This window comes from Typha angustifolia, chromosome 5 (genome assembly GCF_048772165.1).
Source record: "Typha angustifolia cultivar Huaian chromosome 5, ASM4877216v1, whole genome shotgun sequence".
Lineage (NCBI taxonomy): Eukaryota > Viridiplantae > Streptophyta > Magnoliopsida > Poales > Typhaceae > Typha > Typha angustifolia.
This window is the reverse complement of record NC_133243.1, coordinates 844611-946870: the sequence shown is the minus strand read 5'-3', so window position 1 is coordinate 946870 and position 102260 is coordinate 844611. Positions and strand designations below refer to the sequence as shown.

The following is a 102260-nucleotide window of genomic DNA, read 5'->3' as shown; positions in this document are numbered from 1 at the left end:
GATCTTCGATCTCCGCTAGTGTAAGGCGTCGACCCATTATCCATGGTTGTCCCCTAAGGTCAGGGGCTATCCGTGGTGGGGGTGACCAATTGAGGTTTGGTCGAATCCACCTTGAACGCACCACACCCGAGATCGGCAGTCTAAGGTTGGAGCGCGGGTCGTTAGTGCTCCACGCTGGATGGTGTGTCGCCTTTAACTCCTGTATCTTCTTTTCCATCATTTGAGCCACTGAGAAGTCTTCCAACAAGGTAGTAGAACAAGTAGCCTTGACTTCTGCTTGGATATCACAAGAAACCCGAAGAAGAAAGTGCTTTGAAGAGTAGAGTCCGACCACCCGTGGATTCAATTGCTAATACTTTTGAACTCTTCTTGGTAGGATCTTACAGAGGTCTCTTGGGTTAGCTTCGTCAAGGTGGCTTGGAAGTCTTCATAGTCGGAGAGTTGGAAACACACAAAAAGTGCATCGGAGAACTCCTCCCAAGTAATGAAGGTGCACGCGTGATGTGTTGCTTGAAACCACCTCACTGTTATGTCTTCAAGGTGGAAGGAGGCTAGAAGCACCTTTTGATGATCAGGTATCCCTTGATTAGTGAAGAATTGCTCCACCCCCACTGAATTTAGGAAAATCAACACAAACGATTCGAGTGTGGCATTTGATCACATCTATTCTCGCGTCCTCGATGAAGTGGCTCATGTTGCTAGACCCTCAGTTGATATGGGGCTCCTTCCACTCCTCCCAAGGTTCCTCCTCTGAGTATGGGGCCATGGGAGCCCTCGGATACAAAGGTAGCAAATCGACGCAGCGCCCTTGCGATTCGGCGCATTACTGCCATGGTGTAGCCAAGATCGGTCCTCACCGGACCTGATCTTGTGGTAAGGGATGATCATTTGGTCTTCGATAATGATCACGAGGTGGAGGTCGACAATCTGGTTGGGCAACAACCGGTGGTAGAGCCACAAAAGCCACAGCCTTGACTGGTTCTTTCTCATTGTTTCTAAACGGGATACTGCTTTGATTATCTTCCTCACGATTGGAATGCTCAGGTGTACGCCTTGGAAGATTTTGGTTCATGTCCACCAGGGTTGCCTTGATCTCCAGCATTATTTGCGCCATGAGCGCTAGGGTTTACGAGAGATCGGGAGGGCATTTCATTCGTCCTCTCAAACTTTGTGGGGAAGACGATCTTGACGAAGCCATGTGGTTCGTATCCATACCTTGGTCACTCATTTGCTTAGTTGCCTTTGATCTTGTGGTAGCTATGACGGTTCAAGGATCGTTGGCTTTGATACCAGTTGTTACGAACTAGTTTGATCCGATCCATAAAGGTTCTAGACCAATTCGAAAATGTGACTTGTGAAGGAAATTCCGGAGGATCTAGCCATTGGATCTTACTATATTTTGGATATGTTGTCGCTCTTAAAGAGAGCTTTCCAACGAATCTAAAATCTTAGGGTTGGATGACTAGATCTTAAGAAATCAGTCAAACAGTGATTGAAGGTTAGATATATCATAGCTTGTTAGTCCTTTAATGGCTAGATAGGTGCTAGGAGAATTCTTTTGGAGTGAAGGGGGAGAGACTACTATAGAAGAGAGGGATTAGGAGTTAGAGAAGGCCGACTAATGACTTGAGTAGTGGAAGAAGGGAGATGGGAAAGGACGCCAATGGCTAGAGCAAGGATGGAGATAAGGGTAACAATGTCGAGGCAATTATCAGATAAACTCCAATTAGAGTTTTCAATTAGAGTTTCCTCCACATATTTATAGATTCTCACCTTTTGACCCAAACAACTAAATTAAAACCCTAAAAAAACTAACAATTCTCGCCGTAGTGCATTCGAACGCGTCTGATCACGTTTGAACGCCCAAATACCGTTCTCTGTCTTTACGAACTTGTGTAGGCGTTCGAACGGGTTCGAACGCGCAAATCCTATTCTCTATTTTTGTGAGCGCATGCAAGCATTCACATGGGTCGTTCAAATGTAGGTCTCTGGCGTTCGAACGCCCCCTAACAAAAAGTTATATTTTGTCAAGCAAAATCAAACTAGATAAATAGACTTATTCTAATGAATCTAATGTCATGAGTGAATCCAATTTGACCAAGTCGTATCACATATCATAATTATTTTTGAAACTTATAACCAAAAAATAATTTATATAGTATCATACCAAAAATAATTTAACTTACTTCACTATAATTTAAATATAGATACCATCACAGAGTAAATAAACTTAGACGAAGGTTTGAGAAGAGTATAGTTAGGGGAAAAATATATATATATATATTTTAAAAATTTATCCAACGTGGAGCAGTGTCGATAAAACCACTACCGTAGAAAGAAGGGATGAAAGTAGAAATAACATAAAATGGAGGGAGCAAAATAAAATTTTCCCTTTAGATAGTAAACATAAAAAGCCAGAATGAAGGGATGAAAATAGAAATAACATAGAATAGAGGGAGCAAAATAAAATTTTCCCTTAATTAAATAATTTGGCAAAACTCTTTTGAAGAAGAGACCTCTCAGTCATCACTCGATGACGAGTAGTTGTATGGTTAGCTTGATTAACGACATGAGTTTTAGTAGATAGTAAACATAAAAAGCTAGAAAGAAGGGATGAAAATGGAAATAACATAGAACGGAGGGACCAAAATAAAATTTTCCCTTAATTAAATAATTTGGCAAAACCTTTTTGAAGAAGAGACCTCTCTAATGAATCAACGACATGAGTTTTAGTAGACAGTAAGCATAAAAAGCTAGAAAGAAGGAATGAGAATAGAAATAAGATAGAATAGAGGGACCAAAATAAAATTTTCCCTTAATTAAATAATTTGGCAAAACTTTTTGGAAGAAGAGACCTCTAGTAGACAGTAAACATAAAAAGCTAGAAAGAAGGGATGAAAATAGAAATAATATCAAATGGAGGGAGCAAAATAAAATTTTCCTTTAATTAAATAGATAATTTGGCGAAACCTTTTTGAAGAAGAGAGCTCTCTAGTGAATCGATCCCAGGCATCATCGCTCGATTAAGAGTATAGTTGGGTTGTTGGCGATTACAATCAGAGCGATTCCTTCTCCTCGCGAAGCCTCTCGGTCTTAAAACGCTTATTAAGTCGGTTTGTTTTGTGGCCATCTTTCCGACCACTCGTTTACTTCCACTCTTTCTCTCTCGATCTCTCTCGACCTAACCCTCCTCTTCCTCCCATCCCATTTCCATCTCTCTCTCTTGGTCTCTCTCTCGCTCTCTAGGAGTGGAGAATTGGTGAAAATCTAATTCAATCCAATCGAAAAGCCCTTGCGGCTGTCGGCTCGGCTCCGGTCCATTTCATCGTCTGCGGCGGCGGATGGGGTGAAGAGAAGTTGGGGATCGAGGGCTCGGAATTGTGGCGAGAGGCATGGAGTGGGACAGCGAATCAGAGGAGGGAAGCGTAGGGGAGGAGGAGGGACTCGTGTTGAGGGATGGCAGTGGGGGGGCCTTCGCGTTTGCTTTCGAGGGGATGCTCCGGTCGGAGACGGCGTGCGGGTTGGTGGTCACGGATGCGCTCGAGCCGGATCTTCCCATCATTTACGTCAATCGAGGGTTTGAGGAGGCCACCGGGTATCGCGCTGAGGAAGTCCTCGGGAGGAACTGGTGCCTTACTTTCTCTTTCTCGGGGTTTTGAGCTGCTGAATTTTCTTATGCCAGTGCGTGTTTTCTTGTGATGTGCTTTGATTGCAGAATTTTTTATTTATTTATTTTTAGTGTGAATTTATGACCTTTTGATATAAATAGGCCCTCCAAACATGCTGTAGATTCTTGTATGCCTTGTAGAAATGGAAAATTAGCGACGAGAAGGTTGGAGGATTGGGACAAATGACTACTGTTATTTATAGATCTTAGAGAGGGCTATTTCTTGAATTAGTGTGTATTTCCTTGTTGTGTGTTTCGATTTCATTTGTTGGAATTTGCGGCTAATTGGAAAGAAAAAGGCGCTTTCAAACATGCAATATATTCTTGTATGACATGTAGAAATGAAAATTTAGGGGCTAGAAGGTTGTAGGATTGGGACAAATGACTGCTGCTAGTTATAGATCTTAGAGGATTATTCTTAAATTAGTGTTGTATTTCCTTGTGTTCTTTTATTGCAAAATGTTTTGACTTTTAGTTGGAATTCATGGCTGTTGGAAAGAAACAGGCCTTCAGACATGTAATAGATTCTTGTATGACATGTAGAAATGAAAATTTAGGGGCTAGAAGGTTGTAGGATTGGGACAAATGACGACTGCTTTTTGAAGTCAACATTAAAGGTTAATACACAAGACTGCAAGCAAATCAGGCATTTGAATTAGGATTTGTTAATATCTCTTATATGGATGACTCAAGTGAGAGAGAACGAGATCACGACAAAGGAGAAATAGAGAGGGAAGGTAACTGAGTTAGAATATAATATGTTTCTCATCATATTATTTTTGTGTTCTAATTATTATTCTAAGTGATGACAATTAGGTAAGTTTTTCCAGTGAATTCCTAAGTATTCAAAATCTTATGACATTCATGTTTTCTGGTCATTTATCTATTATCTTTTATTTTTCTATTTTCTTTGATTTTTTAAGATATTTTTGATTGAAACTCTACTTGACCTCCAAATTATTGAAATTTTAGAAACCAGATCCCACAAGGCTGGCTGATACCCAAAAATAAATTAAGATTTTGAGATCTTATACTGGCAGCAACATAAAAAAAAATGTTAGCTGAAACCTTTATTACCTTTGCATCTAGATATGCATAACTTTAATCATTTACATGTGTGAAATTGACATTTAAAAGTTTAAACTTGAAAATGGAGTATGTGGATTCCTGTAAATGTCTTGTTAACAAATGATGTAATATGTTCAATCCTATCCCAGGCTCATTAATATCCATGTGTAAATTTTATGAAGGAATGTTAGATGCATTCCCATGAATGCATTATTGGAGCAGTTGCTCCTAGAAACTTACATGTGTCCTCTCCTCTCTTCTAGTGCGAGTGCATCTAGCATTCCTCAATTTTATATGCACAAATTTGTCAGATTTGATTCCTCCACTTTAAGCACTGAGTAGCCCTAGTATTGAATGCTCTCTATAATACCTACTTCTTTTGCTGCATGGGAACTTCATTAAGAATATGATCTTTCTTAGCTATCTTGAAGATATTAAGAAATTTGATTTTGAATTCATCTACACCATGCATTTTTTTTTTCTTTTCATCTTTTAAATAGATAGAATCAACAAAAATAGATTAAACATTACAAAAAACAATATGAGAAATGCTAAAGATGGGTTAATATAGGGTTGCATGTCAGTTCTTAATCTCTTGCTGTGTTCTCTCTAAGAATGTAAGATGCTTCAAAGTTATATTTTGCTATATGATGTTGCTATGTATGTCACTTCGAATTTAGTAAGATCCAAGTATGATAACTAAACTTTGGAGCTCAATCAACCTAGTATGGTCATTTATATCTTTGCTGTGAGCTAATTGTGAGGTTCGACAACTTCTGTTTTGTTTGGAAGCCTTAGGCTTATATTTGGATGGAAGAGATTGGAAGTGCTTTTGAATTAGTTTTCTCCTCTTGTTTGGACCTTACTTTCTCCTCCATTAGAGAGAAAAAAACAGCTTCTGTAGTTTGGGGAGACTAATTCTTTTTCCTTGCATCACTTCCTTTCCCTCCTTGAAATGCAATCAAGTAGAAAAAAAGTGTTCTCTATTCTAATTTCTTTTCTCCTCTTCGTTATTTTCCATCGTTATTCATTCTCTCATCTATTTCTATAATGGGATAAGAGGTTAATATAATGTTGTAAAAAACGCTTGCCGGTATGTCGGTGTAGCACATAGGCAAGATATGCATGCGCTTATGCGGCTTAACATTTTAATGTATTAAAAATATTATATATGATATGATATTTACTATATGTAAAATTTGGTTAGTAATAAACTAGTATATGTATGAATGTACTAAATAATATGTTTAGAACTATATTATATACACAATAATATTTGGTAACATCATATTTTTATTAGATATCTAAAACTACAACCCACGCCCACTAATCCGAGCCACCTAAACCATTGAGTGGCTGCCTAAACCACCAAATGGCTGCCAAAAATTTCATATATGGTCCGACCATCTTAGTTGTCTGCCAGAAACTGTATATGCAGTACAACTACCGTGCTAGGCTGCATATGGCCTATGCGGGACAGCCCATAGATAGCCAATGTCAAGACAGGCTCCAAACTGCCTTTCAAGACATTGGTTAATAGTTCATAATTTTTTTGTAATTTGAAGGGTGGTCTAGTACTCTACTTCAATATGACACTAGCTGTGCGAGTTCTTTACAAAGAGCATCCATTTGGAAATGAGACTTTACCCTATTATTATGGGGACATCTGTTGGTAGTTCTTTACAGCTTCTGCCTTTTGATGCAGATGCAATAGTTGGAAACAATTTGTCAGTATTTGAGCATGTTATTTGTTTTAATATGTATTAAATCTGCCAAAATTTCATTACAAGTCAATCTTGTAGACAGTGGATAGTTCGCATTGATGTAAATGACTCTGAAGCGTGATTTAGGTTCAGATAGGAGGTTAGGGTGGTTTCATACTTTCATTTAGGAAGAAGTTGGTTAGTAGTTCATTCATTTTCAGCTTATTTGTTGGCAGCTTGGTACCTCTTCCACATTATTCTAAATTCTAAATTGAATTTGAATTGTCGCTAATTGAAACAGAAAGGTACATAAGTCTGTAAAAAGATATCCACATTTAGTTTAGGATATGAGGATATCATAATTTATTCAAATAGTCTCTTAATATACTGAAATATGCTTTCCCAGCGACCTAGTAGATGGGCATGACTTGTCATAGGCTCGTAGCCACATTGATCTATCTATAGGCTTAGATAATAAATCAGCTTCCATCCATAGTTATAATTAAATATCTGTATATCCAACATACCGTGACCTAAATCCTCTTCTCAAGCTCTCTCCTCTCTCAATGGCGCTACCACTTATCTTGAATGGGCCCACATTTGAGGTGAGAAGTGGGCTAGATGTAGATTTTACAGTTTAGTGGACTATTAAAAAATTTATATATACTATATTAGTATATATTATATATTATATAATCATTTTAATTTTTTTTATTATGAATCAAATTTGAAATGATCTGGATGTAAAAAATTATGAAAATTTAGGTGGTGGTAGCCTTATGAGATAGAGTTCTAATATGGAGAAACCTTGAATACGAAAGTTGTAGATCAAGACATTTTTAATCTTTTCCAAATGGTTTCATAATATTCGGTCGATTGATGAATATCTATGAAATATTTTTCTAAAACTCCGTAGAAGTTAACGAACTTAGCTAATTAAATAAACTCTAACATATTTAAACTCTAACTAAACTATGTAAGCAGATTAAATAAGATAACTAGGCTCGATTCATAGCCCAATATCCTCATGATTTGATTCGATTAGACCCGAATCATATCAATCCACTAAGCTTTTGATACCTTGTTCTCAAGGTGTCCATGATGGTCTCCAAATCTTCGTTCCCTCTCGAATTCTATATCCTTGATCTCCTTGCCTGTCCTGTCTACCTCATGGAAGGGGGCTTGATGGTTTTTTCTGTAAGGCCCGCTAATTTGAGCCATAGTCCACCCTAGTCGCTGTTGACTCGAACCAAATCCTAGCCATGAGTGGTTCAAGCTAAGGTCTTAGCATATGTGATTTAGGCCATGGGTCGAGCATAGAAGGTCCAAGGAAGGTGCTGACGGTGATGGCTTGGACCGAAAGTGCCTGGAAACCACCGATAGAAAGTTAGGATTTTCAGCCCTAGCTTCCATTGTAGGTGGGAAAGACAACGTTGGGGCCGTCGCTGGGGACGCTCCAATGTTGCTGTGACTGAGAACTCGACCTACAGGGATGGAGGGCGCTCACCATTATTGGTGCTTGAGGTGGCTGTGTAGATTGGCCATCTCGGGGTAAGAGAACCGCTGTCAAGCTTGGATAGAGTCCTTAAAAGCAATTTGGATTTCCTTCGAGTTCTCCTTCAATTCAGCCAAAATTTCTTTGAATAACGCCTTTGCTCATGCCAGTGGCTTATCGTCGGCGGTTGCTGGTGGTGTCGAGGAAACCTTCGCAGGGATGGAGACGAGTTCTTGGTCCTCCATGGCCGCAATCTCCCCTGGGTCAGTTTTGGATCACGAGTTCACCATTGTCTGAGGAACGTCGACTCTGATATCAATCGTTACAAATCAAATCTGGAACGATCGGGATGTAAGAAAATTATAAAAATTTAGGTAGTGGTAGTCTCATGAGATAGAGTTCTAATATGGAGAAACTTTGTATACGAAAGTTGTAGATTATGATATCTTCGATCTTTTCCAAGTGGTCCCATAATATTCGGTCGACTGATGAATATCTATAAAATATTTTTTTTAAACGGTACAGAAGTTAACAAACTTACATAATTAAATAAATTCTAACCTACGTAGATTCTAACTAAACTATATAAGCAGAATAAATAAGATAACTAGATTCAATCCATCGAGCCCAATGTCCTCACGATTCGATTTGATTAGACCTGAATTGTATCATTTTTGTACATTAAAAAGGCTAGACTTCATATGTGCTTTCATATGTGCTTGCATACCGCCCAGGCGCTATGTAGTGGGATGACATCCCAAATATTGTAGAGCCCTTTCAAAGCATTTACTCAAAACTGAGTAAATGCTTAGTGACCAAATAATTATTTATTCAGGGTTAAGGGTGACCACACCACTTTTCCCTTGATAGATTAATTGTATTAAATAAGTTATATTAATATGAAAATAAATGTGGAAAATTTTGAATAGATAAGAGGGTAGTACTTTTAATAGGTATGTGCTACTGCTATCCGCTCCTCGAGTTGCCTACATCGCCTAGTTTCCTTTGATTTGATATTTAACTTTCTATAGAGATGTACAATTGTTTTTTTGTAGTTATAATATTTTCTCTCTGGAGTAAAGTCCTTAAAAATGAAAATTCAATTAAATTGATAAGAATAAGAAAGGTTTCAAATAGGGTTACACTCTAGCCATCTTAAACAAAAATGATTACATTTGGGATTAGTGGGGATATAATAAGAACAATGCTTAAAGCTAGCATTTCAGTTTTAGTCTATAGATACATGATTATGTTAACAACAATGACACTGCAGCATAGGCCATTGTATTGGTACACTCATTCCTTGACTTTTATATATTGCAACCATATGTATGTTGGATATGCATGGTTATGTCTTGTTTGATAGAATATAGAGAAACATTCTCTTTATTAGGTGTTAAAGTGTCCAAGGTTATTTAGTTCTATTTGATTCCAGCTAGTCTGTTATAACTTATAAGTGTAGTTATAGTATTTCTCATTGTTATTTCTCCTTTTGCCAAATTTTCAAAATGCTGGAAGTGTGATCCTATAGATTCTTCTATTTTGTGACTATCAAGTGACGCCCTAAAGAAGAAAGATATAAAGCATTGATTTTTGATAGTAAAGGGATCAGTTTGATATGGTTTATTATGTTTAAGCTAATCGGTTTTAGATTATAAATTAGTAGGACAACTACTTGTATGCTTCCCAGAGATAAATACTTGGCATCAAGGCTTTAAACTACTCAGACAGTTTCCCCAGAGTATTTTGTAGCCTCATACTGCAACTTGCTTCAGTCATAATTTAATGCGCCTACCAGTTGCAAGAGGCTATTTGGGGTTATGCTCTGAAACTTGTTTGCTATGTGAATAGTAGGTGCTTCCAATCTATCATCAGCTGGTTAATAAATTGTGAATCATTTCTCTTCTATTTGGTGGTCTGGCAAGATTTCCTTTTCATCATTTTCTTGAAATTTCTGAGTGATCAGTCTAGGGAAGAGATGAAGAATACATTTTTCTGATGCTTGGATGGTTCAAGGATCATAATTTAATTCTATTTACAAATAAATCGAGAGATCCTTTGACCTAATATGGGTTGGCATGGTGATTCTAATGCTGCTTAAATATGCAGTCTCTTAATTATGAGTTCTTTAATATGCTATTTTTTTGGTATTGACAGAAACTTCATTTCCCGCGCTGTCAGTTTACCATATTTGAGACCATAGAACCTTACATACCTAACTCTATAAGCAAAAAGCCTAAAATTTATTTCTAGCTATTAGTTTTTCAGAAGTATTGGGTTCCTAGATCATTTTTGGGCTAATATGGGCTTATTTATAAATCATAATTGACTAGATGATATTTTGCAAGACTCAAATTATTCACATTTTTCTTTTCAGTCGGTTCTTGCAGTGCAGAGGACCATTTGCTCATAGAAGACATCCTCTGGTAGATGCCACAGTAATTTCTGAAATCCGGAGGTGTTTAGAGGGAGGGATTGAGTTTCAAGGTGATTTGTTAAATTTTAGGAAAGATGGCTCTCCATTAATGAACAGACTGCAGCTAACCCCAATATATGGTGATGATGACATAATAACCCATGTTATGGGCATTCAATTCTTCACTGATGCAAATGTTGATTTGGGGCCCCTTCCTATCTCTATGGCAAAGGATTCTATGAGATCTTCTAGTTTCTTCACTACAGACAAGTCTTATCGACCTATTCCAGCAGGCTATGGCAATATTTGTCGAGAATTTTGTAGCATTTTGCAACTGAGTGATGAAGTACTGTCTCAGAAGATCTTGTCAAGGTTGTCACCCAGAGATGTTGCATCTGTTGGTTCTGTATGCAAGAGATTTTATGAAATAACAAAGAATGAGGATCTCTGGAGAATGGTCTGTCAGAGTGCATGGGGCAGTGAAACTACACGTGCTCTAGAAACTGTGCCAGGAGCAAAGAGGTTAAGTTGGGGAAGACTAGCGAGAGAACTGACTACCCTCGAAGCTGCTGCATGGAGGAAGTTAACTGTTGGAGGTGCAGTGGAGCCATCTCGTTGCAATTTCAGTGCTTGTGCTGCTGGTAACCGTGTTGTTCTTTTTGGTGGGGAAGGTGTTGACATGCAACCAATGAATGATACTTTTGTTTTGGATCTAAATGCAAGTAAACCAGAGTGGAGACATGTCAATGTGAGCTCTGCACCTCCTGGCAGATGGGGTCATACTCTTTCCTGCTTAAATGGATCTTGGTTGGTGGTGTTTGGTGGCTGTGGAAGACAGGGTTTGCTCAATGATGTTTTTATATTGGACTTGGATGCACAGCATCCAACTTGGCGTGAGATACCTGGACTGGCTCCTCCTCTGCCCCGTTCATGGCACAGCTCTTGCACTGTCGATGGGACAAAGTTGGTGGTTTCTGGTGGCTGTGCCGACTCAGGTGTACTTCTTAGTGATACTTATCTATTGGATGTAACCATGGAGAAACCTGTCTGGAGGGAGATACCAGCATCATGGACTCCGCCTTCTAGACTGGGTCACTCACTATCTGTCTATGATGGAAGGAAAATACTAATGTTTGGTGGTCTGGCTAAGAGTGGCCCTCTACGTCTGCGATCCAGTGATGTGTTCACAATGGATTTGAGTGAAGAGGAACCGTGTTGGAGGTGCATCACTGGAAGTGGTATGCCTGGTGCCGGAAATCCTGCTGGAAGTGGTCCGCCACCTCGACTTGATCATGTGGCCGTTAGCCTTCCTGGTGGTAGAATTTTGATATTTGGTGGTTCGGTGGCTGGTCTCCACTCTGCTTCCCAGCTTTATCTCTTGGACCCAGCTGAAGAGAAACCAACCTGGAGGATACTGAATGTTCCTGGTCGTCCTCCTCGATTTGCTTGGGGACATAGCACTTGTGTTGTAGGAGGAACAAGAGCAATAGTCCTTGGAGGACAAACTGGAGAGGAGTGGATGTTAACTGAACTACATGAGTTATCTCTGGCAAGCTCTGTGCCTCTGTGGTATGAGGTGCAGGAATCCTGCAAACTTCCTTGAGTTCTTATCCCAGAAAAGAATTGTTATCCCTTGATCTGGAAAAATGATTATGGAATCTCTCCATTCACAGATCCAAGCATGGTCAAATGCAATGGACAAATGGGAAGAATGTATGTGCTTAAAAGGCCCGTCATCTGTTTTCTTCCAAGAGATGGTAGTATTTCTAGGTCTAAAGCTTGTTTACTGCCTGAATATATCTTCAGCATCGCCATTCTTAGTTATGGGTAGGAACACTTCCTTTATGATTATCCTATGGTATTTGGTATCAGATAAGTAAGATTCATAAGATAAACTTATAGTGTGCATATCTTATTTTGCGTATTTTGTGTAACCTCTGTATGATAGGAGAGCGAAGGTTGCCTGTGTACAGTGAGTACTTTGATGCATCTCTCTCTTGAATGCGAATTTAATGCGATTGCTCGACGTCATCTTTTTTTGTGAATATTTGTTCCCTTATTTTTTTCTTTCTTTTCTATTTTTCTGCTATTGTACTTGTTTAAACTTCGCCCTGTGAATATGTCTTTTGAGTTTCTTGTTTAGGGGTATTACACTCCTTACGAGGATCTGTTTCGGATTTCATGATCTCCCAAGTAGAGTTCTTACAGTGACTTTCTTATAGTTTTGTTTTCTCTTGCTTTCTGCTATGTATCATGGTTCCAGCTAAAAATGATTGAATATTGTTCATTTCTGCATCGCCACAATGGATTTATATTTGGTTATCCAGATTGAATCAGTTATATATTTGTTCTAGTCTTATCTAGATGAGGATAAGATAAGTACTTTATGCAAATTTTGGTTCTATAAAATTGTACATTAAACATATATTCGAACAGATATGTCATTTTTGTGTAACTGTAACTGTATAAAGTAAATATGGACTGACTTAGAACCTTCACCTTCATCTGTACTCGAGAAGTGGTTTCAGTACCGCTTGCTTGCCCAATAATCAGTATAAAGTATACTTATTAGAGTTTAGGGACTCCCGTGAATTGGTTCGGGGACTCCTAAACTGGTTTAGTTTAAGTTTACTCTCTAAAAAATTAAGATTAATAAATGAGACTAGCTAATATAGCATGGGGCTAAGCCTAGGGGTGGCAATCGGGTCGGGTTAAGCGGGTTCGGGTCGGGTCAGATTCGGGTCGGGTCAACATCTCCCTAACACGAACATGACCCGATTATTAAACGGGTTGTATTTAGTAAACACGAACACGACCCGTTTATTAAACGGGTAACACGACGACAACCCGTGTAACCCGTTTATTAAATGGGTCGGGTTAAAACAGCACAACCCGTGTAACCCGTTTTAAAAATGGGTCGTATTAACACAACCCGAATAATACAATAATATTTAATTATTTACTATTTAACCCCATATAAAAATTAATATTTACTAATTTACACTATATAAATAATACATTATACAATAATATCTTTTCAACTCAAAATTTATACAACATAAAAATAATAATTATAAGTATTAAGCCATTAACCCTGCATTCAAACAGAATTTATTATACAATTGACTGGGCTAACACAAATAGAATCTTTTATACAATAAACTCTCAGTTATACAAGCCATTAACCCATAAATCCTAACACAAATCCTTAATTACAACTATAAGTCGGTAACAAATCCAACTCCTCAATGATAGAGATCGGAGACTGACGGCGATGGCGTGGTAGATCGATCGACCGACAGCGACGACGATGGGGCGGGCAGGCAGGCGTGCAAGAAGGATGGCGATCCGTCGGAGATCTAAGGAGAGAAGGGTGGCAGTGGAGGCGAGGCCTCGAGAGGGAGGATCAGAGAAGATCGAGCCTTATGATTTCCGTCGGAAGTCTGAGGAGAGGCAAGGCTGCAAGAGAGTGGGAGGCCCGTCGGAGATGAGGAGAGAAGGCTGCGGTGGCGACGAGAGCTTGCCATTGGCGGCGATGGAGGTGAGAGGGAGGAGGGGAAGAGATGATGAGATTTCGAAGAAGAAGGGATCTAATGGAAGAAGACCATTAAGCTAATCTAATGGAAGCAAGAGCTTACCGTTGTCTCCACTCTCCACCACCGCCGCGGCCATCATTGCCCTCTCGGTCGGTGCACCATTAAGCCGATCTAATGGAAGAAGACGACGAGGAGACGGCTGCGAGCATGGGTAAGGGCTAAGGGGCGACGACTGCGAGCATGGGTAAGGGCCAAGGGGCGACGGTTATGGGCATGGGTAAGGACCAAGGGGCGATGGTTGCGGGCATGGGTAAAGGCCGAGGTGCGACGGCTGCGGGATCGGGATTTGGCCGATTTGGGGACTCACTCAACTGGTGTTGAGTATTAGGGTTAGGGTTAAAAACTTATATATATATATATATATGGCGGGTTTGCGGGTCGACCCGACCCGTTTACTTAAACAGGTTAAAAGGGTCAAGCGGGTCAGTGGTATAAACCCGAACACGACCCGATTAATAATCGGGTTAGACGGGTTGACCCGTTTATGACCCGAACCCGATTAGACTAAACCCAAACCCGATTAACAGTCGGGTTGTCGTGTCGGGTTATCGGGTCGGGTCAATTTTTGCCACCCCTAGCTAAGCCTCAAATCAAATAAGGCTTTTAGCTCTTTGCACTTTCTTAAGAGTTGTATGGTTGTAGAGCATAAAAGACTTGGCCTATGTTCACTTTTGGAATAAAGAAGAGAGCTAATATTAGTGTAAGCTATTTTAATGTTTAATTCAATATTAGTATAATGAATAATAATTATATTTGATGTGATATAAAGTTTATATTAAAGTATTAAAGAATAATACAATTGTATCGAGAATGAGTGATATTTTAAATCAAATAATAAAAATATTATTGAGTATATGTTAAAATAATAATAGTAATTAATATTTATTTAAAATAATAATATTGTTTTATTACAAAATACATGTTTAAAATGCTCTATTTATTCACATTAAGGACAAAAAAGGATTTACAAATGCATAGCATGTATGATAATATAGTGATTATGTAATAATAATCCAGTAGCAATGCAGTGCATAGTAATATAGTAGCAATGTAATGATAATGCAATAGTTATGTATGTGTGGCTATGCAGTGGTTATATAGTGCATAGTAATGTGTTGAAGTGCATGATAATGCGTTGCAGTGTGTGACAATATGTGGCTATGCAGTTTGTGGTAATGTGTTGTAGTGCGTGACAATACGTGATTATACAATGGTTATGTAGTGTATAGCATTGCATGGTTATATAGTAGCTATGCAGTACGTGGCGATACATTGTAATGTGTAGTTATACATTGCAGTGCGTAATAATTTATAACTATGTAGTGGTTATACAGTGCGTGACAATACAAATATTTTTGTGATAACTATTTTAAAAAAAAAAGATAGAGAGAGGAGAGAGAGAAGGGATATCAATTGTAGTTAAGGTGATGTATAATTAAGTGATGTCTAATTTAAATAAAAAAATAACTATGTGTTATTATTAAATTATTTTTTAAAGTTGTATGAAATAATATGAGAGATAATGATGAATTACTATACCAGAATAAGCTAAGGTGTTGTATTACTACACAAGAATAAGTGCCCATTCTAGAATAATGCTATTCTTATTCCACAAGCTCACGAGGGCCTGAGCAAATGCATCTATTTACATTTTGTGAAATGTATATTCTCTCTCTTTTTCTCCTTTTCTTCATATTTTACAGCATTTAGTTTTACCAATGTTTGTAAAATAGTGTCTGCACGATTTATAATAATCATTATTGTTATAACATTTATAGAGCTTTTTAGTTGTGGAGGGTAATGATGGTGGCAACAAAAAAGTGATTTCAGAAAGAGAAGGAGATAAAATAGTAGACCTGACTTAGTAGGAATAGAGATAGATCTCATCTAATTGCTCTAAGCCTTTGTACGTAGATTGTTCAAATAGTACCCACCATGTGTTCTTTTGTTAAGAGTTTAATTTTGTAAGCTCTATCTTACACAATTAATTATTTGTGTCATCCATCTGATTGGGCCACTGAAAATTTAAATTGAGTAGCATATCGTTGTAATGCACATTTGCTACATCTAATAGTCTATTAGAAAAAGTTTTAGTTTCAAACTCTTATTAATGCAAACTAAGCTGTATCCTTATTCTCTGTGCACAATCAATATCACTTATTATATATTTTCAATAAATTAAAGCTGTAGTTCACCGAAAACACACTCTCTGTGATGATTTATTATTTTTATCTCACCTTCAACTTAAAGTCTACTCATCTTACTCTACCATAATTATTCATTTATTGCTTTAGTTATTGTAAGCTAGTTATATATGTGATATTCTTGTCTTCAATATCATGTAATCATTATTCTCTCTAAGCTTTTATTGACATTTCTATTTTGCCCTATCATTTTTTTTTTGGGGCCTTTTATACAGTTTAGAACATTAAACTGTACTTTATTTAGTTTTCCATATTGCAATAATAAGAATTACTTTAGAAAATATTTTGAGGCAAATTTGGCCATCTTGGTGGTTGGAAGGAAAATAAATTAGCTTTGATTATATGCATATTTTTTCTTAATTAGTTTTTATATGCTAATAATCAATGCATATTTTTTGTAGATCTTTTATAGATAATTCTTAAATTAGTGTATTCTTTGACAAATCTAATTGAGAAGTATAAGATCTCGAGCTGTCTTAAAATCAGGAAATGGTGAGTATAAATAAGAAACATAAATTAAAAAATGAGCAAAACAAATATATGGTATAACTATTCTTTGGATGCTACATTTATTGAAAGAACTACACATAAATTTATGAGTGAGCCGCACAATAATGTCCTCATACGTACACTTTTTTTGCAGATTGGTGGCATTTTTTCATGGTGCACTTCGTAGCAGCAAAATATTATCAAAATTAGAAAAAAAAATATTATTGAGATTGTCTATGACGGGCTAGTGTATGGAGAATGCAATAAGAAGCTATAATATTTGTGATGTAGTTTAAGATTATACTCCTTTTGTTTTAATTCTAGTTTTTATGATGTAATTTGGATGGAAGACAATATGTAAGCCATACTTTATCATAAGTTATATTATGTTGTAAATCATACTCTGTCATATGATATATTATCACTTTGTATTTATTTTATGTAACAAATTATCTACTATAATGAGGTTTTTTTTTTCATTATGTATAACCGTGAGGTTTTGATTTTCTATTATTTGTTGTTAGATACTTGTTGTCATATATATCTTTGTTCAGAAAATGGATGCAAACTTTTATAATCTAAGTGCATTCATTTTCTATACTAGATGCACACCTTTTAATTTTTTTATATAATTGATGCACATAGTCATAATATATATTTTGTGCAAAATTATAGAGTTGATGCGTACCCTTTCAAAAATATATTATATATTTTGTATAGTCTTTGTGTACCAAATTACATAATTGACGCACATCATTTTTTATATGATTTCGATGCATATTTTTTTTTTCAAAAAATTAATGTAAATTTCTGCAATTTGGATGCATTCAATTTGTATAGCAGATTCTTATCTTTTTATTATTCTTTTTAATATGTTTTGTGCTCATGAAACATACGTAAATTTTTGCAATTTGAGTGCATTAAATATGTGTAGCAATACATTTGGTTATTATTATTATTTTAATATTTTATTGTCCAAAAAAATGGACACAAATTTATGTGATATGAGTGCTATCATTCTTCTATTGTATAATATAGTTATATTTTAGTGTTATATTATTTGTTGTTTAGTAATATTTTATTATTCTTTGTTTTTCTATTGAGAAAATGTATGCAAATTTTTATAATCTAATTTTTGTAATATCAACACAAAATGCACAATTATTTTGTGTAGCAACAGATGGACACATTTTAATTTCTTTTATATATTGGATGCATATCTTTTATAGTGGATGCATATATTTTTAACATTATAATGTATATTCTGTATAATATTTGTGCATAATTTTTATAAACAAAACATATTAATTTTTTACTAGGTTTCGATATTTACCTTGGCAAAGCGATAACCATAGTCTTTTTGTATAATTCTTACTATATTTGAATGTATATCCGATAAAAATAAAAGTGTATATTTTATATAGTTTATGCGTATAATTTATATAGATAATACATAACATTTTCTAATAGATTTGGATGCATACCACGACAAAAATGAAAGCATACATTTTGTATACTCTTTGTGTATAGCTTACATAAGCAATACATGCTCTTTTTGATTAGATTTGGATGCATACCTTAGCGAAAATGAAAGCGTATATTTTGCATATTCTTTACTTATAATTTATATAAGTAGTGCATGCCATTTTTAACTAGATTTAAATATATGCTTAGGCAAAAAATGAAAGCGTATACCTATAATTTATATAGGTAGTGCATGTCCTTTTTTTCTACTAGATTTTGATATATACCTTATCATTTTTTTTTTAAGTGGCGTGGTCTATTACTCTTGCAAAGTTATCTAATTTTTTTAAGACTTAGTTATTCCATTTTTTATCCTAAGGATATCTTAGTCATAATTTTTTTTGAATATGTTTGGATAATAATAAATTTAAAATTTAAAATTTGTGATTGTTATTTTATCAAATAGATTGACTTCCATAGTTCTATTTAATTTCATGTTTATTTTTTATTACTACTTTTACATTTCTTAGTAAAAAAATATTTTTTTATCATGAAAATTGTACTTAATAATATACTATCGTGTTACTCTTCAAATAATTTTCTTAATTAGGTGCATACCTTGGCTAATATGAAAGTACATCTTTTATATAGTCTTTCATGTAATTTACATATGCGATGCGGAACAATTTTTTGTTAGCATCAACGTATTCCTTTGGTTTAAATAAAAATGCACATTTTATATAATCTTTGAGCATGATTTACATAGGTGATGCAAATAATTATTTTTACTAATTTCAATGCGTACATTGGCTAATATAAAGATGCACATCTTGCATAGTTTTTTTTTTTTACATAATTTATATAGATGATGTAAACAATTTTTTACTAGTATCGATGTATATCTTAGCTAGACTAAAAATTACATATTTTATATAGTCATTGAACATAATTTACATATATCATGTATATAATTTTTTACTAGTTTTAACTTATAACTTAACTTATATGAAAGCATAATTTTTGTATTTTTTACATATAGTTTAAATAAGTGATGCATATACTGTTTTAGTAGGTTTCGATGTATATTTTGGCTAATATGAATCAAAGTTTGTATTGAATTGTAAGAAGAGAATGTTTTAAACTATACAATAGTGGGGCGACTAATTAATCCTACCAAATCTAAATATTTCTGTGGATAATGTTAGGTCTTATAATGCAAGCAATCTTTTACTATTCTCTTATTTTCTTGGTATCTAGAGAAGAAAGCTTAAGGAAGATATTTTTATTTTCTCAACATGTTGCCCTTTTAGAGAAGAAAGTTTTTATTTATTATTCAAAAATTGAGAAGTCTAAATATACCAATACCATAATTAAGGGGCTTTTCATACTAATCATCTTACTTCTACCACTTCATTTCCACTCGTACTTTACATACTAGTTTATGCATGTACCCGATAAAACTTAGTGTTTTACTTGTAAATATTAACTATAAATAATATTAAACTATGAATTGGAATCATTTTGATATATGACTTGTACCAAATTCTCTCTTTCTTTTTCAATTCGGTTAGCTCTATAATGCTCCCGAATTATTCTGTGTTTATACTTTTTTTAATTAATTAAGACTCTTTTCTATTCTTGAAAACAGGTTAAAGATATCGTTTATACTTCGGACAAAAATTACTTTACCTGGTCTTTATTCTATATCACTATGCATCCCAGCACTTTTAACTAAATTGTAAATACAAATGATATTAATACAAGATAACTTAAATAACCCAATCTTTATTAAATAAATATATATTTCAATTTTCAAGAGAGGGTTTAAGGAGGATTTGCATGAGGTAAAAATAAATTTATTTTGGTTCTTGATAACACAGATTTTAAATTTAAAAATCATATATATCATTTACTTTGGATTGAGAACCTAAATTAATACAAATTAGTTAAGAATGCATTCAGATAAAGTAATACAAAACAAATTTCAAGAGAGAAAGTGGTTTTGGTCGAAAATATTGGAGGGTAAGTGCATTTAACTCAAAAAAGGAGTTAATTATATCTTGACTCCTTTAAACTATTATGCTGTATCGCTTTCATCCTCTCAAGAAAAAAATGGAGACATGCACCCTCTAAACTATTTAGATGTATCACTAAGCTCCTTCGTGTATATTTTATTAGAAATTTTATCAGAGATAATCTTAATAATTTGACTAATTAATAAATAAATAAAAATATCTTCCTCTTTCTTCTATATTATTTCATTTTTGCATTTATTAGCCATGACATCTCTCCAAATATCATCAGATTCTATACTAAAATTCTCTTAATTCTTTTAAGATCCATTTTTTTGCCAAAGAGGGGAAAAAAATAAAGACATTTTATCTATCTGATTAGTTAGTTAGTTTTTAAATATTTTTTCTAACATAATTTCTAATTTAGAGGGTGTTTGTGTGTTTTTATTTTGAGAAGTGAAAGTGATACTAAGTGATAATTAAGATGATCAAAATATAATTAAACAAAAAGAACCACTTAGTACCACATTTGTGTCTCTTTGAGTGTGTTAAGAAAGCGGGTAGAATAATTTTATCCCTAATTTTATTTATTTGTAAAATTATTTTAAATAATTTACTTTAAAAAAAACATACTATAGAGTACGGACATATTTGGTATGTTTCAAAAGAAAAAAAAAAGAATAAGAAAAATTATCTCTTTTATCTTGTGATAAATAATTCTTCGAGGTATAGTTTGATATAAGAAAATTAGGAGTGATTTATAACAAAACGCCTTTTAGTTTTCTAGTTAGTAGAAATAGGTCGCTCGCCCCATTATCAAATTGCAATTTCGGGTCTATGTAAAATGTACGTTCTAATTTTCAACAATATCCGTATCAAAAAAATGCCACACATCACCTATGTAATTTATACGTATTACCTATGCTCTAATTTTCAATAATATGCATCATTAATGTAATTTATATGCATCGCCTATGCAAAATGTATATTCTAATTTTCAATAATATAACATCAAGATTTAAAAAAAAAACGGCATGTATCACCTATGTAATATATAAGAATCACTTATGCAAAATGCACATTGTAATTTTTAACGATGTGAGCATCGAGATTTGGAGAAAAACATCACGCATCACATATATAATTTATATACATTGCTTATGCGAAAGGTATATTCTAATTTTTAATAATTTGCGTATCGAGATTAAATAATTGAGTTGAGTTAGAGAGAATAAATTAGTCTAAATAAGTTAAAAAGTATGAGTTTGCAATTCAACAATATGAGGGCCTATTTCTGTCAATTAAAAAAATGAAGTGATTTTTGCTGTAAATTGCCCAATTAGAGAGGTTAAAAAAAAAACGTAATAAACCCTTTTACTTAATAAAAACGTCATTTAGTTATCAGTTTAACTCCAACCTCAAACAATATTGTGGAGAAATTATTTGGTAGCCTGGCTTAATGGCTTAACTCGGTTAATGGCTCGGCAGTGCGGTTGGCTTAGAGGAACAGCTCAGCAGCGCGACAACTTAAAGTAAGTCTCAACAGCATTTGATTCAGAGCAATTATTCGACGACACACATGGCTTGAAGTCTAGGCCCGACAACTTACCATATTTGCTAAAAGTTTGGTGGGGCTTAATGCCTCTATAAGGGTTGACCTTTTATCTAGTCCATATTCGTCCTTCGGGTCTATATTCGTCCTTCGGGTCTATATTCGTCCTCCGCATTTTTTAATGATAAAAAGAAAAAACTTAAACAATTTTTCTTTTTTAAAAAAAACGCCCTTTGGTCTCCTCCTCCTCCCCTCTCCAACGGTCTTCTTCGTTCAGTCTTCTTCTGGAACTATCTATCGACCAAACTACCATCTACCAACCTTGTGAGCTCTTCTCGAGTTCAACGACGCCATCGAGAGAACCGGAAACCCCCCAAAACCACCATCTACGGAACAAAGCCCTAATTCGAGAAAGCTCACCTCCTCCTTTTCCTCCCCATCATGTCCTCATCCTCGACTCTAACCTCTCCCCTCTCTCTCCCCGGAATCCCGAACCCTAGATCGCTAACCGATACAAAAGGGTCCCGATTTCCTAAATCTATAGCTAGGATTGGACGCGATGAAGAGAATAGGAGGGAGACAGAAGGGGGCGAAAGGGGCGGAGAATGTGGCGGTGGCGATCGACTCCGGCAAGAGCAGCCAGCACGCGCTCAAGTGGGCGGGTGACCACATCCTGTCGAGGGGTCAGATCTTTTTCCTCCTCCACGTGCGACGGAAGATCACATCTATCCCCACCCCGAGTAGGTTTAACGCAAGATTCTTGTTTCTTTCTTTCTTCTTCTTTTTTTTTTCCCGCATAAAATCCTGATTTTTAATGGTAGTTTATAGATATTGCAAGAAAGTTCAATTTTTATCATTAATCCTTCGATTCCATGGCTGTCCATTTCGTCTCATTTGACGTTACTTCAGTATTCTCTATTTAAAAAAAATAAATAAATTGTCATTTTGTAATAATTCTCAATGTGCTTCCATTATAATTGGCCTAAAAGGTAATAGAGAAGTTACTTTATCTGTTTAAATCACCTTGACCACTGAAGGAAAGTTCATCGAGAGAATCTAAAGGACAAGTCATGGCTGGTTATAATTGGAGTTATTGCATGGTAGATAAAAAGTTGATACATTCATGTGGGACGCTGCCCTTCCAGAGAATGTCATCGAGCCAATTACCAAAGACATTCGCTTCAAGGTAGATAAAAGAGATATTGATGATATTCAGACTGACAAGGATAGTTTGAATATCGTAATAATTGGGAGATGTGCCAAGGAGTTGGATTGTTACCGCACATAATTTTACTGAGGTCTTCACTATCAAACTCAATTTCTAGATTGGTGAGACCTGGAACCTGACTTTGTAGAATGCTAGCCACAAGGCTTTGGCTTCAGTCTGCAGCACATTTGAGATGCTCAGACTGAAGAACCCCGCGCTGCCCTTGTCAAAGCGGTAATTTCCATTGGCATCTCGGGCCCTTGGTGAGCACAGAGGAGAAGACAGCATCAATGATAAGCTTGAGGATGAACTCGGCGTAGAAGGAGGGCAATGGGCTAAAGCACAGTATTGGGCCAAGAGGAGAAGTTCTTTGGTAGGGCCCAGAAATGTTCAACAACATCAGCTATGGCCCTGAAGAATATTAGGTGTGGCAAATCTGTTTTGTTGTTGAAGGTTACTTCATTCCGACTGTTCCATGAAAACCACATCCAACAATAGTGATTTCCTAGCTTCAACATCTAGATTTTCTCCCTCATGGATCCAACTAGGGGTGGCAATCGGGTCGGGTTAAGCGGGTTCGGGTCGGGTCAGATTCGGGTCGGGTCAACATCTCCCTAACACGAACACGACCCGATTATTAAACGGGTTGTATTTAGTAAACACGAACACGACCCGTTTATTAAACGGGTAACACGACAACTCGTGTAACCCGTTTATTAAATGGGTCGGGTTAAAACAGCACAACCCGTGTAACCTGTTTAAAAAATGGGTCGTATTAACACGACCCGAATAATACAATAATATTTAATTATTTACTATTTAACCCCATATAAAAATTAATATTTACTAATTTACACTATATAAATAATACATTATACAATAATATCTTTTCAACTCAAAATTTATACAACATAAAAATAATAATTATAAGTATTAAGCCATTAACCCTGCATTCAAACAGAATTTATTATACAATTGACTGGGCTAACACAAATAGAATCTTTTATACAATAAACTCTCAGTTATATAAGCCATTAACCCACAAATCCTAACACAAATCCTTAATTACAACTATAAGTCGGTAACAAATCCAACTCCTCAATGATAGATATCGGAGACTGACGACGATGGCGTGGTAGATCGATCGACCGACAGCGACGACGATGGGGCGGGCAGGCAGGCGTGCAAGAAGGATGGCGATCCGTCGGAGATCTAAGGAGAGAAGGGTGGCGGTGGAGGCGAGGCCTCGAGAGGGAGGATCAGAGAAGATCGAGCCTTAAGATTTCCGTCGGAAGTCTGAGGAGAGGCAAGGCTGCAAGAGAGTGGGAGGCCCGTCGGAGATGAGGAGAGAAGGCTGCGGTGGCGACGAGAGCTTGCCATTGGCGGCGGTGGAGGTGAGAGGGAGGAGGGGAAGAGATGATGAGATTTCGAAGAAGAAGGGATCTAATGGAAGAAGACCATTAAGCTAATCTAATGGAAGCAAGAGCTTACCGTTGTCTCCACTCTCCACCACCGCCGCGGCCATCATTGCCCTCTCGGTCGGTGCACCATTAAGCCGATCTAATGGAAGAAGACGACGAGGAGACGGCTGCGAGCATGGGTAAGGGCCAAGGGGCGACGACTGCGAGCATGGGTAAGGGCCAAGGGGCGACGGTTACGGGCATAGGTAAGGGCCAAGGGGCGATGGTTGCGGGCATGGGTAAAGGCCGAGGTGCGACGGCTGCGGGATCGGGATTTGGCCGATTTGGGGACTCACTCAACTAGTGTTGAGTATTAGGGTTAGGGTTAAAAACTTTTATATATATATATATATATATATATATATATATATATATATATAGCGGGTTTGCGGGTCGACCCGACCCGACCCGACCCGTTTACTTAAACAGGTTAAACGGGTCAAGCGGGTCAGTGGTATAAACCCGAACACGACCCGATTAATAATCGGGTTAGGCGGGTTGACCCGTTTATGACCCGAACCCGATTAGACTAAACCCAAACCTGATTAACAGTCGGGCTGTCGTGTCGGGTTATCGGGTCGGGTCAATTTTTGCCACCCCTAGATCCAACCAAGGTTCTAAAACTCTAGGATTTGGATTGATCACCTAAAAATACAATACATATCAGCCGTAGTGATCACCCGCATTGGATTATACTATTTTTTAATTACGTAAAAGTCTAAATATTTTTTAAAAGTGCACGAAATTTTGAAACACTTGAACTAATGACATTGACATAAGAAAATAATAGTTACTCATGTATGAAGCTATAAATCTAAAAAAAATACCTACTCAAAATTTTGATAAATATCGAGATGGATTTTGTAACTTTTTGTGGTCGACATCATCATAATTGTCATAAATAATAATGTCTTGAGTTTGGTTCTCTAAAGAGTGGTTGTATTATAAAAGTTATATCAAATGGATATTATTGTGTTTAAAGAAGATAATAATCAGCATATAGATCTTGTGATGATTTTAAACAATGAACACTCGATATGTCATAGTTATAGGGAGCAACATTCTTATAATGATGTCACCGATATTTATGTACATCTTCAATATCTCTGTCTTCAATCTATATACTCAAGGTTCCAAGTATCCGGATTGATATTAGAATCAGTCGTCTGTAAAAACAATATGCGTCGGCTGTATCAACTATTCATATTGGCCTGTATTTTAAAATAATTTTGAAAATACAAAAAAAAGATAAAGTTTTTAGAAAAAATAATAATAACATATATGAAGTCTGAAAAATAAAAATAAAAATATTATTTTCTTAATCTCAATCTCTCTCCCCTCTCATACGTATAATTTTTTTTTCTCTCCCTCTAACTCTCTCTCGTATCTCCTTCTTACTTCTATTCTCGCTCTCCTATAAAAAAAATTCTGATCCCAACCTATCCATCTCCTTCTCCTTCCCCCTCTCGCTCCCACACACTCTCATCTTTCTCTTTTTGATGTGGGCATCATCTTCAATTTAACCAAAATAAAATTGCTTGAGTCCAATTTTGATCTAATTGAGCTAATTAGGCTTAACTTATTTTCACATTTAATTTGTTGAGTTGATTTTTAATTCAAATAATCAATTGAATTAGTCAATTAATAGATACGGTAAGCCTATGTGTGGGGGATGTCTGCATTGAGTTATTATCTAAATTGGGTTAGTCAATTTAGGTAAGACCTAATCAATTAGGATCCTATTAGGAAATGAATTCTTATTAGAATCTCAATTGATAGTTATGGTAAGCTTATATGTGGGAGATGCCCAGATTGATTTATTACCAAAACTGGGTTAGTCAATTTGGGTAAGATGATCAATTAGAGTCCTATTATAAAATAAGTTCCTATTAGAATGAGCTAGAATTAAAGTTGTTAACCTATTTAAGGGTTATTGCATGAGAAATAAGGAACGATTGGAATAAGATTTATTTGAGATTTCTTATTTTCTCCCCCTGTGGTCTTTTTCTTCTCTCTCCCTTTCTTCTACTCTATCTTAAGATACTTCTCTAATCTTTTCTACTTTCTCTCTAAACCTCTCTCATTCTTCAATCTCTACTTTTCATTGATTACTACTATTGTCTAGAAGATTCCAGTAGTGAAAGAGAATTTTTGGATACCCAGACGTGAAGAGGAAGACTTGGTTTCAAAGTAAAAGCGCTACTATTCCATTTATTGGTAAATCTAAACTCTAAAGTCTTTTCTTACACCATATTTTAGGCTTTTCTACTGTCAACATAACAACTTGAGAGTTGAGGAAGTTACTATCTTATTTGAGTGGTTTTCTCTCATTTCATTTAGTAGTGATCCTTTTAATCGATTAACTTATTGTCAATCATTGCTTACTATATTTTAATTTAGTTACTTGTTTGGGTCAATTGTTTTCCAAAACATTGCATTCATACTAAATTTGCATCACTTCTACACCCTTTCTCTCCTAAGCGATGCTTCTTCGACGTAGTTTCAGCCTCCATCAACGTTCAGTGAACTTCTCCGATGTAGTTTCAGCCTCTATCAACATTGGTGAACTTCTTTGATGTTGTTCGAGCTCTGTCAACCTCCAGCAAGCTCTTCTGACGTAGATCCGGCTCTATCGATCTCTCTCCGATGAGCTCTTCACTCTCTTCTCTCTTTCTCCCTTTCTTGCTATTTCCTTCTCTTTCTCCCCTTTTCTCTCCGGATTCGGTTTGTTTTGGCTGAAAAGACCAAATCATGGCTGATCCGGATCTGATTGATACTCTATTGAAACTAGTCAATAGGTGGGATGGCTTGATCCATTTTAGTCGATTCAGACTAGGATCGACCGAAACTAGAAACCATATATATACCTCCTTGAGTTCCTTTAGCAAATATGGAAGAGATGATCCCACTATTAGGTATATCATCAGGATCATTAAAGTTATCGCTGGTATTGGTAATTTGTTGTAATTGCCCTTAAGGAAGATGATTGCGATCCGAGTCATAGTGTTGGATGAAGCTAAACACGAAACTTTTGAAGGAAATAGAGATCGATCTAATCGTTGGAATACTTGAGATTTGGATATGTTGTTCCTCTGAAAATTAGGATTCCAACACAGTTGGGATCTCATCAATTGGACTGGTATATCAAAAGTTATAGTGGATATACTGATCAAAGATCATGGGATGGCAATATAGACGTGAATGATGGAAGTTGGTGATGTGGTTAGGGTTATGAAAGAAATAATAGCCAAGATGAGTGGAATAGTATCTTGAACAAGATAAGGGAGGGAGAAGGGAGCTTCCAGGTATGGCTGATCGTTAGAGTGAGGAAGGAGAAGTGACGAAAGGTTAACCTTGGCCATGAAAGGAAGCTCGATGTGGATATCGAAGGGGAGAAAAGAGGAGGGATAAGGTCGGCTCAAGCATAGATGCAAAATTGATACTCCAATAATCAATAATCTCAAAGTGGGTGCTATTCCACATATTAGGAAGCTAGCCAATCATGAAATATGAAACAACTTAGCTGATGGGTGTTAGAATATCACTTCACCGTGTTCGAACGGCCAAAAACAGTGCTCTGTATGTGCGAACGCTGTACAGACATTTGAATAGCCCTTCTTAGCATTCGAATGTATTGGCTAGAATTTTTTTTTTATATCAAAATAAAAAAAAAATAAATCCAATTCGAGGTGGGTTGATCATGGCTAATCCGTATCATAATCAAGAACTGCAACACAATTGTACTATATTTCACTATCGAACGACTTGTATTAGTCTCTATCCTCGTTGCGGTCTTTCATAATATCTTATTGAACCAAGAGTTATAACTATTATTTAATAATTTATCCTCTATTTTTTTGATCCATTGAGTTAAGCGATTTCTTTATCAAAATCATGATTTAAATCAATCAGCTAATCATTTTCTATCTTCGTAAATTTCTCTCACTCAATTGTGTATTATAATAATAGAAAACTAACTTCTTTAATCTCTCAATTATCAATCAATTATGTGTTTTGTTGTGAATCAAGGAGAAAGTAGTCCAAGTTTTTTTACACTATAATGAAAATATAATTCGATTTAATATTTTTTTGCTATTGATGTCAAATTTGATATCTCTTCCTCCCATATTTGGACCACTATTTAACGGACTATTATAGTATATAGCTGCAACAATTTTAGCATTATTGGATTGTACAACTCTCAATATATATCTTTTAATCTGAAATATATTAGTGTATACATTTTTAAGATACTGATTAGATTGATACTTGAAACAAATAGTAATAACATTATTAAATTTAATCATAACTCACTTTTCTGTCATAAAATATTTTTTTATGAATGTCAGGCTCAAATATGCTAATTCCATTCTTAACTCTCGTCAAGACTTCAGTATATCATTAGTGACATTTGTGAAGAATTGAAATTTTTGGATTAAAAAAGCACAAATTACTTATAGATAAAAATAAATTAGTAATTTAAAAACATGCCTGTTAGCAGTTCCACTTGGAGTCAACAAACTTTCACTACTTCCTATAATTTTTGCCCACAATTTTTTATTAATTCCTTTGCTATATTTAAAGTCCCATATAAAAAATTTATTTTAGACTTGTCGTTATTATCTACAAGATGTAATACCTTAACAAGAGATTCAAATATTGAGGTGGCAATTTGATGTGAACTGGGTCAGATCGGATCACATTAAGAGGAGATTAGAATCAATGAATTGAGTCTAGTTATCTTATTTGCTTAATTGGTAGGGAAATCCTATTGATTGCTGCTTTTTCCAGACCTCCGGGAAAAGCATGAAAAAAAAAGGCTCAGTTAGAAAGTTAGGATTTTATTTAATTAGCTAAATCTAGCTTTGCGCAGTTTTGGAAAAATATTCGCATTCAAAGATCTGAATAATATCACAGCTGTATAAGATCGCCAACCTATAGATCTGTAAATTTGGTATTCACAACTTCTCCAAATTCAAAATCTATCTGCAGCGAAACGAAGAATTGATCCGAGAAAGATAAGGAAGTCTGATTTAGTTAGTTAGTTAACCTTATCTTGTTGTTTGAATTTCAAATAAATTGGATAATCCGCACGTGGATCTGATTCGCTAAGAAATTTTACTTTTATAAATAAGAGTGGACATGTATTGATAATTATTTTTTGAATTGAATTGATTGGAGAGAAATTTAGTTTAGCCAGTTATTGTTTTCGTCCTTATCTTTTTATCTTAGCCGTTAGATTGTCTTTATTTTCATATGAGTAGATCATAATCGTAGATCCCTTTCAAGCATCCAAACCCTAGCCACCTCCTACCTCCAGTAACCACTTTACTACACGGTCGTCCACTACCCTCCGACGATCGCCACAACATCAGAAATACCGTTCTGCCCTCCTTGACCTATTTACACTATTTTATTTTTATCTTTTCATCCTGATCTCTGATTTAGATGAAACCAGAGCTAGTAGAACCCTAACTCATGAGGCTACATCCACCTAAATTTTCATAATCATCCTACGGACGAATTGTTCTAGATGTGGTCCGTAACACAATTATAAAACTATCCAAAAATGCATTTCCAAGAACAATGCTCTTCAAAGTTTTACCTAATATTTAATCCTTAGGTTTCCAATTCTTAAATTTTATAAACTACTCATATGATGTAAACATTATCATAATATTATTTTTATGATGCATAATGTTCTCCAATGCTAAAAAATGAGTGGCAATCTAGTGAGATAAAGTCTAATGATCGCTCAATCACTAGTTTTTAGTCTAAGTAAATAAAGAATCCAACCATGATTATATATAAAATGTGAACTTCTAACTTTTTATGTATCACCACATCAATCTCGGGACCTTTTAACAATATCCTTCAATATGAAGTTAAGACAATGTGTAAAACATGATGTCCAATACAAATATTATGTTTTCAAAATAAGTAATTGTTCAACAGTCTTATATTTTGTCCTACTATCAGTAATCTTGGACTACTTTTTTTTTTCACCTATTTTTTACTACCCTTATCTATTAATCGGAAAATATAATCCACACTTTTAAAATGAGCAGTAGCATCCACAGATTTCAAAAATATTATCCGTCATACTTGAGTACACTAAGATATTAATTATTTCTCTCCTAGTTTGTGTACTTTATCCATCACAGGTTAGTGTAGAAATAAATCCACTCCCTGTTTTACTGTCATAGTACAGAGAGAGAAATCTCTTCCTCTATATATTTTTTATCTCTCCTCCCTCTCTCTATTACTACGATAATTTTTTGCAACATAACAAAGCCTCTCTCTCTCTCTCTCTCTTTAATATTTGCTGCAATAATCAAGACGGAGAAAAGAGAGAGAGAGTGAATGTCATAGCCTAAATTCAGAATCATGACCGATCATGTACTCCATATAGATTTGAGATGTACAAAATTTTAACAATAACTATCTAAGTTCACCATATAAAATAGCTCAATATAATTAATAATTCTACAAATAAAACTCTCAAGGAAATAAAGGTACAACCAATGTCATTCAAATGAAATAAAGGTTATTGATAGTTCTTAAATGAAAACTAAGACAACTACTACAACTAAAGGTAGGAAAACCAAATTAGTAGAGGTAGAATCCTAATGCACCACGCTTACTCGTTAGGCTGATCAGCATCTGAAATATTAAGGGAGTTTAATGAGCTAACACTTTTAGCTCAGTAGATAAATTCACCAAAAAACAAGTAAAATCCATCCACAAGCATGATTTAAAAACCAAAGCTTGACAATTCATAATAATAGCCAACATGCTCATAATATGAATAATAAAGCACCGGTAATGATAATGCGAGTAATAAATTGATGATATGTTCTAGTCTCATTATGTGGAACTTCCAAATCTCAACAAACTTTACAACTAATTAACCTTGGGCAAAAAGAAGCCCAAGGACCTTGTTTGGGCCAAGGCCATGGCCAGCCTACTCGCTCATCTCTTACCTCAAGAAGGAAGAGAATATAATGAATGAAGAAATAATCCGATTGACTAGGGGAGTTAGTTGCTAGCATCACCATCATCGACGGACCAAATAGATCACAACAGTATGAAGCTTATGGTTAGGGGAACTTACACAAGATATAGGAAAGTCGGTTGTGGTGGTGCTTTCTTCCAATTTGGCTATGAAAACAATTACAAGAGAAAACAACAAACTCCTCACAAAGAGCGAAGCTCACTTGGGAGGTCGACCGTGACCAATGATGATGACCAGACTAGAGCACAAATCCTTCTGAGGCTGATCTTGGCCGAAGTAGGAGGTCGTAGAGGTGGTGTTCTCAGGTGGATCTAACGTGGCGGGCACAAGGGGAAATCAATAGATAGATGACTAGCTAGGGAAGGAAGGGAGAAGAGCTGATGGTGGTGGGGCTCTCAATTAGATGGTAGCCTATGTGCGAGGGGCTTGGCCACATGGGTTGATGCTCGACAACTATGAAATTCTGACCGTCTAAGAAAAGGAAGAAAGTCATGCAAGCGTAAGGGGAAACTTAGGGCTGAGAGGGATGAGGGAGGAGACTTAAACGATAGTGATAGGGAAAACACTGATCTAACTCAATTTATTATTCATGCATACCTAACATATATCAAGAATCTGTAGAAAGTCTAAATACAAAAATGTACATTACGATGTTTATGATCGAATCGCTCTGACCTCATATTGTTTGGACATCATGATAATATTTTTATGATTATTTTTCCCAATCTGTGCAAATTATAAATTATAAATTTCTAATATTCAGGAACTTAGGCAAACTCATACTCGGGCTCAGTTTACACTTAAAACGTATCACTGGCCGGCAAAATTTGATGATGAAGCCAAAAATACGGAATCGAGGCTATACAACTATATACTCCATTAAATTGAAATTAACTATACAAAGTGGGAGAGGACTCACCGGGATAAAGCGTGGTGGGTCTTTCCTTGCTCTAGCAATGCTTCAGCATTCGACTCCGACAACGTACGCTTTGACAATGGGAAAAGAAAAAGAAATAGAGGAAGAGAAATAGGATGATGGCAGCCCTGTGGATGAAAAGGAAAATTGAGAGGCTTTTAAAGAGGAAGACTTTAGGGTTTGCATGATTTTGATCGTTAGGTATTTGTGGTATCGAAATGGCTTCTAAGGGGATAAGAAGAAGATAAATAGGGATGACGTGCCTAGCGTGTGCCCCTAATTTGTTTTTTCTTAATTTCTGGATATTATAGAGAGGGAGGAAGAGAGCAAATGAAAGAGAGGAGAGGCTAGCGATTGAGAGAGTAGAGAGAGGGGGCTAAGAGAGAGAGAGAGAGGATAGAAAAAACATCAAATAAAAAAAATACATACCCAGGGTTGGGGTCGCCGAATCTTAGTTAGAGGAGCTCGCTAGATGTTGATAGAGGCCAAATCCTTGTCGGGTGGTCATCGAAGTCATTGGAAGAGAATCAAAGAGATAGAGAGAAAAAGATAAAGTGAATTTTCTCTTTTCACTAGGCTTGGGGACATCAAACAATTGATGTCCGAGGTAGGATACGGCTAAAATACTTCTTGAATCCAACTCACTTAATTAAATCACCCTCAGGTAGTATCGGTCTATAATTGGTTTCGAACAGGTATCCAGATCGGTTGAAACTTGGATCCTTGGATCCAATTGTACTCACACCAAATCCTTTGTCTCCAAAACTTACTTGCAAATACCTTTCAAACAACTCCCAAGTTTCCTTAGCAAAACGTTAGTTAACAAGAAGACGTTAAACAAACTCAACATCTTGATTACATCAAGGTTAGTTGTTTGTCTCAATGAGAGAAGTTTCCTTAGCAAAACTGTAGTTAACAAGAAGACATTAAACAAACTCAACATCTTGATTACATCAAGGTTAGTTGTTAGTCTCAGTGAGAGAGATCGTCCTTCGCCAGAATTGCTTAGCAGTTCTTGACATAATTGGCAATTTCCATAACACAAGCCAACCTGTCTAAGACAGAATGAGCCCAGTGGGCTTAGGGCTAAGGAAATTGTAAGTTGGCTCAGGGCTAAGGAACTTGTAGATAGACTAACAGGTGACATGGCCCACAAAATTGAACATGGCAATGGGCTAAGGAACTTGTAGATAGACTAACAAGTGACATCCCTCAGGTCTCTTTAGATAGTCATGGATGGTCTCACCGGCGATGTACCGGCACATGGCACGAGGGATGTTGCATGGCACCCCTCTCCGTCGCTTGCCGTCGAGCTACCCATTGTTGACCACTGTCGCCGTCGTCAGTTGCCATCGTCGATCGCCTGGATTTGGATATGAACTTAGGTTTTAATCGATAACCTTATATATATCTCTGTCTCTATCTCTCTCTCTCTCTCGATTTCTCTCTCCTTCTCCCTCGGGCTAGGGCACCCGACGCGCTCGGGTGACGGCGAAGGCGAAGGCGAAGATGAGTATCTCTTTTTTTTCTCTTCTCTTATGGTAAGTGCCGCGGCACATGCTGTGTCTGTGGCACGACCATCGTTGCACAGTACTAGGAGCCAAGCCCACAAATTAGCAGCTAGTCTAGTAAGAGTGGGAATTGATAGGACAACCAAATTAGGGCCTTACCAAGCGTCCGTATGATATGAGTAATACTCCACGAGGCACACCTAATGAGCCAATTGATAGGCTCGGATAGGAGGGTAGGGTTGGTGGGAATGGTCAACTTGAAAGCAAGTGGGATATCAAAGAGCCATGAGTTGAACATCAAACAACAGTTGCGCTCATCCGTGATGGCCTTATGGAGGCTAGGGTTGGTGGGAAATGTCAACTTGAAAGCAAATGGGATATCAAAGAGCCATGGGTTGAGCATCAAACAACAGTTGCACCCATCCATGATGGCCTTTATGGAGGCCAACATGCATCTTGACTAGGGAATCGAAATTGGAGCTTGATAGAGGGAGTGCGAGCTCGTCGGAATCGAAGTGAGAAGAGCGGTGAAGTTTTCCCATCAGAGTTAAAAGAGAGGAGCTAGAAAGAGGAGTGTGAGCTCGGTGGAGTTGGAATGTGAGACAGGAGCATTTTCTCATCAGAGTCGAAAGAAAGAGGAAAACTACCAGGGTTTTCTGACTTTCTCCCTCAATTAGCGTGGGAAACAACTATAGGGTTTTTCTCCTCAATTCCATTTAACCTTAATAGGTGGAGGCTTCAAATGCAACATATTTGACCGTATCTCACCATATTGGTCCCACATTGGCGATGTATATGAGCCATATTGGAAAGTATTGTTTTCAATTCAGAGACTCTTTTAGCTGTATCCAATACGTATCATAGCAGTATCAATATCTAATACATATCAAATATGCATAAAACACTCCAAATGAAGTATCCATGTTTCATAGGGTACAATACACCAACAATCTTACGGAGTCAGATTATGCCTCAACTGAGCAAGTGGAGGCCCCATCCCGAGGATTTTCTTAGCAAGATTCCTCTGATTGGTAGACTTTCTTTCTTTGTGATATTCTTTAATTCCAAGAGGAACTTTTTTTTATAATCATGTTTGCTTATGAATGGTGCTCATATCTAAGGTCAGACAGCAGTTTGTGGTTCTAGTTGTAATGCATATTGACTTAAAATCATAAGTTGCATGCACCTGATTTTCACATGTAAAGGTTTATTCCCAAAATTATTACCAAGTCTTGGATGTCTTGAAGGTCATTGCACTAAGGCTATTGTTATCTTTCTTATCCTACATCCTTAAAAGAATATCCTATTGGCATGCAGATGGACACCAGCTTTCAATGCCCAAAGTGGAGAAGGAAATTGAATCTGCTTTGCTTGAGCAAATAGACCTGCAGACTAAAGAATTACTGCTCCCATTTCAGTGCTTCTGCAGCAGAAGAGGGGTATGCAAGCCATTTATCTGACAAGAACATCTTAAGCAAATATGTTAAGTTATGCTATCAGTAAGAATGATCCCTACAACTTATTGTATCAACTTCTTGTGTGTTAAAGTATCAGCTATGAAGATTAGCGATGTCGTGACAATTAATCATAATTGCTTTCCATCTCCAAATAGTTTACTTTCTGTATTATTAGGTAAGATTGGTCTTAGTTGCAGTATTCCTATGTTAGCTCACATTTTTTTGCCTCATTGGGCAGCAAGTTCCGTGTCAGTCACATTCACTCAGCATAGTTGATGTTCAAGAAGTCAGAAGGGACAGATAATTTTGTGGACCGTAGTAGATATTATGTAACTGTGATTCTTGCTTGAAGCAGCCACTACTAGCAAGCAATGCAGGAGACAGGAGTTCAATTCTGTTTATAAATGGACAGAGATTTTTTTCTCGTCAAGTTATCCAGATTCATGATTTTGAGATCTTTTTCCTTTTAATCATAATTAGTTAATGGGGCATAGATTTGAGTGCCCAAAATTCCTACCATTCCTGGTTTCAAGTAGGATTAATAAATACCAAGGTTGTCTTGGAAGCTTTGTACAAAAAAGATCACTTATTCTCTTATCTATGTAAAAGTAACCTCCTTTTCTTGTAGCAAGTGTCGTATATTTCTTGATATTATAGAAAATATGATTTTTATTTTAATCTAATTGCTATTTGATTTGGGTGTCTTCATGATTTTAATGTTGCTTCATCTTCTGCAAATGCAGTTGCAGTGCAAGGAAGTTATTTTGGATGAAATAAATGTACCAAAAGCTATTGCAGATTTTGTCATGCACCAAGCTATCGACAAGCTAATATTGGGAGCATCATCGAGGAATATTTTCGCTAGGTGCCAATCTTTTAAATGTTGTACTTTTGTATATATCTCTTTCTTTTCTACCAGATATTACCATGACTAGAATTCTTAATACTTTAATATTGGGAGCATCATCGAGGAATATTTTCGCTAGGTGCCAATCTTTTAAATGTTGTACTTTTGTATATTTCTTTTTCTTTTCTACCAGATATTACCATGACTAGAATTCTTAATACTTTGATTGATGAGTTGTTAACTTAGTGTCAAATGTTATAGGACATTTAAGCAAGTGGATGTGCCGACATATGTTTCTAAGATTGCACCAGATTTTTGCTCTGTATATGTTATATCAAAGGGGAAGATATCTTCAATGCGGCCAGCCACTCGCCCAAATGATGTTCATGCAGATGGAACAGTTAATGATTTTGTAGTTGAGGGGAATCCCTTCCAATCTGTCAAAAGTTTGTCTCTACTTTTTATTAAAATTAATAGTATTTTTCCTATTTGTTTTCTTTGATTTTATTCTAATTGAGTTCAATGTATGTAAAATCTTACAGGTGACCCTGTTGGTACAGACCATAGTGAAGGTTCTGTCAGGTTAAGAGACTACAATCTATTTTCTTGACATATCAAGGAGACAAGGACTTAGATTTATCACATAAATTTTTAATTAGCATATACTTGCAAATGCAATCAAAATTGGTCTGAGTTCTCGTGTTGTGAGTATAGCAAAGTTTTCTGCATAGTTATTAACAATTTTTACATGATAATAAATAAAACTCGTGGATCTTAAACATCCAAGTTTCCCATTGGTGAAAATGTGAAGTTGCCAAAGAGTCATATATGTGACTTCATCCTATGACAAATTGGTTTTATACACCTTAGCGGGCCATCCACATATAATAAAAACAAAGTCAGAAAGATGACATCTTGATAAACTTAAATCTAGATGTTTAAGAGACAAGCATTGTATTAGAGTGTAGGTGTTTTGGCAGTTTTGCTCATGTAAGTAGGATGTTATTTGAATGAGACAGCTTTTTGATACTCAGCAATAACCTACAATCATACAATGTGATAAAGAGCACACAAAATATTTAGGCCTCTTGGAATAATTTACATATTTAGTTGGTTTATGTATGCTTAAATCCTGTTTTGACTGATGTAAATATGAATATCACTTTTCAGATCCTCTGAATAGTTGCGTAACATCCTAGGTTTCACAGGAACTGCTAGTAATATATGTATGATATGCCCCTTTTGATGCAATTCTTGTTATGGCCTTTCTTGTTCTTCAATTCAACTTCCTAATGCCTGTCTTTTCAATTTGTACCAAATTTTCATCAGGTCTGTATTGGTTCATGCTGCCAGAGTTGGGAATATTGGGAATAATGGGTCTGAAAAGACCAACATTGTGGAAGTTGGTCAAAGTATCAAGTGGTCTAACCAAGATGAAGGGCATCTCGACTATTCATATCAGAGTATGTTGTCATGTCCTAGCCCAAGTAGGCCAGATGTTGATCTCGCAGACAATTATTGCCTTCTAGAATCGATCTATTATGGGAGGCCCCAATCACCTTTGCCATATGGGAGACATGAACATACTAATGAGGACGTGCCACGCAAAAGCTCTGAGTTAAATAGGGATAGTGGTTCCCATTCAATTGGTGCTGTGACAAATGGATACGAGGGTTCATCTCCAGTACCATGGGAGAAAACTATGATGTCTAATCATTCAACAGTATGATTTTCTGCTGGCACTTTTTTCCCTTCTCTGCTTCCTAATATCTGAATCTGCATTACAATTTCTCCATATAACCAAGAACATTAGCTGTCATATTAGTAATCAGTACCATGGTCTAGCCTATTTTGCATATACTGATATTCATCCGCATGGAGGAATTACAAAGTGTCTCTTACATCTTAAATTCTTTCAGATACAAGTTAATCTGGATTTTTTTTTCAAAAGAACAAGTTAATCTGGATAAGTTAACGCCTTGCAGTGTTGCATATCTATACTTCTCAAAGATGTCATTTAATATTTATGAATTAATTATGGAAATTTTAGGACCAAATCTAAAATTCTAAATTGAAGGTCATATCCATGTGGTGGCAGCCTATTATCTTTATAACTGATATGACAAACTTCTTGCATTGCTGTTTATCTAATCCATATTTTTGCTTGAATCTTCAAGATTATTCTTATTTTTTTTCCTAAGTACGTGAAATTATAATATCATTGAAATATTTAAATTAAACTACTATTTGGTAGGAAACTATGGAAGACAAACTGAGACAATTGGAGCTTGAATTGAAGAAAAGTGATGAAATGCTTGATGATACTGATGATGAGGTATATATACATAGTATAGCATATAGTACCTATTCATTGCCACCTATTGACTTGTGTGTGGTGCTCATAAATAACATACTACTTCAAATACAGATTTATTTTAGGAAGCCTGGTGGACAGTTGAGAATGGGAGGAAATGAGAGCAGGCTGTCCGTGGCAGAGATGGAGCAGAGTTCACAGGCATTGCTTGATACAGAGAAAAATCAAGTGCTTGAGGTCATGGAGAAGAGAAAAATTCTAGAAGGTTTCTCTTCAAATATCCATTATAGGAGATACAGGATTGAAGAACTTAAGAAAGCATCAGAAAATTTTTCAAATGAGCTAAAGATTGGAGAGGGAGCTTATGGACCTGTTTACAAGTCTAGACTAGACCATACTCTTGTTGCAATCAAGATTCTTAAAGGTGAAGGAGAGGAAGGAATGAAACAATTTCAACAGGAGGTATGTTAAAAATCAGTCTTCTTTTTCCTTTTTCTCTGAAATTTCATGCATACTATCTGCTGCTTTCTATAACTGTGAATCTCGTATTATTCTTTTACTTCATGTCATGCACTAATGCTGCCTAGTTCAAGGATTGCCTTATCAGTATACCTTGTTGGCATACCTTAGGATGTCACTGGCACACTGGCACGCCTTTCTAACACATTTTCTAAGGTTTTATAGATATTTTAGGTTCTCATATATGTATTAATACCTACATTAGAAACTTTTGTCTCTAGATAATGCTATAAATGACCAATTTTGTTAAAGATATAATATAGTCTTAAAATTGGATTCAAATCAACTCACATGGAGATAATTTATTATTTTTCTACACCAATTTTGACCTAGTTTGACTAAATTCTAACCTAAGTTTGGATTTTGTTTTTAAAATTTGGAGGAGATCAATTTTCCTTTTGATTCCTACATTTGAAGAGTATTTTTCATAGATGTACTAAAATTTTAGATGTATATAGCATGACTCTTATGAATGATAGATCTGGGAAAATGGAATTGGATCTATTATTTCTACATCCCAAATTTGTTTCTGAAGTGTAAAACCAAGGAAATGCTTAAAAGAATGAAAGGAAATTTTACCTTTCGATAGAATTTGAAGAAAAAAATCATAAATCTCTCCTAGATCTCCACTCTTTTTCCTCTTATTCTTATCTAATTCCCACTTTCTATCTGGGAAAGGTGCTGCCACAAAGAGACTCATTTTGGGTCTCTTTGATTTGATTTAATGAGTTTCAAGCTGCACATAATGGGTGTTGCCCAATATGACACAGACCGACCACAGGCCTACTAGTCAGCAATAACCTGGCACAGGGTCATGCTATTCATCCGCATAGCTCCGCACAACCTGGCACCACAGGATCGTGCCATCGGCACTCCACATGCTAGGTGCGAGTAGGTCATCGGCATGCCAACCAAGATTTGAGTTGGCACAAACAAAAACTTATTATGTAGTTGGAAAGTGAAAAAAAAAAAAACAACAGAAAACAACTAATCTAATAATAAAGAACACATTGGTAGGTGCCAGTATCTACCAATTAGACCTCTAAAATATTCATTACAGAAAGCTCATATTTATTCACTGTCAGGTAGAGGTACTCAGTTGTATCCGCCATCCAAATATGGTCCTTCTTCTTGGTGCTTGCCCTGAGTATGGATGCCTTGTATACGAGTACATGGCCAATGGCAGTCTTGAGGATCGTCTTCTCTGTCGATCTGCCACTCCACCGCTTTCTTGGCAACTCCGTTTCAAGATTGCAGCTGAGATAACCACTGGCCTCCTCTTTCTCCATCAGACAAAGCCTGAGCCAATTGTTCACCGTGACCTCAAGCCTGGAAACATCCTCCTCGACCACAATTTCGTCAGCAAGATTTCAGATGTTGGTCTCGCGCGCCTTATTCCCAAATCTGTTGCAGACTCCATCACTCAGTACCACATGACTGCTGCAGCTGGAACTTTCTGTTACATAGATCCAGAATATCAGAAAACTGGAATGGTGAGCACCAAATCTGATATATACGCACTTGGAATCATCTTTCTCCAGCTGATCACTGGACAGCCTCCTATGGGACTTGCACATAATGTTTATAATGCTCTGGAGATGGGAAGCATTTGTGATCTCTTTGATCCTAAAGTGCCGGATTGGCCGATAGAGGAGACAGTGAAGTTTGCGAAGCTAGCCCTGAAGTGTGCGGAGCTCCGGCGTAGAGATCGCCCAGATTTAGGTTCAGAAGTGTTGCCTGAGCTGAACCAACTGCGTGCATTGGCTGTATCAACAGAAGATGCATCATGTAGTCATCATATCCAGCATTCAGTAAGCTACAAGGTAACAACATATTCTGACTTGTTAGTTTCTTGTCACCACCAAAATTAGTATAACTGAAAAAAAGGCTTTTCGTTGACATATTTGGAACGAATGTCTGCCATTATTAGTTCGTGAGGAATATTCTTAGTGTTGTTCCTTCTCTTACTAAGATGCTCTTCTCTGCTCCTTTCCAATTTTCCGAAAAGAAAAAAAAATAAGGACCACTTGATGTGCATTTTGGTCAAAAATAGAACAAGAACCTGAGATAGTATTTTCTGAATATACCTCAGGACTCAATTACTAAATGTGTCAAAAAGAGGAGGTTTTCAGCAAATAGACTAAACTGTAGGTGGTGAAATGCAGAAAACTCTTTCTTTTTTCCCCTTCATACTGAAACCCTAATTTAATTTGGTCATCCAATCATTAAGTTCTTAATTTTATTATACTTTTTACAATTGAATGTAGGATCTTATACTTGACGCTTATATTCTTCCAAATTGTTGCAGGAACGGGTCAGGAGCCGTGGATCTGTGATGTCACAGATTCTTGATAATGAAAACATGAATTATACATCATTCATTATATGAGATAGACACGAAAATATTTTCATATACAGAGGATGTATTCCAGAGTCTTGTTGTACATAGTAAACCAATGTATTTTTTTTAAAAAAAAATCTTTGGTTTACCTTTTAATCTTTACGGTCTGCAAATTAATATACTTGGTTACAGTTTGATCAATAGATTATCTTTTAAAGGGTATGCAGAAGTCCTGTGTTTCCTGTTCTGAATCATTTTTTTGATAGTGATGGAAATGGTATTCGTTTCTTGAAGAAAATTGATTTCACTTCACTTGTTCTTCTTGTTCAGGAAATCGAGAATGAAAGTTTATCCTGCCTTGGCTTATTAGTCTTGTGCTTCCAATTTTCAAACAAGATGGCAGCAAAAGTAGTACTATTTTTATGTATGTAGTAAGCAAATTATGACCATACTGCTGCCACATTAATTTGAACAAACTGACCCCTATTTTCTTCCAGTTCTTACCAGTAGTAGTTCTAATATTGCTGTTTTAGTTTCAAAGTTGTCATTCCCAAGATTCACTTATAATCAATCATACCAACTACTATTGATTGATTACCTCGGTTTAAGGTTCGCAACCGAGCTATGGATCATTGTTCCGTTGTCGATGTAGCTCCTTCGAAGTGCTTCAAGATATTTGCGGAAGTAGGTAAACACTCTGAACAAATTTTTGCTTCTCATATTTGATATAGAAGTAGGCTCCTTGTTCTGTTGTGTTGGTTGGATGCCTTTGTGAATGCATCTGAGATCCTTGTATGGAGTGTGTCTTTAGTTTATATTAGGTGATTTCTCTAAGAACAACTCTTATTGGAATCTGAATGTAACTTTCATTTCCTCAGTTTTGCGCATGCCGTTCGAACGAACCCCACTTAGTCGCATTCATTTGAAAGAAAACTAGACTATTTCTTTCGCCAACTCGAACGGCATCTAAATTCACATACACGAAAAGAGGGATACAAGTGATTTTGTCTATGAATATCCAGCAACTATGATCCATGAGGATGATCAAAAGCCCACATTAGGATAGGTTTCGAAACAATATATTGCACATCCCAAATACAAGGAGATCTATAGAAAGAATGACCCAGGAGAAAGCTGCTCATTAGGAAAGAAAAATAACTAACATTGAGCAGCAGTAGAATTCTTTTTCATTCATGATGAATTCACCACCTCACTAATTGTATCTCTTGTTGTTCCAGTGAGTGAAGTAGAGCTTGATGGATCATATGTGCTCATGTAGAGAAATGGGTTCACAGGAGGGACAATCTGCTCCTCTCCTTGCAACATCCTTACAACAGTGGTCATTGAAGGCCTGGCTTCTGGCTGATACTGAATGCACCACAATGCCACCTTACATATCCTCTCTCCCTTTTCTCTATCATTCTCTGGAACACCTGAAAATGATAGTATCCTCTCCATCTCCCCTTGCTCAAATTTATTCCACACCCATCTCGGATACCACTCCAGCTCGCTCTCGGCCTGACCGGTGTCGAGGTTCCTTCGCCTTCCCAGAATTTCAAGCAGAAACATGCCAAAGCTATAGACGTCGCACTTATTTGTCACACCTCCAGGTAACTGCTTCCATAGCTCTGGTGCAGCGTATCCAGGAGTCCCTCGAACTTCTCCTGTAACTGTGGCATTACTACTACTATCACATAGTTTTGCCAATCCAAAATCACCAACCTTGGGGGTGAAGTTGGCAGTGAGAAGAACATTACCAGGCTTTATGTCGTAGTGTATTATCTTATGCTGGCATTCCTCATGCAAGTATCTAATCCCCATGGCTGTGCCAATTGCTATCTCGTATAGCTTTTCGCGTTCGATTGTATTATTGTTGTTGTTGTTGGAAAACAAATACTGATCAAGGGATCCTTTCTCCATGTACTCGTAGACTAGTGCTTTAACTGTGGCATCGAAGCAGAATCCGTAGAGCCTGACCAGATTCTTATGATAAGTCCTGCCGATTGTGCTAACTTCAGCAATGAATTGCTCTCCAGGTCTTTTTTCGATCGACGAATTCAGGACCTTAACCGCGATCTGAATGCCGTTCGGAAACTCTCCTTTGTAGACTTTTCCAAAACCACCTGCACCCAGTTGTTGTGAATAGTTCTTGGTGAAATCTAGCAGTTGTTGAGGTGTGAACCTCATGGGCTTTTCTTTCATGATCTCGTCGAGGAACCTCTCGATCGGTTCCATTTCGACGACCGCTGACTCCCTCCCTGCGGTTAGGAGCAGCAGTGGAGTATCTCTTGTGTTGCTACTCCTTTTAGCCGTTGCATTAATCTTCTGCATCTTAATTTTCTGAACACATCTGATGATCATGGTAGCTATCACAAGCACTACTATGCCAGCCACAACCACAAGGGCTAAAGATAGTTCAGTTCAGCAAAACATCAGACAGTTAGGACTTTTGCAGAAAAAAACATCATTCAAAAACATATCTAGTAGTGTCAGGAGTTGCGAATTATTCATACCGATTGCGGTTTTTGAAGAATTCGACATATCTGTACAATATACGAAGATCAATTCAGTATTTCTATCATCCTTGTCATATAGTCTGGCTATGAACATAACAGCTATGTTTTAGCAAAAGCCAATTCAATGTGATCCTCCAAGTTTTTTGCATTTAGAAAAAGAATACATACAATCTCTCAATCAAATCAAAATTTTTGAAGCATTCTGCAGAGGAAATTATTGATTCCTCAAGTTCAAAGATATCATTTCTTATCCTAAACATACATAAGAAGGGTAAGATGAAATATGAGAAGGAGGATGACATGAACAAGTCCTACACAAAACAAATAAAAGAGCACTTCACTAGAAGGGTGATTAAAACTTACTGGCTTCTTCAGTATAGCAACAGCTAGATCTCTCTCTCTCTCTCCTTCTGCTGCTTATGTGAAGCTTGATCTTTGAGAGCAAGGCTCCCAAATTAATCTAAGGAAGTGATATAGCATCCTGCTTTCATTTCCCTGATTCAAATAAGTATTGAGGATTAGCAGGGAGAGCAGCCTTTCTTGACCACTAAGTAGTTTTTCTTTTTGGGTTGCATAATTTGGAAGAGAAAGAAATGAGAGGCAATCAAGGTCATTTTTCCTCTTGTTCTGTTGTTGTCTGAGATGTAATATTAGTATCAAAATAAACACAATTTTCTTTTCATTAGAAAGCTATACTATGTATTCTTTCGAGCCGTCTACGGAGAGTATTCCTTACCCTTATTTCTTACTAATTTCTTTCGAAGACTTGTGTTCATGACATCTATTGGTTTAAGAATATCTTTGATACTGCAAAAATAATCACTGATAACTTGCATTTGGATGAATTTTTGACCTTAAACATATGGGTCAAGCTATCTATAAATCCCTTAAAGTCAATACATTGGGGAATATTTTGAATAGCAGACACCTCCTAATCTCTTTCACTAGATTGAGAGTTGTTGACAATGCCAACTAATTGTAGTTGGAAAGAATAAAATCATTAGGAATACTCTACTCTTGATGCAATTGTTACCCACTGAAATCAACGGCTGAAGTATAGCTTGGGCTTGACATCTAGTTACTCTTTGTTAGGAGATAGTTGGCAACTTGGACTAGAATAATAAATGGTGACATGATTGGAAGACAATCTATGGATGTCATTGTGCCACTTTTTATGTCCCATTATCTTCTTTCTGTGTGATCTTGGAACCTTTATATTAAATTGGTCCCCTTACATTAATGTCAAAATTAGATACTAGTCATATGAGGGCATCAATTTGGTGCCAATTGAATCAAATTTCTTAGTTTTGTGTTTTTTTTTTTTGTTCTTGGTGAGAAAAAAGAAGAAGATTATTATTGTTTTGTAATTGAAAGTAATCATAATTTAATTTTTTGTTCTTCAAAGTGACTCAACTCTTCAAATCTCCCCTTTTAGGCCAAAGATTGATCTATTCCGATTTTCAAATCTTGACAAGATCTGACACGGAACTTGGATAATAGATCCCAAAAGATGTCATCGTCTAATTGATATAAAATTTTGATATGTTGTAGCCCCGGAAAAGAGCTTTCCAACAAATCAAGTTTCAGATGAATCGGATATAGGGATCTCGAGATATCATCCGATTAGTGGACGAACGTCAGGAGGTCTGTCTTAGGATCCGTGGATGGAGGCACGAGATCCTTGATGATGATGGATGGTGGGGGACCAACGTTAATGGGGTGACAAGTGGTAATGGAAGAGTTATGGATGATGGAAGGGTTAGGACAAGTGTAGGATAGATTGAAAGAAGGGAGATGAGTGGGCCGCCTTAAGGGACTAGGGTGATTGGCTGGTCGAGGTTAGAAGCTTCGTCGCCAGGGATCGAGAGAACGGGAGTGAAGAATACGAAGGAGGTAAGGCAAAAACTCAATTCATCAATAATGACTCCATGGTTGCCATCCACATCCTTTAGAAGCTAACTAAACAATTCAAAAATAACCCTAAATAGTACATTGTCGTCGACTGCGTTCGAACGCGCCTGATCGCGTTCGAACGCACCTATTTCTCACTTCTCTAGATTTGCGAACACGATGCAGGCGTTTGTAGCGCGTTCGAACACATATATTTCTCACTTCTCTAGATTTGTGAACGCGATGCAAGCGTTCGCAGGCGCGTTCGAACGCACAATTCGCACTATTTAGATGTGCGAACGTGATGCAGGCGTTCGTAACTGTGTTTGAACGCACTCCACCCGCGTTCGAACGCGACATACAGAAAACTTATTTTTTAAGAATTAAACATTAAAGCAAGAAACAAAGACACTCCTAAAGTGTACCAATGCTCGAGACGACATCAGTGAAATCCGAATCGTATCATAGGCCTTCCTCTCAAGAGAAGAGGATGTTTACTTCCTCTCATTTATTTATTATAAATCATCCGCACATCTACTTAATCGATATCTCGTAATCGAGCCTTACACCGTCTGCATAACAAATCCTACTTCCGCTGCATCGACATCATCGGGATCTTCCACAGTGGTATCAGAGTGATGGTTTAGCTCGATTCGAGATAAGTAAATTTTACGTATTACACTATATTTTGTCTACACTATCATCTCATATTTTTTATTTGAAGAATATATGTTTATTGGTGGATTGATTTTTTTTTGAGATCAACCGGTTTGCTATTTAACCTATTTCAAAATATTTTCTTTCTTTATTCACCATGTATGCATAAGGATTAAAATTTCTTATATATATGAGCAATACTTTCTATACTATACACTACTTCTATTATGTTCTAAAATTTACTTATTATGTACTTTGATCTTGCCATGTTTAATTCTCAATTCTAATCATGCCATATCATTTTAAAATACATAGATATTTATATTACTTTATATATTTTTATTTTGATCTAATTTAAGATTAATTTAACCTAAATCAAGCTTAATTTAGTTAAAGCTTTGATAAGGCTTGAAGTTTGGCTTAAATTGATTAAGGCTTGAAATTGCTTATTAATTAGACTCGAAATTGGCTCGAATTGAAATAATTTCAATTCAAGCTCTGACCACAAATTTACGCTCGAAATTATTTCAATTCAAGCTTGATCAGATCAAACTCATCTAGATTACACACTAATTGAGTATCACTTTAATATTATTTGGTTATTTTATTGGATAATAACTCGCGAGGAGACAATCCTATTCCTCTCTATAGGATCTCAAGATCGTGCCTATCTATTTATTTTAGATTCGCACTAAAAATCTACTTGGTTTTCATATTTGTGAGTCAAACCCATTTTCAGTTTCCTTCACAGATGAGGCATTTTCCCTCTTTTTCTTCTAATTTTTGCAGTTTAGTGTTTATTAAATGCAAATGGGATAATGTAAAACAGTAGTGACTTGTACTCATTTTCTTTCTTTCTTTCTTCTTATGCTGTTGCTATTACTGTTTCTTATTAATTAGGATTAATAACAGACAAATTATCTCATCACTATCTTCGATTAGTCTTTTACTTTATTAATTTAAAGAGCGGATAGAGAGATTTGTATATAAAAAAGATTAAAAGATAAAAAAAAGAAGCAGTAGTAGTAGTAGAAGAAGAAGAAGAATAAGAAATAGCAAAGGAAAATAGAAGAAGAAGAAGAAGAAGAAACAAGAGGAAAGAAAAATATTAACAACTTTTACAAATTAAATTACAATTTTTATTTTTTTCTATACAATACAGAATTTACATACTTCACCATTACAATTTAGTTATTTAACTAATCATAATTATTTCACCATTATTTTTTTATTAATCTTACTTTTTTAATTAAAAAGCAATTAAGGAGACTTGTAGAAAAAAAATGATGATTAATAGATAGAAGAAAAGGAAGAAGAAGAAGCAACAACACAAAAGAAGAAAAAAATTTCATTATTTTTAATACACTATAGAATTTACATCCTTCATCTTTACAATTTATATAGAAATAAACAATAATCATACAAAGTTCGCTTTTAGTAATTTAATCTTACTACTATCTTCGATTAATTTCTTAATTTATTAATTAAAAAGTGATTAGAAAGACTTGTATAGAGAAAAAGAGGGATAGAAAAAGAAAAAGAAAATATATTAACAAATTTGGTTATTTCTTAAGAAAATTTGCATATAACACTATGTCTTTTAATGAAATTATGGTTTTACACTTTACATCACTATTTGCAAATCGAACATTATGATTTAATAAATAGGTATAGAAAATGCCTCAAGATAGATTTGAACTAACAAAGAATATTTTATTAATTAAATATATTTTATTTCTTAATGACTAAAATGTTCTTAGGATAGGTTGGGTTCAATTGAGTTAGATTTATTTGGGTTGGGTTGGGTTGAATTGAATTAGTATAGGTTGGGTAAGTATAACTTGGCTGAGGGTATCTTCATAATCTTCACAGTATAGTTAACTATAATTTTTTTCTATTTTGTAACAACTTTTATTATTTTTTTATACACTATATACCACATAATTTACATATTTCACTATTACAATTTACATAAAAATAAATAATTGCCATGTAGAGTGTACATATTTTTTGTTATTGAACTGAGGGGAGGGCACGAGTTTGGGAGGGAGAGAAAGAGAAGGGAGGGTGTCGGTCCTCTACCCGAGGTTTGCCCTCCATGCACGCCGACGGTGGCGTGCGTAGGGGGGTCTAGGCCTGCCCCCCTCCCTCTCCCTTGTCTTGACAAAGGCACCCCTTTGTCTGGCCAAGGAAAAAGGGAGGGGTGAGGGTGGGCATGTACCTCGCCCTTCCCTTCCTTTTCTTGTGGTGTTACAACTAGTATGAGTTTACTGTAATACAGCCTCAAACCAAAATATTGAGCTCTTAGAGTGATTACTTCCCTCATAAATAAATAAATAAATAAGTATATAAAAGCGATGACAATTTGATGGTTTTTTTGTACTAGCATAGAATATGCTTGTTATTTGTGAGTTTGTAAGGTTGACGTAAAGATCTAGAAATTCAAATAAAAGAAAAGAAAAGAAAATTTTAAAATGTTGAACATTACTAGTTCTAGTCCCCTTGTATAAATAGGATGAAAATAATGATTCTATATTTAATGATGTAAGTTAACTATTTAGCTGTTGTCATTTTATTTTATCTTAAACTGATAATAATTGTGGATTGATAAATTTGAGCATAATGTTTGTGGTTACTTTTAATAATGCCCCAGGATTTAGTACAACTATACTAACTCTACTTGAGTAATAAGCATAAGAATTCTTAGATAAACTACAAACCTATAGCGGATGTCAATAAATTATTTAATTAATTAGTGTTAGGAATGTTGTGCTTATGATTTTTTTTTTATTACTTTCGTTACTGAGGTGGACTTTGTACTATGTGAGAATGATCTGTGGTGCAGTTAGAGTTGATTAATTTATACATAATGTTAGGCAAAATAATCCTTCATAGTTTAGGAATATTATAATACTAATTCGATGTTTGACTTAATGATTTCATGACATTCATATCATACATGTGCGGATATTGTTTTACTGTTCAGTGTAATGATGTTTATTTTACTGCTTCATAGTTATTTATGAATTGTAATTGCATGCCTGAGTATGATAACTTCGATGTGCATGTTATATGATTGATGATGTCGATCACTGTACTACTTTCATGTATTACCATGTAGTTAAACCCTGACTCAGTAGTGTCTTTCACTAACTTTGCTCGAGGTTAAGGGTATAGTTCATTATATGGTGCTTATAATATTAGCATTCTATGCTTGAGGTCGTTAGCCTATGTTACATTCAAACAATCACACTATCTTGTTGGAGACTAGACAATAGGTAATTTGAAACTATGATTAGGAGGTTGGAAGTCGTAGATCTAGAGGTACTTGATGACGCATGGTAAAGACATCCATGTGTTGTATGCTCTTAATTTTTCTATATGCAATGATGATGACGACGATGTGATGATGATAGAGGTAAAAATATGGGCTTACAACTGAGGTCCTTAGTCTGATAGCCATAGACAACTAGTTATATGCAGCAGTATTAGGCATGCACGGGTGATATTACTTCTAGATGTCTATTCCTCCTCAATGTGTAAGGTGATGTGTCAGCATATATTATTATATAATGAATAGCTCTATGAGCATATGATAATAATTCGTGGCTATGACTCTATGTGAGTATGGAAGAAATGATTTGATATTTTGAATTATATATATTATGTGTTCTTTTATTAATATATGTGAGTTGTAGATATGGACATGATAGATATGTTGCATAGATGCATTATTATGAGTATATTAGCTTATATAACTATATATAATGTGGCAACCGTTTTTACACTACTTTTAGACTATAGAGGCATATACTCAATAGGTTTTATGCTGACCACTTTTTGGTAAAAATATTTTAAATCCGTAGATAACCCCGAGTCCGTGGAGGAGTCGGTGAAGATTTATAGCCTCTTCTATCTATGTTATTATTATAAAATAAGTTAAATGAATTGTAGCCACTTTGCAACATTTATTTTGATGAGGTGTATGAATATGTATTTGAGGCTTGCTGTGGCCTATGATATTTTGGATTTTTTGTTGTATTATTTATAGAAACGTTGAGTCTTTGTTTTGTGTATTTTATAAAATACTGACCAATATATTATATGGAAATCATGTGGATTCTACCTACGTGAGGGGCTCGTGTATTTGGTGGCTGGTATTTCACTCATGCTTTTAGTTATTTAATTAATTATAATTATTTTTTAATTAAGAGACTAGTCTCTTATAAAAAAAACTAAAGTAGAAGTAATTAAAACGATGAAACAATAGCAACCCAAGTAAATAATCACACAGAGATATAGAAAGCCTAAATTGGGAAAAACCACTAAGTTTTGCCCTACCAAACTTCTTCGCTATGTGTAGAGAATACAAATTTTCTCATAATTACACAAGAGGCAAACAAACATATTTTTCAAGAGAAAATCATTTTTTAAACTACAATTTCACCATTTGATGGAATATCAAAAGAATCAAATGAGTGAAAAAATTTCACCAACCAATAGCGGAAAGCAAGAGATATAAGAACTTATTCAAATAGCAAAAGATGATTTGAAGAAGTGCATGAACAACATTGAAATTCCTTGCAAGGTAATAAGATCTCCTCCAATGGCACATTTTTTTTCTTTTATCTACTTGACATAAATTTTCTTCTCATATTTTCCTTTTATCCACAATATCAAAGAGAGACTTAAAAAATAGGCACGTTTTTAAATTTGTTATTTGGCTATTTCAAACATAATCACATTAGATTCTAGTAACTTATGAGAACCAAAAAAAAATAAACTCCCCCTTGGACTTATCAATTAGAATCACCAGCGCAAATTCTTAGTCATACCGGCCATGCATCTACATTGCTCATGCTTCTCTTTCAGTAGAAGCTTTGTTATCATATCCTATATATTTTTGTTGGTGTGGAACTTCTTATAGTAATTTATTTTCAAATTTAATAATAAGGCTACACACATTTGCATCTAGATTGCCAAAAAAATTCAAAGTAGATTTTCGTGAGTCAATATCTACAATCATATCCGAATTCGTGTAACTTTCCTTCTCCATGAGACAAACACATCTTGGATAACCTTGTAAGATATCTAAGAATCAATTTTACCACTGTTCAGTGCTCTTTTCCAAGATTTGAGAAATATCGACTAACAACATAATGTGCCTAATGTTGAGCCATTGGCTTCTAATTCTGGGCTAATTAATTGTTCTAAATCTAAGGCTTTCTAAATTTTTCTTGAGCAACTCTTTGTAGAGAAAATGAGTGATATACAAGACTCAGCAAATAACAAAGTGGAGACCAAGCCTAAAGGGATAACTTTGCTCATTTGTGAGGGTAACTAACTTGGGTTACATTCATGACTAATTCAGCCCATTTAAGAACCAAAAGAACATGGATTAAGTTTTAATTTTTTATCATCTTTTAGTGTCTTTTCAGTTCCTTTGACTTAGTAAGTATGCAGGCCATTTAATAAAATTTAGTGGCTATTTACTTCTAGCATAGTTTTCTTGGTGTTTTTATTTTGTTTCTTCTGCCACTATCTTCTATTAATCTCTTATTTTATTAATTAAAGAGCAATTAGAGAGATTTATATAGAAAAAAAAATGATTGAGGGATAGAAGAAGAAATATATTAACAACTTTCACAAATTATACAATAATTTTTTTTAACAACTTTCATTATTTTTAACTTTCACTTTTTTATTTTTTCTATATACCATAGAATTTATATTTTTTTTTACCATTACAATTTACAGAGAAATAAATAGTAATCATGTATAATCATACTTTTAGTTATTTAATTAATTCTAATTATCTCACCACTATCTTAGAATATTAATATCTTACTTTATTAATTAAAAAGTAATTAGAGAGACTTGTATAGAAAAAAATAGAGAAAAATATTAAAGGATAGAAGAAGAAAAAGAAAAAATATTAACAACTTTCACAAATATATAGTAACTTTCGTTGTATTTTAACAACTTTTATTATTTTTTTATACACTACAATTTACATATTTCACTATTATAATATAGTTAGAAATAAATAATAATCATGCAGAGTTATATTTTTTATTATTTAACTATTTATAATTATCTCACAATTATCTCTGATTAATCCCTTACTTTATTAATCAAAAGACGTTTATAGAAAAAAGGACTAAAAGATAGAAGAAGAAGCTGCAACAGCATAAGAAAAAGAAAATGAATAAATAGTAGTAGCATATGAAGAAAAAGATGGATATCTAGGAAGAATAGTACGAGACCACTTCTCTATTTATTAGTGTCCCATCAAATTTAATGAGACACTAAATGGTAGAAGAGCAAAATTAGAATAAAAAAAATAGAAAATACCTCATCTGTAAAAGAAAAAAAATGAACTTAGACTCACAAAAAAAAAATCAAGTGAGTTTTTAGTGCAAATAACCAATTTATTTTTCTTTTGGATTGCTTAGTGATATGGAATTAGAATTATATGTTTTTTTTTGGAAAAAAAGCTAGTGGCCCAATTTCATTGAAATTTTAAAACATCCTACGATTCTTCTCAAAACTAGCAAAAACTTTCTTCTATGAACAAGAATCCACAGAAAACAAAAAAATATAGCCAGTACAATCTACTATTAGAGTAAACTTATCATCACCAAAATATAACCACTACTACACCCATAACCTCCCTCCAATACAACTTCCACTACTTTTCTTTACCTTGAAATATTCATCTATTACTTTTAAGCCATACTAACCAGAAAATGACGGGCATTCCAATTTTGCACCTTAATCTGCCCTCTTCTCAAGCATATCTAGTCTTCCTATCAAAGCGGTTTTTCACATCTTTTTGCTTACTTCTACTTCTACTTCTACAAACCCTTTTCTACCACCGAAAAAGAATTAGAACTATGGTTGCAACTGTATTGTGTTATCTTGGTTTATTGGAATCCCATATAATTAAGATAATACAGATGATATATGAACGAAAGAGGACATGAAAAGTCTTAGAGAGTTGACTTTATGACTTCTTAGTTTTATGTATTATTTGATAATCTAATTAGTTCTTCCATCATATAAATATATCCTATTTGAATTGGAGTATGGACATTCTTAAATCTAGTTGAATATACATGACAATAGTTAGTAGTAATCTAAAACCTCTGTAAACATAAAAGAACTAATAATATTCTTAACACAAGATTGATTCCAACATATAAAAGATCAATTTAAAGTGAAATCCAAACACATGACCTCTGCTTGAATTTAAAAGAACTTGAAATTGGCATGATGATTAATCTCGTTTGATGATTTATGGATTGATATTCTAAAAGCTCGATACTTCCCGCACTCCTCTTTTTGGGAAGCCAGTCATAAACAATCATGTTTATAGCTTGGAACGACATACTTTAGGTTAAAGAAATGCTTCAACGATATATTACAGAAATTGGTTCAAGGTTTTGCATATCTATCACTAAAGACAATTGGCTGTAGGGAATGGATATCTCGCACATTACTTTACTACTTGGTATCTCTTATGTTAACCATCTGCTCAGCTCCTTGGGTACGTTGAACAGATAGCTCATCTCCAAGAATTTCCCTCGGGATGTGGCCGAGCGTATCCTTCGGCTGCCTCCGTTATATTCATCTTCTATCGATCGATAAATCTAGCGTCTGACTCCTACAAGGCGTTTCTATACTTGCTTAGCCTATCGGCTTGTGGCTTTTGGTACTTGGACCACTTTTACCTTTTCGATGGCACTAAAATCTATGTGGCTTGCCCTTTGGAAAACTATAGATACCTTACCCAGAATCTTTGTTTTCATTTGGTGTTGTCTCTCAGGCATTACCTATTAAAGAGGCTTTGCATACTAGATGACCAGTCATTGATGCCTTTTGTCATTGCTGTCCCTCCTCGGAAAAATCAGTTTTCCATGCATTATTTGACTACCTATATGCTAAAGCGGTTTGGTTTGGTCTTGGTTATTCTCTGATTGCAAGACAATAGTAAATGTTAGAGATATTAGTTGTTATTTGAGATAACTATTTATTAGTTAGAGATGCTAATTATTATTAGAGATAAGCTTGTATTAGTTAAAGATCTAACAACTTGGTTGTAACAAACTCCATGTTAGCCAAAATTGTTATAACAACATTAGAGCAGAAACCTATATATATTCAGTAAAGGAAAACTATTAATCTTTTTAGATTTTCATTTAACTCTCATAGTGGATGCTTTCAACTCTACTCAACTAGATGATATATCGTGAATCATTTGGCCTTGGGTTAGAGAGTGCCATAATCTATCTATAGCACTTCCTTTTGTTACTGCCTTGTCTACTTGTCGGGCTAATAATTCCCTACCTCATAATCTTGCCTATGTAGCCCTTACCTCGCAATTATCTATGGTTGAGTTAGCCTCACCTTCGAGTGTTGGATGTACTAATGATTAAATGAATGAAGTTGATGACTACAATCTTTCTCTAAAAAGAGAAATTTAAAAGAAGAACCTGAAGGACCCTAGGGCTTGATAATGAAGCTTCCACCAACTATCGGGAGGATAACTTAAAGAGAAAAATTCCATAAAAGCTTATGATCTGGAAACTAAACCCCACAAATACCTTATCATGGATATGATAAACCTCCCTGCTCCAACAACAGCTTGAGAGATTAATCCATGAGGCAAGGGTAAGCTTGTCGGTCAGAATAATGGCAGAGAAGGAGAGATCTTGGAAGTCTCTTTACAACTAGAGGTGTAATTGAGCTAAGCTCGATCAAGCTCGAATTAATATTAATTTTTAGCATATATTTGTGATCAAGCTTGAATGGAAATCATTTCAACTCAAGCCAACACGAGCTAATTTCGAAATGAGCCAATTAATAAGCAATTTCAAACTATATTTTGAGCCTAATCAAGCTTGAATTAAATTAAGCTTTGATTTAGGCTTAAATAAGGCCTAATTTAAAAATATAAACTAATATAATCAAAATTTAGAACTAAACACTATAAGATCAATGAATATAACAATCCACTTAAGTAAATCTTAGAATATAACAAAATTATAGTATAGTATAGAAAATATTACTTATTATATATATAATAATTATTTTGAACCTTATTGAGCCTTATCGAGCTTATTTGATCGAGCCAGCTTATGATCAAGCTTGACTTGAAATTATTCTCTAGCCAGCTCGATTGATTTTTATCAAGGCGAGCTCTAGCCAGCTCGATTATTTTGACAACCCTATTCGCAACTCAGTATTCATCGAAAGGAAAGGAAGAAACAATGAAGAGAGTCCTCAATTTTTTTTAAATTTATTTTATCATCTATTATCCTTTAGACATTTATATATGTTATATCATCTAACTGAGTGGGAAGGAGAATAAATCAAAATTCATTTTGACTCTCTTTGTGTGAGACTACTCATGTTAAGGAATTGGAAACCAAAATCCAGGATAATTTTTTATTATGGTATTCTGAAAAACTTATGATATGTATAGTTAATGTTGCTCTGAAATGATATATATCTAACAATCTTATTATTTATTATTTATTATTATTATTATTATTATATAAAAATAATTTAGTATATACATACATAAAAAATTCAGAATAATAATGATTTAAAATACTTTTAAAGATTATATTAATCTTCAAAATTCATGCTTGATTGGCGAAAGGCTAATTCATTTAATAACAACAAATCTTATTATTTAAAATACTTCTCTGAAATTTGGAAAAAAGAGTCTATTTAATTCATTTATTAAAGGGGTTATGTGAGTGAACCTGTCCAACTAGTATAGTAAAATGAAAAATAAAGACATAATTCCTATATATTTACCTTCCAAACTATCAAAAATTTCTCACTATTCTTAGTATTAGTGAAAAGTATTAAATGACAATTTTAATTTATTTTTTTTCTCTAATATAAGACTTAAATAAGTATGAATTATGAGTTGGGTCATAGATAAGAGTTGTGGGTCGGGCTTTTGAGTCGGACTGGGAAGGTAAATACTTAGCCCTAAACCGTCCACTATCATCTCAGGCTTAGATAGGACCGGGTTTAAACCGGACGGGTTCGAGCCGGACTTAATCCGATTAAAATCCGTACATACCCTAGAGGGCTCACGTTGCGTTTCAAACTCACCTCCTTATCCCTCCCTATAAATACCCAAAAACCCAAAACAAACCCCTTCGCCGTCCTTTGAGAGAACCCAAGCGATCTCCAAGGAAAGAGAAGCTAAGAGAAGTAGAGGGCGAGATCACGAGAGAGATGCCGTCTCTCACGTGTAACGCGTGCAACGCCGAGTTCGTGGAGGAGGCGGAGCAGAAGGTCCACTATCGATCCGAATGGCACCGGTACAATCTCAAGCGGAAGGTATCATCCGGTCTTTGATCCTACTTCCCAGGGTTAGGGTTAGGGTTAGGGTTAGGGCTAGGTTTTTTTTTCTTGGAGCAATTTTAGTGGTTTTCCTGCTTATAATCGATCAATTTAGCGATTGATATGAGGGGTTTTCTTGGGTCATATTGAGAATTTTGGGGACTTATAGTTATCAAAAAGGTCGTGGTAGGAACTTTTGAAGATTCTAGCATTTTGATCAATTTTTTTTTTAGGTTTTGGTTTCTCTCTGGGGTTCTCTCGTTATGAATCGGTATATCTAGTGGATTCAACTGCCATAGAGTGTATATGCTGCTGTTTTGAGTTTTTCTGACCTATTAAGAGATGTTTCTTGATTGATTTTTTTTGTACTTGTGATGTTGTATAGAAGGTGTAATTATACGATAATTTTGCCCTCACAGCCTTTCTTAACCTATTTAATATGGGTCCTGCTTCAGTACATCTTTTAGTCTTCTATTATTCATTTCTGCATGGCTCTTGTATTTTGCTCTCTTAATATCTTCTTGTTTGAAGAGAAAGATTCAATTTTTACTCAGTCCGTAAGTGAAGAAACAGTAGTTAACGATGAGAGGGCAGTTTCTTTACCAATAATGAAAAGATGCGTGCTTGCTTGATATCTTCCTTTTTTAAACACTTTGGGGTTCTTTTGAGTGTTGGAAATTCTATGTTGTCTCATGCTTTCTCTATTGATAGAAATTCCACATAATTTCTTTTGTGTAATCTTGTTTTTCTTTTTTCTTCAGGTTGCTGGGGTTCCAGGTGTGACAGAAGCATTATTTCAGGCTAGGCAATCTGCTCTAGCAGAAGAGAGGAACAATTTGAGTGCCACCCCCATGTCATATGGTTGCCCTCTTTGTGGGAAAGAGTACAGAAGTTCTAAGGCTCATGCTCAGCACCTCAAATCACGAGCTCATGTTGTAAAAGCCGCTCAGGATCCTGCTGCCTCAACAGCAAGAATTACAATTGTCAAACCACTTCCAGACAAATCAACTTCTTCCAATATTCCTCCATTTGCAAGAGAAGAGGAGAATGACGAAAGTGAAGAGGATGAGGATGAATGGGTGGAAGTAGACTCGCATGACGACATAGATATGGCCAACGAGTCTTTGTCGAATATGCATGTAGATGAAAGAAATTCTGATGATGACATGGAGGAATTTGTAGAATTGGATCCTTCCTGTTGTTTCATGTGCGATATAAAGCATGATACCATAGAAAATTGCATAGTGCACATGCACAAGAAGCATGGATTTTTTATACCGGATGTTGAATATTTGAAGGATCTTAAGGGCCTTCTTGCATATGTTGGTCTGAAGGTAGAATTATATTCTTTGGATAACACTCTGTTTCTAATTGTTGATGGGTTTGCTGATTTAAGCATGATATGTTGTACCTTTATCAGGTTAAAAGAGATTTCATATGCTTGTTTTGCAATGAGAGATGCCATCCTTTTCAAAGCTTGGAGGCTGTCAGAAAGCATATGGTTGCTAAAGGTCACTGTAAATTACGTTATGGAGACGGAGGTGATGATGATGAGGATGCTGACTTGGAAGAGTTTTATGACTACAGCAGCAGGTTTTTATTATTTATTCCTCTTAAGTATTACCTAAGTGATCTTTATCTCCTATCACTAATTTGGAAATGTTAAATTGCTTTAGATTTCTAAATGTCTTAGATGGAAATAAGTTGAGAATTCTTTTGGCAATTCAAGTGTTGACCTATGTTTAATCCTTATTTTCTTCTTAACCATGCAATTTGCTTGCATGCTTGCTGACCTTACTTTCCATTTCGTTGCATGTTGGAATGTGTCAATTTTACGAAAGTATATTGAACATGTTGATTAGTAAATCTTAAATCTTTAATAAGATAAAATCTGTAAATATATGAATCGTAAAATCACATCTAGTAAGTAGTAAAATTCAACACCTATTAAGGAGTAGTAGTAACATTGCTCTTAGATTTGACCACCTTCTACTTATTCCATTTGGCTTATGCAAATAGGAAGTTTGAAAAACAGCAAACCTTCTTTGTTGTGGTTGTTGTGGTCGACGTGGTTGTGTAGGATAGCTATTAGGTATCTTGATTGATGCCCGATCCCAATCAATTGACTGGGATCGGGCAGGATCGGTCGATCTGGATCGGGATCGGTGAGTTTGGATAAAGTAGTGCATTCATGAGCTAGGTTAATACTAAAAGCATGGAAGATGGTGAGCATGAGCTGATTAATTAGTTCAAGTGTAATACCAATCTCTTGTGCTGACTCAAGGATAACACAAATTAATAGTTACTCTTGGTATATATAGTGAAGATGGCAATAAATTAATCAAAGTGACGACAATACATTGAGTTTGCTGATTAATTAGATTATATATGGTCTCCTAATTACACCCTCCTATATATAAACCGATTGGGTCTAATCTCTCTCTTGTTATATATATAGAATGGTTGATTAAAAGATAAATTCCTAAAGTGGAATGCTTTATTATATATATATGCATTTCAGAATGTTGTGTTTATAGATAGACTAGAGAACAAATAAGAAAATATCAATAGCAAGCCAATTAAGTAAGTTGGTACTTCTTTTAATTTTTATGGTTCATATGTAAATAATTATTATTTTCTTAATTTTTTGACATTTTTTTCTAAATTTTTAGAAAATATTCTGTATTTTTAAATAGTATTTAGAATTATACGTAATTAGAAAAGGTTAAGTCTGATCCAGACAACCGATACAGCTAATACATATCATTTTTTTGAAAGGCCAATCCCATTGTTGATCTCGTTTTTTGGAACATCCTATACATACATACACACATAATATAGTTATTTGTATATATATAGTCAATTTTTGATTGTTTGTTATGGTTATAAATTACTATTAGAAATTTTAGATGTGTTATATCAATATATATTATGTATAATATATAATTATCCTTTATTTTCTTATATATCAGAAATGTTAGATCGTCTTGATACTTATCTAGGCGCTAGGCAGTGGGATGATTGCTCACCATCTGTGACCGTCTTTCCATACACTACCTATGTTGAAAAGAAATCCATATAGCTGAAAGCTTGAGAAACCAAAACAGTTGGCATATTTTTTTCCTTTCTTATGGTTTTTGACAATGAGTTGTATTACTTCACACTTCTCTTATCTGGCAATTTACAAATTTTGTACAGTTCCAATAAATTTTGTGGTATTCTTTTTACAGCTATGTGGATGCTGATGGTAAGCAATTGGTGGTATCAAATGACATGAATAACAACATTGAGCTAGGAAGTGGTGGATGCGAGCTTATAATATCTCAGAAGACAAGCAATGGGTCACTTGTTAAAACTCTTGGTTCTCGCGAATTTCTACGTTACTATCGTCAGAAACCACGACCTTCCCCTGCGAAGGATATTGCTCTAGCTCTTTCATTAGCTTCAAGGTATGCAAGCACAAAATGCTCGTTGTATTAAAATTTGTAATATGTTTTGTTCATTTTTTATCAATTTTATCGCATTGTTTGTTGATGGCCAATCAACTTATAAGTTTATAACTGATATAAAGCTGTGTGGTTCTTTTTCTTTGTTTGTAATGCTATCATGGCCTTTCTTTATTATGTAAATCCTATGTTTGGACATTGGAACTTCTTTTGTTTACTTATATTTTGTAATATTATGTTTTCAAAGCATGTGTTATTCCCGATTAATATTATGACCTAGAATATTCTACTTTACTGCATACTAGGAGAACACATTCATTATCTGAAGCTTGTCGCACTCTTTTTGTTGTTTAAGAGGCTATTGAATCAGCTTTTTCTTTGGGCCCAAAACTTTCTTTCAGTACTGCAGTAGTAGGAAGACATCCTTTATCTGAGACTTACAGGGCTTTCTCTTCTTGTTTAGGAGGATTCTTATTATTTCTCTGCTTTTATTTTTCAAACATTGGTTAAACTCCACTTTCTTCTCAGAAAGGAAAACATAAATTAAAATAAGAACAGTTTTATGACCCCATTATCTGTAGACGATTCCCTCTCCTTTACTGACTTTTGGTTTGATTGTTAATTTTCTCGGACAAAATTTTATTTTTTCGTTCCAATTAGGTTTGTATTTGAAGAATCCTTTTGTGCACTGGTGTAGCCTTCATAAAATTTTCATTTTCTATCAATTAGAAGTAATATAAAAGGAAGAACGGATAAAACATGCAATCTGATGATCCTTTGCTATTCCACTTGCAGGTATAGAAGTATGGGTTTGGCAACCGTCCAATCAAAGCAGCAGCTTGTGAGGTTGAAAGTTCTCCGGGAGATGAACCGGACTGGCGTAGAAGCAATGCGCACAAAGATGGGAATGAAGAGTAATGTCATCAGAAACCTTCCCAAGAATGTTCCCTATTGATCGCCCGATGCTGCTTTATACTACATGTATATTAGTTGCTGTCAGCTGTGGCATGAAGGTCTTATCGTCTCAATAGAGTTGTCTCTGAAGTGGTTGTACCTTTTGGAGAGTTTCCACTGAGAGCAACTAATCTTTCTGTTTTCATACTCCTACTCTTCTGCTTTTCCTAACAGAAAATAAAGTTATTTGGTGACCAGAATAGCAATGCAACCTTATAAACTGGTCACCATATGTTTGCTTGTATGTTTTTTCAAATCTGGAGAAATCTTACCCATCTCTCAGAAAATGTGGGATTTAGGCTTAAATTCTGCAGCTCTTTTGCATTCCTTTTGGTTTGTAATTGGAATCACTGGATGTGCATGCATATATTGATCTATATTTAATGGTGCATTCAGATTGAGGCTTGCTCAGACCGACACAGATTGCTTGGCTTGCCTCAAAATTGACTTTGTTATCACTCATCAGAGTGTTTTTTTTTTAACTATTTTAAATCTGCTCTTCAATTCTTATACACAAATAAGTGAGTTTCAAATTTATTTATAGGACTTTTTAACTTAGGTGGATGTCATGTATACAAAAATCAATGCTAGAGTTCGATTTTATTTAATAAAAAATTGTCAAGGTTTGAACCAAAAAATTAAAAAAAGGGGGAAAAACATCTAGAAGTCATGTTAGTATCATAAATAAGTCTGAAATTCACTTTCCTCATGTGCAAAATGATGAGTTTTTGACCAAACTAGCCTTGTTTGAAATTTTTTTTTAAACCGAAATAAATTAATTCTTAAATTTATTATAGTTCTAATAAAAATACTGAATTGATCAGTAATTTTTTCCTAGGCAAAAACACGTCAAAGTCGCTGATTGATTTAGTGTTTTTGTCTGATCCTCCTAATATACTGGTCAATTTAGTGTTTTATGTATATGAATCTCTTTAACTCAGTCTCTGGGCCTTTTTGTTATGACTACGATGTCACGATAAGTTTTTGACCAAACTAGTCTTGTTTAATTTTTTTTTAACCAAAATAAATTAATTCTTAAATTTATTATCAAATGGGGTTTAATTTATTATAGTTCTAATAAAAATGCTGAATTTATCAGCGTTTTTTTCCTAGGCAAAAACACCGATTGATTCAGCATTTTTGTCTGATCCTAATATACTGATCAGTCAAAAATGCTGATTAATTTAGCGTTTTTAATAAAAATGTTGACTTGATCGGCATTTTTTTCCTAGGCAAAAACGTTTATTGATTCAGCGTTTTTGTCTGATCCTAATATACTAATCAGTCAAAAACGCTTACTGATTTAGCGTTTTTGTCTGATCCTAATATACCGGTCAGTTTAGTGTTTTATGTATATAAATCTCTTTAACTTAGTCTCTCAGCCTTTGTGTTATTGCTATGATGCCATGATAAGTTTTTGACCAAACTAGTATTGTTAAAAAAAAATTTTAACCGAAATAAATTAATTCTTAAATTTATTATAAAAAAATGAGGTTTAATTTATTATAGTTCTAATAAAAATGTTGAATTGATCGGCATTTTTTTCCTAGGCGAAAACGTTGATTGATTTAGCAATTTTTGTTTGATTCTAATACACTCATCAGTCAAAAACGTCGATTGGGTCAATTTAGTAGTTTATATATATAAATCTCTTTAACTCAGTCTCTCAGCCTTTTTGTTACGGCTACGATTGAGTTTTGATAGTAAATTTAAGCGACGGTTTATTTCGATAACAGTAATATATAAAATGGATCTAATTTTGGTCCAAAACTATACCATGTTTGGTGAGCCATCTTACTTGAAGTGCACACTAGCCATTATTAGTTTATTACCAATAGAGAAATAATAAAGTGGTAATAAAAGGCCACATAATATCTATTTGCCGTCATAGATAGAAGAATAATCTATGGTTGGCAATTTGGAATACTGAAGTCAATCCCATTCCCGGTATCCATCGCCTTCTAACTCTCGATTAATTCATTAAAAAAAAGAGGAAGCTTTCTTCTCCTCCTCTCTCTCTTTCTCCCTTCCGTCTCTCTTTCTTCTTCTCCTCTCCCCACGCCACGAACAAACGAATCAACAAGTCAAGTATTGGGAGTTATAATTTTCCTCCAACTCGATCCGTCCAGGAGAGAGAAGGCCTTTTTTTAGAGGAGGAGTTGGGTGGTTTTCTGATCTTTTAGTTATTGGGTAATTGTTTGTTTGATTCATTAGTAGATGAATTTTGAGTTTTTTTTTTTAGATTAAATTTGATTGAGCTGTTGATTCTTGTGTCGATGAATAATGTTTTCGTAGACTTCTTGTTGCAGTTTGTGCTTATAGGTAACCTAGGAGCATGGTAATTGAGTTCGGAAGATGGAGGGAAAAATGAGATTTAGACTGTTTGTTGTTTCTCAATTTTGGGTTTTAGAGATTGAAAGTTGGAAAGGAGTGAAGAGACTGATAAAAGTGAAAGCCCCTTTACTTGAAATGAATGAGGAGTGATGGCAAGTTGACATCTCCAGTCATATAATTAGGGAAATTCTTAGATTTTGTGACTGAATCGACAGAATTCTTGATTGATTGTGGGAAACTTTGAAGAGATAGTACATAATTTGATTCAGTTACTGGCAATTAAACAGGGAATATCTAGTTGAGAACTTGAGAAGAAACTATGCAGTCAGTGTGACTTGCTCGACACTGTGCTTTATAATTCCACACTAATATGATGATCAACTTTTGAAAGAAGCTACTCATGAAGCTTATGGTGAAATCCAAGGTTATTTGAGATTTCTGGTTGAGGAATTACTGCATGTGTCCACTATTATGCATTCTGTAACAATCACATCTAGTATTACTAGTATATGTGACAGATTGATGGAAATCTAATTCGTGTCGACTCTTGGCTTATGATGCGTTTCGAAGTTCTCATCGAAAAGAGTATTTCTATTGTTATCTCTTAAATATTTTGATCCTCTATATACCAGAGACTCTTCTTTCATTTGATCAAATGTTATTGTGAACTTTTTGCTCATGTATGTTTTGCATCTCCTCCGAATCCGATAGATACCTGGTTGGGAAATGAAGTTGGAGGAAAGCTAAAAGATGTGCCGACCATGAAGCTAATCGAGCTTGGTGGTGATGAAGTCACTATTTTGTCTGAACAATTAGAAATAATAAATATCAGTTCAGATCTGCACACCACGGTGGAAGTCGAAAGAAAGGGAGAACTTGGTGGTCATATGCCACGAGGTCCCTATAGATCAGGGATGCCCCTTTCATGCAAGATATATATTTCTCAACTATGCATTAGTATTGCTCCTTAGGTGATTTAGCTTACACACTAGGAGGAATAATTTGCTGCAGACTTCAGGTGGAATGGGTGCCTAAATTCCATTTATTTTCTCTTTTACTAATTATACTGTGGTACCATTGCCCTTGAGATTCAAATTTGGTCATTTTGCATCAATTAAATTAACTTTGTAGCCCATAAGATCTTGGCGTATTGAAGTCCTATATGTCATTCATGCAGGTTATTATCAAAGATCTACTTCCAGTAATCACCATGCTTGTTTAGGAATGGTTGGGATGACCCTGGGTGCTTTGCTGAAGAGGCATACCAAATCTAACTCTTTGGAATTGGACATGAAGGTGAACAGCAATTGGGAGGATGTTACTTGCCCAATCTGCTTAGAATTCCCTCACAATGCGGTCTTACTCAAATGCTCCTCTTGTGAGAAGGGGTGTCAGCCATTTGTCTGCGATACTGATCAGACTCGTTCAAACTGTCTTGATCGGTATAGAAGTGTATATGGACTGTCTGCTGCTGCAAAAGTTTCATCAACTACTAATGAGACTTCTTCAGAAAACGCTCAGAATCCAAAGAGTCCACCAACTTGCCCACTGTGTAGAGGAGATGTGATGGGGTGGGTTGTTTTAAGTGAGGCTCGTCAGCAACTTAACCTGAAGACAAGATGTTGCGAAGAGAGTCGTTGTTCATATGTTGGCAATTTTTACGAGCTCCAGAAGCACACTCAACTAAAGCATCCTAATTCCCGCCCTTCAAAAATTGATCCTTCAAGACAACTTGACTGGGAAAATTTTCAGCAATCCTCTGATATCATAGATGTTTTGAGCACTATACATTCAGAAGTGCCCCGTGGGGTGGTGTTTGGCGACTATGTCATTGAATTTGCTGATGACGAGAGTGGAGATGAATATGAAGATTTTCATAGGATGAGGGGTAAGTGGTGGATCTCTTGCATCTTCTCTAGGGTGCTCTGTAGGGATTCAGGAAACCGAAGGAGGACAGGAGAACGGGGAAGACGAGGGAGTGGGAGGAGAAGAAACCTTCGATCAATCTCTAATTATTCATACGTTGAGGATGCCCCTGCAAGATCTGTGGATATAATGGCATACAGATTGGATGAAATTGATATTGAGTTTGTCCGAACAGGGAGCAGTGTTGCAGCATCGAGGAGAACTTCTAGCCATTACAGGTTTGTATAAATTTCTTTTACATACCACACTAGAAGTTCTTTCTTTTAAATTTCTTTTTTTTTTTTCTTCATTGCTAACTTAGCTTGAGATTATTCTTTATATGTAGTTACCAATTCCGAGCAAAATTAATGCTTTATTCGAATGCTTAATGGTTCTACTATTCTTTCGCTTTTCCAGATTCACGAAATATATGGTTCCAGTTTTTCTTCCTAGGAAGGTGGTCGTATTATTGATTATCCTTTTCAATTTACTTTTCTAAAGAAAGTGAAATATTTCTACAATGAATTATGTGTTATATTTGGTTCATCATAGTTGTTGTCTTCTGGTACAATAAGTATTTATTGCTTTTATTGCTTTTTTTCTTTTTTTGGTGTTATGTTCTCCTTTCGTTCTTTTCAAGTCTATACTCCTGCAGAGTGATATAATCAGCATGCAGGTTGATGATATGTATCCATGTTTAATCCTTTCCTCTGATTGCAGTTTTCTTTTTTCCTTTGGCTGATACTTGCATCTTTTGCGTTGTAACAGAGACAATCATGGGAGAAGGCGGTCCCATTTATACGATCACTGACTGTCAGGTAACAACGACTCTACTTCATGGTGCGACGGACATCCTATCTTCTATTTGTAATTAGCTTCATTCTAGCTCTCTCTATGATTGGTGTAAGTAGTCAACCTGCATTCATCTTGTGTATATAATAGTAATGCTGTATGATAGCTTCCTCTGTACATGCATCTGAACATTTGCTTGGAGATATTTGTGATCGGCTTGGCGATCGACACTTCTCTTTTCTCATACACTATTTAAATGATGGAAAGATCTGTATATTACATCTATGGAATGAGATTGTTTGTTCTTGTATAGAAGTGATTTCGTCGGTCGTCAATGGTCGACATTTGAATGATGGAAATTTCCTAATTGTGCTCAAGGAAAAATTGGTAAGGAGAATTTTATTTAAACCCCATCTCTTTTCCTTATTTCCATTTTGACCTCTTCTTTCTTCTCCAATCTAAGTTGAAGTCTTTTGGAAAACCCCAGAGTTATATTAACCAACAGCACCTGAAGGAATGACATCTCATGAAGAATATTCTATTAGAAAGTCCTAGGCTTAGATTTTAAGTATATTCTTATACACTTTCTTAGGGTGATATAGTATCTATGCTTTTTGTCTACTAAACTATCCTGTTAAAACTCAATCCTCTGTTAGATTGAGCACTTTCTTGTTGCCAGTTTAAACTAGTCTTTGAAGGTCCCAGGAATAGCACAAGTGGACCTGGTTGAAACCTAAACCATCTTTGATGTTGAACATGGGGTTTATCTTATGATCTGGGCTTTAATTAGAACAGAATGATCAAACTCAGCTTAGCATAGTACATAACTGTTGAAAAACTTAAAAGTGGTTGCACTCAATCATTATTGTTTAGTGATGATGTTTGGATTAGGGGTGGGATAAGAAACAGTAATGCGACATTAATCCTAAGGTTTTCAATGAGTTTGTCTTTCGGGTCATAAACGAGTTAATCTACCGAACCTAATTATTAAACAAATATTTACTTACTTTTCTGGTACTTTCAACCCCATCTTATCTATACTAGTTAGTGTTAATGAGTGTTTTTTTTTTCCTTTTTCCTCTTCTATTTTGATTGACTAGGCTAAGTGGATTTGATATTAATGAATTTGTTTAGATTTTTCTTTTTTAAGTGGAAAAGTAAGCAAGATATTTCACTTACAATATCTTGCTTGCTTTGTCTTACTGAGTTTTTGATGGTTAAAAAAGATAAAAGAGTTTAAATTTTCTTCTACCTATCTAATTTATTTTGAAATTAAATACGAGACTAAGTAGGTTTGGAAACCGCCGACCTAGCTAGTGACTTCTAAATATATCACTAACTACGTCAGTGATTTATATGAAAAAAATTTCTATACAATATAAATAGAAAACACGAAAATACCATCTCAATTTCTATACAACATTCTCAGGAGCGGCTAAAATTGATCGCGTAATAATCTTTTAACAAAAAAAAATAAAATATACCGTCTTACTTTCAACTTCTATCTTATTATTTTCTCTAAAATAAGAACGTAACATTCTTTAGAGCGGCTAAAATTGATCGCGCAATAATTTTTAAACAAAAAAATTAAGAGAAAAAGAGAAAGCTAGCACTTGGGACATAATATATTAGTTAGAAATAAGGAATAGTTGAGTTTCCAAGTGTAATAATACAACAACAAGAGGTAGTTGATCATTACTCTACTGTGGGACATACCTTTTGTTCTACTTGGCCAACATGTAGTTGGTAAAGGTGGTTGCATTGACATATACAATAGTGTGTGTGTGTGTTACTTTCGCTTTCAATAACAAGTGTTGTTCATCAGAAATGAGTTGTATGCCATCAATATTTGTGAGGGCAAATCACCTACATCCAACCCCCACCCTCTCAACTCCTTTCTTCCTTCTTCTCTTCTCTTTCTTTTGCAATACAACCTGACAGCAATTAAAATTAGGATATGGTAAAAGGGTAGTTTGCAATAAAACAATGTCACAAGTTTGCTTGTTGAAAGATGGTGTTCCTTCCTTGTGTGTTTGCTTGTTGCCATTAATTTGGAAGATGAAACTTGGTGGGACTTCTACTGACAACACTCAACTACCTTTCACAACAAAGAGGTGGAGCTCTTTCAAAGCTAAGCCCCCCCCCCACCCCCAACCTCCTCCATTGAGAGTTAGTCATGTTATATTATGAGTATTTTCATGTTCCAATTAATCCTAAACTATATGTAATTTAATGGTTGAGTTTTACGTTTCTTTCGCTCTTGGATAAGTGTTTATATATATATATATATATATATATATATATATCCCAAGGGATGATCAGTGATTACAAATCAAGTTGTATACTCTTTCTATGAAAGATTTAATAAGCTGTACTCTTATTAGGTGACTTAAAGTTTTGAGCATAAGAGTGCCTTATTAAATTAGGATTTGTTTATCTTGATAGCCCTAGGTCAAAACTAACCCCCAAAGTTCTGAAGTAATATTTATAATAATCTAACCTAATCCTCTCACACAGATAAAAATATCAGTTATCCTTGCTGTACTCAAGGATAGAAGCACAGGTCAACCTGTCCCAAAATGCCACCCAACCCATTCTGATTCCAGAAATAATTGAGAAGAAAGGCAAATCATGCCTTTAGGTTGCAGACAAACCTAATCAGACATCATCAACTTGTCTTTGAAAAAGAAAAAAAAAACTCCAACATCCATCCCTTGTACATGTGCTTGTTGTTTGATAAGAGATGGATAAAGTTTCTAAGATTGAGCTCAGTAGTTCAACCTATATATCGAGTCAAACAAAATGATTAGCTTAGCCTATGAGTTCATGATCAATCAATCTTAGAGAGTAATTCTGGCGAATTTAGGGTATACATAGAAATCATAGCTCTACACATTGATTGAGTGTTTATGTACATTCCTCCCTGGCTTCCCCCCCACCACCCACTCAAATGGGTCTGTGATGAAGTAAAAACATGGACTAGTTGCTCACAGTTGATGAAGAAGATGAGGGTGTGTCGCATTCGATATCGAGATCGTCAAAATCCCAGAGCTCATCTTCCTCTTCTTCCTCCTCAGGCATCGTCCATCGATCTGGTGACATCTCGCCGTTCTCTAATAGCTCCAATACCTGCCATTGTCCATTAAATTACATTACTTATGTGCGGCGGGGGCAAAAAAATATATGATTTTATCATAAAAGAATTAGGAGGTTAAAGACCACTCTTTTGGAAGCATGCGTTAAGTTTGCATGCTCTGAATCTTTGTCCTTCATTTGAATTTATTTCATATACTTCCATCCCTCTTTGATACCATGGGCATCTCGTGAGAAGAGGCAGTAGTAACAGAGAGAGTATCCAAGGCTAGCTCCCATGCTCCCAAGACAAGTTGAAAAATAAAATTATTTCAACTAAGAGAATATTCTCATCTTTTGGAATCTACTTGAAGTCAATTTTAGGTAAACTATTGGTTTCAATAGTAGATCTTTATTTGAGTGCTGTCATATATAGTGTCACTGATAGGAGAATAGAAAAGAACAACAAAAATAAGAGTTTGATTTTGTACCAAACAAAACACTCCTCTTGAATTTGGGCTGGTAAACTAAACAAAACAAGAATTTAAGAATTCCTTTCAAGCATGAACATAAAATTTACTGATGGAAGTTACTCTGTCTACATGCTTTTTGTCTTAAAAATTGACAAGTTTCGAGTTTTGTTGGAGATGTTTCAGTACCTCAGTCATGGTAGGCCGCCATGTCGCCGATGCGCGTATGCATAGGGATGCTATCAAGGCGAGCCTCTTAAGCTGCATCATATCATAATCATCGCCGATTCTCGGATCAACTAGCGCTTGTATAACGCCGTCGTTGAGATAGGGTTTAGCCTGCTCCAATTGTTGTAAATAAACTTACAAGGATAACAAAGAAGAAGCATTGTAGCATTAGTTCCAGTCAAACTGATGAAGAACAATGAAACTTACCCAACTGAGTAAGCTCTTATGCGTCCCATCTACCGGCTTCCTCCCTGAGATGATCTCTAGGAGGAAGACACCGAAAGCAAAGACGTCGGTCTTCTCATCGACAATTCCATGCGTGAAGTACTCCGGCGCTAAGCACCTGAAACATAACACAAGCTCCATTTAGACACCTTCCCTGGGTTTAATTTCAAATCATCTTCTTCCTTCTTCTTCTTCTTTTCCACAAATACTAACCCGAATGTCCCTTCGATCGGCGCAACGGCACGGTGAGTCCACTCCGACGGCAGCCATTTTGCGAGCCCAAAATCAGAAATCTGTGATATTTGTTTCTGGTATGTCTGAGACAGCTGAAGACAACAAAATACGAGAGAAGACTTTTGTCGAATACCTGAGGCTCAAAGTTGTTTGTAAGGAGTATGTTGGATGCCTTGATATCCCTGTGAATTATTCTTCTTTGGCATCCCTTGTGCAGGTAGTGGAGTCCTCTTGCAGTACCAACTGCAATCTTATAACGCAGCTTCCATGCCATTGCTGGAGAACTCTCATCTATATCACCAAACATAGTATTATTTCCCAAAAGAAAGAAAGAAAGAAAGAAAGAAAGAAATCCATCCATTATAAAGTTCTACTCTACTTCATTTGTGGCAAATGCTAAAGTATTACTCGCACCGTGGAGGTTAGAGGAGACCGAGCCAAGGGAAGAGAACTCGAAGATTAGATAGAGCTCGCGATCAATACAGCAGCCCAAGAGAGCAGAGACATTCGGGTGTCGTGCGTGGCCGATGGTCCCGAGCTCCGTCAAGAAATCCTTCTCATTCTGCTCGGCGGTCGAAGCCCGCATCAACCTCTTCACCGCGATCGCCTGGCCGTTCTCGAGAACTCCCCGGTAAACCTCGGCGTACCCTCCTTTTCCTACCATGTTATCTGCAACGCTCAAAAAGATCATCTACAACGTTCTATATATTTAAAGCTTCTTCGAACATGTTGGTCTCCATGCAATTGTAGTACCTCGGTGGAAGCCATTGGTTGCTCGGTGGATTTCTTCGTAGGAGAAGCACTTCCAAGTTGGTTTCTGGAGAGGAGAACACTCCACGGACTTCTCCACAGACACCTCTGAAGGCTCCTCCGCTTTGCTCTGCCTCCCAATCGCCGAGAGCAGGCGCTTAAGGCTTCTGCTCCTGAGATACAAATGCTGCATTGTGCGAGAAGCAAGAGGCTCTACAAGATGGTAGACCCAATATAACAAACACCTTGTGTGTGTGTATGTGTTTGGCTGAGACAGAGAGAGAGAGAGAGACCCAAATTAAAATCCAATGGGCAATTAATGGCTTCGAACAGTCTCCAGAAGGCTGTTCGGGTACCAGGTGGCATTTATTATTGGGTGGGGGTGGAGGAGGGAGAAAGGCTATTAAATAAAAGAGGTGTTACCTTCTCTTTTCTTTTTTTCTTTTTTTTATTTATTTATTAAAATATATATATATATATATAATATTTAAATCGAGCCTTATAATTTAGAGAATATATACAGAAAATATCCTGCTGTTATAAAATTATAAAAATATCCTCGACCAAGTCATAGTAACGATATTTTAGTTATTTTAGCGGAATATTCTGACATAAAATATTTTCTACACATATTCGTTATAGAAAATATAGGATGTAAATCATAATAGTTTTTCTATTCTTTTTCCTTTTTTTAATTTTATTTTCAATAATTTTAACACTTAACATAGATATATTATGAATTTTTTTATTGTAGATCTTTATAAATATATTATAGATGGGTATGATATTATTATTCCTAATCGGTAGCATTTACAAAGATATTTATTTATTATATTTTGCCACCCTGAATATAAAATAAAACCTCTTGGTTGTATTAGTAGGACTACGGGTGTAAAACTCATTATATAACTATGCTATCTAATATTTATATATTTAGTTTATATATATATATATATAATATCATCTCACATATTATATATCAAGTCTATTCGAGTCGAGCTCGAGCGAGCTAACTCTAGCTCAGCTCGGCTCAGCTCACACGAGCATCACGAGCTGAGCTCACGAGTTTTTGACAGCCCTAAATAGGACCCTCTTGACTACTATGCTAATACTATGCTAAGAGTGAGTCCTAACTCTTAAGGGTTGCTTTCTAATCCACTGTTCCTCTTTGCAAGAGGGGACTTAATGTGAGCTGTTTTGGGACAAGTACACTTGATTAGGACCATCTTTTAGATGAACAGTTGTGAGGAGTAAAAAGAAGAGATTGAGAGAGGGTTTGAATTATTTCATGGTTTGTGTCATATTCTTTGTAGGGCCATCCCCTGTGAAGCACTTATTAGTTGTCTCTGGGGTACCCTACCTGATTAAGGCTATATGTGTGATATTTTGGTTGGCTCACACATCAATTATTGAATCATAGATTGCATTTTTCTTTTCTTTTCTTTTCTTTTCTTTTTTGTATACATTTAATCTTCAAGTGCCACCCATCTCTATCATATGAGAGAAAAGATTGGAGATCTTGTATAATACTTTTGAACAAGGATTAATTAATAGCTAGAAGAAACCAAAGATTAGTTGAAATATAAATTAAAGTCTACTTCAAGAGGTGAGGTGGATGGTTGGTTGGTTTTGTTTATTCTAAAACAAAGAAAATGATTTAATTGGGTGGGTGTTTGTAGTTTGAATAATTCATGGTTAGTTTTAGCATGTGTCAAAATACAAAGAAGCAATTATACAATTTCAGCGGTTAGAGTTAGGGCTGGAAACGGGTACGATTAACTCTGACCTGACCCGCTATCCGATCCGACTCAGATCGAATTCGGATAAAAAATGATACGGATAGAATTCTTGAAAATAATTCGGATACGGGTCGGATATAATTTTCGGCTTAATGGATTCTATCTAAAATATGTGTTTACTTAGTATTTTAAGCGGACTCTAGGGCACCTCTTTGAAAATAGGAAAATTTGTATATAACACCCATTTAAAGGAAATTGCGATTTGCAAATTGAGTATGTGTAGGAAATATCTTGGAATAGATTTAAACTAATGTTGTTCGAGCAGACAGAAATATTCCATCAAATTAATACATATTCTTTAAATAACTAAAATATCCTTAGTTCATTCTTTATATTCTTCCCTATATTTCATTTTTTTTCTATCATTCCCTCTTTTAGGGTACAATGTGATTGCTTCTTTTGGTTAAGAAAATGTAAGTTCTTCTCCTCTAGCAACTCTCTCTTCTCCTCCGCATATTAGGTTGGGTTAGGTTAGGTCAAGTTAGATTGGGTTAGAGTTGGGTTTAGTTGAGTTAAGTATAAGTTGGATAAGCATAACTTAGCTGAGGATATTTGAAGAATGTGTCATGGTTTTAGAGAAACTCTATAAAGGATAGGTTTGATCGACGTTCTACTTAACTCGTCATTTTCAAATCTTGACGGACTATACCTCAAAGGTTAGTGATGTAACATCAATAAAAAAAAGGGCGTGCACGTGCCCAACATGTGCGCTGAATATAAGGGCTAGAATATATGCTTATTTTAAATTTATAGACGAAAGGGTTTGATTGCCTTTAGTGAACGGTTGGAATCCCCCATACTCATAAAGTCGATAATAAAGTTGCTCTTGATGAATTTTGTCGGATTTCTACTTGCGACGTAGCTAAGGATGTAGACTATGTGCTCGTTTAAAGTCTATTAGATGAAAGATTCTCACAACTTTGAACTTCTTTCGGGGAATAATATTCCGTTGAATGATTTTTCATGAACTTGAGCTTGGCTAGTGCCGGTTTTATATTTTTCTTTTGTTTCCGAACTCAAACCAACAATTAAGAGTCTTGTGATTATCATTCATATAAAAATATTCTTACCAAATAATTAAATTCCAAACTCTAAATATTACTTCTTCTTCTTCTTCTTCTTCTTTTTAAGAATTAGATACAATGAATTGCCCAAGATTAGATTGTACCATACTTGGCCCGTCCAAGAGGACTGGGCCAAGTGTTGTCAAAGCCCGACCCGGTCCATGAGCACCCCTATGTTACAGTAATTAAGTTATTTTTACTTAATGGAATATTCTCACAGTGTTAGTTCAAATTTAACCGATAGCATATTTTGCACATATTCACTAAATTTTAGGGCTCGATTTGTAAATAATAAAAACTTATTTGTTATACCGCTAATAGCAAGAAAAAAAAATCTTTTGGTAAATTTACGATTTAACCCTATATTTAACTATTTACAAATTAAGTCCTATATTTTTTATAAATGTGTGCAGAGAATACCTTGCTGTCAGATCCGTTAACTAAACTTAATCAAATCCTAAGTTAAATTAACTATATTATGAAGATTACGAGAGTACCCTTAGTAATGAGGTGATAAGAAGATACAAACTAAGAGTATTTTAGTCATTATCAAAAATATTATTTAGAGTTGATGAAATATTTTTAATCTAACCCAAAATATCTTCTAAACATAATTGCTAAAACATAGGGTTGAATTAATTCATAGTAAAAAATATAATACAAAATTATCTTATAATTTTGTATATAACAACTTGTCTTTTAATAAAATTATGGTTTACACCGTATATTTTTACTATTTGCAAATCGAGTCTTATAATTTAGTAAAAATGTGCAGAAAATACTATGCTGTTAGATCCGTTAGTTAAACTTAACCAAACATTTAGGGTAAGTTAACTATACTAAGAGAATTACAAAAATACCCTCGACCAAATCATACTAAAAGTATTTTAGTTATTTTAGAAATAAAATATTTCTATGTAATAGAATATTCTCACGATGTTAGTTAATTTTTTTTTTTTTTTTTGTACATATTCACTAAATCATAGTACTCAATTTGTAAATAATGAAAATACAGGGCATAAGCCACAATTTTAGTAAAAGGCCGGGAGTTACATGCAAGAGTAAATTACAAATTAGTCAAAAAGCAGGGTGTTAAATACAAATTTCTAAAAAAAAAAGGGTAAAAATAAAAAATATATATATATAAATATAAGCACTCGATCAATTTGTCAGTATATATTACCTCAACGGTAGTTATAAGGAGTTTTTAGTGCCACATCGGCTAGCTGTAATGGAATACTTTGGTTTATAATACTCCGATAGCCATAGAAAGCACGACCTTACTTGAACAGGATCTGTTCTATAGGCTCGTACCAGTGTATCCTTTAGTGCAAAGGAGACGGGCAACAAAGTCTGGTGGATGAATCATGACCTCAGAACCAGAGCGTGATTAACGGCTACGATCTTACGGGATTAACGCTGTAGAGGATCGTTCTCAGCTCGGCTTCGGTCGCAGTTGGGGTGGCTCTGAGGTTGTCTGACAGACCTTATATTAAATATATTTTTTTCACTTATATATATAAATATAATTTTTATTTTTCGTTCATTTTGAGAAGCCATTGATAGATAAATTCCTCTTGTGATGCTCGTCTGCTGTTTGATATTTTGCTGGAGAGAAACAATGGAAGGATTTGAATTGTTTGACGCATAGCAAGACTACTCTACTCTGCATTCATTAACAACCAAAGTAGTGATTGGCAACTAACAAAACCATGACTTGAGGCAATTAGAGATCAGTGGCAATAGAGTTGAGCCAAGCTCAAACAATGGCTGTTATCAATATCTCAGTTGAATACCAACCAACTCTAATAGAGTTGGTAGGTATCTTGCTCATAATCAAAAAGGTCATGGGTTCAACTCTAATTCCAAATAATATTATGGAGAAATTATTTGGCGATTGGTGGTTTAATATTTGATTTAATTCAGTTGATGGCTCGAAAAGTTTGTTAGCTTGAAAATTTAATTCAGTTGATGGCTCGAAAAGTTTGTTAGCTTGAAAGAGCTTAGCAACGCAACAGCTTGGAATAAATGGCGACGCATATAGCTTGAAGCCTAAATTAGATAGTTAAACTTGGCGGAGCCTTAAGTGCTTCTGTATCTAGAGAGAGAGAGCCTTTTGTCTAGCCCAAATTTGATCTTCGGCTTCATAAATGATAAAAAAATAATATGGTGGAGAAATTATTTGGCGACTAACAAAACCCTGACTTGAGGCTATTAGAGATCAGTGGCAATAGAGTTTGAGCCAAGCTCAAACAATGGCTGTCATCAATATCTCAGTTGAATACCAACTAACTCTAATAGAGTTGGTAGGTATCTTGCTCATAATCAAAAAGGTCATGGATTCAACTCTAATCCCAAATAATATTATGGAGAAATTATTTGGCGATCGGTGGTTTAGTACTTGACTTGATTCAGTTGATGGCTCGACAATGCAGTTAGCTTGAAGGAGCTTGGCAAAGCAACAGCTTAGAGTAGATAGCTAAAAGCTTGGCGGAGCCTAAGTGCCTCTGTATCTAGAGAGGGTTGGTATTTTATCGAGCCCAAATCTAATCTTCGGGCTCATGAATAATAAAAAAAGAAAATCTTAGTTGAATGTTTATTAATTAATTAAAAGTAAGGTTCACAAAACGAGGAGAACTTTTGTTACTACCCTCCAAGATCTCCTCTCAAGTCTCCACCCACTCTTGGACTTGGAGAAATAATAGCATAGATAATAGGAAGCTTTAGTCTTAGTATATTCTAATTTTGGGGAAAGGTGGTGGTCGGTGGGAATATTGAAAACTAATAATAGCAATCACAAGTACGCATGATGAACGATACCTTTGTAGACCCGTCGTCTCTATTATTATTATTATTATTATTATTATAATTTTGGGTCAATTACATTTAGATATCACTTTTTTTCTTCATATATTTCCTTTACAATTTTTAAAAAGAATTTATTGACACATAAATCTTTTGAGCCCCTTAGAAAAGTTGGAAAGCCCATGGTGTAGTCCATTTCTGAGAGGAGTTCCATGTCTCTCGGAATGGATCCCTTCTGTTATCATTTGGAAAGCTGTGTGAAAACATTTGCCTACTACTAGTCATGGTTTTAGCGTTTGAATGCTATCGTTCCAAAACCTAAGAATAGTTAGCATGTTTTGCATTCGAACTTGGGTTGCTGTCATTGGAACGCCAAAATCTGAGAGCACTTATTCTTCGATGGGGCTATGATGTTCGAACTCAAATTGTTACCGTTCAAACGTCAACAATCTCAGCACCGAGTATTCAAACATCATTGGACCGGCGTTCAAACACCGTTGGACAGACTGCACTCGAAGGTTCGGACGTTTATAAATGGGAACAGGCATTCGAATGCCAAAACTCAAAAATAGTCATGGTTTTAGTGTTTGAATGCCATCGTTCCAAAACTCGAGAACAGTTAGCATGTTTTGCGTTCGAACTCGAGCTGCCGCCGTTGGAACGCCAAAACTCGAGAGCACTTATTCTTCGATGGAGCTATGATGTTCGAACTCGGACTGTCGCTGTTCATTTGTCAAAACTCGAGAGCACTTATTCAGCTTGTGGCGCTTAAACATTGGGTTGTGACTGAACGCGATAGCTTAAAATAGCTACTGTGAAAAGAAAATTCTGATGATAACCTAGTTTGACCCACAGACCCAATGTTCCCCTATGAGATAACTCGATGGGGCTAGATCACATCATCTAACCCTAGATATATTCTACATATAATCGCTAAAACATAAGGTTCAATTTATAAATAGTAAAAATACAGTGAGCATACTACAAGTTAGTAAAAAAGTATGGTGTTAAATACAAATTTCTACGACAACAAAAAGAAACCATATAAGAACTGGATCAATTTGCTAATATATATTACCTCAAAGGTAATAATAAGGATAATTAATATCTCAACGATCCAAGAGTAGTTATAGTAGCAAACCAATCCAGATGGGATTTGCTTAGGTAAGTCGATCTCGGCCCATTGTAATTTAATGTGTTTAGTACCACATCGGGTACCTGTAATGGAATATTTTAGTTTATATTAACTCTGATAGCGAGATTACAGCACGACCTTACTTGAACAGGATCTGTTCTATAGGCTCGTACCACCGTATCCTCTAGTGCAAAGGAGACAGGCAACAAAGTCTGGTGGATGAATCATGACCGCAGAACCAGAGCGTGATTAACGGCTACGATCTTACGGGATTAACGCTGTAGAGGATCGTTCTCAGCTTGGCTTAGTTCACAGGTGGGGTGGTGGCTCTGAGGTTGTCTGACAGACTTAAATTAAATTTTATTTTCTTTTTTGGGAATAATTTCTTATTATTCATACTGAATTTTTTTTTTAGATAATGACCACTGACTTATTCTTTTTTATTTACATAATAGAAGTTATCGGGTGAATTATTTTTGATAGTTTCAGAATTCATTATGTACTAAAAATAATAATAGTTCAAGAGCTCACTATGAAAAATGGTTACCAGTTGGGGTGGCTCTGCGGTTGTCTGATAAACTAAAATAATTTACTACTTTAGGATAATTTCATATTAATCTTGAAATCTATTTTAGATAATGATCCTTGACTCTCTTTTTTTTTTTTTTTTTTTTGGTACATAATGGAAGTGGTCGAGTAAGATATTTTTGATAGTTTTAAAAATTATTATACCCTAAAAAAAGCTCAGGAGATCATTGTGAAAAATTACGATAACTCATGAGGTCAATATGAAAAATGGTGATATAAGTTAATTTAATTTTTTTTAATTGACACATAGATCTTTGGAACCTTGAATAAGTTTATTTAAAACCTTTCTTTCTGTGATATAATTTTATGCATACCTTATCATATTATTTATTCTATATAAAATTCGATCAAAGTATTTATCCCGAACCAAGGCCTGCACGACTATATGTAACAAAAACTAAGACGGAGAGGAGAGAAAGACTAGTTAGTGCTAAGTTATAACCGTTAGGTTAAAAGTGGCGTAATCGATAAATAAATATCATGGATTGAAGTTTTGAATCGTTTGAGATGAAATATCGTTTTTCTAAACGGCCGATCTCGAAAAATCTAAAAAGATATAAATAAGAGAGATGGCCAAGTCCCATAGTATTTTTGGCACATAGCTTCATGACTCATAACCCCAAGTCAAATTCTGTTGGCTATGCGCCAGGAGGAGAGAAGAAAGTAGAGCTAAAGGTGGTGATGACACCAAAGCAAACCAAAGTTAAAATATCCCCCACTCTGCTACTCGCCATGGATTGCAGTACAATCCCCACCCTTGTATCGATCGTCATCTTCCTCATCTCTCTCTCTCTCTCTCTCTCTCTCTCTCTCTCTCTCTCTCTCTCTCAAATAACACTAAGAATCTATTTAATAAGTGTAGTCACTATCCCCAAACAGTACTAAATGTTGTTCTAGACCCCCCTCCCCTTGTCTCTTCCTCCCAGGCTTCAGTTCAAAACCACCACCATCTCCATCACTCCATTCTTGTATCTCGACTGTGAGCACTTTGCTGGTGGAAGATGTCATCTGGGTTTCTCTCTCCGGCCCAGTTGGTGTCTGGATCAGGCTTCCTTGGCCTGAGACCTGAGGGCCCGAGCAAGCTCTCCACAGACAGGAGTTCTCTTATTTGGAGCTCTAAGACCATCTCCAATGGCTCCAGAGTTAGCTGCATGAAGGTAAAGAAGTTGGCATCTCAATCTGTTCAACAAGAACTTCCTTTCTTATTCCTTTTGTTGTCATTCTTGTCATCTTAATTTTTTGGAGTTCTTATATAACCTAGAAATCTTTTCTTCTTAGGGCTTGTTTGGTAATGAAATAAAGAGGAATATTGTTAGTAAATTTATGATACTAGAAGAGAGGATCTATGGAGATCATATGAACTATTATTTTATCTTCTTTTTTACTTTCATTCTTATGGCTTGTTGGTTGTGAAAATTTAAGAGGAAAGTGAATAATAGTATGATATTTCAATTGGATTGTGAGTTAGAAATCTAACAAGAATAGCCAGGGAGTGAAAGGTACTGAGAAAATTTGGATAGATTAGGACCCAAACAAACATATCAAGTACTGCATCTCATTAGGCTTGTTACTCTGACTATAATATGTAGCTTATTTCTTATGTTAAATTGCTTTAAATGTATTTAAATGGTACAGACATGGAATCCTATCAACAACAAGAAGTTTGAGGTACTCTCTTATTTGCCACCACTTACGGAGGAATCGATAGCGAAGGAGGTTGACTACATGATCTCTAAAAAATGGATCCCCTGCTTGGAATTCGATGAGGTAACTCCTTTAAACTAAAAGAAGACGAGAAACGGAAAATCTACATATATGCCGAAGTTCTGAAATTCTTTCTTTTCTTTTCATTTGATGAATTTACATCATTAATGTCGGAAAAATCACTGTTGCGACTGACTATGTATTTATGAAGATGTTATACTTTGTTCAGATTCATTGTTGTTAATGTGATGATATAAATCTTCAGGAAAAAAAAATCATTATTTTTAAGTTTTCTCCTATGCTCTCTGCATTTCTGTTCATTTGATGAATTGACATCATTATATGCGAGAGACGAATGGATTACAATGATAATAAATGTCGGAAAAATCACTGTTGCGACTGACTATGTATTTATGAAGATGTTATACTTTGTTCAGATTCATTGTTGTTAACGTGACGATATGAATCTTCAGGAAAAAAAATCGCTATTTTTAAGTTTTCTCCTATGCTCTCTGCATTTCTTCTCATCAAATTAAAACTGTCTCTTCTAGTTGAAATTTGTATATCTTGCCCAGTTAGTTTCTGAATTTATAAAACAAAGATATAGACGTTTACTAAACTCGCAATCGATTTCCCGAGAACTCAGCAGGAAAAACTGGCAGACATTGGAAAACATACAATTCAATGGTTTCGCGAGTGTATGTATGATTCTCTTGGATTGGATTAAATTGGTTTTCAATTGCTGGATTTTTTTTTTCTCTTGCTTAAATTCCATCTATTTAACCAAAGAATGTTACATATGACTTACCACAAGCTGTGTGATTGATTGAAGGTGGGAGAAGTGCACAGGACTAACAGCCGGATGCCAGGCTACTACGACGGCAGGTACTGGACTCTGTGGAAGTTGCCAATGTTTGGTTGCACTGACTCTTCTCAGGTCCTCCACGAGATTGAAGAGTGCAAGAAGGCGTATCCAAATGCTTATATCCGCCTCCTCTCCTTCAACAACAAGAAGCAGTGCCAATGCATGTCCTTCGTCATCCAAAAGCCGAATGCTGCTGCTGCTGCTACTTAATGCATGAGAATTTTACTCAGCTTTTCAGGATGTAAGAGATGCAAGAGAATAAGATAGAGATACTGATGGTTAGCTTTCTTTCTGATCATCCAAAACTCTAAAATGTGTTGAATGACTAGGGCTGCTATAGCCAAAGCTTTTCATGACCTGGTGTAGATTAAAGGATTGAAATAAATTCTGGTATTGAGATGATGAATACTATTTTCTTTTCCCTTACAGGTTCTTTTCTGCACATAAACCATCCATATGTAAGCTTTATTGTGAAAATCTACACTGGATTATGATAAATGTAAAATATATTTTTCAAACACTTGTGGTTGAAATTTCACGCCACATTATCTATTAGTCAATATTTTTACATAATATCTGAAATAAGAAGCCAAAATTTACTATAATAATCTAAGCAAAAAAAATTTAAAATATACAGCACCGTGCGTTGCAACAAGTCTTTAGAATACAGATCCATACGACTAAAAAATAATATCCGTGTAGAGGATAAAAAAAATTTAAATTTAGCTAATTCTTGTCATCTCCTCTACGATACTGATGTCGTCGAATCTCAAAAAATATATTTCATAAAAAGATGGTGAGCGCACAACTCAACAAGTACAATTTAAGATAGTTCAAGAGTAATATAAATAGATAATAAACATTCTAATACATGCTCATAAGTATCATATAATAATAAAATAAAATGTAGCTAATTTGCCTGCTATGTATCCAAATTAGGACAAGCTCTCCTTAAACATCTAGATCCTTTTCGCACGATATCGGATCTTTTAATTTATGAGAGCAATCGATACATAAGTAAGATGACTTACTTAGAACTACCTAACTAATTACATAAGCCACATGTTTTCAACTCAGCCCTTTACATTTATTGTCTAGGTGATTAACAATGTACAAGCTAATCTTCCATGTTTTTTGGTACTTGGCTAGGGGAGTTAATCAATCCTAGAGAGCCAAGCATGGGTATTTATAATTTATTTGAGAGGCATTCTATTGGGTCGTCAAAGCCCGATTTGTGACCCTAAGCTATGTCGGAGCTAAACCAAACTCGAGGAACACTACAGTGATTAGGCAAGGCTTAAACTTATCCACCGGTGGTGGTGGACCATTACAATAGTAAAGACGAAATGGGCAATTGGCAGCTCATTTGTGTAATTCTAAGATAGTCAAAGCCCCATTTGTGACCTTAACTAGCTAGATATGGAAGAGATTTAAGGGACTAAGGTGAATAATAGGACCATGGTTTGATCTGAAAAGGGATGTTCCTCCTCTTAGCTGCACATAGGAAATTCTAGCTTTTGTTTTGAGCCTCTCAATACTCATTTCTTCCATTTTATCTATATTTTCTTCGCCTCTATAAAGCTTAAACTATCTACTTGTAAAGGATCTAATTCTTGTGTATTGAGAGTATTTAAAACAAAGTGAGCTTTACAAAGTCTTATTGTCTTCCCTAAATTTCTGCAGCCATCTTCTCATTTCTTATCTTTATGCTGCAATTATTTTAAAATTTACCTCACCTTGCGAAGAAGGTGCAAAATACATAGGCTAATTTTTACCAATATAACGCAAAGTAATAAACAACAAGTAATACTCATAGGCCACAATAAACATCTCAATGACAGCCTATAATCTAAAAAATATTTTACTAAAAGGTGATGAACATAAAACACAGTAAATATAACCATCTGCAATAGTCTAAAATTATTGAAAATTTGCGATCATATGCCAACTCAAATAAGCTTTGGAAATTGTCGAAGATTGTGACCATATGGCTTCAAACTAGTTGCATTTACTATGGTCTAAAATCTCAAAATCTGGAAAGGTCGATAGATCTCTTCTTGCTAATCCTACAAATTACTGTCAACTTAATGACCAGCTATTACATTTCACTATTGCTCATCTAAACAGTTCCTATGATATGCAGCATCTAAGTCACCTCACATGAATGATGCCCTAATATTCGACAAGGTGTTCATTCATCTCAAGGCCTTTTGTGACGCTGATTGCGCCGGTTGCCCTAATATTCGACAACGTATTTCACGACACTGTAATTTCTGCAGTTATTTTCCTTATTTCCTAGAAATCAAAGAAACAAAATACTATCCCACTCCTTTGCAGAAGCTGAATATCATGCAACATGTTATGAAATTACAAGCTCTTAAAAGTCTTACAATAATTGAAAACAGAGAATTGAAATTTCAATAGAACAATTACTTGTATCTTTACCATTTTCAAATTGCTCCATATAATCTATTTTTCAGAGGATGAATCATACGAATATCCTAACCAAATATATCGTTTAGATTCTACTCGTACTATGTTCAATTGAACCATCGAGAATCCTATATATATATATATGTGTTTGGTTGCAGAAGCTGTGAACCAACGAACTGAAGTATTCGAAGCATAAAAAGAAGATTACAGCGGGAAGGAAGACAACTAATAAAATCTTTAGAACAGAACAACAAGGGACAATCACGAGCTGTCATTATATTTGGCACGAAGAACAAATGAAGCTTGCAAGATTGGTGCGCATCTCATCCGTCAAACTGACATACAGTTTCTTGATAGTCGAGGAAGATCGGTTCCAATTCGTATTACTAACAAAAAAAACTGGGACATATCCAAGCTTTGATTTCATCATAGGCGAGCAACATAAGAGTTTGCTTGCGTCACATATCTCACCCATCGGTATGGATTGTATGTCTTGGATTTCTTTGCTATCTGCAAATACCTTACCTGCACAAAAGAAATACATCATCTATTAGATAATTTGAGAAAAAATAATTAAACTTCCTTTCTTCCCTTAAGAGCTACAATGTATGAATAGTATCCCATCGTAAGTTTCTTAACCATTATTGGTGGCTATATTGAAATACATGGAACAAGAATGCATTTCTCAAAAAGAAATTGGCAAGAAAGCAACATTCTGATGCAGTGAGGAACTAGATGAATCATACTAAATTGCACAAGTAAACCCTGCTATCATATGGTCTTGACTCCGGTCCATAACTTCACATGAATATAATCTCCAAATAAAGGTAGATGTTGCTAAACTAATGTGAAAAAGTAACCGACATTGCTCCATTAGTGGAACCCACGTGAAGGAACATAATACGCTTCCAGGAAAGCAACAATACTGTCACACTCTAAAGTTTCATTTCATATAAATAATCTGGGATTGACAGAGTTTCAATGAGGAGACAATAATCAAGTGAGGATAATTACTAGGTAAAGCAAGTATCTCACAAATATAGTAGCAGATGCATTAATGAGATCACAGTCAAGTATCCAACTCACCTGCAACTTAGAAGCATTGTACATAGGTATTGTGAAATTCATGTTCACAGGCCCAGCTTCCTTCATGATATTGCCTGTATAAAAAGAAAACAAATTTGTCTTTGCAATTGATGGAGACAAATAATTTCTTGACAGAAAAGATAAAAAAGATAAATAGATAGTAAAAGCAAGTCAGGTGCTTAAATGGTTAAACATATTCATACCATGTGATTCTTGGGAAAATGTGAGCTTTGCCCGAAGAGTATGCTCAGAGCCACCAACAATCTAAAGCAATTGACATATTTAGCCATTCATAGAAGCATCGATAAGAGCAAAAAATCCTAGGTAGCTTCACATCCCTTTGTTAGGAAAAGTTGACAAATAAAACCAAATTCTGAAAAAAGGTAAAAGAATCTTCATACTGATAAAGATAAAGCAGTAGTTAAAGCCTTGCCTTCTTTAAGCACCATTCAAGTCTCTTAGATCCTTCTTTAAAATCAGTAGTCTGTCCAACTGCACCAGCCTCCAATTCAAAACTGGCCCTGTATATAGTTATCCAGAAACAGTGTACTTAATGAAACGCAATATACTAATGCTAGCCAGCAGCAATTAATCTAGAATTGCCAGAATTATCTTAAACATCCTCTAATACTTGGAGCCATCATCTAAGAAGTGAAAAATCTACTCTCTTTTTTCTGGTAGACACCAGGACACTATGTTCATAACTCCATATGAGGGAGGGTTTATTCTTACAACCAGGAAGTAAAACCACTGTAATACCAGGACAAGTAAAACATGTCATAGTTTTATGTTTTTCTTTTTTTAAAGAGCAAGATCTAATCATGTAGTTAAGCTTTAAGCATCACCATGGTTGCCAGTTATAGAAGTCAAAAAATAAAAGAAAACTACCTTGTTGTGTATGATGGCACTGGCATCTGTACAATAATTGAGTTAGCAGTGACACTAGGAGAAAAGTCAGCGCGTACTTTCAAAAGAACTTCAGCCTACAAATTTGATAAATATTCAGGGTCATTATTATCACAAACGAAATGATAAATATATGACAGATAACACAAACATTGCAATATATTTAAGATAAGAATAGCAAACCTTTAATGATCCTGCTTCTTCAATCAATGCATTAACACGAAAAGGAGGCTTGAATTCTTGAGTCATCCGATAGTTCATTACAGCAAATTCTCCATCTGGAGGTATCTATGATCATGAAAGCAAGTATAAGTATCTTATTAACAGCAAGGGTGTAAATGGTATGGTATCATTCCTCCCATTCTCTGGTACATGCAAGCAGGGGAAAAGAGGTACGAGATTGTAAACGTTATGTAATATCACCAAAGCTATATATGTGATACTCACTAATGTCAAAGTTCTGTCCATGTCAAAACTGTCAAGATGCACGGACTCATGGAAATTACAGTCATCAAGAACAACAGTTCCTCCTCCAGAACTTCTGTAATCTGCTACAACATCACAGATGAGCATGGTAATAGATTAATTATACATAATTCTAAAAATTCACAGCAGCTATGTATCAATCATATACAACTTTATGTAATTCAAGGCAACTCATTCAAGAGTCAAGCACAATTTATTGTGGAGAAAATGATAACCTCAATATACTATTTTGTCATTTCATCCATATGTATTGAAATCTAAATTTAGATAGAAAAGTCAATTTGTGAAAAATTCTGATAACAGCAACTCATCAACTAAACGATCATTACTATCAGATTGAGTGCATAGCATGGAAACTAACATGACTATGTCCATCCAGTTTAAGAACATGAAAACATCTGAACCGAAAAATTGGATAAGTTACTTAGTGTTTGCATTAAGGCATACTTATATACCTACTTATATATGGACCAAAGATAAAATTCACTCAAAATATTAAGCTCATCAACAATCTTAAGAATTATACCATAAAGAGAAGACCCATTTCTTCCAATGCTCAAGTCCTCATTAAGCGCAAGACGGATTTCTGGATTTCCAGTGAGGTAACTTTTCATTTGAATGGTTCCATCAATCTCAGAGGTGAGAATATAACCCTGTTAATTCCAAGGTTTGGACATACCAAATAATTATATTTTGAAAACACACTACTAAATTTAATTAAAATTTTCAAAGTACTGAAAAATCATAAAATGTCAACACTTTTTCTTTTCATTAACGATGTAAATCCACTCACACTTGAGCTGAATGTCACACTTATTTTTTCAATAATATCAACAAATATTTCCTCCCTTTTCCTACCACCAGGCTCATTTGCTACAACAGATTTTGTAACAGCTGTACCCGGCATTCGCTTAGTACCTTGCTGCAAATATGAAAAAAGAAGAACAGATGTAACTAACACATCAAATAAAGTACCATGAGAGCTAGCAAATATCTGTTGAGTAAGAGTATTTGATGATTGGTCTTTGGTTGCAATACACCAGAAATATATAAACAAATACCATAAACATAGAAGCTGGACCGAGGGGTGGCAACCGTGCAGCATCAACCACAATTGGTTCATTAAATATGTAAGATTTCAGAACTTCTGTAGACGTTGTTTGTGGGTATCCAAAGTCCTGAAAATGAAATCTCACACATAAATAGATGCCAGGAAAAAAATTACTGGTTTAGGTTGCTGATTATTGTGGATTATATGCAAAATTATAATATTTTCCATTAAAAACAAGTAATGTTTACTATGTCTTCAAGAATTTAGAAGGAAGAACGACAAATACACATCAAGGTTGCATACTAGAATAATCTACTCACAATGACTTCATCAAGCAATTCGTACACAAGTACAAAATTTTTCCGCAATGAATCTTCATTAAGAACCCCAAGATAATCTTTAGTGACACGTGCAATCCTTTGTAGAAGCTCCAGAAAAAGTGACGGTGAAACATTATCTCTTGTGGTTGCTACAAAGAACAATCCGGCCACCTTCACATGGATATAATTAACCCCATCCACATTCTGTTGCCAAAGGAAAAGTAATAAATTTTAGATCTACAGAGAAGAACTCACAGAAAGCATAACATAATAAATACTTATAGATGAAGACAATGTATATAAAAACTAGCAGTCGAACAAAGTAAAAAGAAAAAAAAAAGTGCTAAATTTCATAGAATATTTGTGAGCTCATCGCATATTGTTTTGCTAAATACACAGGGACAGCACAACTGGTGTGCAGATTGTGTGAAATTGTATCATTCTTTGAAGATCCCAAGGACAACTTCAAAATCATATTAAAATGTTCATATGATACAGCAATTCTTACAACAAGAAGGGCATATATAAAGCATTAAATTAGCTTTGAATACAGAAATACCTACAAAGACAGGCGGCGCCTCCTCTGCTTCATCCTCTTTCCAGAACTTGACTTTGCGAAAGAAGATCTCCGCACTTCCTTTGGGTACTTCACCGCGATCTGCATAAAGGAAGAGCAATTACGAAGAAAAACAAATCGAAACGGATCATCGTGGAAGAGGGATCCAATTGGTACGAAGATCCGAGATCTCCCCGCATAAAAATTTAAAAAAAAATCTAAGCTCTTGGGTTTGCGACATGTAATTAAACAGTTGCGTCCATGATTGAGATGGAGAATGGAATCCAGAGAGGAGATGAGGAAGAGAAGGAGATGTTACAGTCGCGGAAGACGATGTTGTCGCCCCTCTGCGACAGCACGAAGAACTGCGAGATCATCGATTTCGCTTCCGGTCTCCCCGGTCTCCCCTGCAAAGGATTCACTCCGAGAGAGAGAGATAGAGAGAGAGAGAGAGAGAGAGAGAGAGAGAGAGAGAGAGAGAGAGAGAGTAAGCCGTGTAGGGCACGACGGCGCACGTGTTACGGATACAATAAAGGGATAAATTTGTAGGGGGTTTTGTAATTTAATTATGTTTAATTTATTTTTAAATTTAGCATATAAAATTAAGTCTATATATTTTCTATAATAGATGTAAATTTTATTATATTTGGAGAAAGCAAATTGGAAATTTTTTTATTAATCTAAATAATAGAACGATTATAGTCTAAGATGTAAATGATAGGAGAAACATTGTACTCTTGGTTACAGTAAACATCACTTTAGAGAAATGAGAAATATCAAGCTTAAAGTCATAAAAAAAATATAGCAAGAAACACATATTTGCGGGTGCAAAGATCTTAAGTAATCATGCAGCTTTATCATAACAGTTAAAGATTGGATCACAATAGAAAGATCACTAATTGATATTGGCAATTAAAGAGTCATAAAAATATAAAGCTAGCAAATAAAAAGAGGAAGAAATTATAAAAACGGATAGATTTCCTTCTACTAAAAGACTAAGTAGAGAGCGGAAGGCGCATATACACTATAGCACGAGCTAATGATTCGACGGTGATAACCCGAGCAAATATGGCGATATAATATCATCTAACCTCCAATGCCCTCCTATCTCGCCATATCACTTTTCCATGCCTAAAGACTCTCGCAGAGGTATGTGTAAAATAAGGCAATGGCATAAAGGTAAGAGAAATGATAAGAGGAAAAAGTACATCTCCCCTCCCATAAGAGAATGAGAGAGAGGATGTGGCGACGATAATGATAAAGCTCGGTGACGACGCTCAGGAACGACGACGATGATGACGCATGGGAGACAATCTAAATGATCCTAAAGAATAGTAAAAAGATGAGTGGAATAGTCCTCTCCCTTTTACTAAGCCGCAAATTCTAAGTGGGTGTGCCACTCATAAATTTGTATAGTCACTAAGTATACATGACGTCTACTAAATGTTGTGTAGCTACAAGCTCATAACTTGTGGTTTATGTTAAGGATATGTATATCTCCTCTATAACTACAGGAGATATGTGAAGTCATAGTTTGTTTTATGTGCTGTTTAAGAAGTTCGATGCTCTTGTTAAGAATAAAACTTGTTTCTTATGTCAAATCATCCTTCTATAAATATTTTAGGTTACAAATGGGTTTTTCGAACTAAGCGCAAACTAGATGGCTTGGTAGACCGATACAAAACACGTCTCGTTAATAAAGGATTTCACCAACAATTTAGACTTGATTTTGCAAAAACTTTTAGTCTAGTTGTTAAGCATCCCACCATTCATCTCATTTTATCATTGGCTTGCTCTTTTAAATGGCTTTCTTCATAGTGATTTAGATGAAATAGTATACATAAAAGTAACATATCGATTTTATTGATTCAGCTCTATCTACACATATTTGTTAACTCCATAAAGCTCTATATGAGTTAAAACAGGCTTCACAAGCTTCGTTTCATAGAATCAGCTCCATTCTTCGTGAAGTAGGATTTAGCTCGAGTAAATCAAACTCTTTTCTTTTTAATAGAAGAAATCCTAAAAGTTACATTTATTTACTGATTTGTGTTGATAGCATTATTATCACTAGCAGTGATTTTTTTAGTGTTTCATCTATTATTGATTTTTTTAGTAAGCGATTTGACATGAAAGATCTTAGATCATTTATTTATTGTTTTGGCATGAAAATACAACATATTGCCTCTTTTATTATGATTAGCCAAACGAAATATGCTATTGACATTCTTAATAAACCACAAATGTTGGATGCTAAACCTCTCAATACACCAACTAACTCTAAAACTAAACTTTCTCAATTGGATGGAGTCCCTATTTCAAATGCCACTTTGTATCGCTAACTTGTCGGTGAGATATAATACTTAACTATATTATGCTCATATATTGTCTTTGTTGTTCATCAAGTTTCCTTATTTATGCATCAACCTACTACTACACATTTTGAAGCTGTCAAACACATTCTTCGCTATGTGAAAGGTACCATGCATCTTGGTTTATGTTTTACTTCTATCACCGATATGAGTCTTACTACCTATTTCGATGTCGGTTGGGTTGGCTCTCATGATGATCGACGGTTGACCACTAGCAGTTATGTTTATTTAGGTCATAATCTTATTACTTGAAGTTTTAAAAAGCAACCAATAATTGCACACTCAAGCACAGAAGCTTACTCTTGCTATTTCTATGGTAGATCTATGTTAGCTTCAATCCTTATTGTCTGGTTGAAATTTTTCTTTGTCATCCATCTCGTCTTCTTTGTGATAATATCAGTGCTGCCATATTTAATGGCTAATCCTATTCTTCATAGACGCACAAAGTATGTTGAAATTGATTATCACTTTGTTAGATAATATATTGCTCGAGGAGCATTATGAGTTTAGTTTATCTTCGGTCTTGATTGAAGGAGGGTATAAGAAAAGTATTAATCATGATCAACTATACAAAGATGGTGCAAATCATAATCATTCTAGAATAGGAGAAAATAATATCTTAAAGTATAAATAAGATATTAATAAATCAGAATTAAGTTATAAGAAAGTATATTAGCAGTAATTTATATTTGGAAACTATGTAAACATAAATCATACAATGAATAACTAATATGTATATATAATATATTTACATTATAATATAAATACAACACATGGCTAACAATCTCATTTACACAAACTTCAACAACGAAGATTACAAAGCTTGGTAATGGTAGTGGTAACGACGCTCAAGAACGATGACAATCATAATACATGGAAAACAATATAAATGAGAATAGAGGAGCGAAAAGATGAGGGGAAGAGTCATCTCCTCTCCATGTAAAATGTAATGATTACCTTGAATAAGTTTATGCAAAAAAATTTATGTTTGGTTATTAACTATGAATAAGTATATTAATTGTACTAAAAATCTTGCTTAAAATACATACATAATTTTATTATACTTTCTACATATGATATTCATAACTCGTCATGTGACTTAATCTTATACAAAATTTAACCAAAATATACATAAGTATTTGATTGTAAAATATATTTAAAGGGGTCATAATTAATAAATAAGTATTTCTTATGCACGAATCAAACACCTCCATAGTTTTCATAGATTTGCTGGTGCAAAAAGTAATTTTACGACTCTATTGCAATATGAATATTAAAGACACAAACATGCGAAACTCCAAACAACAAGAGGATCATCAATTTATATTAACAACTAAAAACTCATAATAATCTAAAGCAAGCAAATCAAAGGATGATAAATTGTAAAGGTGCATAGATTTCCTCTTGTTGGAAGACCGAGCATGGAGAGGAAGGAGCAAATACATCATAACACAGGTCAATGATTCGACGAAGTGCTAGCCTGAACAAATATGGTGATAAAATTCTCATCCGACCTCCAATGCTCTCCCATCTCACCCTCTCATCTCTCTATACCTAAATGCTCCGGCAGAGCCATAGGTAAAGCAAAGCAAGGACATAGAGTTGAGAAGAATGAGAGAAATTATAAGAAGAAAAAATGATCTCTCCCCTCTCCTACGGGAAGGAGAGAGAGAGGATGTGGCGACAATAATGACAAAGCTTGGTGGCGACAGTGGCGACGATGCTTAGGGACGATAGCGATGATGACGCATAGGAGACAATCTAAATAATAATAGAGAAGAGTGAAAAGAAGAGCAAAAAGGTCCTCTCCCTTCTACCAAACCACCTAGGTAAGCATGTTGCTCATTAATTTGTGTAGTTACTAAATGTTCCCCACATCTACTTGGTGTTGTACAGCTACACGCTCATGACTAGTGACTTGTGTTAAGGATATACATATTTTTTTCGTAACTACAAAAGATGTGAGTTATTTTATTTAGCTTTATAGATCAAATTGTATCTTAACTTATAATCTTTCTGTTACAACAAACTGTACATGGTCTTCTATAAATGAATGCCAATATCCACCTATAATGTAGTGTGATCAGCTTGTGCTCAGTCTTCTTTTTCCCTCTCACAAAAGAAGCAATGGGCGAAGCCATTGGACTGACCACTTCCCATGAGGTGTTGGCTGCTCTACAAAGCACCTTCAGCCACAAGTCAAAGGTGATGGAAATTTACCTCAGAATTAATCAACAATAACTTCAATATATGTGGGCTATTAAAGTAAAGCAAGTGGGATTTAATTAGATAACCTAATGACTGCAACAATAATGGGTTGGTTACTTCTAATTAGAGATTTCAGAACTAGAGATTCAGTAACATATCTCCTACTCTAGCTAATCATTCTCAAAAAAAAGAAAAAGGAAAAAGAAAAGAATCTTATTAACAGACCACTTGAAAACTACTATGAGATTTGAGCAGTATACTCTTGTGATTTTGCCACAATGAATTTACTTGTAGCCTAAAAGGTCATGTCATTGGAGAGCAAAACTTAACATTCAACTGAGTACTGTGTTGCAAATCAACAGAATGCTTACCTTGCTTGCTTTTTGAAGCTCATCAAATAATACCAATAGAATACTGTACCATTACTTATGTATCCATGAGTAACTTATATAAAGCAAGTAGTAAACAGAGGGTGGCTGTTTAGAATATAGAACTTGACCCTTAACTACCATGACTATTTCACTATTTCTTTTTAATTGCATACTTAGCAATGGATGAAAAATGAAACTCTCTTACAGTAGCATCAAGTGAAGCTCTCAATTAGAACCTAGCAATAGAAATGATAAATACTCAACTGTAAGCACTAAATTGTCACCAAGAAATGTTGAAAACTGCAAGAAATTCTTGATCAGTTTCCAGCTGAAAAAGTGACTGTCCACATGATTAATGATATGATTGGTGTAGTATCAACAAATTGCTCCTCTCTCAGACAAAACAAATCAAGCATGGGCAGGATCACAAAATTCAACTCATACAAAGCCAACCACTCTGGATTTCACAATTCTCTGATTCGCAAGATCCCTGTAATCAATTCAAGCAATTTCTCTACCGTTGCACTCAAATTTGCGAGCAGGTGCACGAAACCATGAGCAGTATTTGTAGCCAGAAATAGCCATGCATAGTACCATATTCACCGGTAAGGAAAGTCAATTACATGTCCTACTCAATGAGAACAGCAAGGAAAAAAAAAAGTGAGCAGCTGATAATTACAGATTCTGAGTCCGCTGACATGAAAAAGGAGCAAGATTCAGAAGCAGCAGAGAATTTTTGAGCAACCGAATCAAGAAGTGAGCAGGATCAGGAATAAGTACCAAAGAGTTGTGTCAACAAGCACTCTATTGTGCAGCTGTCGAATTAAGATTTTAAGCCTCCACCATAGGTTCTGGCCCAGATGAGTCGGCGGGGGCTGTGCGAGTCCTGCTAGAGTGACGTACAGAGTTGAAGAGGATGTCCTTGATAACCTGCCACAAGGGCATAAACAGGGTAAGAAGAGTGGACAAATGATCATCCATGCAAATAAGAACAGAAAACAGGAATAGCCACTTACCTGAGACATGAGACCATGCACCTGTTCAGCAGTAATTTTTGAACTATCACGAGTTATCTTTGCCAGCTGAGATTCCTCCTGCTGTATGACACAATTGGGAAAAAAGAGAGGAAGAAATTGTGTTATAAAAGCAGCCAAAAAGAATAGAAACACTATGACAACCAACAATTGATTGTTTCGACAATAAGAAAAGAAAACTTGAAGGACAAGTTGGCCTAACAATTAGAACTCTGAACAACAAATAGGAGAACATGAGAACTAGTTCCCGTGTAAAGATAATAAAAGCTACACCTGCTGCCTGATGTTATAGGAGAACAGTCAAATTAGCATCGGCCAAATTTCTAGAATCCAGTTAGGAAAAAATAATAGCAACTCAGTAGCTACTTTCATTTCACTTATTCCCGAACAACCTATCCAAATGACAAACAAGAAAAACAAAAACAAAAAAAATGTTGAGCCCATACTGTAAGTGTCAATCTTTCTGTTCTGGAAACTTTAAATTAGCTACTATCAAAGCCAAGAAGTCATCTTTTTTCCAATATCTTGAGTAGGAAGATCATGGCATCTGGTTAGTTTACACCTAGTTACCTACAGAAACTAATGGACTAATGGAATCCAGAACTGACAGAACAGAAGGATTCAAGTCATGAAGTATAATTACACCATGCAACAGATGAAAATTTTCTGAACCTTAAAACACATAACCCCATCAACTATTTGCAATATCGGGCAACAAAGTCACCAAGAATCAGCACATAAGATGGAAGTAAATATATTAATCCATCATCAATGGATTGAACTTATTGCACCTATCTAGATCTTGAGGAACTCATATCACCACAATTGTAAAAATCTTGGCCGAAAGTAATTTTTTAAGCAGCAAACAAAACAATACTTACAGAAAGAATTGGAATTAGATCTTGCAAGACTATCGGAAGGAGGTTTTGCAATACAAGCAGTGAATTTCTGAAATAAGGAAAGAGTCTAAAGGAATGCTATATGAAACTAAACGGCTTGTCTGCGAGAAAGTTAAAATTCTGTTGCCTTTGATTGGAAAATCATGGGAAATTATGTGGCTAGGTAGCTCTGAAGAGGAATTGCTATTCATGAACAGGAAAAATATCCAGAGTAATCTAAGGATATGAATACTGTCCTTGAGAAAGCTGAATAATGAAAAACAATCTAGATAGTTTATTGGAGGATACATTACACAAGACAAGAACTAAACTGCCAAAATAAGAAAAGATGTAACTGCTTTAGTCATAATTCAATGATAAGGTATATAGTAGTAATGTTGATGTTATCCCAGATCCTAATACAGCCTTCTACCTCCAAAATCAGGGAAATTAAATCTGTACACATTAATTGTTAAAGCATCCTGTATCCCAGATCTTAATACAGCCTTCTGCCACCAAAATCAGGGAAATTAAATCTGTACACATTAATTGTTAAAGCGTCCTGTCTCCCTAAACAGTTTATGATGCTGTGTTCTATCAGTTACTACAATTTCATATCCTCAGTTAGTTGTATGACTAGTGTTGAAATAGACAGATCCGCCACAATTAGCATAAGTAATCCTTCAATATATTTCAGGTCTTTTTTTAATGTAAAAATTTTTCAATCAAACTAAATAGGCTGCATTTGTCATTGCTCCACTTTTTTTCACCAACTATGATGACCTACAATTTTGTCATCTCCTGTGCTAGTCTTTCTTATTTAGTTTTTAATTAGGACAAATTATGCTCAACATCACAAGTTTTGTGTACATTACATATAGTTCACATTCTACTGTCTCAATTTATCAAGTTCAAGCCAATTATTTTCAATATTCACCAAAAAGAAACCTAATTAGTTTATGCAACAATGGCTAAAAAGAAAGGAGGAATATTCCACTACGTTATGATGTGTAAAAATGGAATCTCCAAAACAACATTCCTTTAAGGTTAGGGATGTGGGGGAAGAAGGTATTTTGGTGTGGATAAACAGGTCAAAACCATCAAATCTGATGGGTTGACTTGTCTGTGCTATAGCCATAATTGGTTTAGGCTAACTAAAAAGAAGGTATTTTAGAGTAATTTACCACCTATTTGTAAGATAAGCTTGGCCTAAGATTAGTCTCTTTGCAGCAAATATCAAGGTGCTTTTTTGTTGGATAAATTTACAATATAGGGTCTGAACAGGAAGCTTGAGGACATAGAGTGTGAACTGTAATTGATGCAAAGTGGTGTTAAATACAATTTTCCTTTCAATTACTACATGTTATTACAAGATATTAATCATCTAATTACATGATAGATAATTTCATTTAGTGCACATAAACCAAGATTTACATGATTTTCGCTGCATCACACTATAATAACAAAGATTTCTCTGAAACACACTTCCACCAAGCTATTTGTGGCGGCACATCCTCAGATGCCAGGGAGTGCTTATTCAAAGAATCATAAATAGAAGAATACAAACATTCTACTTATTTGTTAATTTTCATGCTTTCAATCTTTCAATACACTTAGAATAAGAACTAACTATTTTGATGAACATAAGTCCATATCAACATCTGAAGATTTCTTAGAATTAATACTAGTCTTTTTCGTTAATTTGGAGTATTCATATGTTCTTTCTTAATTTTACTGTTGTAGCACTACTACAGTATCCATGGCACTGTTCAGCGTTACTTTTGATCATGAATCATTACTGATTGTGTTCTTTTTAAGGAGTTTTAAGAATCCTAATAAGAGTGAAATTAGTTTTTCCATGGAGTAACTTAGGTTTTTAAATTTTTTCTAAAAGGTCATCAGAGAGTTGAACTTAATGATTGATGGACTCATAATTGAAACAGAAAAAGCTAGCCATAATCTTTTTATTCTGCTCTACCAATAGTTCACCATTACATAGTAGGCCTCCCTCTCCTTGTTCCATGTCAGATTGGTGGCTAATGGGCAGCAACATTGACACATGGGAACATCTAAATAATTTAAGCAAAACAAGGCCAAGATGTAGCATCCAAGGCTGTGAGCTGTGATGCTTCCCACCAAATTTTCTCCATATTCAGTCTCATTCCTATCAAATGCCTCCTACTAAGTCAGTAATTTTGTTTTCTAAATCAGGAAAAATGCAAATAATTGGAAAATGAAATATATACTGCTAACATGTATACATTATTAAGACTAACTATTCCATCAGTCCAAGTCCATTTCACATCCACTTTACAAATGCATGTATCCATATAAAATGTTAGGCCAAGATTGATGTTTCACAGCTTTAGCTTAACTTCAGTAACAAATCTCAAACCGCTTTAGCTTAACTTCGTGACAACTCTATCCTGTTCTTCCTTTCTAATGTCTCTAAATCAGCTTGAATAATTAGCTACTGTTCGGAACATATTTAAATAGAAGAATCAGAGTTTTTGAGCATCAAATAAAGAAACAGGTCCTGACCTCCTTCTTTCGCTGCGATGGCACAAGGAAAGAGCCCATACGTGTATGAGCCATTTGATTTTCTGCTTGCTCTAGTTTCTCAGCTGCCACAGAAATACATATCTATAATATGTCACTCCATTGCAGTAAAAACAACAAAGAATAATACATATTTCTCTCAAATAAATGCAAGTACTATTTAAAAATAAGAATCCAACAAAAACAATTCAGTCTGCTGTTGAACTTTAAGATTAAACAAGGCGCAGACGGGTAAGATATATGTAGTCTTGCTCCTGCTTATATGGATGTTGATGACTCAAATCCATACCTCAGGTGCATAAAGCAATTTGTAACCACATAAAAGGTGACACACTCAATAATAACAAATCAATAGATGCCAAGAAGTGAAAGCTCACCGAGATCAGAAATCTGCCCAGCAACATAATCTCTATTGCCTAAAAGTGGTGATGAAGAGAGTGTGTTCACCCAGTACTTGTTCCATAGAAGATCCAAGAGGTGACAGTCCAAGGAAGACTTGAAGTAAGTAATGTCCAATGCATAGTACTGCAAGAAAAGAACATCCAAGAAAAAAAAATGTATCCATCTGCCAATAAGGATAATCTGGAAAAAGGAAAAGATTATCACTATATACTTGTTTGCAGTGAACACCAAAGTCTTCAATCTTGTTAAGCGGTATCGTCTGGTACTCAGACACAGGTTCATCTGGTGGTTTATATCCCTGAGGGTACGTCCTAAATGCACCAATCTCCACCTTTCCAGCTGAGACTGTCCTTGTCGGGTCAATCACAACAGCCAAGAATGGTTCCTGAAATTGCTGATTAAGCATTTGTGTCGACACATCAATGCCCGAGAGCCAGCATCCATAACCGGGGTGTGAGTGATACCAACCGACCACATTCTCCAGTCTACCAGCCTATTTCAGTTGCGACTAACAAAAGTCAGGGAAGTGTAACTAGATATCATATATTATTCAGCAAGTAGTTTAACATATGCTCCTAATAGCATGATTGACCAACATTTAGGATTATTATATGATAATTTTTCTGTACTAATTCTATGAAAATAAAGGAATAGTCCATATAAAGAGTATTAGTTGCATTATCCTCTCATTATGGTCCTAAATTTTAGTTTCGGTTCTAGTCCGAGAAATTAAGCTAGGTGATATACTCTTATTCAAAGTGCATGCAGATGCAAAAACTCAAACCACTAGTAGGATTACTCCTTAGCATCATAAAATAGAATTCGAGAAAGAGACATGTAATAAGTTCAAGAAAACTTGAGATAGTCCAGTATCATGGTACAATACATTTACTACTACAAAAACAACCTAGGCAGATCAAAACATGTACTAAATAAAAATAAAGGAACAATTTTCAAGCTTCTTTTTAGCGCTTAAGCACCTGGAACTGGACCTGTGAATTCCTTCACTAAATCAAAACACATGCAAGATAGAACAAAACTTTAAGCTGTCAATTTGGGTTGATCAATTAAATATGCATCAAGTAGATGTCAATCTAATGCAATTCGCCAAAAACAACCCACGGCATTACTCTTCTACAATTAAAGTAATCATGAAGTTATTTTGACAAACAAGCATCAAGCTCATGTCACCTGATGACCTCCAAGTGAAAAAAAATAGAAGAAACTGAATAATTTAAGGAGAGTATTAGGGTTAGGGTTTATTAATTGACCTGCTTGTTGGTCTGGGAGTAATCGACCATGTACTCGTAGGCATCGGCCTGAGCATTAACCCGGGTCTCAGTGCCCTCGACGGGAAGGGCAAAGGCGTCCATCACAACAATGGCGTCGCCATCCGTCTTCCCCTGCATCAACCCCATTACCTCGATCGATCCACCCGATCGCGCGTGCACCACCATCTTGAGCAGAGCGAGAGCCGAAACCTTGACGCGTTTGAAGAAGTGGGGGTCAGACTCCCATGGCTTCTCCTGCTGAACCCTAGTCTGGGAGGTCTCGTCGTAGTAGTAGATCGCGTCAAGGTCTTCGCCACCGCCGGTGCTGGCGCCGACGTCGACGGAAACGATGTTATTCTCGAGCTCCCACGTCTGGCGAGCTATCGACGCCGACGATTCCATGGCGTCGCTCTCTCGCTTCTTTGTCTTCTTCTTCGTGGTGGTCGGGAGGAAGAGGAAGAAAAGGGCGGATAAACCCTAGGGGCAGAGGGAGTAAATTCGTTGGGAAGAAAGGGGTGAAATGGGAATTTGAAGAGAAATGTGGGGGGGGGCTCCGAGGGCAAATGGAATCACTGTGGGATTATTTTAGTAGTAGTTAAGAGGCCTGCTCAGCCTGCTATGCCTTCAAATCACCTTATGGGCCTCTTTAAAGTGGGCTTTATTTTATTTTTATTTTTTTCTTTTCTTTTTTCCTTTCCTTAATTGAACATTCTTTCTTTCGGACATATTGAAAAACACTAGAAATGATCATTAGGCGGCCGTTCTACTTAAACTTGGCCCAAACCCACTCAATTTTAATCAGGCTAAACTCAACCCGAGCCGGAGATGGTAGTGAGCAGCATGAGCTAAATCTTTGCTCGCCCGACCCAATACTCTCATATGGCTCGACCCATATTGCATACATATTCCTATAATTTGTTTAGTCCCGCATTAGATATTTAGTAAATTATATATCAATATATAAATCAAAGATAACTAAAATATCTTTGTATAAGTCCATTAAACTTGACCTAGTAAGATATAATATTTTTTATATTTAACTCATTATGTTAGACTCATTTTATCTAACCCAAGCCTAATATCTAATAAGTTAGTGGGGTACGAGTAATTAGTGAGTCAAACCATGAATAAATATTTAAGCCCGATTAACCTCAAAAAGCCTAGCCCGAATTCAGCCCACCCGATGATCACCTCTAAGTTCATTGAGGTGGTGTAGTTTCTAAATATTTGGTTGAATATAAAATCACAACTAAAAAGTATAACTTTTAAAACTTCTAAGTTCGTTGAGTTACTTGCATCTAAGCCCATAATGCCACAAGAGTTGTAAGATTTTTATTTGGCAATTAAGTAAACAAAACCTTATATTGAATGTGTTAAAATAATGAGCATGATATTGAGATTTTAAATTAAATTACATAAAATTTTAAGTACGCATTCGAACACACTTGCCCGAGGCACAGAAACCAATATGTGACATTCAAGTGGCCCATATGGGCGGTCAAATGCATCTACTCGAGAGATAATGGTAACTCGTGATGTAATGTCCCTACCCAACACGACGACGTGCTTACGGCATGCACAGTGTTACGAACTAGATCTGAACGTAAAAAATTATAAACTTTAAGTGTTCGTAACCTTATGAGTTAGAATTTTAATAGTTTTAGTTTCACCTAAATCAGAGATCGAGATAAAAAGATATAAATAAAAGAATAGAGTACAGACAAAAGAGGGCCAAATGGTTAAGTAATCTGTCACGTAACTGATAAGAGAACTTTTCATCTAACTGTCGGATTTAACGGGTAATCTATAAGTAGCTCTTATATTTGCTGAGTTATTAGTGATTGATTTGATCCTAGTAAATAGGATCCATAATTTTTTACTTAGGTTTGGAATTTTTCACGTAAACTTGGTGTGTTTGCATTGCTTAATATTTTCTAATTGGCTTTTACTATTAAGTCTTTCATGTAAAAGGCTGTCTCATTCATATTAGGGTTAGTCCTAGATTATTTTTTTTTCTAAAGAATTATATCATATTTATCTAGTAGCTCTAGTTGAGCCTTTCAGAGTTTAGACATCTCTAATTATGCTTCTTAGTAGGTCAAAATACAATATGTAACACTTAATGATTTTATTTTCTTCAATATGTTCATGGTTTTTTTCCTTTCTAAGTCATTAATTAATTAGAATAAATTAACATAATGATATTCTTTTAAGGAACCCAATTATTTTAGTGCCAATTATGATCTATTAAAGAATCTAGTGACATGATTATTATATTTGTTAAGTTTTTAATGGTAAATATATCAAAGTACAATTTAATTAAAGGTTGCATCACATTTGATGGGCATATATGCTATTCCACTTAGTGTTATCTTAAAACTAAACTAATAAAAGATAAAAATAAAATATGTAAAGAGTACAATTTCTTTTATTTATAATTTACATAGTAGTCACTCTAAAGCTTCTGATGGAGTTCTATTTATTATTTAATTAGAGACACAACATCAATGATGATTTGAGTACTTCAACATATATATTATTATCTTGGACTTTATTTCCATCATCAACTTTACCTAATGCTACAAGAATATCAATAATAATAATAATAATAATAAGAGAAATTTGCATATTCTTTTAATAAATATATGGTTTACATCCTGTATTTTTACTATTTATAAAACGAGCTTTATGATTTAGCAAATATGTGTAAAAAATACCCTACCGTTAGATCAGTTAGTTAATCTTAATCAAATCTCTGAGTTACGTTACCTAAATTAAAAAAAAAGATTACGAAAATACCATCAACCAAGTTATACTGAGAGCATTTTAGTCATTTTAAAAATAAAATATCTCTACTTAATAGAATATTCTGACGGTGTGAGCTTAAATCTAACCTAGGGTGTTTTCTGCACATATTCGCTAAATCAGAAGGCTCGATTTATAAATAGTGAAAATGTAGGGTGTAAACCACAATTACGTTATAAAGCAGGGTATTATATATAAATTTACCTAATAATAATCACTCTCGAAAAATCTCCAATGGAAGATAACAATGTTATATGAGTATTTATGGGTTCGAATCCTACCGAGATGAAATTGCCATTAGAAAATTTTATCGTTTTCTAGTATTTAGTTATTAAATAGGTAATATATTTCAAATGGGGGGCTTCAAAAGATAATTGGGGATGAAATTGTAGATATAAAAGTGATTTATATTTGTTTATTTGTAGATATAAAAACTCGTATAAGAAATCTTAATGGTTAAGAGCATCT

At 35.2% G+C, this 102260-nt stretch overlaps 9 protein-coding genes and 2 non-coding genes across 17 annotated transcripts; 7 read left to right on the top strand and 4 right to left on the bottom strand.

Annotated features, from left to right (window-relative positions):
• The first annotated feature begins 3003 nt into the window (after nt 1–3003).
• On the top strand, nt 3004–12375 carry LOC140759999 (adagio-like protein 1). The gene is made up of 2 exons (XM_073096750.1): nt 3004–3628; nt 10311–12375. The coding sequence occupies exons 1-2, from the start codon at nt 3393–3395 to the stop codon at nt 11950–11952; spliced, it is 1878 nt and encodes a 625-aa protein (XP_072952851.1). The 5' UTR covers nt 3004–3392; the 3' UTR covers nt 11953–12375.
• Nucleotides 12376–21932: 9557 nt separating this feature from the next.
• LOC140760085 (U-box domain-containing protein 35-like) lies at nt 21933–41736 on the top strand. Its single transcript, XM_073096891.1, has 10 exons — nt 21933–22406; nt 35093–35214; nt 35976–36097; nt 36341–36525; nt 36622–36661; nt 37409–37802; nt 38334–38414; nt 38508–38855; nt 39998–40735; nt 41221–41736. The coding sequence occupies exons 1-10, from the start codon at nt 22226–22228 to the stop codon at nt 41299–41301; spliced, it is 2292 nt and encodes a 763-aa protein (XP_072952992.1). The 5' UTR covers nt 21933–22225; the 3' UTR covers nt 41302–41736.
• Nucleotides 41737–42288: 552 nt separating this feature from the next.
• Nucleotides 42289–44391, bottom strand: LOC140760086 (rust resistance kinase Lr10-like). The gene is made up of 3 exons (XM_073096892.1): nt 44133–44391; nt 43767–43796; nt 42289–43658 (listed from the first exon to the last, which is right to left on the bottom strand). Exons 2-3 carry the CDS (start codon nt 43792–43794, stop codon nt 42445–42447), a joined length of 1242 nt encoding a protein of 413 aa, XP_072952993.1. The 5' UTR covers nt 43795–43796; nt 44133–44391; the 3' UTR covers nt 42289–42444.
• Nucleotides 44392–56501: 12110 nt separating this feature from the next.
• On the top strand, nt 56502–61542 carry LOC140760519 (cytoplasmic 60S subunit biogenesis factor REI1 homolog 2-like). Its single transcript, XM_073097517.1, has 5 exons — nt 56502–56681; nt 57446–58018; nt 58105–58277; nt 59915–60133; nt 60926–61542. Exons 1-5 carry the CDS (start codon nt 56577–56579, stop codon nt 61083–61085), a joined length of 1230 nt encoding a protein of 409 aa, XP_072953618.1. The 5' UTR covers nt 56502–56576; the 3' UTR covers nt 61086–61542.
• Nucleotides 61543–63034: 1492 nt separating this feature from the next.
• LOC140760272 (uncharacterized) lies at nt 63035–66453 on the top strand. Of its 3 annotated transcripts, none has more exons than XM_073097169.1 (3): nt 63035–63242; nt 64596–65562; nt 66092–66453. In XM_073097169.1, the coding sequence occupies exons 2-3, from the start codon at nt 64643–64645 to the stop codon at nt 66132–66134; spliced, it is 963 nt and encodes a 320-aa protein (XP_072953270.1). In that variant the 5' UTR covers nt 63035–63242; nt 64596–64642; the 3' UTR covers nt 66135–66453. The 3 variants fall into 3 exon arrangements, with proteins under 3 accessions (XP_072953270.1, XP_072953268.1, XP_072953269.1); XM_073097167.1 differs by having other exon boundaries at nt 63037–63274; nt 66092–66452; XM_073097168.1 differs by lacking the exon at nt 63035–63242 and adding an exon at nt 63867–64436.
• Nucleotides 66454–68692: 2239 nt separating this feature from the next.
• LOC140760271 (probable receptor-like serine/threonine-protein kinase At5g57670) lies at nt 68693–71424 on the bottom strand. The gene is made up of 7 exons (XM_073097166.1): nt 71098–71424; nt 70759–71013; nt 70478–70635; nt 70324–70403; nt 70093–70228; nt 69847–69996; nt 68693–69244 (listed from the first exon to the last, which is right to left on the bottom strand). Exons 1-7 carry the CDS (start codon nt 71285–71287, stop codon nt 69095–69097), a joined length of 1119 nt encoding a protein of 372 aa, XP_072953267.1. The 5' UTR covers nt 71288–71424; the 3' UTR covers nt 68693–69094.
• Nucleotides 71425–75231: 3807 nt separating this feature from the next.
• On the top strand, nt 75232–75444 carry LOC140760690 (small nucleolar RNA U3). Its single transcript, XR_012104452.1, has one exon. It is a non-coding gene; the product is annotated as a small nucleolar RNA U3 (small nucleolar RNA).
• Nucleotides 75445–78030: 2586 nt separating this feature from the next.
• On the top strand, nt 78031–78246 carry LOC140760691 (small nucleolar RNA U3). Its single transcript, XR_012104453.1, has one exon. It is a non-coding gene; the product is annotated as a small nucleolar RNA U3 (small nucleolar RNA).
• A 976-nt stretch (nt 78247–79222) lies between these two features.
• On the top strand, nt 79223–81465 carry LOC140760252 (ribulose bisphosphate carboxylase small subunit, chloroplastic-like). Its single transcript, XM_073097127.1, has 3 exons — nt 79223–79642; nt 80121–80252; nt 81022–81465. The coding sequence occupies exons 1-3, from the start codon at nt 79487–79489 to the stop codon at nt 81262–81264; spliced, it is 531 nt and encodes a 176-aa protein (XP_072953228.1). The 5' UTR covers nt 79223–79486; the 3' UTR covers nt 81265–81465.
• Nucleotides 81466–83593: 2128 nt separating this feature from the next.
• LOC140760574 (AP-4 complex subunit mu) lies at nt 83594–88362 on the bottom strand. Of its 2 annotated transcripts, none has more exons than XM_073097584.1 (13): nt 88212–88362; nt 87900–87994; nt 87337–87540; nt 87027–87143; nt 86759–86887; nt 86492–86618; nt 85927–86030; nt 85663–85767; nt 85462–85556; nt 85007–85094; nt 84777–84837; nt 84574–84647; nt 83594–84012 (listed from the first exon to the last, which is right to left on the bottom strand). In XM_073097584.1, the coding sequence occupies exons 1-13, from the start codon at nt 88267–88269 to the stop codon at nt 83914–83916; spliced, it is 1356 nt and encodes a 451-aa protein (XP_072953685.1). In that variant the 5' UTR covers nt 88270–88362; the 3' UTR covers nt 83594–83913. The 2 variants fall into 2 exon arrangements, with proteins under 2 accessions (XP_072953685.1, XP_072953686.1); XM_073097585.1 differs by having other exon boundaries at nt 85927–86027; nt 88212–88360.
• Nucleotides 88363–93050: 4688 nt separating this feature from the next.
• LOC140760512 (COP9 signalosome complex subunit 5-like) lies at nt 93051–99542 on the bottom strand. Of its 4 annotated transcripts, none has more exons than XR_012104399.1 (7): nt 98988–99541; nt 97928–98209; nt 97692–97839; nt 97297–97379; nt 93860–93940; nt 93624–93773; nt 93051–93536 (listed from the first exon to the last, which is right to left on the bottom strand). XR_012104399.1 is itself a non-coding variant. In XM_073097501.1 (6 exons), exons 1-6 carry the CDS (start codon nt 99387–99389, stop codon nt 93675–93677), a joined length of 1092 nt encoding a protein of 363 aa, XP_072953602.1. In that variant the 5' UTR covers nt 99390–99542; the 3' UTR covers nt 93051–93674. The 4 variants fall into 4 exon arrangements, 2 of the variants coding, with proteins under 2 accessions (XP_072953602.1, XP_072953601.1); XR_012104398.1 differs by having other exon boundaries at nt 93051–93471; XM_073097501.1 differs by having other exon boundaries at nt 93051–93773; nt 93860–93937; nt 98988–99542.
• Between the last annotated feature and the right edge of the window lie 2718 nt (nt 99543–102260).

What these genes read in the sequence shown, in the direction of transcription:
- LOC140759999 (XM_073096750.1), top strand. Translation starts at nt 3,393, where the DNA reads ATGGAGTGGGACAGCGAATCAGAGGAGGGAAGCGTAGGGGAGGAGGAG. An exon ending in GAAGTCCTCGGGAGGAACTG is followed by an intron (nt 3,629 to 10,310) that starts GTGCCTTACTTT and finishes TTTTCTTTTCAG; the next exon opens with TCGGTTCTTGCAGTGCAGAG.
- LOC140760085 (XM_073096891.1), top strand. Translation starts at nt 22,226, where the DNA reads ATGAAGAGAATAGGAGGGAGACAGAAGGGGGCGAAAGGGGCGGAGAAT. An exon ending in TCGAGGAATATTTTCGCTAG is followed by an intron (nt 36,098 to 36,340) that starts GTGCCAATCTTT and finishes CAAATGTTATAG; the next exon opens with GACATTTAAGCAAGTGGATG. An exon ending in TTGATGATACTGATGATGAG is followed by an intron (nt 38,415 to 38,507) that starts GTATATATACAT and finishes CTTCAAATACAG; the next exon opens with ATTTATTTTAGGAAGCCTGG.
- LOC140760086 (XM_073096892.1), bottom strand. Translation starts at nt 43,794, where the DNA reads ATGTCGAATTCTTCAAAAACCGCAATCG. An exon ending in TTCTTCAAAAACCGCAATCG is followed by an intron (nt 43,659 to 43,766) that starts GTATGAATAATT and finishes AACTATCTTTAG; the next exon opens with CCCTTGTGGTTGTGGCTGGC.
- LOC140760519 (XM_073097517.1), top strand. Translation starts at nt 56,577, where the DNA reads ATGCCGTCTCTCACGTGTAACGCGTGCAACGCCGAGTTCGTGGAGGAG. An exon ending in GGTACAATCTCAAGCGGAAG is followed by an intron (nt 56,682 to 57,445) that starts GTATCATCCGGT and finishes TTTTTTCTTCAG; the next exon opens with GTTGCTGGGGTTCCAGGTGT. An exon ending in GCTCTTTCATTAGCTTCAAG is followed by an intron (nt 60,134 to 60,925) that starts GTATGCAAGCAC and finishes TTCCACTTGCAG; the next exon opens with GTATAGAAGTATGGGTTTGG.
- LOC140760272 (XM_073097169.1), top strand. Translation starts at nt 64,643, where the DNA reads ATGGTTGGGATGACCCTGGGTGCTTTGCTGAAGAGGCATACCAAATCT. An exon ending in AGAACTTCTAGCCATTACAG is followed by an intron (nt 65,563 to 66,091) that starts GTTTGTATAAAT and finishes GCGTTGTAACAG; the next exon opens with AGACAATCATGGGAGAAGGC.
- LOC140760271 (XM_073097166.1), bottom strand. Translation starts at nt 71,287, where the DNA reads ATGCAGCATTTGTATCTCAGGAGCAGAAGCCTTAAGCGCCTGCTCTCG. An exon ending in AACCAATGGCTTCCACCGAG is followed by an intron (nt 71,014 to 71,097) that starts GTACTACAATTG and finishes TGAGCGTTGCAG; the next exon opens with ATAACATGGTAGGAAAAGGA. An exon ending in CCGATCGAAGGGACATTCGG is followed by an intron (nt 70,229 to 70,323) that starts GTTAGTATTTGT and finishes GTTATGTTTCAG; the next exon opens with GTGCTTAGCGCCGGAGTACT.
- LOC140760252 (XM_073097127.1), top strand. Translation starts at nt 79,487, where the DNA reads ATGTCATCTGGGTTTCTCTCTCCGGCCCAGTTGGTGTCTGGATCAGGC. An exon ending in CCAGAGTTAGCTGCATGAAG is followed by an intron (nt 79,643 to 80,120) that starts GTAAAGAAGTTG and finishes TAAATGGTACAG; the next exon opens with ACATGGAATCCTATCAACAA. An exon ending in CCTGCTTGGAATTCGATGAG is followed by an intron (nt 80,253 to 81,021) that starts GTAACTCCTTTA and finishes GATTGATTGAAG; the next exon opens with GTGGGAGAAGTGCACAGGAC.
- LOC140760574 (XM_073097584.1), bottom strand. Translation starts at nt 88,269, where the DNA reads ATGATCTCGCAGTTCTTCGTGCTGTCGCAGAGGGGCGACAACATCGTC. An exon ending in AGGAGGCGCCGCCTGTCTTT is followed by an intron (nt 87,541 to 87,899) that starts GTAGGTATTTCT and finishes CTTTGGCAACAG; the next exon opens with AATGTGGATGGGGTTAATTA. An exon ending in ACAATGCTTCTAAGTTGCAG is followed by an intron (nt 84,013 to 84,573) that starts GTGAGTTGGATA and finishes TCTTTTGTGCAG; the next exon opens with GTAAGGTATTTGCAGATAGC.
- LOC140760512 (XM_073097500.1), bottom strand. Translation starts at nt 99,389, where the DNA reads ATGGAATCGTCGGCGTCGATAGCTCGCCAGACGTGGGAGCTCGAGAAT. An exon ending in TTGGTGTTCACTGCAAACAA is followed by an intron (nt 97,840 to 97,927) that starts GTATATAGTGAT and finishes CTTTTCTTGCAG; the next exon opens with TACTATGCATTGGACATTAC. An exon ending in TGCATGGTCTCATGTCTCAG is followed by an intron (nt 93,774 to 93,859) that starts GTAAGTGGCTAT and finishes CCCTTGTGGCAG; the next exon opens with GTTATCAAGGACATCCTCTT.